This window comes from Capra hircus, chromosome 7, assembly GCF_001704415.2.
Source record: "Capra hircus breed San Clemente chromosome 7, ASM170441v1, whole genome shotgun sequence".
NCBI classification, from domain to species: Eukaryota; Metazoa; Chordata; class Mammalia; order Artiodactyla; family Bovidae; genus Capra; species Capra hircus.
In genome coordinates this window covers 103,550,700-103,680,862 of record NC_030814.1, presented here as the reverse complement: position 1 = coordinate 103,680,862, position 130,163 = coordinate 103,550,700, and the positions used below count along the sequence as shown (strand labels likewise).

General features: G+C 53.2%; 4 protein-coding genes and 1 non-coding gene across 9 annotated transcripts; 2 read left to right on the top strand and 3 right to left on the bottom strand.

The window, feature by feature from the left end:
- IL12RB1 (interleukin 12 receptor subunit beta 1) lies at positions 8,366-25,925 on the top strand. Its single transcript, XM_005682116.3, has 16 exons — positions 8,366-8,517; positions 9,624-9,686; positions 10,637-10,754; positions 11,151-11,320; positions 12,478-12,617; positions 13,028-13,061; positions 13,794-13,916; positions 14,675-14,757; positions 15,600-15,837; positions 19,095-19,262; positions 19,943-20,080; positions 20,585-20,740; positions 22,415-22,549; positions 23,702-23,807; positions 24,113-24,194; positions 24,940-25,925. Exons 1-16 carry the CDS (start codon positions 8,457-8,459, stop codon positions 25,315-25,317), a joined length of 2,193 nt encoding a protein of 730 aa, XP_005682173.1. The 5' UTR covers positions 8,366-8,456; the 3' UTR covers positions 25,318-25,925.
- Positions 47,768-47,839, top strand: TRNAE-UUC. Its single transcript has one exon. It is a non-coding gene; the product is annotated as a tRNA-Glu (tRNA).
- On the bottom strand, positions 58,015-66,328 carry ARRDC2 (arrestin domain containing 2). Of its 2 annotated transcripts, none has more exons than XM_018051412.1 (8): positions 65,753-66,328; positions 61,981-62,047; positions 61,610-61,757; positions 61,003-61,105; positions 60,658-60,914; positions 60,144-60,306; positions 59,710-59,867; positions 58,015-59,161 (listed from the first exon to the last, which is right to left on the bottom strand). In XM_018051412.1, the coding sequence occupies exons 1-8, from the start codon at positions 66,009-66,011 to the stop codon at positions 59,108-59,110; spliced, it is 1,209 nt and encodes a 402-aa protein (XP_017906901.1). In that variant the 5' UTR covers positions 66,012-66,328; the 3' UTR covers positions 58,015-59,107. The 2 variants fall into 2 exon arrangements, with proteins under 2 accessions (XP_017906901.1, XP_017906900.1); XM_018051411.1 differs by lacking the exon at positions 65,753-66,328 and adding an exon at positions 62,141-62,540.
- KCNN1 (potassium calcium-activated channel subfamily N member 1) lies at positions 67,655-96,234 on the bottom strand. 4 transcript variants are annotated; one of them, XM_018051407.1, is made up of 11 exons: positions 96,021-96,234; positions 89,482-89,964; positions 88,729-88,824; positions 85,258-85,676; positions 84,808-84,816; positions 82,184-82,325; positions 76,911-77,021; positions 75,984-76,111; positions 71,699-71,707; positions 71,405-71,474; positions 67,655-68,279 (listed from the first exon to the last, which is right to left on the bottom strand). In XM_018051407.1, the coding sequence occupies exons 1-11, from the start codon at positions 96,192-96,194 to the stop codon at positions 68,025-68,027; spliced, it is 1,896 nt and encodes a 631-aa protein (XP_017906896.1). In that variant the 5' UTR covers positions 96,195-96,234; the 3' UTR covers positions 67,655-68,024. The 4 variants fall into 4 exon arrangements, 3 of the variants coding, with proteins under 3 accessions (XP_017906896.1, XP_017906897.1, XP_017906899.1); XR_001918370.1 differs by having other exon boundaries at positions 68,176-68,279; positions 76,009-76,111; XM_018051408.1 differs by lacking the exon at positions 84,808-84,816.
- On the bottom strand, positions 112,823-123,786 carry CCDC124 (coiled-coil domain containing 124). The gene is made up of 5 exons (XM_018051406.1): positions 123,682-123,786; positions 117,776-117,945; positions 114,008-114,197; positions 113,397-113,511; positions 112,823-113,285 (listed from the first exon to the last, which is right to left on the bottom strand). The coding sequence occupies exons 2-5, from the start codon at positions 117,932-117,934 to the stop codon at positions 113,078-113,080; spliced, it is 672 nt and encodes a 223-aa protein (XP_017906895.1). The 5' UTR covers positions 117,935-117,945; positions 123,682-123,786; the 3' UTR covers positions 112,823-113,077.

Sequence of the window (130,163 nt, the reverse complement as noted above, 5' to 3'; positions counted from 1 at the left end):
AAACGAGGAAACTGAGGCTCAGGATCCATGTGCCTGGGGCACACAACAAGGGTGAGGTGGTGGGGTATTCACTGCTGTGCAAAATTTAACAAGGACTCACACACACACACACAATCCTTAAGATACACAACATTTAAAAAACAATAAAGAATCAAAGCTAACGCAAAAATGCATGATGAACTAGACATCAACATTTTAAATACAGGATCAGACTCTGCCTTTGCACGACCCTGACTGCTTGCCTCACTCCAATTCTGGCCCTTGTCCCAATAAAACTTTATTTAGAAGAATAAGAAACCACTGTAGTTGTCAGTTTCTCTTTTGATGATGACTGCCTTTGCTGAGTGTCAACTGAGCACCCAACCAAATGCTTCATGAGGACCTCCCGTCATAGGTATCTGATGGTAATTGTTCACCATGACTTTGTAGAAGGCAAAGGGAGGCTGGAGAAAGCCTGAAGTCCCAAAGTGGCATCTGCATTCTCTCTTTCCCTGGAACTCCCTCTGTCTCTGCAGCTGCAGGTTCCTTCTTTTACCCTAATGTTCCACCTGACATGACTGTACATTCTCAGGTTGGAGGTGACCTGGCTAATCGTCTGTGAGGTACTGTAAGATCACACCAAGTTACGGTAGCCAGACTGAGCACATAAAAATATAGGTTGTTTTTGTTTAGTTGCTAAGTTGTGTCCGACAATCTGCAACCCTATGGACTATAGTCCGCCAGGCTCCTCTGTCCATGGAATTTCCCAGACAAGAATACTGGAGTGGGTTCCCATTTCCTTCTCCAGGGGGTCTTCCTGACACAGAGATCAAACCCATGTCTCCTGCATTGCCAGGTGGATTCTTTACCACTGAGACACCAGGGAAGCCTGTTTGAAAAAAAAAAAATACAGGACTCCAAGACAAAATTTGTTTTTCTCATACATGTGTTGAAATGGGCATGTAACTTGCCTACCCTAAAGTTTACCCTTTTAAAGCGTACAATTCTGTGGTTTTTAGGCATATTCACAGAGTTGTGCAATCAGTACCACTATTTAACTCCACAACACTTTCATCAACCCCAAAAGACCTCCTACACTAGCGAGCTGTCACCTCCTACTCTCCCTCCCCTCAGCCCCTGGTAAACACCAATCTGCTGTGAATTTGCCTTTCTGGACATTTCATGTAAATAGAATCATACAACATGTGGTCTCTTGTGTCTGACTTCTTTTGCTCAGCACAATGTTGTCAAGATTCATTCACATTGCAGCAAATGCCACTCCTTTCCATTTTAGGGATGAATAATGTTCTATTGCATGGATAGTGTTTTGTTTATTCATTTATCCATTAATGGATATTTGAGTTATTCTACTTTTTGCTTCTTGTGAAGAGTGCTGCTGTGAACATTCATGTATTACCTGTATTACAAGTTTTTGTGTGGACATGAATATGTTTTCAGTTCTCTTGGGTATATACCTAGGAGTGGAATTCCTGGGTCCTATAGTCACTTGCGCTTCCAAGGTGATGCTAGTGGTAAAGAACCTGCCTGCCAATGCAGGAGATGTAAGAGACGCAGGTTTGATCCCCGAGTCAGGAAGATCCCCTGGAGGAGGGCATGGCAACCCACTCCAGTGTTCTTGCCTGGAGAATCCCACAGACAGAGAAGCCTTATGGGCTACGGTCCATAGAGTCGCAAAGAGTAAGGCGCGCGCGCACACACACACACACACACACACACACACACACACACACACAAAAGAGTAAAGCGCAACTAAAGGGACTTAGCACGCATGTGTGGTAACCCTGCTTTTAAATATTTAAAAAAAACTACCAAACTGTTTTCCAAAGCAGTCACTGTTAGGGGTTGATTTGTGTTCTCCCCAAATTCGTAAGTTGAAATCCTCATCCCCCAGTACCTCTGAATGTATTTGGAGAAAAGGCCTTTGAAGAAGTAAAGTAAAATGAGGTCATATGGGAAGATCCTAATCCAATGTGGCTGATATTTTTATAAGAAGAGGAGGTTAGGGGCTTCCCTGGGGGCTCAGATAGTCAAGAAGAGGAGACTGGAATACAAAAATGTATGAGGGAAGACAATGTGAAGACAGGAGGAAAAGAGGCCATTTTCAAGCTGTGGAGAGAGACCCTGGAAGAAATCAAACCTACCAACACCTTGATCTTAGACTTCTAGCCTCTAGAACTATAAGGAAGAAAATTTCTGTTGTTGAAATCATTCAGACTATGATACTTTGTTATGGCAATTCTACCAAACTCTTACAGACACCTAGTTACATTTCATTTCAGATAAACCATGAATACTTTTTCAGTATATTACTCTGCACAATAATTGGGATGTAAGTATGCAAAAAGCCCTCTATTATTTATCTGATTCCCTGATAACTCAGTTAATAAAGAGTCTGCCTGCAATGCAGGAGACCCCAGTTTGATTCCTGGGTCAGGAAGATCCGCTAGAGAAGAGATAGTTTGCACACTCCAGGATTCTTGGGCTTCACTTGTGGCTCAGTTGGTAAAGAATCCATCTGCAATGCAGGAGACCTGGGTTCGATCCCTGGGTTGGGAAGATACCCTAGAGAAGAGAAAGGCTACCCACTCCAGTATTCTGGCTTAGAGAATTCTATGGACTGTATAGTCCATTGGGGTTCCAAAGAGTTGGACGTGACTTTCACTTTTCACTTTCATTTATCTGAGATTCCAATTTAACTGGGGGGTGACATATTTTATCTGACAACCCTACACCAAATGGGCTTCAGTTAGAGCTTGCATACACCTAGGTAATAGTAAACTCATGCCCTAAAATAGCCAACTTTCTGTCTCTGGCTGCTGCTGCTGCTGCTGCTGCTGCTGCTAAGTCGCTTCAGTCGTGTCCAACTCTGTGCAACCCCAGAGACGGCAGCCCACCAGGCTCCCCCATCCCTGGGATTCTCCAGGCAAGAACACTGGAGTGGGTTGCCATTTCCTTCTCCAATGCATGAAAGTGGAAAGTGAAAGGGAAGTCGCTCAGTCATGTTCAACTCTTAGCGACCCCATGGACTGCAGCCTACCAGGCTCCTCCGTCCATGGGATTTGCCAGGCAAGAGTACTGGAGTGGGCTGTCTCTGGCTAGTTCTGCCTAAAAGTTCTATTGGAGGCCAGGCTGGGGTGGACATGTGACCTAGAGTTTTGCATCCAGCCACTGTGATTGGTTCCAGATGGAGATGTGACTCAATTTCAGCCAATCAGTATCTTCCCTGGGACTTTGGCCGGAACCTGGAGGTGAAGAGGTTCCCTGTATGAAAGGTTGCTGCGAGCTGTGCGTTACACCAGGTTTTGTGACCTCCGGAGGAGAGGATTTCGATCCAGGGTCAAAGATGAGGCTTGACTGCTTGAAGCTTTTTGTGTAGCCAAGTTTTATTAAAGTATAATATAGACAGGGAAAACTTCTGACATAGACATCAGAAGTGGACAGAAAGAGTGCCCCCTTGATAGTTTTTAGCAAGGTGTTTTATGTCTGTTAGAAAACTATTAATCGGATAAGAGAGACACCTCAAAGCTGAGGGGGTTTCACCAGGCCCCTCTCCAACAATATGTATTTTTCGAGATAGGATGACATGAGGTGTGTCATCCCCTGGCCATAAAACAACTGGCAGGAAAACTGGCTTGTTGAGCCATTATCAGCCCAAGATTTGAGAAGAGTAAAATAAGTTAGTCTTAGGTGGATAAAGAAAGGCAGATTCCAAAACAATTACATAGTTTCATTAATAAAGCTTAAGAAAAACATCTCTGTAAGAAAAAGGCATTGGTTAGGTCAAGGCAGAACCAGGTGCCGTCAACACATAGTTAAAAGAAGCCTCTTTTAATTTTGTGTAGAGAAGGAAGACAATGCCTGCCACTTGAAGTTTATTTCCCCCTGCTCCTTGGGGACCGCTGGCCTTCCTGCCTGCGACTCTCATGTACCAGAGGTGGTTGGGTGGACAGATGAGGAGCTAGCAGAGGGGAAGCCACCAGAGAGGTCTCAGTGTCCTTGATCCCTCTGAAGAACTCCCTCACCAAACTCCTTCCCGAAAGACCACTTCAGTGGGCAACAGGGAGCATTTGTTGACCGACAAACTGACGGACTGACTGAATGCAGTTTTCCCACAGTGAACACCTATTCTTCAAAATCCACTTCAAATTCTCTTTGAGAAACATCAGAGATCATTTAATGAATGGACATACACGGTTTTTTTTTTTTTTCTTGCAATCTTCTACACATTCATCAAAACCCTCCTCAAATGTCTCCATGAGGGGCATCAGGGAGTGAATAATGGGTATGTAAATGGGCATCCCTGGTAGTTCAGATGGTAAAGAGTCTGCCTGCAATCCCTGGGTTAGGAAGATCCCCTGGAGAAGAGAATGGCTACCCACTCCAGTATTATCTGGAAAATCCCGTGGACAGAGGAGCCTGGGGGGCTACAGCCCATGGGGTTGCAAAGAGTCAGACATGACTGAGCAACGAACACACACACTTTATATGTATTCTTTAAAAAAAAAAAAAAAAAGAATGAATAAGGGACTTCCCTGGGGGTTCCAGTGGCTAAGACTCCATGCTCCCAATGCAGGGTGGCCGGATCTGATCCTTTCAGGGAGCTAGATCTCATTATCGCACGTGCAGCTAAGAGTTCGCAGCTACAGCTGAAAAAAGACCCCGCATGCCGCTCCTTCGCCAGGTGGCACTAGTGGTGAAGAACCTGACTGCCAACTAAAGAGACGCAAGAGGTGCGGCTCTGATCCCTGCGTCGGGAAGATTCCCTGGAGGAGGAAATGGCACCCCACTCCAGGATTCTTGCCTGGAGAATCCCACAGACAGAGGAGCCTGGTGGGCTACAGTCTATAGCGTCGTAAAGAGTCAGACACGACTGAAGCGACTTAGCACACACATACATGCCTCTGCTAAGACCCGTCACGTGCTGTGCTTAGTCACCCAGTTGCCTCCGACTCTGCAACCCCAGGGACTGTAGCCCGCCCGGCTCCTCTGTCCATGGGATTCTCCAGGCCAGAATCCTGGAGTGGATTGCCATTTCCTCCTCCAGGGGATCTTCCGGACCCAGGGATCGAATCCACGTGTCTTATGTCTCCTGCATCGGCAGGCAAGTTCTTTACCACTAGTGACACCTGTGTCTGCTAAGTAGCTCTTTGTGACACCATAGACTGTAGTCTGCCAGGGGGAAGCCCACTAAGACCCAGCACAGCCAAATAAATTAAATAAATGTTTTTTTTAAATTGAATAAATATTGACCTACAACATTATATCAGTATATAATATACATATATAATATAGTATATATTAGTTCAATATTTCTATACCTTACAGAATGGTCACCACTATGTATCCTTTAAAACATCCTCAAATGATCCTCTGGAGGCATCAGAAAGTCCTGGCTGAGTGAATGAAAAATGCTCTTATTGGTGAAAAAATGTTCTTATTAATAAATGTGTTTGTTACAAGAGCTAATGGATCGTTCCCTTGCCAACTTCTACTCATCCCTCAAGATCCTCCTTAGATACCCCTCAAGGGCATCAGATCTCTTGACCACGTGGAGGGCAGCTCAACTCTTCTCAGGCTAAAGGTCACTACCCACCCTCCCCACAGAAGACGGAAGCTGAGGGGGTGGGGAAGTTCTGTGGTTCCTCCTGTTACCATTTCCTGGGCAGGGGGGGCCTATGACCCTATCCTTCCTGCCCCTCCTCAGTTTGTGGGGCATCTGAAAGTGGGACGGCGCTGGGGACGTATCTCAGCTGTGCTTCTGGGGCAGCTGGGAGGGCGTCCTGAAGTAGGTGGCAGGCAGGCCAAGAGAGGTGGGTGTACAAAGATTTGACATGGGGAAGGTGGGCTGCGTGAACCTCAGGGTGAGCCTCCAACTGCGACCTCAATAAGGGTGGAAACAACACCTCACACGTGGCTGGAGTCCTGCTCATGCTGCTGCCATAGTTCCTTGGGAAGAAGCCCAGCCCTTCAGCCCAGCAGCCAAGCGTCTGGTCCACTCCACCATCTTCACCTCTCACATGGAGCCCCAGGCCTGCCAGTTCATCTTGGTGTTCCCCAAAGCGCGTCCCCGACTTTTGCTTCTCCTTTGACCTCTGTTGGGAATGTCCTTTAGCTCGACAAAGCCAGTTTAAGACTTCCCTTCTCGGGGCAGCCCTCTCTGGTCCCCCTCGGAGGCCCCCCAACCTCTGCCCCTTCCTGCAGCCAGCCCCTAACCCCCAAGGAGCTGGGAGCATCTGCGTCCAGCTCTGCTCCAGCCCCTTGAGGTTTTCTCAGTGGCTGCTCTACCTTTGGGGGGATGGGAAAGAGGTGTGATAAGAGCAGAGATCACTGAGAGCCCCCAAAGAATGACAGACCGTCCTGGCTGTCTGGTGGGTAGCAACCCTTGTTTATCCCTGTGCTCTGTTGCGCAGTTGTGTCTGACTCTTTGTGACCCCATGGACTGCAGCCCATCAGGCTCCTCCATCCACGAGATTTTCCAGGCAAGAATATTGGAGTAGGTAGCCACATTCTTCTCCAGGGCATCTTCCTGACCCAGGGATGGAACCCGCATCCCTTGTGTCTCCTGTATAGTAGGTGGATTCTTTACCACTGAGCCCCTGGGGAAGCCCCATTTATCCTCACTCTAGCCCATATGCAGATGAGGAAGCTGAAGCTTGGGAAGCCTGACTTTCCTGGGGATAGGAGGTAGCCCTAGGGCATGAGCCTTGCTCCTGGAAGCTCAGCCCCACTGTGTGGGGGGCTCTGCCTCAGGGTTTGCATCTATGTCTTTATCTCTAGCCAGCGCCCTGAGTGGGTTGAGTGTCTCTGGACTCAGTTTTTCCATCTGTGAAACGGGGCACCTGGGGTAAGAGTCTCAGGATCATTGAGAGGGGGCCTGTTGATTTACCCCATCTCCAGTGGTCTCTTCCACCTTCACACTTCTCTCTCTTTGTGTCTCTCATTTCTCTCTCTGTCTCTGCCCCTCCCCCAGACATCACAGCTACTCCGCCCCTGGCCTGGCCTGGGCCCTGCTGCCAGTGAAGGCTGTTCTGTACAGGATCACAGGGTCTCCGTCCCCACTGTGCCAGGCCTGGAACACTGCCTCTTTGTTCCAGTGGCTCTGACTTCATGGCCTGCTGGGCGCCTGACCCTGGCTGGCCCAGCTGCCTCTCGGAACCGGCTCTCAGAAAAAGTGCTTCCTCCCACCCACCCTGGGCCTCAGTTTCCCCAGATGCTTTTCCCCAGGAGAGACCTTTATCCTGTTTTTTGTCCACCTGGGTTCTGAGAACAGCTTTTTTTTTTAAGGTGAAAATCACACAAATATAATGAACTGTGTTAATATACACAATTCAGTGGCACTGAGAACATTCACTGTATTGTACAATGATCACCTCTATTTCATTCCAAAACATTTCCAGCATCCCCAAAGGCAACCCCATCCCCATGAACGGTCACTCCTTATCCCCTCCCCCAGCCCCTGGCAATCATCCTACCTTCTGTCTCTGGGTTTACCTGTTCTGAACGTTTCATATACACAGACTCGTACAACATGTGGGCTGCTGGGTCTGACTTTTTCCACTCAGGATGCTGCTTGGGAGTGCTATCCACTTTTTGTAGCATGCAACAGCTCTTTCCCATGGACATTTCGGACCTTTGTTGACAGTGGGGAGAGAAGATCAGAAACTGAGCCAAACCCCCCGACCCCCGTCCCCAGCCTCCCTGTCTCTGGCCCAGAGACAGACATAGAGAAAAGACTAAGCCGAATCTGAAGGAAACAAGGGAATTCTTCAGACACGGGGCCCAGGGTGCCCTGAGGTTTGAGTTTGGGAAATGATGAGGTGGACATTTGGTGGGGAGAGCAGTCCAGCCTACAGAATGCACTTCATAACAATTTTTCGGGAGAGTGAACTCTGACGTCCAAAGGCCTCAGGCCTCTCATTGAGCTCCTGGATCTCAGAAGTGGGCCAGAGAGGCCTGGCTGCTGCCACCAAGTCGCTTCAGTCGTGTCCGACTCTGTGCAACTCCAGAGACGGCAGCCCACCAGGCTCCCCCGTCCCTGGCATTTTCCAGGCAAGAACACTGGAGTGGGTTGCCACTGCCTTCTCTCAGAGAGGGCTGGAGACCTAGCCAAGTACACAGAGGCCCAGGCCACCGATGGGGCTCTCACCTGGTGTCCGGCTCCCGTCTGGAGCCAGCAGAGAAGACCCCAGACCCTCAGGGGGTCGAGCTCAAGGTCTAGGGCTCAGGTGGGTTTGTGGCCTAGATGAGGCCACCACCCCCAAGCTGACTTCCTGGGTTTCTCTTTCACTTTGACTTGCCCTGGGAGGGGCTGTGTTTCATAACTTTTTTTTTTTTTAATCTCTTTAGTCTTTCTTTATCAGCTTCAGCGTGTTCCTGGGTGAGGAAGGACCTGGTGGCTAGGGCCTCACCGGCAGCACAGAAGTTCATCTGGGGCTGCTGCTCTCTTCAAGGACCGGATGGGACGATGGGGGTTCAGGCTGGTTGCCCTCCTTCTCCTCTTGTGCCACAGACAGGGCGGTGAGTCCCCTACCCTGACAATTCACCTCTTCTTGTTGGGGGTGGTGGGGTTGTGTGTATGTGGAGGGCTAGTGGCCTCGGTTCCAGGGTTGGTTCCGTGTCTTTGTGCCTCAGTCTTTCCCTCTGTCAAATGGGACATTAGTAATTAGGACTTCTAATGTCAGACTTGGGTGTTTCCTCTCCGATCTTGATTTTGTCTTTTGTACTTTGTGCTTAGTCACTCAGTCGTGTCCCATTCTTTGTGACCCTGTGGACTGTAGCCCACCAGGCTCTGCTGCCACTGGGGCTTCTCCAGGCAAGAATACTGGAGTGGGTTGCCATGCCCTCCTCCAGGGGATCTTCCTGACCCAGAAATCGAAGAAGGGTTTCCTGAACTGCAGGCAGATTCTTTACCAGCTGAGCTACCAGGGTGGAGTGGGCTAAATCTCTGAATCTTTCCCACTTGCCAGAGTTTGGTGAGGAGTAGCTAAGGAAGGGATAAAGAGCAAGTATGTATATAATAGATATCTATCTAGTGTATGTAACATACATACTCTCTCTCCATCTTGTGAAATCCAATGGGAAAGGACTCAGCCCTTTCTAAGAGCCAAGTTTGGACTCTCATCCTGACTCTGCTGTTCCATAAACTTGGATAACTTCCTTGTGCCTCAGTTTCCCTCTCTGTAAGCTGGAGATCAGCAAGGTTTTGGGACTTCTGGAGGTCAGGCATGCCTAGAGACCAGCAAAAGGGAGGGGGCAGAGGACACTGAGTTGCTTTAGAAGAGCAGCCTGAGAAGCAGATGGGTGCATGGATGGACGAATGGCTGGGCAGATGAGTGGATGGGTGAGCAAATGGATAGATGAGTGGATGGATGGATGGATGGATGGATAGGTGAGTGGGTGGGTGGATGGATGATGGACGTGCGGGTAGATGGAAAGACGGATAGATGACTGGATGGATAGATAAGTGGATGGGAGGATGGCCGGATGGATGGAAAGCTGGATGGATGGGTGGGGGGGGTGCATAGATGGGAAAGTGGACGGGTGTGAGGATGATCCCTGGGTGAGCGCCTCTCCGTCGGCAGTGAAAGGCTGAGACTGCCATTACCTCTTCATTGCCTTTGCAGCTGAAGCCTGCGGTACCATCGGATGCTGTTTTCAGAACCCACCATACCCAGATGCAGACTCAGGTCTGGGCAGTTCCCCATCGTGGGAGGGAGGGCTGCTGCTGGGCTCTGACTGACTCCTCCCTAGCAGCCCCTCCCTAAGCTCCTTCCTGCTCAGCCAAAGACTGGGGTCTTGGGAGCCCTGACCTGACATCCTGACAGCCTGTCCTCATCAAACTCAGTGCAGTCATCCACGTCTGTAAGCTTTGTCTGCCCCCTAGCAGAGTCACAGGAGTGTGTCTGTTGTCTGTCCCGACTGGTCAGCATGGGGGTTAAGCAGCTGCTAAACATTTTGCCTCCCCCGAAGCAAGCATTGCTGGAACACTCATGCTTATAACAAATTCACTAATCTGCCCCTGGGCAGGCATTTCATCTATTCTTTTGTTCAAGAAATATTTACTGAACACTTACTATGTGCAGACACGGTCCTGGATGTGAAGGAATCAGCTGCGAACCCAGCTGTCCTCCTGGGGCCACAGCCTAGTGCAGGGGGCGGACGACAGTCACACTAATGCGTATCCTGTGTATAGTGATATGCTACACAATAAACAGAGCAGAATGGGAGGTGGAGAGGGAAGGGACGGCTTCAAATAACCTAGTGTTTGAGGCGGTGACTCTGAAGGAGAAATTGGAATGTGACGATCTGGGGCAAGGGCATTTCAGGCAGAGGGCACAGCCCATGCGAAGGCCCCAAGGTAGGAGCGAGTCTGATATGTTTGAACGCCAGGGAGGAGGCTGAAGTGGCTGGAGCAGGAGGTGCAGTGGGGATGGCAGATGGAGACAGGTGGGAAGGGCAGTGGAAGGTGCTGGAAGCCACAGCGCGTTTAAGCTGAGGTCCTACTGGGTTACATGTCACAGCGCGTTTAAGCTGAGGTCCTACTGGGTTACATAAGTGTCACGAAGATACCTCCCTGAGTTGTGTCAGTTTGGGGACGCCCCCTCCCTGACACCGTAGCCTGTTCTCAAACCTCCAGGCTCAGCTTCAGGCCCCCGGGCCCTGAGCTGCTACCGGCTGTTCAGCAGCGCTGGTTATGAATGTTCCTGGGAGTATGAGGGCTCTGCAGCTGGAGTCAGCCACTTCCTCAGATGCTGGTGAGGACCCCACCCTTTGCTCCGCAACCCCCGCCTCTGCCCCCAGGATCTGTGCCCCTTCCTGGGCCTTAGCTGGGGCTCTGTGTTGTGGGCGCTCAGCAAGGCGGGTACCCAGTGTGGGCAGCAGTTAGGACCCCTCTGTCCTTCCTTCACCCTCGCCCTCTCACTGACTCACACTTCTATTCACGCATCCACCCATGCATTTCCTCCTTCCCTCCGTGACAGGCCTTGTTAGGAGATTCTGGGGTCCTCTAACACCCTTAGTCCCAGGCTGATCCCCGAGAAGCCCCCAGGCTGGGGAGGGGAGGTGAAAGGGGCAGGAAAGGACGGTGGGATGTGATGCACGTCATCCACTGCGGCCGCCGAGACTCGGCACCAACACCTTCCTTCCTGCAGCCTCCAGTCTGGCCGCTGCTGCTACTTTGCCACAGGCTCGGCCACCAAGCTGCAGTTCTCCGACCAGGATGGCATATCCGTGCTCCACAATGTCACTCTCTGGGTGGAATCCCGGGCCGCCAACCGGACAGAGAAGTCCCCCAATGTTACCCTGAACCTCTACAGCTCGGGTCAGCACCCTGCCCTCCTCCCCATGACCCTCTCCTCACCCAGAGAAGCTTCTGGTCCCCAAGCCAAGACTTGAGCCGGGGTGCGGGGGATTCTGGGTCTCTGGCAAGGGGTTGGATAGTGCCAGCTGTTTTCCCATCCAAAACTGCCCTATGACTTGGCAGAGTCTTTCATGGGCCCCTTACCGATCCCCTACTGCTGGACATTTAGGTAGCTTCTGGTTTCTCCCTGATACCGTAATGCTCCCAAGATCCTGTTGGGTCTTTAAAATCTGTTTTTGTTAATCAATAACACACCCTTGGTTTAGATGTATTGAGCTGCCACTGTGAGGGAGGGGTGAATGAAGCACCCTCCTTGGCCACAAAATTTAAGGAGGGGCAGTGGCGAAAAATCTCAGTAGTAAAGATAAATGGTATCATGATTCAATGTTCAAAAAAATCGATATTGACGCAAAAAAAAAACCCGAAGCCATGACAAACAAAATATCAAGATTTTAAATAAAGAGAGGATCTGACCCTGTATTTGTGCAACCCTGCCTCACTCTCCTCACCTGAATCCCAACCCTATCCCTGCTTCATGGAGCCCAGATTCAAGTAGGGTGGTGGACAGGGCATGACCATTACACATGATGAGATACTGCTGGCAGATCAGGAAGGCCCCTGGTTCAAGCTGAGTCTTTGAAGGATGAAAAAGGTCCAGCAGCAATAAAGATAGGGAAGTGTGGTCCAGGCGGCAAGTGCCAAGGCCGTGAGGTAGAATCTAACACCATACGACCAAAAGACAGGAAGGGTGACAGATGTCTCTCCTTAGGTCAGGCTCCCTGAAGTGAGTTTAAAAAGTTAGCAAGAGTTCCCCAGTAGTCCTCCAGAAACACAGAACCAGTTGATTACCCTCTCATCAGCAATTTACAGAAGTATGTCTCACCAGAGCTTTGCCAGCAACGAGTATTAATATTTTAAAGATATTTTTACTAACAGGATCCTGTGTATAAATCTTGACCCTGACTCATAGAACCCCAGGCGTAGAGGGGTCTTGCTAGGGTGGGCCTTGGGGCTTTCTCTGGACCAGGAGGATCACGTGCAGGTTTTCTGGGATTTTCAGAACCAACAACTCACACACACGCCTGCTTCCCTTCCCCAAACCCCACCTCTGCTTCCAGTTAAATACGACCCTCCCCCAGGAGACATCAAGGTGTCCAAGTCAGCAGGGAAGCTGCGTATGGAGTGGGAGACCCCAGCCCGCCAGGATGGTGCCGAGGTACAGTTCCGGCACCGCACACCTGGCAGCCCGTGGAAGCTGGTGAGTTTATTCCCCAGATCAGCGGTTTGCGCAGGGCACCCGGCCCCCTCACATTTCCCCCATCAGCTTTGCAGTCTCTGTATCTATCACCCCTTCCACCTGGCCTCCACTCTTGCCCCATAGTTAGCCTCTGGGGTTTGTCTCTGACTTGAAGATCTGATTATGACTGCCCTTGCTCACACAAACCAGGGATTGAACCTGCATCCCCTGAGTTAAAGGCGGGTTCCTAAGCACGGGGTCACCATGGAAATCCTTCATTTGCTTTTCCAAGGATGTCCTCTCACTGTTCCCAGATCCAATCCAGGGCTCTATGCGGCATTTAGCAAAATAATTGTTGAAGATTTCAAAAGAGCTGACTAATATTTTCAACACCAAATGTAAAATCATGTATAAATATGATCTCATTTTAGGGTGACTGTGGACATCAGGATGATGCTGGCTTCGGTGAGAATAATACTGAATAATGACAGCAGCAGCAAGTTAGCATTAATTAGGCACCCACTGTGTGCTACTGCTAAGTCGCTTCAGTTGTGTCTGACTCTTTGCGACCCTATGGACTGTATCCCACCAGGCTTCTGCATCCATGGGATTCTCCAGGCAAGAATACTGGGTGGATTGCCAAGCCCTCCGCCATGGGATCTTCCCAACTCAGGGATCAAAACTGCATCTCCTGCAATTCCTGCATTGCAGGCAGATTCTTTACTGCCGAGCCACTGGAGAAGCCCCCTCTGTGTCGTAGGCCCAGTGCTAAATTCTTTGTAGACTTGTTTGTACCCCCTTGTGGTTCAATATTGGATGATTCCCATTTCACAGGGGAGGAAACACAGGCTTGGGCTTGAGAAGCCCAATACGGCCAAGGTCACATCCTAAGGAATGGTATTGCTGAGACTCAAAGCCCAGACAGTGTAAGAAGTGGGTGATCCCTGAGGCACCAGAGCACAGGACCTGGCCTATTCTGACTGTCCTTGTCCCCAGGGTCTGGCACGCAGTTACCTCTCAATAAATGCAGGAACACAGTTGGCACTCAATAAGTGCATGGGCACCGTTGATGCTCAATAAGTGCACATGCAGTTGGTGCTTAATATGTACATGGTGGCTAAGTGACCATCCCAAGCTCCGGGAACTCCTAGCTGTGGGACAGCCCCTTGGCCTGAAGTTTGTTCTGCTTTTCCTCAGAGTCATGCCTCTGCCCCTTGGAGATGGACATGGCCCAGGAATTCCAGCTGCGGCGGCGTCTGGGGCCAGGGGTCCCCGGAGGTCCCTGGAGCAGCTGGAGCAGCCCTGTGTGCATCCCCCCTGGTGAGAAAACCCTGGGCCACAGGAAGGGAGACAAGCATCCGAAAGATGGTAGTGGGATCAGAAGTAAGGTGGTGAGTGTTAGCAATTAGGTGATGGGTGTTAGAAACAAGGTGGCAGGAGAAATTAGGGAAAACTGGTGCCAGGTGACAGGGCAGTGAACGAGTTTCACTTTATAAAATGCAGCCAACCCATAATCTAAAAAGAAAACATTTCTCAGTCCTTCTCTCCTTCCGGTTAGTTTGGTGGGGTTTGTTCTCTGAAAGCTGAACAGGGAGTTGATGGATGCATATAGCTGTGTTGTGAAGATGGATTTTCCCAAACAACACAGGAAGCTGGAGCCTGGGCAGTTCCAGACTGGAGATGCAGCCCAAGGTGGGGGTGCAAGGGAGAGATGGGGTGACTGTCAGTATTTGGCCCCCACCCTTTGAACTGGGGCTTCCTCCTGCCAGCCCAAGAGTGTATCTGCTGGGAAACAGCTCCAGTCGTTGTTTCCAGATTTGTCTAAAAAATCTGTAGTATTTTAGAAAAGGACATGATATGAAATTGACCTTTTGAACCATTTTTAGCCAATTGCATCAAGTATATTCACTCTCATGAGGTGGATCTCCACGTTTGCAGATTCTGAAAACTATGTAACCCATGGAATCCCGTGTTTCATGGGAGGGAGGGAAAAGGCCCCATGTCTCCATCCAGGGTCTGCAGGAGGTTGTGAGCAAGGGCACCACCCCCAGTGTCACCGTCTTGCTGTCTCATTGCAGAAACCCCTCCACAGGCTGAGGTGAGGTTCTCAGCAGAGCAGCTTCGCCCAAATGGGAGGAGGCAGGTGACCTTGCATGAGCAGGTAACAGGGTTGTCATTGGGCTGTGGGCTAGCCTGGGAAGAGGGAGAAGGAAACCAGAGGCTAGAGTGGAAATGTGTAAAGCTCAGGGAGATGAACCGTGAAGGTGATTGAGACCGGAAAGACTGTAGGTTGAAATCTGAAGGTAATCGGGAGCCATGGTAGGTGTGTGAGCTGAGGAATACGGCTGGACTCAGGTGTTTGCAGGCTCCCTGGGGTGGCCATCGGGAGAATACATTGTGGGGGGCTCAGGTGGAAGCTGGGAGGCCAGGAAGTAGTTGACTGTAGTTGGTCTGGATGGGAGATAATTTCTTTGAAGTCCCTCAAACAACTCATTAAGTGTGTAAGTCAAATGTACCTATTTTACAGAGAAGGAAACCGAGGTACAGAGGGAAAGTCTCCTGCCTGAGTCAAGGGCAAAAACATATGTTTTAACCCCTGATTTCACCATAATTGATTCAGCCAGATCCCCAGTGACCTGTCACAGTAAAGTTATAGGGAAGCTCCTTCTCTTCCTGGGTTTCCTATAAGTTGAATCCTTTTTCTTAGAAAAAATTTCCAGACTTGAGGTAATTGGATCCAAAGATGGAAACTTTTTTTTTTTCCTGGCTTTTAGTGGGTTTTGGCAAATTATTTCCCCCTTTGCCCAGACCAACAATCAGTGAACGTGACAGTTTCCCAACAGTCTTGCCAGCGTTGAGGTTCACTAGTTTGTAAATTTTTGCTCAAGTCATCACCTGGGCCTGTGGATGAGTCTGTGTTCATGGGCTGAATCCTGATGTCAACCCGTGGCGACAAGGAGCATGTTCAGGTCCCCAGGAAACCAACTCTCACACTCATAACAGCTGCCCCAACTGGAGCTTCCAGAAGGCTGCCTTGGGCCTGACCCTGGCATGGAGGTGACCTACGAGATCCATCTCCACATGCTGTCCTGCCCATGTAAGACCAGGGCCAAGAAGACTCTGCGCCTGAAGAGAAAGCTCGTCCTCTCGGGTGCTGCCTACGATCTGACCATCGTTTCCCAGAATCGCTTTGGCCTCGGCCCCAATCAGACATGGCACATTCCTGCCTGCATCCACTCAGGTGCCTTTGGGTGGGTGGCGGGAGGGCCCCTTGGAGCTGAGCACATGCTCTGAACCTCAGCTAGGCTAGGTGAGGCAAGCGGAGCACAGAAATTTAAGGGGGTGTCTAATTCAGGAGCGTATCAAAACTTAGTAATCAAAAATGCACAGTGTTTTTAAAAAGGCAGAGTGGTATAATGTGATAGTTCAAAAAAAAATCTCATGGGCAAACTACAGCTCAGGTCAAATGTTTGCTTTTGTAAATAAAGTTTTATCGGGACCAGGGGCAGGATCAGAGTGTCAAATGAGGCAGGGTTGTACAAGAACAGGGTTGATCATCCTGTCTTCATTTAAAATCTAGGCAATTTGTTCGCTTTATATACAGGCATACATATAGTAAGGGCTTTCCAGGTGGTGCTAGTGGTAAAGAACCTGCTTGCCAATGCAGGTTCGATCCCTGGGTCGGGAAGATCCCCTGGAAGAGAGCATGGCAACCCACTGCAGTATTCTTGCCAGGAGAATCCCATGGACAGAGGAGCCTGGGAGGCTATGGTCCATAGGGTCACAGAGTCGGCCACAACTGAAGCGACTTAGCATGCACGCAGGCACATACATATATTAAATATATACATATATTTACATACAAATGAAAAAATAAATGGCGATGATGTGGATAAAAAGGAATCCTTGCACGCTATTGGTAGGAATGTAAGTTGGTGCAGCCACTAGGGAAAACAGTATGTAGATTCCTCAAAAAATTAAGACTAGAACTACCATGAAAAGTGAAAGTGTTAGTTGCTCAGTCGTGTCTCACTCTTTGCGACCCCATGGACGTGCCAGGCTCCTCTGTCCATGGAATTCTTCAGACAAAAATACTGGAGTGGGTAGTTATTCCCTTCTCCGGAAGATCTTCCCAACCCAGGGATCAAACCCAGGTCTCCTGCATTGTAGGCAGATTCTTTACCATCTGAGCTTTATGATCCAGCAATTCTGTGTATTTATCCAGAGAAAAGAAAAACATAATTGGAAACAATACATGCACCCCTATGTTCATTGCAGCGTTATTCACAATAGCCAAGATATGGGAACATCCTAAATGATCATCAGTGGAGCAAAACGACGTAGTGCATGTATGCAATGGAAAACTGCTCAGCCGTAAAAACAGTGAAATGTTGGCATTTTGTGACGGCAGGCATGGGCCTGGAGGGTATTATCCTTAGTGAAATAAGTCAGATGGAGAAAGACAGATACGCTATAATTCCTCTCAGATGTGGAATATAAAAACCAACCAACAAACCAAACTAACTGACTAACCAAATAAATAAATGGGCAAACCAAAACAAACTCATAGGCAGAGAAAAGAGTAGTGGTTACCAGAGGGGAAGAGACGGGGGAGGGAGGGGTAAAGAGGACCAACTCTATGGTGACAGACGGAAACTAAATTTTCTGTGGTGAGCACACAGTAGGGTATTCAGAAGTTGAAATATAATGTAGTACTCACGAAACATATATTATAAACCAGCTGCTGCTGCTGCTGCTAAGTCGCTTCAGTTGTGTCCGACTCTGTGCGACCCCATAGACGGCAGCCCACCAGGCTCCCCCGTCCCTGGGATTCTCCAGGCAAGAACACTGGAGTGGGTTGCCATTTCCTTCTCCAATGCATGAAAGTGAAAAGTGAAAGGGAAGTCGCTCAGTCGTGTCCGACTCTTAGTGACCCCATGGACTGCAGCCCACCAGGCTCTGCCATCCATGGGATTTTCCAGGCAAGAGTACTGGAGTGGGGTGCCATTGCCTTCTCCAGTATAAACCAGCATTACCCCCAATAAAAAATAAATCTAAAATTTTAAAAATCAAGATTTATGTGTATGTACATACACATTTTATTGAGGAAAGGTTCACATGTCAAAATGAACCATGTTAACAAGCACACTTTGGTGCACTGATCGCATTCACAGCGTTTCACCTCATCTAGTTCCAGACATTTCATCACCCCCGAAAGGAGACCCTGTCCCCATTAGCAGTGCCTTCCCATGCCCTCCCCCAGCCTCTGATTATCACTGCTCTCCTTTCTCTGTGGATTTTCATGGGCTTTTTCATAGAAACTGATCACATGCTTTGTGATCTTTTGTGTCTGGTTTCTTTCACTCCGCCTGATGTCTCCAAGATTCAACAACATTGTATCATGTGTCATGCTTCATTCTTTTTTATGGCTGAGTAATATTTCGCTGTGTGGACAGGCCACATTTCCTTTATCTGTTTTTCCACTGATGAACATTTAAGCTGTTTCCATTATTTGGCAACCCTGAATAGTACTCAGTACATATTTTTCCATTCATTTCTATCTTCAAAAAATATTGCATTAGAAGAGCATTGATACTGATAACCAAATTCTTTGACACCTCCTTAAATTTCATGCCTGAGATAAGTGCCCTGATTGTTTCACCTTACTCATGATCTTGCTGAGCACCCGGTAGGGTGGTTACGATGATGCCCATTTCAGAGATGGGATGACTGAGGCTCAGACAGATGCAGCCACTTGCCAGGGTGGCACATCAGAGAGTCTGTCAGTTCCTCGTCTGGTTTGGGCCATGGCCTTGCTATGTGACCTTGAGCTGGTGGCTCTCTGTCTTTGAGCCTCAGTTTTCATATCATTGATATAATTTGATATGATGCGGCATGATATTGATATGATTTATATCATTGGTCATGGTGACTGTAAGACAGCCCTGGCCTGAGGCATACAGTCAGAACTCAATCAATGATAGCTTCTCTCTCTAGGACTGGAAGCAGTACCCACCTCTCAGCCTGGTGCTGATACCCTTGTTGTAGGGAGTGGCAGAGATGAGCCCCAGAGGGCTGAGTGGGTGTGTCCTCTGAGCGCTGGTCCGATGAGGAGGCCCCTCCCCCACCAAGCCACCCACTGCCGCAGCTCGAGGCGGGTGGTGGGCGGCCAGGCATCTGCTGGAGCGTCTGCTTACCAGCCTGGCAGGGTAGAAGTGGCAGCATAGGGAGCTCTGATGGTAGGCATCCTGGCAGAGAACCGTGGTCAGGCTGGGGGAGGACTCGGTTCATTCAAACGGCCGCTGCTGTCCCCTTGGTGCTCAGCCCTCAACTCGGCAGCCCCCAGCGTGGGGAGACAGAGTCAGATCCAAACACTCCTGGCCCCCTGGGGGTTAGAGTTTGTCAGGAGAGTGGGATGGGGTCTCAGAGCCTTGGGTGGGTGGTTGGGGGCGGGGCATAAGATCGCGGGTCTGATGTGCCGCCCTTGTTTTCTTCCAGAACCAGGGCTTCTGAATATCAGTGCCGGAGCCAACGGGACCACCATACATTGGCCAGCCCGGGCCCAGGGAATGAGGTACTGCATTGAGTGGCAGCTCCAGGGCCAGGAGGAGAACCTTGCCGCCTGCATCGTGACGGCACCCCAGGACCCAGACGCTGCTGGAATGGGTACGGTAGTATTGGTTACCCTGCATCCTCCGTTAGAGCTCCCAGTCAACTCAAACTTACAGGCATCCTCCATGTGGGGTATCTGAGGCCCAGAGAGGTCTTGCTACTTGCTCAAGGTCACACAGAAGTGGGGACAGGCCAAGACCTGTCAGACCCTCCTACTCACCCAAGTCTGGAGTTTCCTGCTGCAACCCTGGTTTGCCAGGGCTCAGCCCTGGGCAGGTTGCACCCTGGCAGGAAATGAGTCTCACGTCCCAGGGTGTTTGTTAAACACTCACTGGTGCCAAGAAAGGTGGCAACTAGCAGGATGCTAGTGGCAAATTAATGAGGCCTCTGGAGGGAAAGAGGGGGTGCTGAATGTCCTAGGCAGCCTCTTGCTCTCTGCCCTGTTCTTGCCGGGTCCCCCCAAATCCTCAGTCTTAGCCTGGCCCTCCAAGAGCTTCCAGCCAGAGGAGACAGGCTGGACACAGACACCCCTGGCACCATGGAGTAAGAGCTGTGCTGGAGAAGGTGGGGATTCTTTGGGAGAGGGCAAAACGAAGGAATCCTGGAGGAAGGCACATTGGTGCAAGGGTTTTGAGGCATGAGTAGGAGTGCTCTGAAAGTTCCTGGTAGATGGCACAGGTGCAAAGGTGGGGACACAATCTATTTACTGGCCTGACCCTTGCTAATCCTTCCAGCAACTCACAGCTGGAGCCAAGAATCTGGGGCACTGGCACAGAAGGCATGTTACCGCATTACCATCTTTGCCTCTGCACACCCGGAGAAGCTAACCTCGTGGTCTACAGTCTTGTCCACCTACCATTTTGGAGGCAATGGTGAGTGGCCCAGTCCTGCAGGGTGGCCTCCTCTGGGGACTCAGCAGCGGTCCTTGGGTATAAGGAATGGGCAATACCATTTAGAGGCACCTACTCCTATCAGGTCCTGGCCAAGAGCCAGACACTTAGAAGTCAGCTCAGTCAGGACATCCTGGTGGTTCAGTGGTTAAGATTCTGCTTCTACTCCAGGGGGTGTGGGTTCAATCCCTGCTCAGGGAACTCAGATCCCACATGCCTCATGGAGAGGCAAAAAAAAAACCCCAAAAAAGTCAACTCAGTCGACTTCTAAGACACCCAAAGAGGCACTGCCCATTTTATAAGTAAGAAAACTGAGGCTCAGAGAGGGGAAGTGATGGTACCAGAGTACTGCGGCGAGGACTTGAACCCAGACCCACTTGACTTGGTGGTCACGGCGCCCTGGGTCTCTGGACAGTACCAGCTGGGCAGGCAGAATGTGCTGAGCCAGCACCCTAGGAAGTGACCATGGCTGTGGTGTGATTGCAGCCTCAGAGGCCGGAAGCCCACAGCACGTGTCGGTGAGGAAGCTCAGCCAGGATTCAGTGTCTGTGGACTGGACACCATCTCTGCTGAGCACCTGCCCTGGCGTCCTGAAGGAGTACGTTGTGTACTTCCAGGAGGAGGACAGCAACCAAGCGTCTGGTAGGTGAGGCTGCACGGGCTTGGCTGGGGGAGGAAGGGGTCTGGGCTGGAGTCTGCCTTGCTGTGTGACCCTGGGCACCTCACTGTCCCTCTCTGGGCCTTGGTTTCCTCACCCATAAAATGATAGAGTTGGACTCATCATTTGATTGGCCCTGACGGCAACTCCCATGGAGCAGGAATGACTGTCCCCATTCCACAGATGGGGAAACTGAGGCCTGCAGAGGGATTCAGCTGCCCAAAGGTTAAGCAAGTCTGGATTTGAACTCAGGTGCCCCTTCCTGCCCCATAAGAGGGAAAGAAATGAGGATGTACAGGGCAGGTCTCACCAAGGCTGGATCTTCCTGTCATTTCCTGCACTGGGAGCCTCATTCTCCCACTGGTTAGCACAGTGTTGCAGATACAGCCTCACCCATCCATCTCCTGCAGCAACAGGCCAGGCTAGCAAGACCGTGGCTTTACTTCCTGCCTTCTCTGCACATGCCCAGCACAGGGCAAGGCATGATGCCAAGGGGAGGGGAGGGGGGATGGGGGGATGGGGGATGGGGATGGGGGGATGGGGGATGGGGGATGGGAGATGGGGATGGGGTGGGAGATGGGGGATGGGGATGGGGGATGGGGGATGGGGATGGGGGATGGGGGATAGGGGTTCTCCAGATTCAGACATAGACACCCTGCCGCCAGTCTGGCCACCCTGTGATGTTTGGAGGGAGTGTGCGCACTCGTGCAGGCTCTGTCAGTCGCTCGGTTGTGTCCGACTCTTTGTAGTAGCCCGCCAGGCTCCTCTGTCCGTGGGATTCTCCAGGCAAGAGTACTGGAGTGGGCTGCCATTTCCTTCTCCAGGGGAGCTTCCCCACCCAGGGATGGAACACTCATCTCTTGCATCCCCAACAGGTAGATTTAGAGGGGATAAATGAAGCCTAATGGGAGTTGGTGATGCATTCCGGCACAGCCAGAAACAGCCCCATTTGCTGAAAACTGATTTGCCAAAAGCCAAATTGCTGAAGATTCATGCACCAACTGCCCATCTGGCCAAATGTACCGACTTCCCTGAAATTCCTTTTGAAGAATAGTCCTCTTGGATATTTACAAAGAATACGGATTTAGGGTTCTAAGAATTTTTTTCTTCTGGACAACCACCACCAACTGTATTCTCATTTTAAAGATTTTTATAAGGTGCTTTTTTTTTTAAGTCAGCCCATTCCACAAACACTTGTTGAGGTCCTACTGTGTGCTGAGGTGCTGGGGACACTGGGCGGGGAACAACTTAGACAAAGGTAACCCTGACCCTGACCTGAAAGATGGGAAAGAGGTGAGGGAGGAAACCATGTAGTCATCCGGGGAAAGGGTAAACGTGGCCAGGGAGTCAGTGCAAAGGCCCTGAGGTTGACGATGGGACCTGTTGCCTTTAGGGAGCTCTGAGGAGAAGACACATGTAGCTGGCAGAGATGGGCTAGGAGTGGGGGAAGGGCATATTGGTCAGAATTTGAGAAAAACAGTATCATTTGCTGAAGATTTTGATGAAGAATAGTTTTCCAAATAAACTTGAGGTGAATGGGTGCATTTAGGGAAGAGTTTTCCACAAAATGTCTGTGAGTGCCCACCCCCATCCTCACCTCCCAGGGCGGAGCCCAGAATAAAGGGGGTCTGGGGACTCATGCTGCCTCCCATTCACAGAGCTGCAGGTGAGGCCCGCAGAGACCCAGGTCACCCTCCAGGGCCTGCGGGCTGGCGCAGCTTACAAGGTGCAGGTTCGCGCAGACACAGCCAAGTGGAGGGGCGCCTGGAGCCAGCCCCTGCATTTCACCATCGGTGAGTGACAGTCGCTCAGTCGTGTCCAGCTCTTTGCAGCCCCATGGACTGTAGCCTGCCGGGCTCCTCCATCCATGGGATTCTCCAGGCAAGAGTACTGGAGTGGGGTGCCACTTCCTTCTCCAGGGGATCTTCCCCACCCAGGGATAGGACATGGGTCTCCTGCACTGCAGGCAGATGCTTTACCATCTGAGCCCCCAGGGAAGCCGGATTGGAGGAGGGTGGGAGGTGCACCCTGTATTCACCCAGCATGCACTGCCCCACATCCCACATCCACAAGCATTTCTGCCCTGACCCTCCAAATTTCCATTGCTCCCCATGAATCTCCCTCAGGAGCAAGTCACAGGCTGACCTGCTCCCGCCTCCTTCACCAGCTTCCTCTGCTGTATCTTCTTCCCATAAATCTTTTCTCACACTCCCATGTTCTTGCCCTTGCAGGCCTCTGCCTAGAATGTTTGGCCTCCTTGTCAAACTCCTATTCATCCTTCATAACTCAGCTCAAACGCTCTCTCCTTCAGGAAGCCTTCCAGGCTTCCTCCTGGGGCATCCTCCTCCCCTCCAGCTGTGATTGCTCCACCTACCTGGCCTGACACCTTGGGAGCAGGTGGGGGTGTCTTTCTGGGCTCTGCCTCCCCCAACCTTGGAGCTACTGGGGAGAGGGAGAGAGCAGGGGTGGGTATTTATTGAGGGAATGAATGAATATGAATGAACATCTCTCATCGCAAGCATAAGGAAGTCGGTGGGCTCTGTTGTCTTGGGGCATGTGGAAGCGGGAGATTTGGGGACCGAATGACCCCTGTTCTTGCCATAGTCCCTACCTGTTGTCCTCGCAGTGGAATCTGGTTATAAAAGAAGCAGTGAGTCAGACTAGGTGTGTGGTGGGCAGGTCTGGGTCCAGGGGGGCCACCGCACGAGCCCCACCTGCGGGTGGTTGGCGCTACGGTGTCCTGAGCACTTAGTGTGTGCAGGGTTTTATCCCGCAGTCAGAGGGCAGGCCGGGCCCCACTTCCCAGAGGAGGAAACTGAGGCTCGGAGTGGCTCGCATTGCGCCAGGGTCAGCAGTGAGTGGACGGAGGGCCCGCCCCTGCCAGTGCCCGCCTCAGCGAGAGGCAGAAGGCGTGTCTCCCTCAGCCCAAGCTCTTCTGCTCCTAGAAGCCCCGGTTTCTGAGTTGTCCGGCTTGTCCATCTTCCTCGCATCTTTGGGGAGTTTCGTGAGCATCCTTCTCCTGGGAATCTTTGGGAGCCTCAGCTTGAACAGGTGACTTGCACCCCCTCCCCTGAGATGGTCTGTAATAGTGACAGTGTGAATAATGATAATTGTTAACCCCAAAGAGGTTTCTATGTCCACTTTCAAAATGAGGAAACTGAGGCCCAGACAGTCAGGCCCAGGGCATCCAACAGTGCTGGAATTTCAACCTGGGTCTGTCCGTTTCCCTCTGCTCTGACCCCTCAGCCATGTCTTCACTCCCCTTATTGTAACCTAATGGAGATGACAAAAATAAATCAGAACAATTTAAAAGTAAGAACAAACGGAAGCACTGACCAGTTCCCCTCTCTCCCCAGGGCTGTAAGGCACCTGTGCCCACCCCTGCCCACACCTGGTGCCAGCACTGCCATCAAGTTCTCTGGCAGCCAGGGGAAGCAGGTAAGGGCCCCTCTTTCTAATTCCAAGTCTTGTTTATTGGGTCCGTATCTGGATTAGCACTCTGAAGAGTCATGGCCATGAATTAACTCATTTTATTCTTTCCAAACCACCGGTGCAAGGACTCAAAAAAAAAAAAGAAAACCTACCCTATTTTATAGACAAGCAAATAGAAGCCCAAACTGACCCTCATGTGGATCATTTCCTAGTAGTAGAAACAGAACTCAAGTGACTTCACAACATAACCTGATGGAAAAAAAATTCTGAGGTTGTGGGCTTCAGGTATGGCTGGATCCAGGAACTGGGACTCCATCTCTCTGGGGTGCTGGCTTCCCTTCAGGCTTTTTTCCTAGGCAGGTTCAGCCTTCTTCTTGCCGACACAGGGTATCCCTTTTTCCCATTAACTGTAGCAAAATTCTGGGCCATCACTGATTGGCCCAGCTTGGGTCACATGCCCATCCATGAGCCTATCACTGGAACCAGGGGGCTGGAATGCTCTGATTGACTGGGCCAGGATCACACGCTGACGGCAAGAATCAGCCTGGGGCTACTGCCCTGCCCAACCACATCACTCATCAGAGGAAGAGAGACAGTTTTCCAAAGAGAAATGGGGAGCCCTTCCTGTTGATCCTTGAACTGGCCTCAGGATTTTAGAGAATTTAGCCAGAAAGGACCTGGTCCAGTCCATCCTTGTGTGGATGAGCAGTAAGGCCCCGCCCACAGCCTTGACCCCGCCCTCCCCCTCCAGGTTTGGCAGTGGACCAGCCCAGCAGACTTCCCAGAGGAGGTGTCTCCACACGAGGCCCTGATGGTGAATATATCCTGGGAAAAAGGCGAGGGAGCTGACATGGGCACACTTGGGACTCTCAAGGAGAAGATGGAGCTGCCTCTGCGTGCCCCTAAGCCAGCCCCGGGCACAGAGCTGCCCTTGAAGGACAGGAAGCAGATGCAAGGCTGCCCTGAGGCTGGGGCTCTGAGGCCTGGCTGGCAGGACGGTCTGGTGGAGGACAGCCTTGCCCAGGTGGCTAGACCCCCACTGCTGCTCCTGGGGGGCCTGAGGCAGGCCCCCAGGTTCGGTTCCCAGGGAGAAACAGGAACAGCTGCCTCCTCTTACAGAGAAGACTGACAACTGCCTCCAGGACGCTGGCTGTTCACTGCACACTCAGCCTGTTTTTTCCAGACACTCACGTGATGCCCTTGAGCGATATGGCTGTCCTATTGACCTATTTCAGTGAGCCTCAGTGAGGTTCAGAGAGGGCTAGTGGCTGGCCTGGGACCACACGACACACGCAAGACTCTAATCCAGGCCGAGTGGCTCAGACTCCATCCTCACTCCCCAGGCTTTGGAGCCGCTGCCCTCCCTAGACGCCGACTCTGCCCAGCACCACCTGCCACAATCCTATGGTGGGAACCTTGCAAACCATCTTGAAACGGAAGTTTCTGCCCAGGGCCAGGACCTGGCATCCATGGAGCAGGGCGCTGTGATTGGCCTGTTGAGTGGGTGTGGGATAGACTGAAGGGGCCCCAAAGAGGCTCAGGCTGATCCCAGATCCTGGGCTGGGCATCTTGTCTGAATGGGGAATATGGGTGCTAAATTCTCTGTTGCACTGCAGGGTCTCCAGGCTTGGATGACTCAGATGTGGGGGAAAGAAGGCTAAACATTCTGAGGGAGGTGATGGCCCCTCCCTGACCGCAGATGTCTCGCCTGTAAAGTGGGGGTGAAAATATAAAATAAAAAAATAATAAAATGAGGAGTTCGCTGCTGCTGTCACTATATCTCATTACAAAACTGCTGAGCAGTTCCAGAGGTACTTGGAAAAGTTGGGGGTCCTGGACATATACGAAGAACCAGAGAAACCTAATAGGGCTTTGGATTTTTTTTTTTTAAAGCATCACTCGAGAGCTGCTACCCCAGAAAATCCAGAAATAGAGCTGCTTTGCCTAGAACTGGAAAAATTGAAAGGGAAATATGAAGTTATTGTAGGAGAAAATGAAAAACTGAAAACTAAGGAGAAAATTCAGTAAACTTAGGGTGGAGAGGAAGAAACTACCTTGCTATAAGCCGCAACATCTTTAGGAAGATATAGATTATTGTATTAGCAAAGAGTGCAATGCAGTCATGAATGGGAATTAAGGTTTAGTTTTCCAGTCATTTTAAAGGTTTAGATAAAAAGCTTTCACTAGGTTTGATTGTATTAAATATTAAAAATCATTGAGTGGTTTTAAAATGATAGGATTAAAAATAAAACAAAAGGATAGGATTTTAAACTTACTGAATCAGTAATTAAATTTAATAGTTAACTGCTTTTGTTACTATTGTTTTATTACCCCATTTAGAATAAAATTCACCTAAACTCCAAAAATTAAAAAATAAATAAAGCAAGAGTGATGATCATGTTGACCTCACAAGCTGCTGGGGCGGGGGGTGTCTAAGGCTTAATAAATAAATAAACAGGAGGAGACTTGGTTGCTCCCAACCCCATTCCTCTGTCCAGGGTTCCGGCGGAGACCTGGGATTCTTCTCTCATCGTGACATCGAACACCCGCAGCAGAATTTTTACTCCCCAGACACACCCTGAAACCACAGCTTCCGGTACTTTCCCGACCAGACCTTCCCTCATTTTTAAACCAGTTGGTGCTGATTCCCTCCGTGGCCACCAGGTGGCAGCAGCAGCGCGTGTTCCCCCATGCCCAGTCCGCCCAGCCCCCTCCCACCTCCCAGAGAGTTTGCAAAACACACTCTTCCGGTTTTAAACACGGACAGGATAGAGATTAAAACTCAGAACCACTGAATTTTGTGGCAAAAGATGAGACCTCTGGGTGAAGAAGGTGCGGCAGCCGGTAGGGTCGAGCCCTTCTTCTTTGGGGTCTTCTGTTTCTCCATCTGGAAGGGGAAATAGAAGACTTGGTCCAAGTACTCAACCTGTGCCCTCCGCTAGATAAACCCTCCCGTGAAGATCAGCCCTCCTCATTCCTGAGGGCTGGGCTGCAGCCTGAGGAGGAGGCCTGGACAGTGGCAGGACCAAGTGGACAGGATAGAGAGGATGCTGGGTCAGCAGCCTCATGAGAAAGCCCAGAGTGACCCGACCCCCAGAGGCTCAGAGCTACCCACCTCAAGTCCAGAGTTCCCCTCTCCCTCACCCAACATACACATGTACACAGTGGAACCTTCAGGGAGCTAAATGCCCCCATGCTGGCCGTCCCAGTATGGGACCCAGTATGGGACCCATCAATAGCACAGCACCCACTTAGCTGGCCTTTGGAGTTGGCAAACTCACCCCCTGGGTCCATGGAGTTAGGAGTTTGATATTTATGGAGCAGCACTGGAAATTCTTGCTGAGATGAATGGAGAAAATGAACACCCTGCTTGTGTTCAGGGAAGGTTGAACATGCCTGGAAGAGAAGCTTGTGGAAAGGACAGCAACACAGAGAGACGGCGTCCTAGTTCCTGGATCCAGCCATGCCTGAAGCCCAAAATTCTGGTTTTCTTGTTGTTAAAGGCATTTTGAGCTCTGTTTCTGCTGCTAGAAAATGACCCACAAGAAGTTCCTCTCTGGACCTCTACTTGCCCATCTGTGTAATAGGAGAGGGCTCAGGGCACTGGCTTGAGGGCCCTACCTCCTTGGGTTGGGCAATCCTACCTAGCAGAGCCCTGGCCCAGAGTTAACTGAGCACTTGCTGTGTCCTCATCATTCTAGGGCTTCTCTGAGTGTTGATTCCTCAGCTGCTCGCAGCAGTTCCAGGAATCAAGACTGTGGTAGACCCTGTTTCACAGTTTCCTTCCTTCCTTGATTCAGGAAATCAGTTTTGAGCTCCTACTGTATACCAGTTTCTGTTCTGCACAGGTCAGAACTGGTCTAGTCATGAGGGGCTCCTGGTTGGGTAGGGAGGACAGAAGCTAATCTAATCATCACAAAGAGAGTTACAATAAACCTGGGCGAGTGACAAGTGAACATGCGAGGAACAGAAGTGAGGGAGGGCTTCCTGGAAGAGGTGGTGCTGGGGCCAAATGGTGAAGAGAGGCCAGAACAGCAGGAGCAAAGGCCCTGTGGCAGATGTGGTCGGTGGGGAATAGGTGGGGGTGGGGATAGAGGTCACAGCCCCAGCGGCCTGGGGACCTAAGAGTTTTTATTCTTAAGTTTGTGGGGGGTTGGAGGGGAGGTTCTGGAGCAGGAGAAGTGTAGGGTCTCAAGAGACAAAGAGACTTATCCCCCCATGAGTCAAGATGCACGTTTCCATCAGGGAGACAGATTGCCTCAGTTTACCTCCCCAGGTAACCTGCTTCTTCTGTCACTCCAGCAGCCTCTGGGGAGTTTGGTCATAAAGAGATGTTGTCTCTGCCTCTTCCCTTGAGCCAGGATGGGGCTGGGATATCAGGGATCTCTAGGGTGCAGGAGGTGACACAGACCAGCCCTGGCCTGGCCTGTTATGAGACCCTGCCCTCACCCTGCAGATGCCAGGCCCTCGGCCTGAAATGAAATGCCCTTCCCCTAACTGTGCTTCTTTGCCCATTCCTCTTTAATTTTTTTAAGGCTGTATCCACATACCGCACTGTTCACCCTTTCATTAAGGGCTTTCTCTATTGCAGTGCGCAGGGCTGCTCTTCGTCGTGGTGCCCAGGCTTCTCATCGTGGTGGCTTCTCTCGTTGCAGCATGGGCTCTAGGCACACGGGCTTCCGTAGTTGCAGCTCATAGGATGCTGTTGCCCGCGGCATATGGAATCTTCCTGGACCAGGGATCGAACCCATGCCCTCTGCAGTGGAAGCACACAGCCCCAACCCCGGGACCCCGGGGGATTCCCTCACCCTTTTATTGACTGATTGCTTGATTTTTTTAGCGGCACTGGGTCTTTGTTGCTGTGCGAAGGCTTTCTCTAGTTGCGCCACGTGGGGCTACCCTCTGTTCCCCTACACGGGCTTCTCATTGCAGAGGCTTCTCTTGTTGCAGAGCGCAGGCTCCAGACGCACAGGCTCCAGTAGCTGCGCCATGAGGACATTTGAGGCTTGAGGGCTCTAGAGGGTGGGCTCGGCGATGGTGGCTTCCAGGCATGGCTGCTCTGAGGCATGTGGAATCTTCCCGGACCAGGGATCGAACCTGTGTCCCCTGCACTGGCACGAGGATTCCTATCCACTATACCACCAGGGAAGTCCTCTTATGCTTTTAAAGTGAAAGATCCAGTGGCATGCACAATGTTATGGAACCATTATTACTGTCTAGTTCCAGAGCATTCCCATCACCCGCAAAAGAAAACCCTAACCCCATGACTAGTCACCCTCATTCCCACTCCCCCAGCCCCAGGCCACCGTTAATCTGCCTTCTGTCTCTATGGATTTACCTGGACATTTCATATAAATGGGATCATATAATATGTGGCCTTTGTGTCTGTTCTTTGGTAAAGAAACTCAGCTTGGTGTTTTTGAGCTTCATCCACGCTGTAGTGCATATCAGAACTTCATTTCTTTCTTTCTTTCTTTTTTTTTTTTTTGCCTGTACTGCAAGATTCGCGAGATCTTAGTTCCCAGACCTGGGATTGAATCCAGGCCAGCAGTGAGAGCTTGGAATCTTCACCAACTGCCAGGGAATTCCCCACTTCATTTCTTTTTATGGCTGAGTAATATTTCGTTGTATGGCTGGGCTGCATTTTGTTTATCCATTCATCTACTAATGGACACTTGGGTTATTTCCACCTTTTGGCAATTGTGACTAGTGGTACTATGAACATGCATACAAGGGTTGGTGTGAAAACCTATTTTCAGTTCTCTTGGTAAATGCCTAGGAGCAGAATTATTTGATCACATTGTACTTCTATGTTTAAATGATTAAGAAACTGCCAGATTGTTTTCCAAAGTGCCTGCACATTTTTCATTGCCATCAGAAGTATGTGAGGGCTCCTTATTTCCCCACATTCTCATCAACATCTATTATTTCCAAGTTTTTTTTTTTTTTTGAGTCTGGTCATCCTAGTGAGTGTGAAGTGGTATCTCAGGGGGCTTGATTTGCATTTCCCCGAAGACTAATGATGGTGAGCATCTTTTCATGTGCCTATTGCCGTTTCTACATCTTCTCTGGAGAAATGTCCATTCAAGTCTTTTGCCCAGTTTTCACTGGGTTCTCTTTTTATTATCGAATTATATCTAAGAATTCTCCTTGTCTTTGACACCCCCTCTTGCAGGCACGGGCTTCCCAGGTAGCTCAGTGGTAAAGAATCCACCTGCCAATGAAGGAGAAGCTGGAGAAGCAGGTTAGGTCCCTAGGTGAGGAGGATCCCCTGGAGAAGGAAAAGGCAACCCTCACCAGAATTCTTGCCTGGGGAATCCCCTGCACAGAGGCCCCTAGGGGTCTACAGTCCGTGGGGTTGCAAAGTGTTGGGCGTGACTGATCCACACACGCGCGCGCACAGATACACACTTGGAGGTGTCTCTCCCCATCCTCGCTGCTGCTGCTGCGCAGCCTCTCCCTCCAGCCAGCGTTGACCTCCCCACCACCCCCCATCAATTCCTGTTGGGGCATCAGCCGTCCAACCCTGTCTCCGCACTGGGAGGGCCCCTGGCAGACACGGGGTAGCTCCCCTCAGTGCTTAATAACGGAGCGCTCGGAACCTTGGCAGCCACGCGGGAAACCCCGCCCGCAGACACCCACCCCTTGGCCACATCGAGCGCCGCTCCCGCATGGCCACGCGTGGGAGCCCGCAACTTTCCAGGTGGGGAAACCACGATACGGAGGGAGCAGGAGGGAACCTGCCTGGTCCCCGGGTTGGGGTGATGGCAGAGGTCGCCTCCCTCAAGCTGCTTCTGGCTCCGGTCCCTGCCCTGGGCTGACCCTGGCGGGCGGGAACCGCCTGTAGGCAAGGCGGTTCCGGATGAAACCGTAACATCCAGGAGCAGAGAAGAAAAATATTCTGCGGCCGGCGAGCTGGGCCAGGAGGGCTGGGGAGGGGGGACAGGCGGGCCAGGGAGGAGGGGCGGGGCGGCTTTCTTTACCAGCCTGGGTGTGCTTTCGGGTGGGAGCCTGGAGGGGTGGAGTGTTACACAGCAGACAGAAAGGTGTCTTACAGGTCTTGACCGAGTTCTGCTCTGCCTCCAGCTAGCTGTGCAGCCTGGGGCTCTCCAGCCAGTTTCTCCATCGGTGGGATGAGGGTAGTTAGTGGTTGAGACGGTAGAGAATCTGCCTGCAGTGCCAGAGACTCTGGTTCGATCCCTGGGGCAAAAAAATCCCCTGGAGAAAGGAATGGCTACCCTACTCTAGTACTCTTGCCTGGGAAATCCAAGAACAGAGGAGCCTGTTGGGCTACAGCCCATGCGGTTGCAAAGAGTCGGACACAACTGAGTGACTAACACACACACACACACACACACACACACCTCCTTGGGTGTTGTGAGAGGTGAAGAGGGTGCCTGGCTCTGGAAGCACACACCTTAGGAAGCTGTCCATAACCTCATCCTCAATATGAAAGCATGGTTTGTTCAAGAGCGCAGGGAGATTGGTTCCGCCCAGGGGGCCAGGTGGGGGCACCTGTGTCTCCCTAACTCCCCACCTTCCTCTCTTTTTGTCCCTGTCTTCCCAGCTCTCCTGTTTCTCGCCCTCCTCCTCCTCCTTCTTTTTTCTTAGTTGCCGCGTGGGATCTAGTTCCCTGACCAGGGACCCAACCCGGTCCCCCCACCCCGCATCAGGGTCCCAGAGTTTTGGCCACTGGACCACAAGGGAAGCTCCTCCCTTTCTCTTGTCTCGTCTCTCCCTGTCTATTTCTCTCAACCTCACTTCTCTGGCTCTCGCTGTCTCTCTGTATCTCTCACGGCCTCTGTCTTTACCTAAAACCTCCTCCAGATCCCCTAGACCAGGCCTGCCTCAGCCGGCTCAGCCCGGGCCTGGCCAGTGTCTTAAGCCCACATTTCCGTGAGACAAGGTCCAATCTAATCTCCCTGAAGCTGCCCCCATCCCCACCCCCATGGCCTCAGGGTGAGGATCCAGGCAGCTTGGGGCCCTCACTTGCTGCCTGGAAAACTCAAACAGCTTAAGAGTCTCTCTCTAACCCCCAAAAGCCCAGCAGATCAAAACCCACAACCCACAGTCTTGGACACACCGGTTCCCCCTCCCCCGTGATTCGTTTAGATGGGGAAACTGAGGCCTGTATAGGGCTTCCCAGGTGGCTCAGACAGTAAATGAGGGAGACCTGGATTAGATCTCTGGGTCGAGAAAATCCCCCTGGAGAAAGGAATGGCTACCCACTCCAGTATTCTTGCCTGGGGAATCCCATAACAGAGGAGCCTGGCGGGCTGCAGCCTCTGAGGTCACAGAGAATCGGACACGACTGAGTGACTGACTTTAAGGCCTGTATCATGAAGACTCTGGTCCAGAGCCGCCAGCTCCAGAGCCATCACTCGTCATCCTTGTCCAGCCTCTAGGGTCTGTGGTTCTCAGGTGGCCCGTCCATCTCTTCACCCCTGCCCCTGGCCTGCCCCGTGAATGGTAATCGACCTGGTTCCACCCAGACAGGCCAGGCAGTGACACTCCCACCTCCCAGAGCTGCCCGATGGCCGGGGCTGTGTCCCAGTGGCATTGGCAGCTGCCTAGTGCCAGCCGGAAATGGGGACCGGAGGGTGGGGTCTGAGGTGGGTCCCACAGTGTTCCCACTGGCTTTCATCATGGTGTGTGCAGAGACTGGGCAGGGAGGGAGCCACTTTTCAGACTGAGAATCCCTTCTTCTGGAAGCATCTCCCTCTGCCTCCCAAACTCCTGGGGACCCCTAGCTCTGAGTACATCCCTCTGGGCTGGCCTTGACCCTGTGGAACCATAGGTACCCCTGTGGTGGGTATCTGTGTTGGGCCGGGACTCTCTCAAGCTGGGGCCTTAAACACTGACCCTCATGAGGCAGGCAACTGACGGTGGCCTGGTGAGCAAATGAGTGAACAAGTGTGTGATTTACATGCATCCTGGAACCATGGAAACGTAGGCCTAAACACCGAAGCTGGAATTCTTAGCGTCCCTCTCCCCCCCGGGGCTCCCACTGTAGTCTGCATCTGAAGCCTGAAGTGAATAATGCATTCCAGGGAGGGAAGGACTTTTGACGGTGTGTGTCTGCGCCCCCGGGCCTCCCACGCAGCGCAGTGGTAAAGAATCTGCCTGCCAAGGCCGGAGATGCAGGGGGCACGGGTTCCGTCTCTGGGTTGGGAAGATCCCCTGGAGGAGGAAATGGCAACACACTCTGATATTCTTGCTTGGAAAATTCCATGGACAGAGGAGCCTGGTGGGCTGCAGTCCATGGGGTCGCAAAGAGTTGGACACACCTGAGCATGCAGCACACACGAGCCCGTCTGCAACCGACCCCGACTCCAGCTCAGGTAGAGTGCAGTCCCAGGCCCAGGCCCTGGAGCCCCAGATTAGGGTTCACATCTAGCCTCTGTCACTCATTGACTTGGGTCACCATTTTGCTTCTCAGAACCTCAGTTTGCCCATCTGTAAAATGGGAATGGTGCCCTTGTTTCAGGGTTGCTGGGGGAGTAAGTGAATCTGTGTGAAGCTGGGTCAGGCCTGTCTTCAAGTGTGGATGGTAAACCTCCTCCTCTGACAAGGTTTGAAATTATCGAGATAAAATCAGAGACCGAAAGAGAGTCGTTGCATCAGAAGGAAGCTGGTGCACTTGGCTGGGAAAGGAGGGTGGGGTGCAAGGCTGCCTCCCAGGCTTGGTTGCCTCTTGACTTCCTGGTGACACTTTCAGCCTCTCCCTTACTCAGATCAAGAGCCTCCTCAGTTCCCCATCTGTGAAATGGGACCAAGCAGGCATCCTTGACTCTTCATCCCCCACCATGCACCAGCGAAGCTGCTCCAGAACCCCCCTTCCCCACCTAGTCCAGCCCCATCATTGATGGGGCCAGCGCGGACACCCGTGTCCTCCCCGCTCCTGCCGTCTTCCCCTGTAGTCTCTTCCCTGTGTGGGGACCCGAGCCAGACACATCCTTCTTTTCTTCAGAACCTCCGTGACGCCCACCTCCCTCAAGGTAAAAGCCAAAGTCTTCCTTGAGACCACAGGGCCCTGCTGGTCTTGCTGCTCCTGCTTCCTTTCTCCTCTTAACCTCGATTGAATCACAGTCGTGTCCCACTCTTTGCGACCCCATGGACTATAACCTACCAGGCTTTTCTGTCTGTGGGATTCTCCAGGCAAGAATACTGGAGTGGGTTGCCATGCCCTCCTCCAGGGGATCTTCCCGACCCAGGGATCCAACCTATGCAGGTCTTCTGCATAGACAAGCAGATTCTTTATCGCTGAGCCACCAGAGAAGCTCTGGTCACATTCAGCCTCCTCAAAACCCCTCCAATAAGTCTGGCATTTTCATGCCTCAGGGACTTTGCACATGCAATGCCTCTGCCTGGGACCATCTTCCTGGAGTCACCCAAGTGTTTGCTGAAGCTCCTTCAGGTCTTGGCTCAACTCCTGCCCACCTGCCCTTTCTTCCTCTCCTGCCTTCAGGAGTCTCGATTTTCTTCACACAGTGTCAGGTTAATGAGCTCACAACTCAGATGCCTACTGTCAAGCCCTGGGCTGGCAGCTGGGGACCGTGGAGGCATCCATGCTCTTGTGGGACTCGAGGTCTGGAGGAAGGGAGAGAGTTGGACAGTACAGATAAAATGGGACACAGGACCGGAGGGAGGGTCTTTCCAGAGTGAACAGTCATGGAGGGCCTCCTGGAAGAGGTGACACTGGGGACCAGGTCTGAATGAGGGGAAGGAGAGAGCAGGAAGTGTGGTGAGAAGGTTCCAGGCAGAGGCAAAGACTCTGACCTGGGAATGAGCTTGTTGGCAAGGAGGCTGTGGAGTGAGATGATGGGGGTAGGGCAGCAGGGACCTCATGGGACTCTGAGGGCCATGGGGAGTTTGTTGGGTTTTTTTTTCTTTTTTTGGCCACACCGCACAGCATACGGGATCTTAGCTCCTCCACCAGGGATCAAACCCGCACCCCCTGCATTGGAAGCTCAGAATCTTAACCGCTGGACTGCCAGGGAAGTCCCAGGGTGATGGTCTTTCCCTTAGAAACAATCGGTGGGGGCTTCACTGACCCCAGTGGTTAAGACTCCACGCTTCCAATGCAGGGGAGGCAGGTTCAATCCCTGGTCAGGGAACGAAGGTCCTGCATGCCACACAGTGCAGCCAAAAAAAAGAAAGCAAGCAGACAGCCTGGGAGAGTCTCAGGGGGCAAGGGCAGAGGACTTGATTTGTGTCTCCAAGGTAAAGACGTGACCCCGTATGCACTCACTCTGGCGGCAGGATATCTCTCACTCATTCACAGCTGGAGAAATAGAGGTTCAGAGATATGAAGAGAAGCCTCCCTAGGTCCAATCTCCTCTGCCTGGAGCCTTCAATCCCCTCCCCTGCCCCCACCCCCCCACCCCCCCCATGCGGCCCAGTTGCAGATGGGGAAACTGAGGCACAGAGGTGCTGTCCCCTGGGAACAGAGCCTGCCCCCTCCAGGCTCCCTGCCCTTCCACCGAGGAGCCTCACCAGGGGACTTTCTCAAGGGGAGGAAGCAGCAGCAGCTGGTTGCACAAGTGGGTGGCCAAAGCCGCAGGCCTGGGTTTTAGTTTGCAAATAGCGTCCGGGCCCAACTGCCTGCTGCAGCCGGGGAGCTTTGCTGGACCGCTGCCTACAGGAGAGTATCTGAGCTAAGGGGACACCTAACCTACTGGCTCAGAGAGGCAGGGTGCTGCTGGGGCCTGGGGGTGGTCAGGGGTCAGGAGCCTGGGGGTGCACTGACCCCTCATCCTCATTTAGCCTCAGTCACTCGTTCAGTCAACAGCTATCGCACACTTCTTGTTTGCTGTATTAGCGCATTTTATTTTCCTAGTGAGCGTATACCACGCGCGTGCCAGGCTGTGTACCAGGTAGTCACTCGCTTAAACATCATCCCGTAATCCTCTGCGGCAATGTTTGAGCTCCCTGCGGTGGCTGTAACGGGTGGCCATAAGCCTGGTTCTTAATATAATAACAATGCATTCTCTGCCAGTTCAGGAGGCCAGAAGTCTGAAATCAAGGTGTGGGCTGGGGTGGGGGCCGGTTTCTTCTGGGAGTTCTGAAGGAGAACCTACCGCTTGCCTCTCTCCTGGCTGCTGGTGGCCGCCAGGAACCCTTGGCATTCCTTGGCTTGCAGCCGCATCCTCCCAGCCTCTGTCTCCGTCTTCTCCTGGTCTCTCTTTGTCTTCTCCTTTTCTGTCTCTTACAAGGACACCTGTCACTGGATTTAGGGTCACCCTAGCCCAGGTTGATCTTTTTGGAAAGATCAGGTGCTTCCTTATTTTCGGCTACACCGGACCTTCGCTGCTCTGCAGGGACTTCTCTCGAGTTGCAGGGAGCAGGGCTTACTCTCTAGTTGCAGGGAGCAGGGCTTCTCGCTGCAGCGGCTGCTCCTGCCGCAGAGTGCAGGCTCTAGGTGTGCAGGCTCCAGTAGCTGTGGGCACAGGCTTCGTCGCTCTGCAGCGTAGGATCTTCCCAGACCAGGGATTGAACCCGTGTCCCCTGCATTGTCAGGCAGATTCCCAACCCCTGGACCACCAGGGAAGTCCCTAATCCAGGTTGATCTTGTCTCAAGATCCTCAACTAATTACATTTGCAAAGACCCTTGTCCCAGTAAGGTCACATTCGGAGGTTCTGGGTAGATATATTTTTTGGGGGGGAGACCATGATTCAACCCTCTCCAAGCAGATATTATCAACTCTATACGTCAAAGAGCTGAGGCACAGAGGTATCATGTCGCTGATTTGAAGGACTAGGACTTAAACCCCAGCCCATTGGAGCCTAGATCTGTTCACCTCACTGTTCTGGAATCACCTCCAGCCTGCTCTGTGCCAAGTCTTCACCAGGAGCTGGGGACACAGAGGGGAACAAGACTTACAGTATCAGGGACACAGCTTTTGAACCTCAGGCTGATGGCTGTTTCACTTTAGGGTGTGATCTTAAGATTGAGAGTCTCCCCCGAGACTCAGAATGGTTAACCTCTGGAAGACATGTCTACCTGGTACCGATGAATGGGACCTTCCTTATTTGAAAATAAGGTCTTTTCAGGGCTTCCCAGGTGGCTCAGTGGTAGAGAATCTGCCTGCTAGTGCAGGAGATTCAGGAGACAAGGGTTTGACCCCTGGGTGGGGAAGATCCCCTGGAGTAGGAAATAACAACTCACTCCAGTATTCTTGCTAGGAAAATCCCATGGACAGAGGAGCCTGGTGGGCTACAGTCCATAGGGTCTCAAAGAGTCAGAGGCAACTGAGCAACTGAGCACAGATATAATTAAGGTAAGGATCTTGAGATGAGCTCATCCTGGATTAGGATGGGTCTTAAATCTAATGACAAGTGTCCCAATAAAATGAGAGAAAGGAGGGGGAAGAGACAGCCATATAGAGACAGAGGCAGGGCCTGGAGCGATGCTGCTATAAGCCAAGGGATGCTCAGCATTGCTGCCAGCCAGTCAGAGGCCAGGAGAGAGGCCTCGGACAGATTCTCCCCAGGAAGCTCCCACCCTTCCTCTCATCCAAATAACTTGCTCCCTGTCTCCCCTTGGCTCTCCCAGCCCTGAGACAGGGTGCCTACCCCTGGGGAATTCTGGCCAGGAGTAGAGAGGCGTGTCTTCTGGGGATTTCAGGGTTGTAGAAACTCCAGATGGTTTCCTAAAGTGCTGGACAGTCTGAGTTTCTTGTGACTCTGTGACTTGGGAAACACTGGTTTTGTTGGTCTTTTTAGCTTTTGTCAATCAAGCAGCATCTCACTGGAGTTTCAGTTCGCATCGTCCTTGTCTCCTATTGATTCTGAACATCTCGCCACACAGGTTTCCTCCTTGGCCTCTTCCTACTGTTTTTGATGAGTCAGGCATGTGTGCATGCTAAGTCACTTCAATTGAGTCTGACTCTTTGTAACCCTATAAACTGTAACCCACCAGACTCCTGTGTCCAAGGGATTCTTGAGGCAAGAATAATGGAGTGGGTGGCCATTTCCTCCTCCAAGGGATCTTCCCAACTCAAGGATCGGGCTCAGGTGTCCTGTGTCCCCTGCATTGACAGGCAGGATCTTTACCGCTAGCGCCACCTGGGAGCCGTTTCTGTGGTTAGTCATAGGAGTTCCCTATATATGTTTGATGCTATTCCTCTGTCAGTCCAGTGTGTTGCAGAAGTCTTCCCCTTGTTTACAATTTGTCTCTTTACTTTCTTCAAAGGACCTTTGATTAACAAAAAGTCTTAATATATACAAGCTGATCAATATTTTGTTGTATCGTATACAACGTCTTGGGCTTCCCTGGTGGCTCAGATGGCAAAGGTTCTGCCTGCAATGCAGGAGACCTGGGTTTGATCCCTGGAAAAGGGAATGGCAACCCACTCCAGTATTCTTGCCTGGGAAATCCCACGGACAGAGGAGCTTAATGGGCTATAGTCCATGGGGTCGCAAAAGACTCGGAAACAGCTGAGTGACTAACATACACATAGACTGCCTTGGTGCTCTTTACGGGGAAATCTTTCTTTACTGAAGTTCACCTATATTTCCCACCAAGACATTCAAGCTTTATTCAAGCTCTTTTTTTCCATATTTTCCCTTCACCCACATGAAGCTGAGTTTTGTGTGATGTAAGGATCCAACTTAATTGGACTCCCACGTCCCAGATTCTCTTATGAGATACTCTCCCTTCCCCACTAATGGACAGACCTTCTCCACTTTGGAGCACAATCGCTGACCTGCGTTGGCTGTATGGAGGCATTTAATTCCAGTCCATTGGTCCATGTGTCTCTCCCTGGGCCTCTTACTCAATTATAGGTTCTGTGATGGCTCTCGGTATCTGGTAGGGCAGGTAATACCACCCTGTTCTTTTACAGAAGCATCCTTGCAATTCTCTGCTCTTCTAGATAGAAATTTGACTCATCAAGTTCCAGAGGGGAGTCACAATCCTGTTTGACTTTGACTGGGGCTGTTAAAACTTCAGATGGGGAGAATCAGCAAGCATCTTGAGCCTCAACCTCACTGTCTATGAATATGGTACACCCACCATCCCTGTCACTTCCTTAGAATCTCAGTAAGCTGTTTCTGTTTCCCTGAAGGGCTGAGAACATCAATTGTTTCATTTATTACTCTTCTCTGATGCAGGGGGCCCTCCATCTGATTTTCTGTTTTACTACAGCATACTTGTTTTCACTTTGAGGGTCGTTTTCATGCATGGCATTTTTTAAAATTTCTGTTTCTTTTCTGAATTTTGTTTGGTTCTGTTCACATGGCTGGCATATTTTCCTGCCCAGTTTGCGATGCAGATCAAGCTCCTGGCCTATCTGTCCTTCTGTTCTCGCTCTCAGTGGAAGCCATGGTTCAGAACTTTTTCCTGGTGAAATGATGGGTTTCTCCAAATCTGATCTTTTTCATTCCAGCCCATTTTCTCAGGAACATCAACAATAACAGTGGCTCAGATGGTAAAGAATCTGCAATGCAGATGACCTGGGTTTGATCCCTGGGTCGGGAAGGTCATCTGGAGAAGGAAATGGCAACCCACTCCAGCACTCTTGCCTGCAGAATCCCATGGGCTACAGTCAACTGGGTTGCAAAGAGTCGGACACAACTGAGCGCCTAACACTCAGTGATGAGGCCAGCTGAAGTACCCTGTCTCCGATAATGAGATGAGTCCCCAAGTCCCCTGAAACCTGAGGCCACCACTTCTCCCTTCCCCTCCTTCCCTAGTTCCAGCTCCCCTTCCAGCATCTCCCAGGGAGGCAGCTGATGGGAGGTGGGGGCCACTCTGTCTGTTGCAAGTGCCTCCCCAGGGGTAAGGGGCAGTCCCCTGCTCAGGTCATTCTGCCAGCAGGTGCGGGAGTGTGTATCATGTTCTCGCAATGGCTGCAGCGGGGGTGGGGGGATGCCAGGAACAGAATTCCCAGCCACCCCCTCTAGGCTGTCTGGCGCCTCCATCTCAGGCCCGGGTCATTCTCAGAATTTTCTCAGCATCCCCCACTCTGGTGCCTCTGGGCCAGTCTCCAGCAAGAGCTGAGATTTTCCTTGATCCTGGACATCAGGCCTGGGATCAGCCTCAGGAGCCCAGAGGTCATTTAAAAATGTTCTGTGCCATGGAAACTTTCCAACATGCCCTGCAGTTAAGAATGCACAGTGACCCGAGGGCCGTCCCCAGATTCACAGTGACGCAGGTTACACTCTCCTCATGTCCATAATGCTACCCACACTTGCCGTGACCTTATAAGGTTCATGTTTACCCCAAAGTCATGCCCCTCACCCAAGATGTGACATTCTTCTCACAGGACAAGCCTGACCTCTGAAACTCACCAGAAACTAGGATCCCTTTCATTCCTTGCCTCCCAGCCTTTGGGGCCCTACCTGCACCTCTCTATCCTGAGGGTTCCAGCCTATGTCACAGCGGCAGGTCGGGAGCTGGGACCTCGGTTTCCCCGTCTGTATGTCAAAGGGGCACCAGTCTGGCTGGGGGTGGGGAGGGGTCCACAGGCCAGATGTGGGAGGATGGGATTAATCCCCCCAGATCTCTCTCCCCACCCCCTGTCTTTCCTACTGTTTCTCCATCTCTCTTCTCTGTCTCTCCACCATCTTTTTCTCTCACTGTCTCTCTGTGTCCGTTTCTCTGTCTCTCCTCATTTCCCCCTTTCCCTCTCATCCCTGTCTCCCTTCCTGTCTCTCTCACCTTCTCACTCCTTATCTCCGTGTGTCTGTCCGTCTGTCTTTCACTCTGTCTCACTCTTTGTGTGTCTCTCTCCCTATCTTTCTTTATTATCATTTTTTATTGGCGTATAGTTGATTTAAATGCCAGTTTCTTGCTGTCCAGCAAACTGAACCAGCGATTGTTGTTGCTAAGTCACCAGTTGTGTCTGACTTTGCGACCCCATGGACGGCAACACACCGGGCCTCCCTGTCCCTCACCATCTCCTGGGGTTTGTCCAAATTCATGACCATTGAATCAGTGAGGCCCTCCAACTATCTCATCCTCTGTCGCCCTCTCTTCCTTCTGCCTCCAATCTTTCCCAGCATCAGGATCTTTTTCAATGAATCGGCTGTTTGCATCAGGTGGCCAAAGTATTGATTGGAGCTTCAGCTTCAGCATCAGTCCTTCTGATGAGTATCAGCTATACGTATACATATATCCACTCTTTTCCCACATAGGCCATTACAGAGTTCTTTTGTTTAATATTAATTTATCTGACTGCTTTGGGCCCTAGCTGAGGCAGGCAGGCTCTTCACTGTGGTGCGAGGGTTTCTCTTTAATTGTGGGGTGCACCACGGCATTTGGGAATCTTGACTCCCTCACCAGGGATCGAACCCATGACCCCTGTGTTGGAAGGCACTCCCTCTTTGTCTGTATCCCTGTCTCTCTCTTGTCTCTATGTCTCCCTCTGTCTTGCAGGTTTATTGAGTCTGCTGTCTGATCTCCCTGCAACCCTTACCTCTCCCCTGGGACCTCCAGTCTGAGCTGGAGAGAGATGGATGAGCTCTTGCTGAACCTCCACGAGAATGGTTGACAGGCTGGACTTTCTGATGAGGTCAGAATTACACACACTGGGTCCAACCTGGGCCTGGCCGCCTTGACCTGACCCTGTGAAACCCTCCCCCCTCCTGCTGGTCACACTGCTGAGTCCCCAAAGCAGCCTCCCCAGATCCCCTTGCCAGGCCAGGAGCTCCCCCACTGGTCACCCTGAGTCCAACTCCTGGTGGTCCAGAGACTCCAGGATCCCAGGACACCAGCCTGGGGCTCCTCACCACCCCAAGATTGTTCTAGAATAGAAGCAGCCCCAGGACTAGACCTTGGTCAAGAGGCAGCTGTGCACTGGGGTGAGGCTGGGACAGTGCTTCTGCCTCATCAGGGTGGTCCTGGCCTCGCAGGGCCTGTACATTAACAGACTGAGCATTTGGGCAATGGTGAGATATGTGAGCTAGACTTTACGTTGGCTTTCATTAGTATAAAGTAAATAAACGCGTCAGAAAGATACTCAATCCAGCCCAGGCTTTATTTATCCTATCCTGACAGCACCTACTGCATCACCCTCAACCCACCTGATCCCCACAAGAGCCCCACGCAGCAGATGGGGGTCATTACCCCCATAGTACAGATGAGAAAACTGAGGCAGCGTCTCAGGGCAGCTGTGACAGCTATAATGTCTCTATTTCCAAATGGAATGCTTTTTAACCTTTTTTCTGTTTTTATATTATGGTGTGCTCACATATCTTTCACAAATACTTCACATATAACACGTTTTTATCGACAACTTAAAATACAGGTTTTAAAAAAATTATTTACTTATTTGGCTACACTAGGTCTCAGCTGTGGCATGCGGGATCTTTAGTTGTGGCATATGGGATCTAGTTCCCTGACCAGGAATCGGACCCAGACCCCTTGCACTGGGAACGTGTAGCCGTTGGACCACCAGGGAAGTCCCAGATGTCTTTTATTTTGAAGGGAGAAAAAGAATATTTGCTGGCTCATCTGGACTGCTAGAGCATATAGTAAGACATGGCGTTCAAATGCAGGGTACTGGAAATGCGTTTGGAATAAAGAGATCAGAAATTTAAAGCAACCAGGGAAACATGGAAACTGCTGTATCGAAACCTCATGGTGACCACAAATGAAAAAATCTAGACTAGATAAACACAGAAAAAGGAATCCAAGCACAACATGAAAGACAGTCATCAGATCACAAGAGAAAAGAGCAAAAGAGACGCAGATGTGCAGAACAGACTTGTGGACTCTGTGGGAGAGGGAGAGGGTGGGATGATTTGGGAGAATGGCATCGAAACATGTATACTAGCATGTAAGAAACGAATCGCCAGTCTAGGTTCGACGCAGGATACAGGATGCCTGGGGCTGGTGCACTGGGATGACCCAGAGAGATGATATGGGGAGGGAGATGGGAGGGGGTTTCAGGATTGGGAACTCATGTACACCCGTGGTGGATTCATGTCAATGTATGGCAAAACCAATACAGTGTTGTAAAGTAAAAGTAAATAAATAAATAATAATTTTTTTAAAAAAAGAGAAAAGAACAGAAGAGGAAAGGAAGAAAAGAGACCTACAAAAACAAATCCAAAATGATTTAAAAAATGACAATAAGAACATACGTATCGATAATTACCTTAAATGTACAGCAGATTAAACGTGCCGATCAAAAGACACAGACTGTCAGAATAGATACAAAAACGAGACCCGTATGTATGTTGTCTGCAAGAGCCTCTTCAGATCTAGAGACACATAGAGACTGAAAGCGAGAGGATGGAACAGGTATTCCATGCAGACGGAAATCAAAAGAAAGCTGAAGCAGCAATACTCACATCAGACAAAAGAGACTTTAAAATAAAGATTGCTAGGAAATTCCCTGGGGGTCCAGCACTTGGGGCTCCAGTCTTTCACTGCTGAGGGTGCAGGTAACTAGGAACCTGCAAGCCACTCAGTGTGGCCCATAAATAAAATAAAAATACTGTTACAAGAGATAGAGTAAGATATCACTTTTCTTTCTTACACAGACTTCCAATAATAGTGCATTTAGATTTTTGTTCTCATGTTGCCTCATCCCCCCCGACCCTGTCCCCCATCCCCAAAGTCTCGAAATAAAATATATACCTGCTTTAAAAATTTTTACTTATTTTTGGCCTTGCTGGGTCTTCGTTTGCCACATCGTTGTTCTCTAGTTGGGGCAAGCAGGGCTGTTCTTTGTTGCAGTGCACGGGCTTCTCACTGCCGTGGGCTCGCTTGCTGTGGCGCCCTGGCTCTGGGGCACAGGCTCAGTAGCTGCGGTGCATGGGCTTAGCTGCTCTGCGGCATGTGGGATCTTCTCAGATCAGGGATCAAACCTGTGTCTCTTGCCTTGGCAGGCAGATTCTTTATCACTGAGCTACCAGGGAAGCCCAGTATATACCTATTTTTAAGGTCTGCTTGGTTAGGTTATAATTCACATACCATAGAGTACAGTTAGATGAGTTTTGACAAATGCGTAGTCTTGGAACTGTCAATCTGGATATATTTCCACAACCCCAAAACTTCCTTTGGGCCCCTTTTACAACCAACTCCTCCCCGACTGCGGGTATACAATAAGTGATGAGTCCTGAGTGAGCTCTTTCATCTTTTGCCACTGGATACAGAGAGCCAGAGTTAAAGATTCACCTGGAGGGAGATGGGGACTTGTTATGCCACAATCCCCCTTGGCTGAGCCCAGAGTGAGCCCAGGGCCTGGGGTGAGGGGTCTGCCTGCAGACAGCCACAGTTGGCCAAAGTCCCATTTTATAGCCAGCACTACTGAGGCTAGAGACAAATGCCTCAGTGGGTCCTGCGGCCTCAATTCTGGCCCTGGATGTTGGGTTTTCATCTCCTCATCTCAAAAGTGAAAATTAAGAGACTTCCTTGGTGGTCCAGTGGCTAAGACTCCAGGCTCCCAATGCAGGGGGCCTGGGTTCCCTCCCTGGTCAGGGGACTAAGACCCTAACGCTGCAACTAAGACCTGGTGCAGCCAAATAAATTCATTAAAATTAATTTTAAAAGAATTTTTTAAAAAGGAAAAGTGGGTGTTGTTATACACTGAATGTTTATATCCCACATACATGTTAGTCGCTCAGTCGTGTCTGACTCTTTGCGTCCCCATGAACTGTAGCCCACCAGGTTCCTCTGTCCTTGGAATTCTCCATGTAAGAATAGTGGAGTGGGTTGCCATTCTCTTCCCCAGGGGATCTTTCTAACTCAGGAATCGAATGCAGGTCTCCCACATTGCAGGCAGATTCTTGACTGTCTGAGCCACCAGGGATAAATGCCCCCCAAATTCATGAACTGAAATCCCAATCACCAGGTAAGGAGATGAGCCTTTGAGAGGTAATCGGGCCATGACGGTGCAGCTCCCATTGATGGGATTAGTGCCCTTCTAAGACTTGAGAGAGCCTGTTTTGTGCTTTCTGCCATGTGAGGATGGCATTAGAAGGCAGCTGTCTGCAAACCAGGAAATGGGCTTTCACCAGACTCCAGATGTGCTGGTACCTCGATCTTGGACTCTCCAGCCTCTCACACTGAGAAATAAATGTCTATTGTTTAAGTTACCCAACCTTTGGTATTTTTGTCATAGCAACCCAAACTAAAATCTGCCCCATCCTGGAGTCAACTACAGGTCCTCAGCCAGCTGTTTCTTCCTCTGGATCCTGTTTCTAGCTAATGGGGCTTTTAAAAAAAGTATAGTTGATTTACGATATTGTGTTAGTTTCAGGTGTACCACAAAGTGATACAGTTATATATGTATATTTCAGACTGTTTTCCATTATATGTTATTAGAAGACATTGAATATCATTTTCAGACTCTTTGTGGCCCCATGGACTGTAGCCTGCAAGGCTCTTCTGTTCATGGAATTTTCCTGGCAAGAATACTGGATCAGGTTGCCATTTCCTCCTCCAGGGGATCTTCCCAACCCAGGGATAGAACCCACATCTTCTGCATTGGCAGGTGGATTTTTTCCACTAGCTCCACCTGGGAAGCCCTATAGTTTCTTATGCTGTACAGTAAATCCTTATTGCTTACCTATTATAGCTTATCTATTTATATCATAAAGTCCTATACTTCTCATATATCACTCCCACCCTCCCTTTCCCCTTTGGTAACCATAAATTTGCTTTCTATGTCTGTGAGTCTGTTTCTGATTTGTATATAGATTCATTTGTATTATTTTTTAGATTCTGCATATAAGTGATATTATATAATATATGCCTTTCTTTGTCTGACTTACTTCACTGAATAAGTCCTATTGTCCAGGTCCAACCTTGTTGCTGCAAATGGGAATATTTCATTCTTTTTTATGGTTGAGTAATAGTCCACTGTGTATATATCTTCTTAAACCAGTCATCTGTGGACAATCACTTGGGGTGTTTCCGAATCTTGGCTGTTGTAAACAGTGCTGCTGTGAACATTAGGCAGCATGTATCTTTTCAAGTTCGCTTTCATCTTTTCCAGATATATACTCAGGAGTGGGACTGCTGGGTCATATGGTGCGTGAGCACACTTGCTAAGTCGCTTCAGTCATGTCTGACTCAGACTCCATGGACTGTACCCCACCAGCCAAGAGCACTGGAGTGGGTTGCCATGCCCTCCTCCAGGAGATCTTCTCAACCCAGGGATGGAACCCTCATCTCTGACGTCTCCGGCATTGGCAGACGGGTACTTTACCACTAGCACCACCTGGGAAGCCCGGGCCATATGGTAGCTCTGTGGGTTTTGGTTTTTTGTTTGTTTTTAAGGAAGCTTCATACTGCTTTCTATAGTGGCTACACCGATTTATATTCCTATTCCTGATGGTTTGGGGGGGGGGGTTGGCTATTGGCACTCATAGGTGTCAACAGCTATTATTATAGGGGTTGCTATCATTGCCCCCCAGCCCTGGTTCTTGCCTCTGAGACCTCCCAGCTGGACACCCTGAAGCCCTTCTTTCTTCCTGCTGACCCCACCTAGCAGCCTGTGTGCCCATCCCATTCCTCCTGCATCTTCTGAGGTGGCCAGGACATCATGGGAGAGCGGGGTATGCCCGGGAGGCAGATGACTCTGGAAATCCCAGGGCAGAGGCAGGGCTGGGTGCTGTTTGTCTTGCCCTTGCCAGGGAAAGGTCTCCGAGTTTGTTCTGGGGCTTTCATCCTTTTCCATGTGGGTGATTCAGGACACAATGTCCTACCCAACTTGCCTCTCAACCTTGGTGATCCTAAACCTAGCCTTACTGACTATCTGTGGGAGTCTGCAAATTGTCGAAGCAACTGCGGGTGGTACGAAAAGAGCCCTTGAAATCATGTTCCCTCCCACTCTGGGACCTTTGCACATGCTGTACACTCTGCCTCCAACTCTTTTCCCTCTGTTTATACCCATATATCTCCCTTTCCTGGTCTCTGTCAGCTCCCTTCAGGAAGCCCTTCTGGAGTCCACGCTGGTGGTCCTAGCCCTTGGCTGGGGGGGTGGGGGCGGGGCGGGGGGGAGTCTTCCCTTGGCAGGTCCTGTCCAAGTTATAATTTTGCATTTATCCATCTCCTTTGTTTATGAAGAGTCCTGGGCAGGCAAGGATTGGGGTACTTGGCAAATAGTAAGTATTCAATAAAGAGTGATGGGATCCATCATTGAATTTGATAACTACTTATTGAATCCCATCTTCTGTTCATTCAGTAACTCTTTCCTGAGCCCTGCAGGGCACCAGGCCAGACTCTGACTTCCGGGAGACACGGTGAATGAAGAAATTTGGACTCTGGGAGATAGTGAGGGACAGGGAGGTTTGACGTGCTGCAGTTCATGCGGTCACAAAGATTCGGACACAACTTGGACCCCCAACCCTCCTGTGGACCCCTGTGGTCCAGAGGCTCTTGCAGACAATTCTAGTGAAACTCTTGAGTGGTGGAGCTGTTCCTATCACCCAGGCTCTGGTCCTCAGAGACAAATGATGTATTTATGAGTCAATCATCAAAACAGATCCATTCCCCTGAGCTCCTAGGGGAGACAAGGATGGTGAACCATCGGTGGTACCATTTTCTGTTTCTGGCCTGGGATCCCCTTAGGATGCTCACAAACTCCATTGGTTGAGGTTTCATCAAAGGGAGGTCAGGGAGTTCCCTGATGGTCCAGTGGTTAGGACTCGGCATTTTCACAGCTGGGTCCCTGGTTCAATCCCTGGTTGGGGAACTAAGATCCCACAAGTCACATGGCATGGCTAAAAAAGGGGAATGAGGGGTCAGGTTTAGCAAATAAACATCTAGGCACTCAGTTAACTTCAAATTTCGGATTAAAAAATGACTTTTTTTTTGGTATAACCCCAAATATTGCATTGTCTATATTTATATCAAAATTGATGTTTTTGAGCTCTGGTGCCAGAGAAGATACTTGAGAGCCCCTTGGACACCAAGGATATCAAACCAGTCAATCTGAAAGGAAATCAACCCTGAATACTCATTGGAAGGACTGATGCTGAAGCTGAAGCTCCAATATTTTGGCCACCTGATGCAAACAGATGACTCATTGGAAAAGACCCTGATGCTGGGAAAGATTGAAGGCAGGAGGAGAAGGGGACAACAAAGGGTGAGATGGTTGGATAGTGTCACTGATTCAATGGCATGAACTTGGGCAAACTCTAGGATATGGTGAGGGACAGGAAGGCCTGGCGTGCTGCAGTCCATGGGGGTCACAAAGATTCAGATACAACTTGAGGACTGAACAACAACAATACTAAAATTTAAAAAAAATTTATCTGAAATTTAAAGTTAATTGGGTATCTTGTACCTTGATGGAACCCTGATCCATCATTGTGCCCATTTTACAGATAAGGAAATGGAGGTCCAGAGAAGTTAATTCATGGCACAGCCAGGGATGGGCAGAAGAATTCAAGTGGGACAATGAGACCCAGTGTCTTAGTACTCAATTACTCAATTCTCCCCTCCAAAGAGCCCTGCCTGAGGACAGGGGTGGGGGTGGGGGAGGAGGTGGGGAGAGGGTGTTTGAATGAGCCAAAGCCCCACCTTGCCTGGGTTGGAGGCACTTTTCTCACTCAGGCTCCTGGCACAGAAGAGGTGTCCCTAGACCAGGACTCTCTGCAAACAGGAGGAGCCTGTCCCACCATCTGGATTCCTGCATCCGGAAGCAGGGCGGCTGGTCTCCTGTAAACAGCCGGTCTCATGTCACTGTAAACAGCTGGTGTCTAGCGTTGTTGTCACAGTGCCTGAGTCTCAGTGTGATTGCCCTGTGACTCGATACCCTGCGGCCAGCCCCTGTCACTGGATATTTGGTAAACAGTATTCTGAGAATGGGCAGCAGCGCGCCGCCTGGCCAGCACTCCATCAGTACCAGGGCTGGTGGCTGGGTCCAACTTAAAGGCAGATCCTGACGCCTCATTCGCCATCTCTGCTCATTTTGTACTGATACTTTGTAAACATGAAGTCCTGATACCTGTTACTTGTCAATGATCAGACACTGTGAGTCATCAGCTGGCCCTAATGTTTCTTAGCTGGAGACCTGGAAGCACTTTAAACAGAGCTCTGATACTCTGTAAACAATGAATCTTGATACTTCGTTACCCATCGTGAGCCTTCTCCAGGGGCTGGCAGACTGCAGCACTGGCCAGACCTAGAAAGGGCTTCATCACTTTTCCATGATTGAAAACACACCAAAAGAAGACATGTGACCCGTGAAAACTACACGAGGGACTTCTCTGGTGGTCCAGGGGCTAAGGCTCTGAGCTCCCAATGCAGGAGGCCTGGGTTCAATCCCTGGTCAGGGGACTGGATCCCACATGGGCCGCAACTAAGACCCAGAGCAGCCAAATAAATAAAAACCAACCAAAAAACAAAAAAACCTACATGGAATTCCAATTTTAATTTGCATAAATGAAGTTTTACAGTCACACTCCCTTATTTGAGTGTTGTTTGTAGCTGGTTTCAAGAGAGCCGAATTGACTAGTTGCAAGGGATGCTGCAACTATTAATGTGGCCATTAATAGAAAAAGCTTGTCAACTTTTGATCTAAGCTCCCAAGCAGTGGCTGTTCACTATACTATCCTGTTAGTGGTCAGCAGTATATGACATTCATATACTGGGCCAACAGTGAGTTCAATAGTTTCCGATGTTCATATACTGCGCAAAAAAACAAGTGCAGGGGTCCATGATGTTCATATACCACCGCAAGCATGAGCAACATTCAGCCTGATGTGCTGACACGCTGGGTGCAGGGAGTATTTGGTTTCTGACAGCAGTCAATGTATCCCAAGACTGTGTGAATAGTCAGTATTGACACGTGGGACTTCTCTGGTGGCTCAGTGGTTGAGAATCTGCCTACCAAGCATCCCTGATCTGGGAAGATTTCACATGCCTCTTGGCAACGAAGTCCGTGCACCACAACACTACTGAAGCCCCCTTGTTCTAGAGACTGTGCGCCCTGCAGCAAGAGAAGCCCCTGAAGCAAGAAACCGACAGGCCGCAGCTAGAGAGCAGCCTCCTCTCGCGGCAACTAGAGGAATCTTGTGCAGAGCAATGAAGACCCAGTGCCGCCAAAAATAAATAAATAAAAATTAAAAAGGAAACACTGGGGAACGCAACCAAGATGAGATCTAAAGGGTGACAGAGAATTAGGCAGAGGAAAAACAAAGGATCTTGGCATACTCAGGCAGGACCTTGAACCCTAAGCTGAAGAGCTGGATTCCAGAGGGTGAGGGGGAGCTGTGGCTAGAGTATGAGTGAGTAGAGGAGGCGCCTGCTCAGCCTGGGTGCAGGACCTCTCCCAACCTTGGACTTCCCACTCACGCTATAAGCTGAGGGGGCCAAAATAAGGACCTTTCTAGGCCTGGAGCCTGGAAGGAAAGGGGGCTCTGGATCATAATGGGGAGGGGTTTATGAGAGGCCAGCGTGTGAATGACTGAGCAAGACCTTTTGTTCGCCCCACCTCCCCGCCCCCCCAAACACCAAGCACCCTCTGGGAGAAGGGGACAGCAGGGATGTGGAGGCCAGGGGGAAGGCCGAGGACTCTCGCTTAAGGAGACATCCTCTGGGTAATTGCATTCTCCTTTGTTACCGCATGTTCACTGAACACTTGCTGGGTAAATCAGCCCTGCCCTCTCAGAGGTCCCAGTACAGAGGGGAGGTGGAGGACAACCACCTCACACGTTGTAACTGTAAATTGTTGGGAGCGCAAACGAAGGGCTAACAGAGAGAATGAGGCAGGGCAGGTTTGATCAGGGAAGCCAGGGCTTCTGAAGAAGGGATGTTTGAACTTAGACCTCTAAGGAGAAGGGGAAGATCTTGTGAGGAGTGAGGGAAGGGCTATCCAGGCAGGGGAAACAGCAAGTGCAAAGGCCCTGAGGTGGGACTAAGTCTGTTGTGATGGAGGCTGTGGGGGCGGGGCCACACTGGACCTCAGGGGCTTTGGGGAAGGTGTATAGGGGATGGTATCTGAGCCATGATTCTTCGCTCCCAAGGCTTCCCTGGGGACACCAGCGAGAAACTCCTACCGCATTGCCTGTGTCTTGGACTGTCTCGGGTTCATTTCTCAAATGAATCAGCCTGGCATGGAGCTGATGTGAGCCAAGGCCAGAGGGGCTGGAGGCCTCTTCCAGGCCTCCTCTGGAAGGGGAATTTCCAGAACACAGAGACCTCTCGGCAGAACGGAAAAGTTTTGCCTGCTCTTTTAACTATTGAGTTTGGCAGGTCCTGAGGGTGATAAGCCAGCAGAAGTTACCCCCTGAGAATCAGGCATGGCTGGGAGACCTGAGCCAGCTCCAGGAAGTCAGCATATGAGAAACATAGTCCTGCGTACATGTCTGAGTGATGCTCGGCTCCTGAGAGGCCTCAGCCCTGACCTGTCTGGGGGGGATAGACATGGTCAGATACAAATGCCCTCAGTCCATGAGGTCAGAACTGGGACAGAGCAAAGGGGTATTGGAGATGGGGTTTTAAAGGATGAGTAGAAGTTTGTGAGCAAGAAAAAGATATCCCAGGAACATGACCCACGGAAGGCCCCAGTTTGGCCCCACTTGGCTCCTGTGAGTGAATGACCTAGACTGTCCCCAGCCCTCAGGTGTTTTTCCTCACTTAATATGGGCAAGGACAAAGCCTCTGAGATCTGGCCTGTCCAAATTTGAGTCCAGGCTTCTTCACTTTCTCAATGACTATGAGTGAGTGAGGCCACACCAAGACTGGCCCCAGGTTACAGGAGAATAAACTGAGGTTTATAGAGGGATGCCACTCACCCTAGGACGCAAAGGGAAATGGTCAAAGTGGGGGCTTGGGGGAGGAGAGGGAGATAGTCGAGAATCAGGAGAGGGGGTGTCTTGCCCAAGGCCAGTGTCCTGAAATTGGAAAGAAGGGGAGGAGGGGAAGGAAGTAGCTGGCATAGCGTGTGCAAAGGCCCTGAGGCAGGAACATATTTGGCAGCCTACAGGAACAGCAAGAAGGCAGGTAGGCCAGGAGCTGATGTGTGAGTGGGAGACAGAAGGAAAGGAGAATGGAGGCATTACACGGGCTACGCAGGGCCTTGGGTTTGGAGCAGGGAAGAGGTGGTATCCAGAGAGACCACTGACAGCTGAATCAGGACTTACCTGAGGATTCAGAGGCCTGGGAGGGAGGTCACTAAATAGGCTCCTATCTGCCTGCCTATATTGACACAAGCCTGCGCAAGCCAGTACCCTCCAGTACAAACTAGTGCTTGCTAGGGCACACCAGTACCCACTGCTGACAGACACCCACACCTAACACCTGGACCCAGACTCACAAATGCACCGATCAGCCCATAGCTGCTTCCCACATTGACTGAGATGCAGATCGCATTCGAGTACACACAACTTGTGTGCACACGCCTCTAAGTGATGGCACAGACAAGACAGACACACAAGCACACGCAAATGCTGTGCACGCTGGTGGCTCCACCTATCTCCCTGCCGCCTGTAAACACACGTGTACATGTGCACACCCCCCAGCCTGCGTCACTAGGAGGCTCAGGAAACGCTGCTGGGGGCTCCCTTGAGAGCTGGCTTCCTGTTTTCAAAGTGGCTGGGAACTGCTGATGGAATGTTCTGGACAGGCCCAGCCCCTCCCCCACTGCTTCAGCAACCCTCCCTCATCCAGCCCTGCAGATCCCGCACCCGCTCTGTACCCCAGTACTGACCCTGACCTCTAGTGAGATCCGATGCCAGATGAGGAAACTGAGGTTCAGAGAGGTGCTGTCACTAGCCCAAGGTCACCCAGGAAGGAAGAGATAGTGCCTGGAGCCCAGACCCTGAGCTCTAACCTGCCTCCCACTAGACCACCATCCCTGGAGGTCCAGGATTCACAGACGGGGAATTGCTTCTTCCTGCCTGGACCGTGGCCCAGTGCCTCCTGGCTTTAGGGCCACCTCCATGCAACCCTAGGCTCTCCTGCCCCATGAATCCAATCCTCCCATTCACCACTCACTCTCCCCATCCCATCCCTCTGTGTTCCCCAAGGAGTGTCCTCCCTGTCACAAACATTAATGAAGCTTCAGTAGCTGATAAGGCAGACCTGGTCTCACCTTCTGGGGGTCAGTAAAAGACCCAGCGCAGGAACAAATAAACAAACACAACCACAGCTGTCCCTGAACCACCAGGATGGCTAAGGACATGCTTGGCTCTCTCTTGTCTGCTAGGGTTGCACAGGCTGTGCCCTCTGCCTGGGATGTTCTCCTCAAGCTCCCTGGCAAACTCTTCTTCATCCATCAAAGCCCCAACTCCAATGTCCTCTCCTGCTCCTAGCCCTCCTAAGACCCTCCAGCCCTCCCATCTGGCCCCACCCTAACTTCACAGGGTGTTTGTGGTCCTCCAGACTCTGTTCTGCTGTCCTTGTCATGGTTGGTAAAGAGGACCCTTGTCGTCACCTCCAGGGAGTCTCCAAAGTCCCACAGTGATTGGCCCAGCCAGATTCAAATGCCCATCCCTGAATCAGTCCCTGAGCCTGTGGTGACAGAAACCTCTAATTGGCCAGAGCCAGTCACCTCTCTGCATCTGGAAGCAGGACGTAGACCTGGCCCCTTCTGCCCACCAAAATGTGAGCAGGGAGAGTAGACGCCCTCAGGACCGTTTTTGCTGCGGGCTCAGGGGTCCCCTGCCTGCTGCTTCCTGGCTGGGGAGCCTTGGGCCAAGTCGCCTGTTCTCTTTTCCTCAGGTTTTCTACCTGTGAGTTGGACTCAGCATGGCTGAGATGTAGGCACGCCGAGGGGCCATCCGGGCGCTCCCCTCCGCACCGCACACACTGTTTAGGGGCCCTGTTGACCGTGTGCCCCCTTCCCCACCCTTTCTTGTTGCTCTGTGTTCCCTTGAGATGGGGCAGCACAGCGTGGCAGGCGCTGCTGGCTGCTGGCTGAGCCACCACTTCCTCCTGGGCCCCTTGCCCAGCTCGATGCTTTCTGGGGACTTTCCTGGCCTTCCCCGAACATCAAAACAAGGTTGGGGGTGGGGGGTGACTCCTGGACCAGGGAAGCAAGGGCAGAGGTGCGTGTGGACAAGACGGAGTATACCCTGGCGTGGATTCAAATACCACGTCCTGTCCCCACCTGCAAAGAAGCCATAGCCTCCTCAGAGTTGAGGGACTCCACACGTGCACACCCCACACACCCTCAACCAGGACTGGGAGCGCCCAGCGCTGGGGTGAGTGTGGTCATTGCTGGCAAACCCGTCTGCACAGGTGCTAGCGGGCGCGTGTTAGAGGGTCTGTGTCAGTGGTTTCTCAGCTGCGTGTGCTCGAGTCTGCGGGCCCGTTTGTGTGTCTCTGCTTGTGTGTGTGTGTGTGTGTGTGCCTCGTGGCTGCCCCTGTGTGTAGAGCCCAGTGGGCTTAAAGGACAGACAGACCCAACCCCTCGTTGGAAAAAGGTGTCTCTGGCGGTACAGGGAATTCCCTGGGCAACAGTCAGAGAACTGGGAGACTCCTGGTGTGTGTCGGGGGGGGGGGGGGGGGCGGGGCTGGGGTGGGTCAGGCAGGCTGAGATGAGGAGTCATGTGTATGAGCCAGAATTCAGGCTGACAACGTCAACTCTAAAATAGTCACCAAGCCCTAATGGCACTGCGGATATAGTGGGGTCCTGGGGCAATAGACGAGCAAATCAACAGGTATGGGACTTCCCGGTGGTCCAGGGGTTAAGACTCCATGCTTTCAATGAAGAGGGTGCAGGTTTGATCCCCGATCAGGGAATTAAGATCCCACATGCCACGTGGCAAGGCCAAAAAACAGAAAAACAAAACCCCTAAACATATAAATATATAACTCTGGGAAGGGCAAAGGTCAGAAAGCAAATGCATCAGAGCGGGGGCAGGGGAACTAAGGAGGTGCTCTGGCCAAGGGATGGGAGGGTCTACAAGGGAGAAGGTCCTGGGACCATCTTGGGAGAGGGAGCTCCCGATGGAAGCCTTGGCAGGTGCAGAGTTCCTGAGGTAGGGACCAGCTGGAGGAGGGGCCCCATTCAAGAAGATCTAAGCCCAGAGCAAGGAGGGGAGGCATTAGGGGCCAGCACTGGTGGGGAGCAGGGCCACCAGGACGGGCTGTCCTGTAACTGGAGCCGGGCAGGAACATGTCCCCCTGCCCGCCCACCCCCAGTACTCCCTGCTCGGGACAGAATGTGCCGGGGGGGGGGGGGGGGGGGGGCGGTGGAGAGGCTGGTGGTGGCTGGGCCTGGTGGCTGGAGCAGAGCAGCTGGAAGATTCCTGAACAGCAGCCCGGCTGGGCCGGCTGCCAGTAAGGGCAGAAAACAAGCAGCAGGCTCCCTGCCTGCCTGTCACCCATGCCCTGGGCTTGGCGCAGCCAGGGCCGGAGAGAGATGGTAAAAGAGCCAGGGCCGGAGAGAGGCAGAGATGGTAAGTCAGACAGAGACGGTAAGAGCCAGCGAGAGACACAGAGAGGCCTGGCCTTGACTCTAAGCCTGCGACAGTTCTGATTCTCGGGGGTCCTGGGAATAAACGTGAAGCAGTGACCCTCCTACCCCCTTCAGAGTCTTTCTTCACACCAGAGTAGATGGGGAGTCCCCTCCAGTCACTCATACCTGCTGTGTGCTGGGACCCCAGATACGCCCCTGACTTAGCCCCGCTCTCACGGTCTCAGCCAAACAAGTGAATATCTAAATACAAATTTCAGAGACTGATGAAGGCAAAGAAAACATGGGACAGGGGGATGGGGGAGGGAATGATGAGGGGTGGTGACTTTAGGTTGGGCTATCCCTGAAATGTAAGGCTAGTGTGTAAAGAGGGGCCAGCTATAGGGAACAGCCTTTTAGCAGAAGGAACAGCATGTGCAAAGCTTGGGGTCAGCTTGGGGTGTTTGAGTAGCAGCCAGGGATGGAGGGGGAAACTGGAGGGAGAGGTGGGTGGTGGTCTTAGAGGACCAAGGAGGGGAGGGATTTTATTTCAGAAGAACATTTGGCCACACTCCTCTATACTCTGTGGGCCCCACACAACATCCAGGGAGTTCCCTGAATCCTGGGCTGCCTGGCCTAGCTCCATGCTTGTTGTCATTTATCTGAACCAGAAAATCCGCCTCCTTTAGGGATCAGGTTCCAGAGAGTTGCAGACGCACGAGTCCTGGGGACACGAGGTAGCTTGTCCTCCCAAGCCCCTTGGGGGAACCTTTCATAGACATGTACCCACATCCACTGTTGCAATAAACACCTCAGTCTCTTCTTCGTTTGGGAACATGAATCTGGAAACTGCAATCTTGCATCTTCCACAATCCAGCTGATGGGGAACTCAGCCCCACCTGAGGCTGCCATTTGGGGATCTGGGTAACCGCGCTATCGGAACATCTCCTGCCTGCCACTGGGCCCCCAGGAGCCCCAAGTCTGACAAGTTCCAAGCTTGATGGCCAATCAGCTACCCAGGGCAGATACTGCTGGACTGGGAGGACTGGGTCGACCCCAAGACCAAGAGATGTTGGGAATCAGGGCCTAAATTTAGACCAGGGAGGAGAGTGATTGATGTGAAGAGGAAGTGTCCAGAGTCTCAGATGGGGAAACTGAGGTTCAGAAGCAAGTGACTTCCGAACCCATCACCACAGAGAGCAAAGCCTGAACACTGCGTTCCCAGGTCCTGCTCCAGGGTCCCCCCAGTCCTCAATCCTGCCCCTCAGCCCCACACGTGGCCACCTGGGCTGCTAGGTAATTGTCACTGCTTTGGGAAGACTGGTGGGCAGAAAGTCAAGGCTGTCGCGGGTGGTCTAATTGGGCCCCGCCCAATGGGGCGGGGCTTCTGGCCTGGGGAGGAGCCTGAGTTGCACGGGATTCCAGCGTTCCAGGGCCGTTTTTGAGTGGCAGCTGCAGCACTATGCGACCCTGGGCAAGCTACCTCATTCTGCTGGACTCACTTTCCACACCTGCAGCTCCAGAAAAGCGACAACCTCCAGGCCACTAGAGCTGCCCTAGAGTTCTGTGGGTACTCAAACAAACCCTGTACAAGCGCAACCACAGCCACCTGAGTCCCAATTATCAGGGGGTGGAAATGACCCAAATGTCCATCAACAGAGGCTGGGTGGATAGTAAAACGTGGTGCATCTACACATGGAATATCACTTGGCCATCAAAAGGATCGAAGCGTGGATTCCTCCTGCAACAAAAGTGCCTGAACTTCCTGCTGAGTCAAAGAAGCCAGACACAAAAGGCCATATTCGATGAGCTCATCTACATGAAATGCCCAGAACGGGCCAAGTCAGAGACCAAAGCAAGCAGATGAGTGGTTGCCTGGGGCGAAGGGAGGAGGAACGGGGAGTGACGGGCTCGTGGGGACAACGTCTCCTTTGGGGCTGATGAGCGTCATTGGGAATTACAGGTGATGGTGGCACAACATTGGAAAGGTCCTAAATGCTAGGCCCACTTACAAATGCCAAATGAGTTGAATCTCAATAAAAGTGGGTTCAATCCCTGGGTCAGGAAAATCCCCTGGAGAAGGAAATGGCAACCCACGCCAGTATGCTTGCCTGGGAAATCCCATGGACAGAGAGAAGAGCCTGGCGGGCTACAGTCCATGGGGTTGCAAAGAGTCAGACAAGACCGAGGGACTAAACAAGGACAAGAAAAGCAACAACCGCCCAGACTCCACAGACAGGCAGGATCCTCCTGCCTCTGGCCTCCCTCCCACCTGCTCGGCTCCACTCTGTGGACACAGATGAGGCCTCCACCAGCTCTGCCCCGAGCCTTGCAACTACACTGAGGGGAGAGACCTGGTGTCAGCCTCCCTCGGTGTCCTCGAGCCTCAGCTTCACCTTCTGGTCAATGGGCCCCTCAACCTTCCTTAGCCTGGAGTTCCATCTGAGATCCAGACCCAAGATGGTGGTCAAGGCCACCCAACTTTCTCAGCACCTGGGGGCAATAAACCACTAAGCCCAAGCTCTTCCTCTGTGATTTTTATTTTTAAAAAAATGTACAAAAGAGAACAATTTAAGGCTTTATCAGAAATGTGGAGTCCCAGGCGGGGGCCCTGCCTCGGCCGGGTCTCTGCACCTGGAGGCTTATCCAGCTGCCCCATCGTACTGTGTGCCTCTGGGACACAGCGGGTGTTCAGAAGCATACTGTGGCCCTACTCTGTCACCCCAGGCTGACCTCTGTCCCCACAGCCTGGGCTAATGCTCTGCTGTCCCTGTCTTGAAATTCTTAATTCTTGAACAAGTGGCCCCGCATTTTCATTCTGCAAGCTATGTAGCCAGTCTTGTCTGTCTTCCTTTGAACCTGTGTTTTTCAGGCCATGCAGTACCCAGGCAGTACTCATGAGCTGAATCGTGTGGAGGTGCCCAGGCGCTCCAGCCTGGGACAGGAGTCTCTGGTTTTCAAAGGCTTTAAGGCTAGAGTCGCTGCACCTGCCACCCTTCAGCCCCCACATGGCCCTGATGACCTGCTTTCCTGAATGCCTCGTTCCTGGGCCCTCTCGCCTCCCGGACCTTGCAGTACAGCCTCGACTGAGTCCCACTCCAAAGATGAAGGGGACGGTCTCCAAACATTAGTCAGCTCTGACCTTCTTCGACTTTTCCTCTTGCTTGCCTGCCTACCAAGCTCTTGTTCATACACCAAAGCCTTAGCTAAAATGCCCTTTCCCCAGGAAGCCTTCTCTACTCCCTCTTTGGACTCTCCCAGCTCGGGGTCCTTTCCTCTGGTCCTGTGGGTCTGGAAGTATTTATGTCTGGTTCTGTCGCTCTCAGACTGGAGGCTTCTGAGGGAACATAGGCCGATGTAGACAGGTTGAATGGTTTCTCAGATCCTACTGTGGGTATCTGGTACCTTATGAGGACCAGTCCAGATATGTCAAGACTCCAGACTGGCTCTTCCTGTGTGTGATGTTGGAATGGCCCTGTTATGTTCTGAGACTCAGTTTCCCCAACTTCAATGTAGTCAGCGCAGTCCGTTCTTCATTTAGCCCCTCCTTGCTCATGTCCATGGTGGCTGGAAGCATGTGTAAACACTTTATCCTTTGAGGTTTCCACCTGACACTCAGCAGGTCATGCAGCGGGGTCTCCTGGCCTCGGAGGGTGGGTTTGGATCCTCCTGCCAGAAATGATCCCATCAAGTCTTAGGAGGCCCTGGAGGCTCAGAAAGGCCCCTACCCTATCTTCCTGGATCTCCACTCCCACACTAGGTTAGGGAGCAACACTTAGGAACAGACTGAGATGCAAAGTGGGTTCAGGCCCTGGACAGGAGGTAGAAGATGCTCTATCACTTTAAAATAGAAGAACTTTCGTTTTGACTGCATTGGGTCTTCATTGCTGCACACAGGCTTCTCTCTAGTTGTGATGGTGCAGGCTTCAGAGCATTTGGGCTCTGTAGCTTACAGCACCCGGGCTCTCAAGTTGAGGCTCGAGGACTTAGTAGTTAGGGCGCATGGGCTTGACTGCCTCACAGTATGTGGGGTCCTACTGGCCTCACCAGCGATCGAACCCTCTTCCCCTGTCTTGGATGGTGAATTCTTCCCTGGACCACCAGGAAAGTCCCTAGGAGTTCTATCATTACTGAAGATTCACCTGTGGTTCCTTCCTTTCCTCTTGGCTCCCAGAGCCTTGGAGAGGCACAGGGGCTTCTTGAACCCCCAAGCTCACCTCGGAGTACAGGGGCGGTGGGCGGAAGCGGAACTCCTCGATGTAGGCAAAGAAGGGGCCTTCCGTGCTCATGTCAGGGTCCTGCAGTAGCGGCAAGAGGCTCTGCTCCATGGCTGCCACCTCCTCATCAGGCACCACCTCGGAGTACTCAGGAGGGGCTGGAATTGAGAGCCAGGGTGGGTGAGGCTGGTGGAGGAGGAGGGCAGCCCCAGAATCAGGGGCAATGGCCAGGTGGAGCTGGTGTGGCCAGTTCTGGGGCTCCTGGGCCGTGTGCCCCTTGACTGGGATTCTTGGGGGAGACTCGGGTTGCCAACATGATTGTTCCGGAGCACTTCTACAGATGGGGGCAGTGAGTGAGGCTGGAGGGGAAGAGAGCCAGCCAGGCCTTGCCTGTCTCCCACCCATGCCCACCCACGGCAGGAGGGAGAGTTCACCTTCAGGCCGCTCTGGCAGGACCCCCAGCCCCCAGTCCATCAGGAAGCTGGCATGGCTGCCCACGCTAGACGAGCGGCTGCCGAAAGGGTGCAGGGGGATGGTGCCGATGACCAGTGGGAGCTCCAAGAGCAGCTTGGATGAGCCCGGGATGTCCACACAGACCTGGAGGGAAGTGCCATAATACAGAAGACCAGCCACCCGGGCAGCCCTGGCCACACGCGCCTTCTTACAGGAGGAGGCCCAGAGGTCCCAGCTCTAGCCTCAGGGAGGGAGGGGGACCCCAGGCTGGTTGTTGTTGCTGTTCAGTAACTAAGCTGTGTCCAACTCCGTGACCCCATGGGCTGTAGCACGCCAGGCTTCCCAGTCCTTCACCATCTCCCTGAGTTTGCTCAAGCTCATGTCCATTGAGTCAGTGATGTCATCCAACCATCTCATTCTCTGTCTCCCTCTTTTCCTCCTGCGCTCAATCTCTCCCAGCAAATGCAACCACCCCGGCCTCTGAGGATACTCTACCTTGAGGGCATAGTCCACGTGTAGCACACGACAGTGCAAGATAGAAGGACCCACGGGAGGGATCCGCAGAGCCCGGCCCTGCCACAGTGCCCGCCGCCCGGGGCCCACAGGCTCCCCCGAGAGGCTAGCCACCACGGCTCGCTTCTGTTTTCGGGCACCTCGCGCCATGAAGGTCTGGGTCTGGATCACAGCTGCCCGAGGCAGCACGGGGCGCGTGGAGCCGTTGTCGATCTCAGCGAAGACAGGGATCACGTCACCTGTTAGATGGAACCGCAGGGCCTCAGGTTCCGCATCTGCAGCCCTGACACTGGCCTTTTCCCCAATCCAGGCCCTCCCACCTGTTACCTGGCGTGTAGCCCTTGCGGTCGATCTTGGCTGAGAGGGAGACAAGGCCACGGTTACTGTACCAGGATCGGGCGATCTTTTCCCGAGCTCCGGCTTGAGGGGCCTGGTCGGGGGGTGAAGGGGCGGAAAAGGATGTGAAACTGGTCCCATTGTACCAACCACAGACCCTGTGGAGCTTCTAAACCACCCTCAGCTGAAGGAAGATTTGAGGCAGGGCCTAGCATTCTGGTTTCTAAGAGTCTGTTTATAAAATGGGTCCAGGAACGTGACCCATCTCATTAAGCTAAAAACAAGTGAACAAGCCAGGCACTTAGTGTTAATGAGTGCTCAGTAAGCCATTATTATTGTAAGCTCTGATTGTGCCCCCTTTCACAGACGAGGGACGCGTGGGAGGCTCAGAGAGGGTGAGACACTCACACAGAGCCATGAAGCAAACTGGTGCAGCTGGTTCTTGCACCTAGCTCCACCAGCATTCCCATGCCTCCCTCCCTCCCTGCCAGGGCTCCGCTGTGACCCCCACTTTGTGAGGCGAGGAGTGAGGAGCCAATCACCAGGTAGCCAGGACCCTGCCTGGGACGCCCCCAACCCATCAAGGGCAGCCACTCACCAGCAGAGCCGGTGTGTTGATATCCACAGGCTCAATAACAGTAAACACCTTCCTTGTCCGACGGGTAGGAACCCAGGGCCGGTGGAGGGTGGCTTTGATGCAGTATCTTACACTGCCGTGTTTGCCTTCAAAGGAAGTCACTAGCGTCCTGGGGGTGGACGGAAGGTCAGACCCAGAGACACCCAGGTTGGAGATCCCCAAAGGCTTTGGGGTATGAGAGACAAGAGACACTCTGGGGGGCCTCCCAGGGAGACAATCTTGGGTCTCAGTGGCCCCCGGATACCGAGCAGTGGAGTCCCAAACCTGGAAGGGGCTGCAGACTTAGGGACACTTACAGGCTCCCCCACAATCCTGCACCCCACTCGACTTACGGTGGCAGCTGGAAGCTGAATGGGAATTCATGACGCCCAGGAGGCAGCGTTGTGGTCTCTCCAGTGCCTGCAGATGGGGGTAAGAGGGGGCGGCTCAGTGGCTGCGAAGGGGCTCCCGGAGCACACAGCAAGCGCAGTGCAAGGGTCCCTCGGCTGGTACCTGGCGCGAGTAGCGTGGCACGGTGGCTCACAACCTCCACGTGCTCGCTGTAGCTCTGCGTGTACGCCGTGCTCGAGCCCGCGCTGCGAGACTCGGTCCAGTGCACATGGGCGCGCCCCCGCGCGCGCAGCTTCAGGGAGCTCACTCGCGCCGGGCCCGCTAGCTCCAGAAGCACTCGGCCGGCCACCGCCTGGCCGCCGCTGAACACGGGCTCAGAGCCTGAGCTAGCACCATCCAGTAGCACCACGAATGCCTTCACCTTGTCGAACAGCATCGCCACAGGGATACGAACTCGCGGCGAGCGGCCCCTGGCTTCGAACCCGCGGCGCGGCGGCTCTACGGCTGCAGCCTCAGGACGCGAGCCTACCAGGCGCGCGCAGGCGCACTCGAACGTCGGGCCAGAGACTCCTCACGGCCTGCGCCGGCGCCGCATTTATACGGCGGGAGGGGCGGGGCGAGATGTAGGTCCCGCCCCCGGAAGGGAATACGCCAATGGCGCGGTAAGAGGCGTGGTCTTGCCCAGGCTTGGAGCAAAATAACAAAAGCCCCGGCTTGCGGCTGGCGGCCTTCTACCCCTTGCTATCCTCTTGGACCCTGGGATGAGACAAGCATCACGGCACAGAACAAGTATCTCTCAGACTGCAGAGGTGAACAGGCAAAACCGAGGCCAGGTCACCTAGCAAGAGCGTTCTGCCGTCGGCTTAATCATCTACCGGCCGCCACTTGCAGACGTGACTCGATGCATGTCCAGCGGCCAGGTCCCTGAGAGTCTAGGACTAGCTACCTCGGGCCTCAGCTCGGCCCGCCCACCGCCTACCCCGTGCAATGGGGGAGGGAGGAAGAAGTGGCTGGGGCCTCCCAACACTGGGTGCCTGCTGCCCCCACCTATGATTTCAAACCCGCTCAGCTGGGTGACCTGGTTCAATGACATCTCGGAGCCTGAGTTTCCACAGTTTGTAGAGCCGGAACAAAATCAGCCCCGACCTCAGAAGGCCGTGCATGAATCGCGGTGTAGCCCTACTCGACCCCTCCCAGAGCCTCTCTCCGGACTCATCCACCCGCCCCTGACACACTGCCACTCAGCTGCGCCTCAGCGCTTTTGCTCCACGTTCCTTTCCAAACTTTCAGCACCTGCCCTCTCCACCCCCATTCCCCACCCTCCCCGTCTCCGCAAACTTGTTTGCTCTTTTGACCCAGCTCTTCCCCTCACAGACAGAACCAAGTACCGGGGAAACTCATGGAGTCCCCGGGTTCAGGGCTGCGGTGTGCTTTTGGGATCTTTAACCACCAAGTCGGAAGCTGCCAGTACGCGATCTGCGAAGCGCCTGCGCCCTCTGGTGGCAGCGTCATACATTGCTGCTTGAACCCACTCCCTACCTTGTTCAGTCCCTAAGTCGTATCCAACTTTTTGCCACCCCATGAACTGCAGGACACCAGGCTTCCCTGTCCTTCACTATTTCCCAGAGTTTGCTCAAACTCATGTCATGAAACCATCTCATCCTCTGTTGCCCCCTTTTCCTCCTGCCCTCAACCTTTCCCAGCATCAGGGTCTTTTCCAGTGAGTTGGCTTTTCCCATCAAGTGGCCAGAGTATCGGAGCTTCAGCATCAGTCCAGGGCTGATTTCCTTTAGGAAGTCCTAACATCCCCTACCTTGGCCATCCCTTCTGAGTCTGGCTCAGCCCGGCTGGAACCCCAGCTGAGGCCAAGACACCCCCAGTGGGAGGCGGCCATAACCAACACAACCAGTCAGTGATAGAGGTCAGGGCAAACTGGTGGAGAGCGGTAGAGGCTGTCCACTCAGTGATCAGCCTGGTGGAGGGCTCTGGGGCTGAAATAAGGCACTAGGACCTTCTCCCAGGGCCAAGTGAAGTCTAGAAAGAAGACAGGAGGCCACAGGCCCAGGAGGAGGCAGGGAATAGAGTGACCTTGGGGGGATGGGATGGCTCATACTTTCTTTTTGGTCACACAAGACTTGTGGGATCTTTTGTGACCAGGTACCAGGTATTGAACCCACGCCCCCTGTGGTGGAAGCTCAAGAGTTTTAACCACTGGACCACCAGGGTAATCCTGGGAAGGTTCATTCTGAGCCAGTGTCCTCAGTCCATTTCGCAGATGGGTTCCCCCAGAGACCCAGAGAGGAGCAGGGACTCACCAGAAGTCACGCAGCAACTCTGCTTCACTCCGCCAATACCTTAAGGAAGCTACCAGTGAGTGGGAGCAGGAGGGCTGGAGGGTGAGACCAGCTCTGATTTCCCTGATTCTCAAGGAAAGGGAAGTGCCTACAGGGCCCCTTCTTGCCTCATTCCATGCCAGCTATGCTTTGGTTTCCACAGCGCATCAGGCCAGAGCCTCCCACACCTGGCGGCTGTTTGGACAAAGTAGTAAGTCTGTAGGCAAAGCATCTAGTCTGTGCAGGGCCGGAAGTAAGGGTGCTGTGGGCAGGGAGCCAGATTTGAGCCGCATCCTGTTTCTACCCATCTTGCAGATGGGTATAGTGAGGTCTGCCTTCCCTGAAGAAGTGGCCAGGGCAGCCCAGAAAGGCCAACATCCTCTTCAGCCACACAGCAGGTGCTAGAGCACAGACTTACTCTTTCTGTCCCTGCCCTCCCCTACTTCTGCTCTCAACTGGCTGTATGGCCTAAGGGAGGAGCACCGAGGCTCAGAGCAAGCGGGGACATGTCCAAGACTCCTGATCTGATCTGACCCTACCCCAGGTCTTTGTCCTGCTTGGGATGCATTCCTACCGCCTTACCTGCAAACACCACCAAAATCCCCAATCCAGCAAACAGCCCTTCATGTAAACACTGGTAAAGGGCGCTGGCCAGGGGTGAGACACGGGCCTTCTTTGGGAATCAGAGCCCCCAGGCCTGGGGCTAATGAGACACCCTGGAGTTTAGAGAGGAGGATCTCCTAGCTCCACCAAGGGGTCCCCTGAAACCAAGGGGGTCCTGTGGGGCTCCCAGGCACAGAGGCCTTTCTGACCCCATTTCTTGACTCCAGCCCCCATAACCTTTCCTGAGTTTCATAGGGTGGGTTTGAACAGTTGCTAATCAAGGGAGGAGCCAAGAAACCCCCTGAGACAAGATTACAGGGAACAGAGACGCTCACAAAGATTAGAAGACCGACCACCTGAGACGAGATTAAGGGCATGCAAGCCCTGCTCACACCTTAATGTTATCAAAGACCCCCAGTGTTGAGCCACTATTATAAAACCCCTCATCTAGTTTTCTGGGGTAGAGACATCGTTTTTCAAGGCAGAGCCAGGTGTTTCTCCTTTGCCTGGCAAAGCAGTAAAACTATACTTTTCCACTTCACCCAAAACTTCGTCCCGACTCCTTTGATTCCTCACTGCATTATCGGGAGTGCAAGTGATTGCTAACACCTCCAGACTCCACATGGGGCGGGGCGGGGCGGGGTGGGTGGCTGAGGGGATGTCTCCACCGCACATCCTCTAGGTCAAGGGAGTCCTAGTGGGTAAGAGAGTCCCCCTCTTGAGAAGGGTTGCCAGCCCACACGGCCTCTAAAGAGCTTGGAAAGGGGCGCCCAGACCTGAGAAGAGGGGTCGGTGGCGGGGATCCTGGCTCGGGGGTGGGGGGAGATGAGCGGCTCACCTCGGAGCAGCAGCTGCCGCCATCGCAGGTACGTCTCGGCGGCCACGTAGTCGCTGGAGATGGCATTGACACCCACGCTTCGGGCCTCGAGCCAGTGCGTGACCGCCCCGCCGCGCGCCGCCACCTCGAGCGCCAGCACCCGCAGCGGCGCCGCCACCTCCAGCAGCACCCGGCCGCACAGGCGCTCCCCGCCGCGGTACGCGTCGTCCGGGCCCCGCGCCAGCTCCAGCGCGAAGCTGCGCACGCCCCCCCGGCGCATGGCTGGGCCCAGGGCTCACGGCGGGGATGGTGTGCCGGCGCGGCTCCGCCCGGCGCGCTGCTGGGCAGCGTCTGCCGACCTCTCTGGGCTCAGGGCTGGTCTTCGCCGCGCCAGACGCCCCTCCCGAGCTTTCTCCTGCTTCTGCGATCTTGTGTGGATGCCGCCGGCCCCGGGCCGGCACGCAGTTGGCTGACTTCCTGGTCCTCCGTGTCCGCCCTCGTGACGCGCTCGGGCCTCCGGAACGTGCCGCCCGCGTGTCCGCGCGTTTGACTTTGCTACCCCCCGGGGCGGGGCGGGTCCTGTTTTTGCAGGGTAGGCGCTGTTGAGTCAGAGGCGGGCGGGGGCGGATGTGGCTGGCGCGGAGCGGAGGCCACCACCCGGGATCTGTCTAGTGGGCTCACTCGTCCCCTACCCGGCGCCTTTGGACCCAGCGCGGCCCCACCCTCCTCCCTGGCCTTCCTGTCATCATCTGGTTTTCCCCAAACACGCAAAGCTGGGTCCCGTTCTTGGCCTTTGCAACGGCAGTTGCTGCTAGGACCGCCCTTCTCCAAGTCTCCATGCCCAAATGTCATCTCCTCGGAGACGTGCTCCGGACTTAATTCTTTGTGGCTCTGGCCGCTGTGTTTGTGACTGCTGTGTTCACTGTTGTGCTTCCTCCATCAGACTGGGTGTCCCCAAGGGTGAGCACTGTGCAGGGTTTCAGCACCTGATCTCACAGAAGAGGAAACTGAGGCCCCCCACAGCGGCAGTCGCTGGCCAGAGGCACCCAGCGGCGGCTGACTCAGAACTCGAACCCATGTCTGACCTCAGCCCACCGACAACTCCCCGGGGCCTTCTTGTTCTTGTGTCCCACCTATCACCCCCAGGCAGGTGGCCCACGGCTTTATCAGAGGCTGCCAGAGCCTGGGCTCTCAGCTGGATCCAGAGTAGCCTCCTTCTCCACAGGGCCCAGCATCTGCCGAGAGCCTGCCTCCCCACCTGACTCCAGCACTCTGAGCCCAAGGCCTGGAAGGACCTTTCTGATTCTACTTGTCTGAGACCTTCCCCTCCATTCTGCCCCAGAGAGGCCTCTCTAAGCCCAGGATCACAGCAGTCCCCTCCCCATGGAGTGACCTCCACCGAGTCCATTCTTCCCCTTGGCGTATGGATCCCTGAATTTAAATCCTGGCTCACCCCTCTTCACTCTGTGGCCCCAGGCAGATTGTTTCACTTCTCTGTGTCTCCCCATCCTACCCTGGTCAGGTTCTGGTGAACAGTTGTCATTATATTGGCTGTATACAGCAGATGCTCAATCCATGTTCATCAAAAACAGAATGGCCCTCCTCACTCATGTCACTTCCCCCTCTGGACCGTGACCTACAGTCCCACTGGAGCCTGACCCCTACAAGGTGCTCTGGCAAAGCGAGCTGGAGGGACGTCCTGACCTACGTCCCCTGCTCTCTGCAGGTCCCTCTCTTGGTACCAAGTGGGACTTGTGCAGATGTCCTCAGGGAGGCGTGGAGTTCAGGCCTGGAAGACCACTAGGCTAGGCAGGGACGGGCTCACCTTGACCCCCACATCCGGTCTGGAATCCCCAGGGCCCTGGTGTCCACCTCCCATGTTGCGATATGAGTGTCCACCAGCCACACACAACAGGCAGCAAGTGGGCTGGTCCTGCTTTATTTGGAACTGGCAAGGACCCCTCTCCTGGCTGCCCCACACCCACCTGGGGCCTGGAGAGAGCCGAGGGTCACGGAGGGGCGTACCGCAGGAATCAGGGGACCAGAGGAAGCTCCAAGCTCCCCCAGCTCCCATCAGGGAGGAAGCAGACCTGCCCTCCCCTGCCGTCTGGCCCTACTCTCTGCCCGAACAGTCTGGGTGGGGTGCAGTGGTTCGGGCCCCAGTCCACTCAGCCCAACTCAGCTTCGGCTCCTTGAACTCCAAGAGGCGCCACTGTACAGGGCTTCTTGGATGGCGTGGAAGTGGCGGCCACACGATGGCCAAAATTGAGGGGTCCGGTGGCAGGCAGGGCTGTCACCCGCAGTCTGAAGGGGCCACGGGTGGCCACCAGTGTGGGGGACTCCGAGCCACCTGGTCTAGGGGGCCGGAGCCAGGCCAGGGAGGCAGGGCGGGTGGGGGTGGGTGTATGGCTTGGGCGATGAGGCCAGGCAGGGCCTGCAGGGAGGTGCCCAACGCATCCAGGCGGCTTTCAAGGGCAGCCAGGCGGGCCTCAAGCTCCTCGTGCTGGGCGTGCAGCTCGGACATGAGGTCGTACATGACATTCTGGGTCTGCCGGACAGAGAGGCGGGAGAGAGAGGAGAAACCAGGTGAGCGAGAGGGAGGGATGGGCACAGAGAGACGGCTGGGCAGCCCAGGTTGGGTGGTGACCCACTAATTGGACCCAGCCCAGCTGAAGGTCTCTTGGGTGGACCCCAGGGAGTGGTGGGAGAACAGGTGAGGCGAGACACAGGTCTTGAATGCCAGGCTTGGGCCCAGCAGTCCAGGGAAGGTCAAGAGGGGTCCTGGGGCCCAGTGGGTGTGACCAGAGTTGCTCTGAGGGGATGAACTAGCCACATGGTGCATAAAATCAGAGGGTGGTCTTGGGTGATTCTGGACTGACATTGCTCCAGGCTGGGAACATGGTCGAGGGGGAGGAGGCTAGCTTGTGAACTGTCCCCCGCTTCCCACATTAGACTGGGGGGGGATGGGGGTCTTGGGGGAGAGGTGACCGCACCAAGAATCTGACTCCATCACAGACCAGCGGACACGACCGCCACAACAGTCACTGTTACAGCAGGTGGTGGGGTGTCCCTGCCACCTCGACTGCTTCTCACAACCCAGCAAGCAGGGGTGTCCAACCAGATGAGCCGGGGAGTTGTAGGGGGAGGGAGGCGGGACACACACGGACAGCCCTCGGTGCAGATGTTGCTGTAGCCACCAGGTGGCGCTAGACCATGGTCTTCCGTGGTCCATTCTCAGCCCAGCTCTCTGCCGACTAGACCTTGTGCCCCGGTACCCACCCGCCCTCCGGGGGCGGTCCGCAGCTCACCACCCATTCTGGCCTCAGGCTTGTGTCACCCCACCCTCCCTCGCCATGCTCTGGCTTTGTGGGAGGGAGACGGATCATCCACACCACAGCTCCTTTCTGCACCCGCCCCGAATCTTTACTTGGGCCTGCCTTCCACCTTTTCCTGTTACTGGTAAACAAATCCCATCCCAGGGGGAACAAATGCCTCTGGGGCTCTCTAGGGCCACAGACCCTCATCCCAGCCTGTCTCAAGGGACCACACAGTCCCCAAGGCCACGGAGTAACATCTGGAAGCATCCAGCCCTCGGATTGGAGAAGGAAATGGCAATCCATTCAGGTATTCTTGCCTGGAGAATTCTGTGGACAGAGGAGGCTGGCAGGCTGCAGTCCGTGGAGTCACTAGAGTTGGACACGACTGAGCAACTGAACAAACAGCCGCTGGATGGTTCTTTTTGGCCCTCTCTGAGGTTTAAGTTTTTATTAGAATATATATTTTGTTTTCGTTGGAGAGATACAAATTAAATCGGCAACCTTGGAAAGCATTAAAATTTAATACTGGAAAACATTTTAACCTCATTAAATTAAAAAAAAAAATTAGAAACCGTATCATCTAATCCAGTGAAAGACTTACTTCAAAGAAACCTTCCTTAAATGTATTTTGAGAGGAGCATACTGCTGTAATTACAGGTTTAAATAACTTTAAGCAATTCACATTTTAATCATCTATACTCATGAAGTAAGGATGATAATGGATAATCCAGACTATAATATACCTCAGTTTTTCAAAGGCATTTAATATATATATTTGGAGCTGTTATCTCATTTGCATCAAATTAATTGGCCAAGGACTTCTATATGCTGTTTGGATTATGCTCTTTCTACTACCAACTGAATTATTTCTTCAGGCTTCTAGAATGGTTTTTCCTCTGTAACACTACCTTCCAAATTAAGTTTATGTAGGTTAGTATTAAATTAAATTGCATTCTTGTTTTCTTTTGGCCATACTGCACGGCTTGCATGATCTTGGGGGGTACAGCAGTGAAAGCCTGGAATCCTACCCATAGGCTACTAGGGAACTCCCTTAAATTGCATTTGCTTGCTAATGATGAAGAGAGTGAGTCCAAAATGTGATGAGTATGACTAGTAAAATAGAAGAGGACTTCACATTTTCTAAGGATAATATTAAATTAGGCTCAGATCTATTAACTGATTAGGAGATGGAGTCAATTGGCAAAGTTCACACGTGAACTATTTGTGAAAGGGCAGATGGGAGTTGAGAACAGCGTGACAAACATTCTAAGAGCTTGCCCAACTGAAGTTGAGTCAGCTGACATATCTTCTAAAGGATGAATACAAAGCAAGAAATTGGAAGGGACTTGATGTTAGAACTACCAACCAGATCCATGTCTAACACAAAGTGGCCTTACAGAGCTCTGGCGACCAACTTTAATCTCCTCAAAGATATTTAATTGCTATACAAATAAGCTTTCTCCTGAGGCTCTGCTCTCTTGCTTAGTTAGTCGCCAAGTCATGCCTGACTCTTTGCGACTGCATGGCTTGTAGTCCGCCAGGCTCCTCTGTCCATGGGATTCTCCAGGCAAGAATGCTAGAGTGGGTATTCATTTCCTTCTTCGGGGGATCTTCCTGACCCAGGGATTAAACCCGGGTCTCCTGCATTGGCAGGTGGAGTCTTTTACCACTGAGCCGCTTGGGAAGTCTATAATTTGAATGTATATTCATAGCAAAAGAAATTTGTTTTTCTTTTAAACTTTAGAGCCTCTATGTAGCTGACATGTCTAAATATGAAAGTACCACTTCACCAATTTAGCCCGCTAATTACATATTCTTATTAGAGCTATTAATTTAAAGTGTAAAATAGCCGCCAACATTCCAAAGTAAAGATTTTACACACAGATGTAGATTTCTGGCATCTCTCTAACAAGGCAGGACCCTTGCAGACAGGACTCACGTGCCCAATGGCTGCCCCCTGCCCTGCACCCCTGGCCTGTACCATGGACACCAGCACTTTCTCCCTCCCTGGCAGGAGCTGGGCCTGGTTCTTTACTGAACACCCCTCCTCCTCGTCCTCCTCCTCCTCCTCTACCCGGCTTCCCTGATGGCTGAGATGGGAAAGAATCCGCCTGCAATGCAGGAGACCCAGGTTGGATCCCTAGGTTGGGAAGATCCCCTGGAGAAGGGAATGGCAACCCACTCCAGTATTCTTGTCTGGAGAATTCCATGGACAGAGAAGCCTGGTAGGCTACAGTCCATGGGGTCACAAAAGAGTCAGACATGACTGAGCAATTAACATTCCTCATCCTCCCCTGAAGGCCCAACAACCCCTTCTGGCCCCCGGAGCTGCCCCACCTTGCCCTGCCCTCCTCACCTTGGCCAGGTCTGCGAGTGTGTTGGTCTGGTCATTCAGCTTCCCTTGCTCAATCTTCACACTCCGGAGCCTGGGGGACAGGTGGGCAGGTGGGGTTGTGCAGAGGCTGCAGTGGGGTCAGGGGTCTTCCATGCAACTCACCCCACCCAGAGTCACCTTGTGGGGTATGCAGCTGGGGGATGAGGGGCAAGCTGGAGGTCCCCTTGCAGCCCGTCCCCTCCTGGCATGCAGGGGGCAGCAGGGCCTGGGGGATGGTTCAGCACACATGCACTAACCCCCAGGGAAGAGACTTACTTCTGCGCTCTGGTGGGACCCGGCGGAGCAGAGAGAAACCACAAGGCAATTTTAATCTCAGCACAGCTGGGAGGCCCGTACCCAACCCGGCCCACCTCCCATGTGCGCCGCCCCATGGCCCTTGCTCTTGGGAGAGGTCCAGCCTCTGAGGGGGTGGTACCCGCCCTCAGGGATGCATCGTGTCTCTGCTTCCTCTCTCCAACAGGGCCCTCCCAGCAAATGCAGCTGCCTGCAGCCCTGCAGCCGTACTGCGCGCCAGCCTGTACCAAGCTCCTGGCCCTGGAGATGGCATTTAGTCCAGAAAACTGTGCCCACACATTTCCTGAGGGGGGAACCGGGGCTTAGAGGGGGGCAAAGCCGGTGCCTACTGGCCTCCTACCAGGACTTGAACCTGAACTGCCACCCAGCCTCTGGGACCTTGGGCCTAGGGACGGCTCCCTGTGCGGGCGTGGGGGTTCGTCCTCACCCCTGCTCTCCGCCCCTTCTGTAGCCAGCCCAGGGAGACCATTTCAGGCAGGCCTCTTTTTTCCCTCCTCACTGGTCCAAACTCAACCCCTGCACGTCCAACATGTGACAGACGCTTGGAGAGGACCCCTGGGTCCCACCCATCCTGGGTGTTGTCAGCAACCCTGGGGGGACCTACTTCTCAGTCTGGAGAAGTGGAGGCAGATACTGGCAACCCCAATACTGGAAGTCTGGGGGTGCCCTGGAGAGGAAACGGAGGCTTGCTGAGGACCCACGGACATGCCTGCCCTGGGGAAGTCATTCTTGGCATCTCTGGAACCTTCCTGTTGCAGGTTGGATGGTGTCCCCACAAAAGACATGCTGAAGTCCTAACCTCCAGCACCTCACAATGTGACTGTTTGGAAACGGAGTCTTTACAGATTTAATCAGGTTAAGATAACTGGTATACTGGTATCCTTATAAAGGGGGGAGATTTGGATGCACACAGGGAGGGCATTTGAAGATGGAGGATCGGAGCAATGCAGTGGGGCTGCCAACAGCTAGGAGAGATGCCCGTGATGCCCTTCCCCCAGTGTCCTCAGAGGGAGAATGGTCCTGCCAACACCTTGATGGTGGACTTCTGGCCTCCAGAGTGGTGCAATCACAAATTCTGTTTGAAACCACCCAGCTTGTGGTACTTTGTTAAAGCAGCCCTAGGAAACGCGTACACTGTATGCTGTCCCCAGTCCATCCCCTCTGAGACCCTGTCTCCCTTTCCACCGGCTGCTCATACCACACTCCCGCTGTGGGGGCTCTCCAGCTCAGAAGGTGCCACGGCTCCCTCATGCCTGCAGGCGGCACCTCTTGTCTGCTGGGCACTCTGCTCATTCCCACTGCCCACCTTTGTCCAAACTGGGCGCACTCCTTGGTATGCATGCCCACCTCTTGGTTCCTACCCAAACCCCATCCATCTTCCAGGCCCTAGTCCAAATGTGCTTGATTTCATCAGCTGTTCTTATAAGGCTGATCTGAGGGGGGTGCAGGAGGACCTGAAGGTGAGTGAGATAGTCCTGCCCCAGAGCAAAAGAGCACAGGTCACTCACAGAGCAGGTGCCTTCGCCACTGACCTAACTGTCCTCAGTTCCTACCCTCCAACTTCTCCCAGAGAACTTTCAGGGATATCCCTTAGAGCAAGGTCCAGAGCAGAGACGTGTCTGTGCCCCGCAAGCCTGGCACACCAGCTGGTGGAGGAAATTCTTGTGGGATAACCAAATGAACATATCGAGGGTGTCAACAACAACAGCAGTCCCCATTTTCAGGAAATACTATGTGGCAGACAGGCGCAGGCAAGCCATCTGGTCACCCCAACTGTGTTCGATCCACACTCCATTCCTGGAGAAGAGGGATGTCACCACTGTTTCCACTTTACAGATAAGCAAATGAAGCCTGAAGTAGCATAGTCACTGTGCTCAGGCCCCACAGTTAGGTGGCAGAGACCAGACTGGGACCCCGTGGTCAGGAAACAATCTTTGAAGGGTCAACAAGGAGGGCTGTAGGGTTTTGTGAGCAAACAGGACAAACACTTGGGCACAGTGATGCCAAGTAAGTGGGGTACTGATTTCTTTCCCTGCTTCGTAGGTGACAATGGAAGCAGAGGTTGGGGTACCATGTGTTAACTGAATACTTGCTCTGTGCCATGAGCTATGCCAGGCATTTTTGCATATCACTCCATTTAGACCTCCCCACAGTCTTGTGAAGTAGAGATTGCTATCACGATAAATTAATTCAACCATAACAGTAAACACAATAAATGTAAATGGATTAAACTCTAGCTAAAAAACAAGGGTGGTACAGTAAACACGATAAACGTTAATGGACTAAAGTCTCTAGTTAAAAGACAAGGATGATAGGGGCTCAAGAAGACTTTCAGGTTAACGGATCTGTTCATTATCTTGACGGTAGCGATAGTTTCATGGGTGTACACATACGTTAATACGGACCAAACTGTGCACTCTAAATAGCTGCAGTTGACTGCATGTTGCTCATACTTTAATAAAGCTATTCTTTAAAAAGAGGCGAAATGAGTAAACAGGATTTAAAAAATTAAAGTCAGCTAGCTGAGCCTCCTCACTCACGGCCTCGTCTTCTACGACCACACTACCCTACGGTGCCCCAGTAGCTGACCACGCTAGCCACACCCTGGAGCCTCCCCACAGCAAGCTGCCTGACTCTCCTGCTCACACAGGGGTTTGCAGTGTTGCCTCCCATCTCTGTTCCTTATGGCTGACTCGATCGCCTTCCTGCTGTACTAGTTCAGGCCCTAACACTGTTTTCCTCACTCTCTGATTCATCAGCCCCTGAGTCTGGCGGAGGAGTTCTTAGGGCAAGAATCCATCTGATTTTCCTGCTGCTGCTGCTAAGTCGCTTCAGTCGTGTCCAACCCTGTGCGACCCCATAGATGGCAGCCCACCAGGCTCCCCCATCCCTGGAATTCTCCAGGCAAGAACACTGGAGTGGGTTGCCATGTCCTTCTCCAATGCATGAAAGCGAAAAGTGAAAGTGAAGTCGCTCAGTCTAAGGAAGCCCAATTGTGAATGAGGTTTTCCAGAATGTAAGAGCTGGGAATGCATAGGCTCATTCTGAAAAGTGCCTTAAAACGCTTGAAAATTTTAAATCAGGTACTATGTGACTCAGCTCTAATTTATTGTTGAGTGCCGGATCCCATAGAATTTGGACATGTTTAAGTTCTGGGCTGCGCACTGTTCCATACCTCCTATATGTAGCCAGTGAACATTGAAATGTGACTTGTCTGAATAAGAACAGGTTGTAGGTGTAAAATACCCACCAGACTGCAAAGATTTAGCATCAAAAACTTTCTAAAATATTAATGGTTTTTATATTAGTCACATATTAGTAAGTGACAGTGATTTTTATATATTAGGTTGAATATATCAAAATTAATTTCACTTATTTCTTTTCACCTTTTAGAAATATGGGTACTAGAAAATTTTAAACTATGTATGTTACTCACATCATATTTCTTGTGGACAGTGATTGGCATATTACGGTTTATAGGCCAAGTTCTGGGCAGCTGTTTGTTTTAGAAAACAAAATGTTGCTGGAACATAGTTACACCCATTCACCTTGCTACCTTCCTGCCACAACAGCAGAGTTGAGCAGTTGCAATAGAGGCGTTTCGGCTCACAAAGCCTGAAATAATAAATATCTGGTCCTTTACAGAAGAAATCTGCGAGCTCTGGCTGAACACTGGATTCACCTGAGGAACTTAAGCTTGAGCTCAGGCTGTATCCCAGACTCTCCTGTAACTGGCATTTGGTATGGCCTATGGGATTTTAAAAAGCACTCCCTAGGTGACCCCAATGCACAGTCAACATGATAACTACTTGATTAATTCTCAGGAAAAAGGGACAACAGAGAAAATTAAGTAATCTCTAATTACCCCACATGATCATACAAATCAGGCCACAAATTTAATTCTGAGCTTCCTGGAAGCCAAAGCAAAAAGGGGAAGCTACTTTCGTGTCCAAGGGGAAAGGCACTTTGGCTATTCCAGAGAATAAAATATGCTTCCTGCCACTGATGTTGGGTGGTCTGCGTGATTTATCAAAGGTGATTGTCCTGGAAAAGTGCTGGTCCCACTATCCCACCCAGCACCAAAGCCGTAGGCCCCAACCAACCGACCACCCGGAACGGGAATGGTCCTGATGTATGTAGCCACGACGAGCTGCCTGGCCTCGTCTGCAGCCTCCTCCCCGCGAGCCAGGGCTGCCTCTGTGCCAGGTGGACACAGAAACGCGAGTGGGAAAGGTGCTGGACTTACTGATGGATGGCTTGGAGGAACTTACGCTGGTGTTTCCGAACCCGGGCCTGGTCTGGCTTTTTCACCAGCCTGGTGTGTTTGTAGATGAGCCACGTCTCCCTGAGAACGTTAGCAGCGGCGTTTTTCACCTGAGGCCGAAGAAAGAACAGTTCCTTGCTGCTGCTGCTGCTCACTCAGTCATGTCCAACTCTTTGTGGCCCCATAGACTCTAGCCTGCCAGGCTCCTCTGTCCATGGGATTTTTCAGGCAAGAATATTGGAGTGGGTTGCCATTTCCTCCTCCAGGGGATCTTCCCGACCCAGGGGTCAAACCTACATCTACTGCATTGACAGGTGGATTCTTTACCATTGAGCTACCTGGGAAGCCTTGAGTAGGCACAAAACTATGGAGGGTTCTGGAAACTTCTGGAAACTTCCAGAAACTCCCAGAAACTGGAATGGAAGTGTCCTTCTGGGGTCCTGGGACTGTAAGGTAGGGCATGTTTACCCAGCCACATCTGTACTGTGTGTGTGTGTGTGTGTGCATGCATGCGTGTCTAACAAACATCACTCACCACAGGCCAGGCCCTTTCTATACATCTTGCTAATGTTACCTCGGTGAACCTACACATGGTGGAACCTCTCTCACTTTACATGTGAGGAAACAGGCACAGAGAGACCCACCTGCTGAGGTCATACAGCTTATAAGTTGCACCTGGCTGCCTGCCTCTTGTTGAGCGGCCCACGGCTGGGCTCTGACTGAGCATGGAAGTGGCCGTAGCCACGACTCTGTGCACAGCTCAAAGGCGTTCACATGGCGCAGCTCAGGGCACTCGGCATACACAGGCAGCATGGTGTGACCCACGGGCACACGTGCAGAAGTAAGGCGGGGAGAGCCAGCCCTGACGACCAGGAGGTGAAATGGCTGTGACGGGGCTGGTGTCCTCACCCGCTTGGTGAGCTGAGTGTCCATCATGAAGTTGTGCACGTGTTTCTCTGCCTTGGTGAGCTCCAGCTTCCGGGCCACCACAGCCACCACGAGTGCCGTGCAGCCAGCCCCCTGCATGAAGAAGGTGAGGGGGCATGTCAGAATCCACCTCATATGGGTCGCAAGTAGGACACCCTCCCTCCTCCAGGAAGCCTTCCTGGTTCCCCTCTCACCTTTGCCCTCCAAACCTGCAGGGTTGGCAAATCCCATCTTCTGAGTTCACTGACTCTAAATCCCCCCTTGCTTAACACCACCCAGTGTCCAGGGAGTCTGCGCCATACATTAGTCCATTCGATTCCCAGCAACCCCAGGAGGCAGGACCACTCTTGCCCCTCTTTGGCAGAGGGGAAGAGTGAGGCTCAAAGATAAAGAAAAGGACAAGAGGCAGGAAGGATCTGCCTGTACATTTGGGGCTGATGCCCATGGAGGTGGAAGATGGGAAGAATTTCCATCCAGGCTTCGGGGTCCACATGATGGAGACAGAGACCCAGCTGACACGTTGCTGACCAGTAATGCGGTAACTGGTAGGGTCAGAACCGTGGTGAGAAAGAAGGTCAGGTCAGCTGACCATGGTGGGGCATTTTCAGGGCAGCAGGGGCAAAATATAGGTCCCAGGATGCGGAGAAGTAAGGGTCGTCTCCCCTGTGATGGGGCTCCCTGCTCTTAGCAACCACCCTCCCCAGTATGTCCTGAATGGCAGCCAGTCCCCCAGCGAGGGAAGGAGGCCAGAGAGGACTTGCTTGTCCACTTGGTGGCCACTTGAGAGGCAGAAGTGCAGGAGGGAGGACCCAAGGAGGAGGGCAAGGCTGCCAGGCAGGAGTAGGGGGTGGACAGTGAAGAGTGATGGAGGAGGGAGAGAAAGGGGGCATTCAGCCACTGAGAATCGGGATCCTGGGAGCACAGGACATCCAGCTTTCGTCTGCCCAGAAGTGGCCAGGGAGCAGGTGGCAGGGGCCGCTGAGGGGGGCCGCTGAGGGGCCGGAAGGCAGCTCCCTGGTTGTACCAAGGCTCTCTCTGGCACCTCAGCTGCCCACTGCTTCCTCCTGTGGGTGCTGCATACAGGATGGAAGGAAGAAAGAGACCGAAACCCAGCCCCTTGGGGACCAGGGGAGAGGCTAGTTTTTCTTACAGATGGAAGTAAACATTTGTGGGGAAGGGTGAGCACAAAGTCACCCCTTGAGGAGATCCCATCATGCATTTCTGGCCAGGATATGGGTCTTGGGAGGACTCAGGAGTCTGTGTTCAAGAAAAGCCCTGTCTAAAACATTCTCTGACATAAATCGTCCCAGTGTTTTCTTAGGTCAGTCTTCCAAAGCAATAGAAATAAAAATAAACAAATGGGAACTAGTCAAACTTACAAGCTTTTGCACAACAAAGGAAACCACAAAAAAAAAAAAAAAAAGAAAAAAGACAGCCTACAGAATGGGAGAAAATATTTGCCAATGATGTAACAGAAAAGGGCTTAATTTCCAAAATACATTGACAGCTCATACAATCAACAACAAAAAACAAACAGCCCAGTTGAAAACTGAGCAGAACACATTCACAGATATTTCTCCAAAGAAGACATACAAATGGCCCATAGGCGCATAAAAAGATGCTCAACATCTGTGCCAGAAATGCAAATCGAAACGATAATGAGGTACATCCTCACACCTGTCAGAATGACCACCATTAAAAAGTCTACCAAGAACAAATACTGGAAAGGGTGTGGAGAAGAGGAAACCCTCCCGCACTGTCGATGGGAATGGACGTGGGTTCAGTCACTACGGAAAACGGTGTGGAGGTTCCTCAGAAAACGAAAAATGGAATTATCATACCATCCAGCAATCCCACTCCTGGGCAGATACCTAGACAGAACTACAATTCACAAAAGTACATGCAGCCCTATATTCAAAGCAGCACCATTCACAATAGCTAAGAAGTGGAAACGATCTAAATATCCTCTGACAGATGACTGGACACAGATGTGATTACATATACACGATGGAATACTACTCAGCTATAAAAAAAGAATAAAATAATGCCTCTTGCAGCAACATGGGTGAGACTAGGCATTATCATACCAAGCGAAGTAACTAAAAACAAGAAAGACAAATACCATATGGCATCACTTACATGTAGAATCTAAAACGTGGCACAGATGAACCCATCTACAGCGCAGAAGCAAGCTCACAGACATAGAGAGCAAACCTGTAGTTGTCAGCAGGGAGAGGGAGGTGGAAGGGAGGGGTGGAAGGGTGGGATTAGCAGACACTGTTACACACAGAACGGGGAAACCAGGCCCTACTAATACAGCAGAGGAGACTATATTCAGTATCCTGTGAGAAACCATAATGGAAAAGAATATTTAACAAAAAGAATGTTTTCTGTGTATAACCGGGACATTAGCTATAAGCAGAGATCGGCACAACATTGTAAATCAACTATATTTCAATAAAAAGTTAAAAACAAAACTCCCTGTCAACTGGGGCAAAGAACATATTGGGAACCTCCATGTGGAATACTATGCAGCCAGGAAAAAGACGGGCTGGTGGCCAGTGTGCCACACAATAGCACAGATGCCACATCCAGCCAGAGACTCTGAGTTTCGAGGAGGCCATGCTGGGATGCCTTGAAGTTCAAGGATGAGCACATGTGCGTTCTTTAACATACTGGAAGGGGGTGGGCCACGGAACAGTGACAGGGAGGGCACACACTTGGACAAGGATGGCAGAGGAGATGATAACAGGAGAATAAGAAACAGAAGGTGGCTTGAAAGACCAAGGTGTGGCTTCATGTGGCGCCTGGCTATGTGGCAACAGAGAAGCAAGAAATACCCCAGGGTACAAACACTCCTGCGTCTGCTGGAGCCGAGGGCCAGGGGTGAGCTGCAGGCTAAATACCAAACTCAGTTTCTGGAAGGAGGCTCATTCCAGTGGAGATAACACGGCTTTTCTGTTTCACTGTGGGTTTTCTGGGTTTAAAGTCATCTTATCTGAATACTTTGGTTTCTTTATTTGTAAAGTTCATTTGAGGTCTTCCCTGGTGGCTCACTAGTAAAGGACTCGCCTGCCAATGCAGGAGACGCGGGTTTGACCCCTGCATCAGGAAGATCCCCTGGAGAAGGGAACAGCTACTCACTCCAGTATTCTTGTCTGGAGAACTCTATGGACAGAGGAGCCTGGCAGGCTATAGTCCACGGGGTCGCAGAGTTGTACATGACTGAGAGACTGACATGCTCACGTTTCCTCATAGCAGTGGTTGGGGGGTGGGTTGCTGATAAGGCTCAAGAGTGGGTGCGGGGCCTGCGTTCCTTTAACCTGGCCTCAGGTGATCTCTGGATGAGCTTCTGTGGTTCTCCTGATTGTCCAACTGACCTCTCTGGAATGAAGACCGCTTCTCCAAGTATTTCATCGCCTTCCAACGGTTGGAGGTTTTAGTTCCGTAGAAGAGCTCAAAGATACTATTATGTGTGTCCCTGAGGCAGAACCGGGGCCCTGCCCCAAGGTTGCGCTGCGGGTTCCAGCTGCTCCTCTCCTGTCTCGGTATCCCCTCCCCTGGTCAGCCACTCTTTGAAAGGTTTCTGTGCCCACAGGGTCCTGCTCAATTTCAATTTGTGAAAAAATTAACACAAACAAGCCAAAGGAAGCCAACCTAATCCACCCCCCCATGGTCCTCCCTAGGCCACTTATTTTCCTTTGTACAGAAATGCGTTTGTCCCTACAAAAGTCCGTCATCATCCCCACCATGGTTTTCATTCCTCCCGCAGAAGGAGGGGCTGTGTTTCCACTGGGCCTGCTCGGCCCCCTTCGCTGCACGTTGACTGTCTCACGTTGTCACCATCTCTCCAAGCCTGTGGCTCTCTCCCCTCTTCACCCTTTGTCTCTTTCTTTTTGGACATGAGCTGGGGGTACACATCCTCCTCTGGCCCTGACTGGGTCCTTGCTTCTATAGGCTAAGCTGACCCAGCCCTTTCTTAGTTAAAAGGCTTTATGCGTGTTTCCTTATGTTATTTCACCATCTACTCCAGCACCCCACCCCCAGAAAATTAAATTTATTGTTGTTTAGTTGCTAAGTTGTGCCTGACTCTTTGCAACCCCATGGACTATAGCCCACCAGGCTCCTCTGTCCACGGAATTTTCCAGGCAAGAATACTGGAGTGGGTAGCCATTCCTTTCTTCAGGGGACCTTCCTGATCCAGAGATCGAACCCGGGTCTCCTGCATTGCAGGCAGATTCTTTATCACCTGAACCACCAGGGAAAACTCCACCCTGGAGCCATTGCTATGAAACGCTTCACCAAATCCTCCCGGGTTGGGACACACAGTTTTGAGGGGCACAAGCCTGCTGTGTCCCCTTCTGTCTGGCAAAGCAATAAAGCTATTCTTTTATATTTCACCCCAAACTCTATCTCCAAGATTTGATTTGAAATCAGTACACAGAGGCCAAGTTTCTGGCATCAAAATGAACATGTTAACTGGGGGCTAGGGATAGGCATTCCCTACCATATGTCAAACGAGTCATAATTCAAAATATGGAAAAGCACTTATGGAGATCAAAGAACCTTGGAGAGAAAGAAGGTTTCAGAAGGAAGGGATGGGCAGGGAACCTAATGATCGAATCACGGTAAAGACAAGGCACCAGACGTCAAAGGTTGCCCACACAAGCAGACGGACTTAGGAAGACTCTAGGGAAGACGGGGTGCTGCCTGGGCCCAGAGTCACATGAGATAAGCTTCACACCCAAGGGGCTCAGTGGGGATGCTCAGCACACCCTGAGAGTTAGGCAAGGATGGGGAACTGGGCTGTGATGGTAGGGGTCGGGGGTATTGACTGGGTATCTGAGGCATTCATGACTTTAGACATTTCACAAAAATGAAGGGACTGAGTCCCTGCAAGAAGCAGAGGGAGTGGGCACTGGTTACAGCCAGGGAAACCAAGGCACAGAAGCATCAAGCCCCTTGCCCTGGACCCAAGGACCGTGAGTTACGTGGGCTGTGGGGCACAAAGGGGCAATGGTGACTCTTGGTTCAGAGTGGACCACAGCATTTGGCCTGGCAGGCACAGAAGCTGTATGACTCAGGCTGGAAGAAGCCAAGAAGAGATGTCCCCTGGAAGCCTAAAGGGGTGGGTTTCATGTCCCATCAGGGAAGGGGGCAATGGAGGGCTGGCACACGGAGGAACTCTGAGCAGGCCCAGCTCGAAATTGGGGGAGCTCCTGTCAGTGGGGACATGCACGGGCCCTCGCCCTTACCATGATGCCGGTGAGCAGGCACACGCCCTTCCCGCAGTAGGTGTGGGGCACCATGTCACCGTAGCCGATGGACAGGAAGGTGATGGAGATGAGCCACATGGCCCCCAGGAAGTTGCTGGTCACTTCCTGCTTGTCGTGATACCTGAAGGGGAGCCAGGGAGGGCCTAGTCAGTCCACACTGGTCCCTCTGCCTTCATCACAACTCCAGGGGCAGTGCCAGGAAGGCAGGGCCCTGGGTCCACCTGATTGCATGGGGGCCTTGACCGCAGGAAGCTGACCACTCTGGAGGCTCAAAGTGTCCAAAGTGTTGCTGTAGGGCAGTGTGGGGCAATGGTTAGTGCCCAGGACCGCCCCATGGTCCTCCTGAGGACACCCCAGGGCAGAGGGCACCCACACCCTCCTCCCCAGCATCCCTTCCAACACCCTCCTTTCACCTGACCGCCAAGCTGCTCGTTACGGGGCAGTAGGGGTCCAGGTGAGGGAGTGTCCACATGTGTCCACGCATAAGCACACGATCCCCCTCCCAAAGACAGACACACAGACAGACGCAAACACGGGTGGCCATGGGCACCAGAAGCGGCAGGAAGTAGAGGCGAGGATTCAGGTCAGACACCAGGAAGAACTTCCCTAGTCAGCAAGGCCCTGGGGAAGGAGGAGGGCTCCACGGGGAGACGGAAGCCTACAGGAGCAAGCCCTGGGGATGGGAGTCCTAGGACAGTCAACTCGTGGAGGGCAACTGCTCCAACTTCAGGCCTGAGAATTTTCTGGTGTTAGGAGGGAAAGGTGGTAGCATGTTTAGCTCTGGGAAGAGACCTGGGACCCAACTTTTGTTATTCAAGAGGGCAGATTCCAAGGCCGTGCAAAGGGACATGATTTTGTCCCAGTCAAAGCCAAGCCTGAGACTCTGGCCGCACAGGCTACGAACTGATGGTATCTATGGTCAGCCCGAGGCTGAGGGACTGGTGCTTTGGATCTGGGGGTGGTTCAAAGCTTTGCTCCAGCCCAGTCCCCTGCTTGCAAAACCCCTCCAGCTCAGGGAGGTCAGGAAACCCTTCCCAGATGACCCCTCTCTTTTTGGGCCACAGAGGCCGGGCAGGGGGAGCTGGTGGGGAGGGCTGCTCCAGGCAGATGGGGCTGGGGTCAGGGGCTCAAGATAGGGAAGGGATGGAGACTTCCCCGGAGGTCCAGTGGTTAGGACTCCGAGCTTCCAATGTATGGCGCACAGGTCCAATCCCTGTTCAGAGAACTAAGATCCCACATGCCGTGGGGCGTGACCGAAAAGAAAAAAGACGAGATGGAAACCCAAAAGGTGGGAAGGAGGGATGGAGGCCTTTCCATTCAGCCTGGGCTTCCAGCTGCCTGCTGGGTGAGGGGCACCAGGGACTGAGCCTCGTCTTTCACTGTGGCACCCGAGCCTGAAGCTGCACCAGCTTCCACTTCTCCAGAGACCAACACCTCACACCCAGGAGGCAGGAGGAGCCGGAAACCTATCAGCCATCAGCCATGGGCGCGGAGGCTCCAGGCCTGGCTGGAGCTCTGGTGGGGGCTACTGGGTCACCCCGGACCAGGGGGTGGGGGGCATGCAGGAGGTGGGGTGGGACAGAGCCACTGGGGTGGAGCAAGGCGGCGAGGGGGCGTCAAGCGGTGTCACAGGGCTCAGAATTTAGGATTGGCTGCCCCTGACCTTGCCCCGTTCCCCGCCCTCACCAGGCGCCCCTGCAGTGACCCAGCCTGGACCTCAGCGATGCCTGACACGGGGCACCCTCTCCCACTCCCCAGCCCCCAGCCCTCGGGTCTGTGGGAACTGGCATGGAGGCATGTCAGGGGAATAAGGAGCCCCCATATGATCCTCAGCCTTGGTGACGGGAAGAGCTGGGCCCTCTCTGCCAGGAGCCCCACATCAGGCGGAGGCGGGGTCGGGGAGGGGACAACTGAAGGGGTGAGGATTGGGGTTCTGGGGACAGGTCCAGCCCAGGGACCTCCCGGGAAGCCCAGTGCCAGCACCACCCATTACAGCCCCTACCCAGCTCATCAAGAGGCAAGAGAGACCCCCTCCCAGACAAGGCATTTCCCTGCCCTGAGAGATCCAGGGGGACCCTTCCCTCTCCATGAAGCCCCGGGGGGTTTCTGGAGAGAAGCAGGAATTGGGCCTCCAGGGTGTCCCTTTAGCTCCTCAGAGCCTCAGTGTTCTCATCTGTAAGTTGGCTGGATGGCCCTGCACCCTCCAAGGCCATTCAGAACAAACCGCCGTATGGGGGTCTTAAAAGCTGGGACTGTGCCCGCTCATCCCAGACACACTGAAGGAGCTGTCCCTGCCCCCTGGGGCCAGCTGCCTCAACCGGGCACCAGAGCTAAACTCTTCTTCCCTCTACTCCCTTCTGCTGCCCCCTCCTTGGTGCCAAGGACCCCAGGGATGCCCAGGGCACCAGGCCCAAGAGTGACCCAGACCCACCTGCCTGGTGGCACTGGGACAAGCTCTCCCCACGGCCCATGGGCTCTGGGCGGGTCCCGGACACCCGCCTCCCCTATCCGCTCCCTCCCCTGGTGGCAGCTGATCTTAAATTCCTGGCGGGCGGGACAGCTGGCAGCTTTGCACACATAGCTCGGCTGAGGGTAGGACTCACATGTTTTCCCTACAGTCCGGCAGGGTGGGCAGAGGGGAGAAGGAGAGCAGGTTACCTTGTGGGGGGTGCAGGTGGACGAAGGGGGTCCCTGTTCCTGCTGCCTCCACCACCCTGGGCCAGAGACGGGGCCAGTGGAGGGGCCCCTGGAGGGAGGGGAAGCGGGAAGAGGGATGGGGTGCTGGAGGGGTGAGGGTCAGGGTAGGAGTTGGGGGTGGCTGGGGACAGAGGGCTGGAGTCCCAGGGAGGAGGAAGCTGCATGTGAGAGAGAGTCGCTGAGGCCAGGAACTGGGGGGAGGGGTTAGCAGGATCAGGGTTCACAGGGATGGAGCCATGGGTGGGTACGGGGTTCAGCAGGGTCAGAGTGATGGCTGGGGGAGCCCTGGGGTCACTAAAATTGTGGGTGGGCCTGAGGGTCATGGGGGGTCAGGGCCCAGGGGGTCAGGGGCGCACCTCTCGCAGACCCGCACGGTCCAGGCAGCAATGACCCAGGAGGAGATGCTGAAGACAAGCAGCACAGTGCCCGGGCAGATGGTCATGAGCGTCTTCATGACGAAGCGCGTGTTGAAGGTGATCTTGTTGAGGGCACCGATGCTGCGGCTGGAGGCGTCCGTGAAGATCTTGCTGTGCAGCAGCATGACGCGGCCCAGCAAGTAGAGGCGCAGGAACATGGGCACGGAGAGCAGCACGTCCACGTCGGCCTCAGCCGCTGACGGTGTGTACGTGAAGGCCAGCCGCGCCGTCCACGTGAAGCGGTAGTGGCCGGGCACCGGGTGGATGGCGCACACGGCCAGCTCCAGGGAGATGAGGAACACGCGCTCGCACGTCATGGCGATGCGCCAGTCGTCAGCCCCGTTGTCCACCATGAACAGCTGCAGAGATCAGGTGGGCGGGACGCAGCGGGTGTTGGACACGCGCCCAGGCCACGGAGGGAGGGAGATCCCAGCCCCAAACTGCACCAGCTTCCACAACAAACATGGCCTCCCAGGCGAAACCCCCTAGTGCCCAGGGTTGCCATAAGTCCAGCTAAACAGGGCACAGGTGTTTCCCCAAAAGTCAAACACAGAGTTACCTCTGACCCAGCCCTCCCATTCCTAGGTGTATGGGCAAGAGAGATGAGAACAGTTGTTCAAACACATCCTGTGTGCATGCAATCACAGTAGCACTGTTCACAGGCGCCCAAAGAAGAAACTAGCCAACGTCCATCCAGGGATGGAGAGAGAAACAGAATGTGGTCCTTCCACACACGGAACATGTCTCAGCCATGAAGAGGAGTGAAGCGTTGGCACATGCTACTCCGTGAAGACATTATGCTGAGTAAAAGACGGCAGTCACAAAAGGCCACTGGCCAGGGTCAAGGAGGCAAGGCTGCACCTCAGTAGGCCTGGAAGGTGGGGCGCTGAGCCAGTGAGGATCATTCTCCAGCCTTCACACCCAGTGGAATTTGCCTGGGCAGGTCTGAGACAAGTTTAGGACCTCTCACTCCTCTCCTTTCATATTTGTCGGCTTCGGGGATGGGAATGTCTATCCTGCGCTAGTCCCACCCCTGGACTTTGGAAGCACGCAACTTATCTGGTTCACGGCTGGAGGAAAAGTTTGTCTCCAGAGGAATTGCACCTCAAGTCTCACCCATGTCTGTTTTAGATGATACTTAGCCTGCCAATCTAGGAGATGTAAGAGACGCAAGTTTGATCCCTGGGTCGGGAAGATCCCCTGGAGTGGGAAACTGCAACCCACTCCAGTATTCTTGCTGGGATAATCCCATGGACAGAGGATCCTGGTGAGCTATACAGTCCACGGGGTTGCAAAGAGTCAGACACAACTGAGTAACAGAACACACACATTTAAATATAATCTTTCTTTCTTTTTTCCTTTGGCCACACTGCACAGTATGTGGGATTTTACTTTCCTGACCTGGGATCGAACCTGGGCCCCTGAAGTGGAAGTGTGGATTCTTAACCACTGGATCACTGGGGAAGTCCCTAGATGATATTTAAAGGAGATTTTGGACTTTGAGTTGATGCTGGAATGGATTAAGACTTTGGGGGCTGCTGGGATTGATGCATTTTGCATGGGAGAAGGACATGGATTTGGGAGGTGGGCCAGAGTGGGGAGAGTTATGGACTGAACTTTGTCCACTCAATATTCAACTGCTAAAGCCCTAGCCCCCAATATGACTCTATTTGGAAATGTGGCCTTTAAAGATATAATTAAGATTAAATGACCTCATAGGGGTGGGGCCCCCATCCTACAGGACTGGTGTCCTTCTAAGAAGGGTATATACAGGGGTATATGTGCATAGAAGGGTATATGCCCATAGAGCAAAGGCTGTGTGAGGTCACAATGAGAAGACAGCCGCCTGCAAGTCAAGGAGAGAGCCTCAGGAGAAACCAACCCTGCCAGCACCTGACCTTGGCCTTCCAGCCTCCAGAGATGTGAGAGAATACATGTTGTGTTAGTCACTCAGTCATGTCTGACTATTTATGACCCTGTGGACTGTAGCCTGCCAGGCTCCTCTGTCCATGGGATTTCCCAGGCAAGCATACTGGAGTGGGTTGCCATTTCTTTCTCCAGGGGATTTTCCCAACCCAGGGATCGAACCCAGGTCTCCTGCATTGCAGGCGGATTCTTTACTTTCTAAGCCATCAGGGAAGCCCCACGAGAAAATATACTTCTGTTGTGTAAGACACTCAGCTGTGGTGTTGCAAACGTATGGTGCGTCCTCCTTTTTTATTTTGGCTGAATAGTATGCCATTATATGGACGGACCACCGTTTGTTTATCGATACGTCAGTCAGTGGACATTTGGGTGGTTTCCACTTCTAGGCAATTGTGAATAATGCTGCTCTGAACACACAGGTACATATCTTGGTGTGGATGTAGTTGTTGTTTCTCCTGGGTGTGTGACTAGGGGTGGAATTGCTGGGTCATATGGTAACTCCATGTTTAACGGTTGCTGCTCCCAGCTGTCCCTTTAGAAATGCTTCCTTTACTTCAAGGGTCACCGTCCTCCTCCCCCAACCCCTAGCCAGACTGAGGACCCCCTCCCGTGTACCAGACTCTGGGTGTCCGCTGACAGGTCTGCATACAGTACAACCTAGGTAGGATTTTCCTATGCCCATCTCCTGCCAGGCTGTGGCTCCTTGAGGTCAGGGGTCAAAGGCCAGAGTCAGGAGCCAGATCTGACCCCCTTTGGTGTCCCCAGGCCCTGGTGCTGGCCTGCTGTGGTAACACGTGCCTTACAAGCCCTGAACGTGGCTCTCCAGGGACCTGACCAGGTTTTGATCACCCCTGAAATAGGAGAATCCTTGGCACATGAGAAATCTTTCAAACACAGGTCCAGTGGACTAGGAGAAGGAACCTGGGGCTACAAACACTGGACTCCAGGGCTGCAAAACCTCAGAAGACCCCAGGGCTGCGAAAATAATCCACGTGCCCCTCAGAACCCCAGCCCACTGCCTGCTCCCTCACTGTTCGTCTTCTTTACCAAATTATCGATGAAAATTAAAATGACGATGCGCATTCCAGGAAATTTAGAGTGATCTAAACAGTGTGTTTCCATGGAGATCTTTTTTTTTTTTTTTCCTTCTATAAAGTAGCTATTGATCCCTCTGTGTTTTAGAGGGTTCCCAGGTCCTGGGGGCTTCCCAGCTGGCGCTGGCGGTAAAGAACCCACATGCCAATGCAAGAGACGCAAGAGAAGCAAGTTCAATCCCTGGGTTGGGAAGATCCCCTGGAGGAGAAAATGGCAACCTACTGCAGTATTCTTGCCTGGAGAATCCCATGGACAGAGGAGTCTGGCAGGCTACAGTCCAAAGGGTCACAAAGAGTTGGACACAACTGAGTGTGTACGCATGGAGGTGGCTGGTGTCGGGGGCTCCGGGGTGCAGGAAGGGGAGCTGCCCTAGCCCCACTGAGCACTGACCTGGATCTCTCGGGCATGGTAGAGGATGACCAGGCCCAGCAGGATGACCGTGGAGAGGCTGATGAGGCATTTGAGTGCAAATGAGTACAGGGACTCCTGGGCAAAGAGAGAGCAGAGGGCAGGACAGACACTGTGGAGGCGGGCAGCCCTCCTGACCCCCCACCTGGTCACTTTGCTCAGGAAGTGAAGCTCCGGTCCTTACTCCTTAGGCTTGGGCTCACAGCAAGGCGGCACTTCAGTTTATAAGGCCAGGCCTCACATGGGCACAGCGCTTCACAGTTTATAAAACCAGGCCTCGAGCAGATGCAGCACTTTACAGTTCACAGGCTGACTTGGCTCTCATCTCCCTCCGTCCTGGCACCACTTGGGGACCCACAACCCGGCTCATAACCTGGCCCGGCTCACCCTCAAAAGGGGCAAAGTTCTTTCCCTGCTCCTCAAAGCAGCTCTTCTCTGGTGCTCCAGCAGCCCCCTTCCCATGTTCAGCGAAAGCGCAGCCCCATGGTGCAAGGCGGAGGGAAGGGGCTGGAGACTTTGGGCCCCACCTGAGGCCTTCCTGCTGCCCCCAGGGGGTGGAAACAACAGGAGGCCCTGGGTGCCCCCACCTTCCCACCTCCAGGGTCCCCTCAGCATCCCCCGCCCACGTCTCCTAGGGCCGATGTGGTCCCAGACCCCATGCCCAAGGGGGTCTCGGGAAGCCAAGTGGGACCAGCAGGGCCTCCCTGGGGTGCCAGGGGGAAGGGCCATGCCTACCTTGGTGTAGACCCCCCAGGACAGCTCCGTCTCTGTCACCATGACAACGATGCCGAACATGCCGAAGATTAGGGCATAGTCACTGAGGCGCTTCCGCTTCTCAAAGAGCGCCCGCCGGTGGCCCAGGCGGTGGCCAACGCTGGGGGGCTTCCCTGAGCCCCTCTGTCTGACCGCCTCATCTTCTTCCTCATCTTCTTCCTCTTCCTGGTCCTGGGGCTGCCCCCGGGGGCTGCCAGGCGAGGGTTGCGCCGGCTCGTTCTTGGCCACCACCACCTGGATGCCTGGGCCATTTGGAGGCTGCGGGGGGTGGCCGGCCTCGGGGTCCAGAGGATCTCGGCCCAGGGCACCCAGCCCGCCACCTAGTGGCCGTCCCTCGCAGCCACTGTGTCTGTGGCTGTTCATGACTATGTGGGTGCTGGCGTTGGGCTTGCTGCCGGCCGCCTGGGGCCTGGCATGGCTCAGCAACTGGGCTCCCGCGCTGACCTGCAGGGCACAGAGAACACAGTCATGTCAGGGCCTGGCCAACTGACCAGATGGCTAGGGATCCCCACCCCAGAACATCCTGAGGCTAGAGAGGCCATGAGCCCATTGCAGCTGACATGTGGACTGACCACCCCAGAAACCAAGCCAACCTATGGCCCTCCTCGGCTCAAAACCTCCACATGGACTTCCCTGGGGTCTAGTGGTTAAGAATCCGCCTCCCAGTGCAGGGGATGCGGGTTCGATCCCTGGTTCGGGGAAACAAAGATCCCATACTCTGCAGGGCAACTAAGCCTGCACACTGCGACTACAGAGCCTACGCACTCTGGAGCCCACATGTCACAACTAGAAAGAAGTCTGCGGCCCACAACGAAGAGCCACATGCTGCAACTAAGACCCAGTACAGCTAAAAATAAGTAAACAAATGTAAAACAAAAACAAACCTGCCCGTGGCTCTCCAGCACTATCACATAAAAACTCCTCCCTGTGGCCAGGAGGCCTCTATCATCTGGCTCCTACCCATCTTATCCTTCTCACTTTCCCAGAGTCACCCCCTTTCAGCCACACTGACCTCCCCATCACCAGGTTCCAACAAGCCTGGTCCTGCTTCAGGGCCCTTGCACACTCTGAGGCACCTGCTGTACCCTCTGCCTGGAACACCCTCCTACCAGGCCTTTGCCCATTGACTTTTCTGTTTCCAAGTACCTAAAGCAATGGACGCTAAAAGCAATAAACACCTAGAGCAATAAACACAGGCGACACTCAGTAAACACCTCTGAAAGCCTCAAGATGGAATTCTGCTGGCTGGTTTACCTGGGAGGATTAGAGGCCACCTAAATGAGCGGTCTGGAAGCACTTTAAGGTGGTCTTAAGGTAAGACCACTTTACCTTAGCTTACCTGTCTCCTGAGAAACCCGTATGCAGGTCAAGAAGCAACAGTTAGAACCAGACATGGACTGGTTTGAAATTGGAAGAGTACATCAAGGTTGTATATTGTCACCGGGCTTATTTAACTTACATGCAGAGTACATCATGAGAAATGTTGGACTGGATGACTCCCAAGCTGGAATCAAGATTGCCAGGAGAAATATTGACAACCTCAGATATGCAGATGATACCACTAATGGCAGAAAGTGAAGAGGAACTGTAAAGCCTCTTGATGAAGGTGAAAAAGGAGTGAAAAAGCTGACTTGAAACTCAACATTCAAAAAACTAAGATCACGGCATCCGGTCCCATCATTTCAAGGCAAATAGAAGGGGAAAATGTGTAAACAGTGACAGATTTTATTAATATTTTCTTGGGCTCCAAAAGCACTGTGAATGGTGACTGAAGCCACGAAATTAAAAGACACAAACCAAAACAGTGTATTAAAAGGCAGAGACATTGCTTTGCTGACAAAGGTTCATAGAGTCACAGCTATGGTTTTTCCAGTAGTCATGTAGGGATGTGAGAGTTGGACCATAAAGAAGGCTGAGCATTGAAGAATTGATGCTTTTGAGTTGTGGGGCTGGAGAAGATTCTTGAGAGTCCCTTTGACAGCAAGGAGATCAAACCAGTCAATCATAAAGGAAATCAGTCCTGAATATTCATTGGAAGGACTGATGCTGAAGCTGAAGGTCCAATACCTTGGCCACCTGATGAGAAGAGCCAACTCACTGGAAAAGACCCTGATGCTGGGAAAAACTGAAGGCAGGAGGAGAAGCAGGGGCAACAGAGGATGAAATGGTTGGATGGCATTACTGACTCAACAGACATGAGTTTAGAGAAACTCCGGGGGATAGTGGAGGACAGGGAAGCCTGGAGTGCTGCAGTCCGTGTGGTTGCAAAGAGTCGGATACGACTTAGCGGCTGAACAACAACCAGTGAGCCGTCACGAGGCGGTTCCAACCCAGACTTGACTCCTGACTTCTGGAATCTTGGACAAATTAATATCACTCTACTGAGCCTCCAATGCCCCACCACCACCACGTAGAGTTGTCCAAAGGCCTGAACATACTTACAAAGGTATGGCCAGGGAGATATTAGGGACCGTGACTATGGCTGTGAGACCCTCAGCTCCCTCCTGCCTGGATTCCAGGACCAAAGGAACAATCCAGGGTTTAATTCTAAGATCCCAGAATTGAGGAATGCCCTGGCAGTCCAGTGGTTAGGACTCTGTGCTCCCACAGCTGAGGGCCTGGGTTCAATCCCTGGTCAGGGAACTAAGACCCCACAAGCCAAGGTGTGGCTAAAAACAAAGACATAAAATTTAAAAAGAAAAAGATCCCAGGGAACCCCATGGGGGTCCGGGAGTTAGGGCTCTGTGCTCTCACTGCTGAGGAACGGGTTCAGTCCCTGGCTGGGGAACTAAAAACCTTGTAAGCCATGTGATGCAGCCAAAAGACAAAAAGACCCCAGTACTGATTCTACAGCACCTTGGTCTGGTCCTGTGACCTTGGGCCAGACTCAGTTTCCCCACAAAGGAAACTGGCTACGGAGAAGCAGACAGGCTGATATGCTCTGACATCCTCAGATTCCGCGCCTGCCTGGGGCCAGGTCCCGCGTGTCACGGGCAGGAGCGAGGACCTTGAAGACGGTGACATGCACAGGATGAGCCTGCCTGGAGTCCAGTCTTGCCAGACCCTCCACTGCTCCACCCACTCCAGCCCACTCTCTCACTCCTCACCCCCACAGGCACCCCCAGCTGCCACCACAGCCTGTGTTTACTGAACACCCACTCCATGCCGGGCTCTGTCCTTCAGGTAGAGTTTTCTCCTTAATTCTCACAACATTCCCAAAAGAGGGGTCCTAGGATTTGGCCTGTTGTACAGATGGGGAAACTGAGGCACCAGTTTCCCTTCACTGTGCAATGAAGGATCCGTCTCCTTACAAGGCAGATCCTGCATCAGGCTGCCTTGTGGGATTCTCCCAAGAAGCCAGGCAGCAGTGGGCTGTGGGTCCAGTGTTGTCCTCTTGGAAAAGGCTAAGCTGGCATGTGCTGGGGGGCTCGGGAGAGGGGGCTGCATGCAGAGACAAGACACCTCCGTGGCCCTGAAACCACGTTTCTGGGGGTGAGAGACTCAGACAGTGTCACACCAAGACACACCACAATGAGCAAGGTTGCCAGGCGAGACGCGGGTGACCTTGGCCAGAGCACCAACCAGGGCACGCACTGCAGGACTGCCAGTGTCCATGTCCACCTCGCCGCCAGTGTCTGTCCCACTCACTACATGTCCCCAGACGAGGGTACCAGCACCCAGGAAGAACACCAGAAACATGAGTCTTAGGATACGTCCCACTCCATCCATCCTACCAACCAGGCTGTGGCCACCTGCGACCTGACGCTTCACAGTTTATAAGAGCTGGCCCCCCGTGGGCCCAGCACATTACAGTTTGTATGGGCTGATCGCCTGCAGGCCCAGCACTTCACAGATTCTAAGGCTGATCTTGGCCCTGATCTCTCTCCTTGTCTTCACAAGCAGTCAGGCGCCACTTCTTCTGGGGCTATGGTCCCTGCTAGCCACCTGAAGGGCTGTGAGCTGCTAGGTGGGACTAAGAGCCTGCCCCGGGACACACACACAGCACCAGCCCTGCTCTGCCCCAAGAGACAAGGAGACCCACACAGTCCTCCCAGCTTCCCTCCTGAAGGTGCAGAAGGGTCTCTACCCAGGGCTTGGGGAGAGCAGGCAGAAGAGGGGATGGCCTGGCAGACAGGACTGGGAGGGGGTGGGGGCGCTGCAAACGACCTTCTGAAACGCACCGATGAAGATGCAATTTGGGGATGTGACTCAGCCACCTAACACACAGGCCAAATTCAGCCACGCGGCGGCCATGCTCCTCCTTGCCTGGCGGCCGCGTCCTGACATGCCCTGGGCAGAGAGGGAGTGGGGTGGGGCATGCGGATAGGCAGCAGGTGACTTCCAGGAGGGCGGAGGCCTGGAGGGCCTTCCTAGGGCCCATCACATTAATGCGGTTATTTGTTACTCAGTCGCTCAATCCTGTCTCTTTTGCGACCCCATGGACTGTAGCCCGCCAGGCTCCATTCATGGGATTTTCCAGGCGGACCAAGACCTTGGTCAGAATTACTGTATTTAATCCCTATGGCTACTCAGCGAGGCAAGTGGCATTCTTACTCACATTTTACAGATGGGAGACAAGACTCAGAGAGGTTCAGCATGTTGCCTGAGGTCACACAGCCAGGAAGGGCTAAGTTAGTGCAGTCTGGGGGTGGCAGGATCTGCCTTGATCCCTCTTGACCAGCGACTATTCGGAAAGGGAGCCAGTCTGGTGCAGCCCTTGAGGTATCACAGAGCTCAGGGCACAGGAGTGGTGGCTGTCTGACACCTCCCATGACCTCATAGGAAGTGGAAGGACTGAGAGGCCTGCCTGAGATCTCACGGAAGAAGGGGCCAGCCCATAATCTAAAGACTGGGTGGGACCAGAGGGCCTTGGGGACAAGAGACCCCACTCCTCCCCAGGCTCACCTTCCCCTCCCTCATTGCAACCTGAGCCTAAAGGTGGGATCCCCGGGATCCTCAGAGTTTTCCCAAAGAACCAGAAACTCCTATAAAACCCCAGCCAAGGTTTCGATGTCCATGAAAGGGTATGTTTTTCTGGGTGAAGGCCCCGAGTTTTTCAAGCACTTCTTCTAAAAAGGAAGAAACACCCTGTGGGCTGTATTTGGTTTTGAAGGTTCCTGGAATTGCTAAAAGTGTCTCACATGTCTGGGGCACAAGACCTCTGTTCCCTGAATGCTGGGGTGAGGAGATGAGCAGACCCTGCCTTCTGCACCATTTCAAGAGATGCTATGGGAAACCCGTAGGCCAAGCAGGGCAGGGGGAACCCAGGAAGGCTCTTGAAGCAGGGAAGAAAGTGTGCAGGCAGCAGAGACCAAGGAGGCCAGCTCCTCTGAACTTTCCCAACCAACAGGAAGAGAAAGAAAATGACCAGACAGCAAAGGCCCTCGAGTGAGCTCTTTTACAAATGATGGGTTGATTACAGAGGGACCTTTGGGTGTTCCAGCCAGGACGAGGTCACTGACACTTCCTCAGCTACTTCTTTAGTAACGGGGCATCTTAGTGCCAACCCAGCAGGGTCGGTGACCAGAAAGAAATGAGATCTCACGTGGCAAATGCCTAGCACACAGTCATGGGTACGTTGTGGTGCCACTGCCCAATTCTGCAATCTGTCCTTCAGAGCTGGACCAGGAGAAAGTTCCCCCTGCCCATTACGTTCAAAGGCAGAGCTTCCCTGGGGCAAAACACCCACCTCACTGCTCCCAGGAACTGTGGACAAGAGCGGCACATGGCAGAATCTTGTAGGTTTTGTGGGCAAGTTGTGGGCTGTGCGCCCCTGTAGAGCGTAGGGAAGGACCCCAAGACACTCCTCCACCATTACTCTTCAGGCCCTAGCTCTGCCGGGCGGACAGGATCCATTTGTCCTCCCACCCTCCAGGCTGTTGGAGAGTGGGTGCAGCAAGTCGCTGGCTGACTGCCCCATCCCTTAGGCATTCCGCCCTTCACCACCCATCAGGGTGCAGTTAGCCTGCCCTAGCCTGCTCTCCCCAGTGCCCTCCACTCTGATGCGTCTCCATCAGCATCTCTGGCGCACCCCCAGCCTCCAGCACTCACATCTGAGGCCCCACCCTCCAGGACAGCCAGAACAGTGCGCTGCGCTGGGTACCCGACATCTGTCCTGGGAGAGCTAGGGGACCCGTTTTACGAACCCTGCCATGCTGCCCCTAACGGCTGGACACAAGGGCCAGTGGTGAGGGTCTCGTTCCTCCCATTCCCAAGTCAGTCCTGGGTCACTGCCTCCAGCCCGAGAGCTCCCCCACCGTATCTATGGAGTTTGGAGACTCACTGCTCTGCCCCCGCCAAAGTGAACCCAGTACCCTCCCCCTCCAGGATGGGGATCCGCGAATCGACTCACTCGGGCGGTGCACATACACACATTCCCCCACTGCGCTGTCCTCTCGGTTGCGGACCCCACGGAAATCCTCCCTCCTGGCCGCTACCCCAAACGGCATCTCACTCCGGGACATGTCTCCCTGGATACCCCTGCCCATACCACTCAGTACCTGCGGGACGCGGCGCGGGCGGGCGGACGAGGCTGGAAGGGAGAGGGACCCACGCGGCCACGGACCCCCAGGTCGGGGCCGGAACCGGGGCCGGGGTTGCGGACGGGGCGGGCAGCAGCGGGCGGGCGCGAGGCCCCGGGGCTGTGGGGCCGGGGGCAGCGGCAGAGCTCTCATCCCCCGCCGCCCTGTACGCGGGCCCGGCCAGGGGGGCGAGCTCCCGCCCGGGCCGGGAGAGGAGGGGGCGGTGCGACGCCAGCGGCACGGCCGATTGGTCGAGCCCGGGTTGGCACCGCCCCCGGCGACCCCGCAAGCCCCGCCTCCATTTAAAGATCCCTCATTCCCCGGTGCCCCCTTCGCCCCTCTGCGCGAGGCTGGTCCTCAAACTCACCCTCCTGCCCCGCGCGATGTATAGAGTACCATGGCAAAGCGAAAACTCTCGTCCTCGATTGTCTTTGAGAACTCCTAGCCACCCGTTTTCCAAAATCAGGTGCCCAAACTCCAGCCACCTCTCAACATTTGCGCACCAGGGGGCTGATCACAGCACGCACTTGCAGAGGTGACAACTTTGCCAAGTGACTGGCCACCTCCCTCCTGAAATGACCTCGTCAAACTTCCGCTCTGTGTGTGTGGGGGGCGGGGTCTTGGGGTGGGGAAACAAGATGATGGCAAGTAGAAAGTGCCTTGGAGCTGGGTGTGGGGGCTTTCAGGGCTGGGGGTGGGGGGTGCTTGCTGGGGCAAAGGCCATCTTCTTTGAGAGGAGAGAATGCACTCAGATTTAACCCCCTCCCCCAGTCCTAAACTCCCCAAACCAATGCCAGGATGGCAGGCCAACAGGAGATTATTTTTTGGTCCCCCAAATGGTGCCCCTTTCCCCTGGTACTGAGGATGACCTTGGGCAACACTTATTCAATGTTCATGGAAGCTCAGAGGAGCCTTGGGGACTGGAAGGTGGAGAGCCCTTACCTCCTCCATTCTCAGGCAGCCTCACCACCTCAGCCTTACCCTATCCCCACCCTGTCAGCTGGGTGACTGAACCTGGCTCTGTCCTCCCCAGCCTGAGGGCTCCTGGGGGCAGCAGTTCCCCTGTCTCTCTCCCAGTCCCCCATCTATTTTCCTCCTGGCCTTGAGCTTTGGGCCAGGTCAGAAACATCTGACTGTTCACCACTGCTTTGGGGCATCTGTCTGTTCTTTCTGCGGTGCCCAGAAAATAGCTGGGCTGAATGAATGAGTGAGTGGACAGTGGCTTGGGCAGGGGTAGTCCCATGGGTCAGTGATGGTGGTGAGGGTGAGCGGAGCCAGGTGATGGGTGGGAGGTCAGCAGATGGGACTCCTGGTCCCTCATCTCCAGAGCCTGTCCTTTATCCCAGCCTGCTGGGAGCACCCTAAGGAAGGCCTAGCCATGGTCTATGCTAGTTTGGAAGTTGAGGCCTGGGGACCCCCATCCCCTGTTGTGTCCATAGGGGCTCCAGGAGTAGGGTTTGGGAACCGTTAAGGGCATGCATTCTCAAAGATGCTTCATCCTGCATCCCTCCATCCACTTACCAGCCCCCCTTCCCAGGCCTCCTCAGACTCCCCTTAGCTCAATCCAGGCCTTTGCACTTGCTGTTCCCTTGCCTGAGCCACTGGGGCCTCTTTCTAAAGCACAACAGTGATGGAGCCACCCACATCTCCTTCAGGGTCTGGCACACATCCCTGTGTTGCATTCAACGTCGTGGCCCCTGACAGCCTGTGCCTGCCCCCGTATGGGTCCCTGCCCCACAAAAAGCATTCTTGTCGTGCCTACGGATGGGCCCAGGCTTGCACAGACTGCTGTCATGCCCCTGTAGCACTGTGCGTGTGTACTGAGTCGTGTCCAACTCTTTTGTCACCCCCAGACTATAGCGCACAAGGATCCTCTGTCCACGCGATTCTCCAGGCAAGAATAGTGGAGTAGGTTGCCATTTCCTCCTCCAGGGGATCTTCCCCACCCAGGGATCAAACCCGGGTCTCTTGCACTGGCAGGTGGATTCTTATCACTGCGCCACCTGGGAAGCTGCTGCAGTATCCAGTGCTTTCTGAATTCAAGTCCCCTGTATAAACAACCAGAAATTCACAAGAGCATCCACCACAGCCCGCAGAGGCCTGTCCACTCCTCCCATCCTACCAGACCCTGCAGGCTCCGTATTTACCATCTCTCTCTCTCTAGAAAGATCCCTATCTCTCCTTTGGGCTCACATGCCCCAAGAGATCAGGAAATTCTTTCACGGAGCTGCATTTAGGACAGTCAGTCTGGTGACCGATCACCTCCTACCCAAGTTGGCCCTGTTGTCTGCTTGAATCTCATCCCTCTGAGACAAGGCTGGCATTGGTGGACAGAGGTCAGAGGTGAATAAAGGCAGTGCTCTGGGCTTCCCAGGTGACACTAGTGGCAAAGAACCCGCCTGCCAGTGCAGGAGATATAAGACGCATGTTCAACCCCTGGGTTGGGCGGATCCCCTGGAGGAGGGCATGGCAACCCACTCCAGTATTCTTGCCTGGAGAATCCCACGGGCAGAGAGCCTGGCAGGCTACAGACTGGGGTGGAGGTGGGGGTCACAAAGAGTCAGACACAACTGAAGCAACTTAGCACACACTGAGTGGGATATATCTGAGTTTCCATTCCAGAGCTTCTCTGCAGCCCACAGTTAGCTGGTAGGGACTCAGAGAGCATGCACATGAACTTCAGCTGGGAGACCCTCAGGACTCAGGCCCCAGGAAATGACCTACAGACTGGTAAGGGGGATAGAGGCTAAACATGAAGCCCCTCTCCCAGGGCCCTGAGGGGTGGACCACAAGTTCAGGGCAGTGGCTGTGGGTCTGGGTGCAGGCGACCCGGGAGAACCTCACAGGAACTGAAGCACCCAGAGGCAGAGGCAATGGCCTGAGCTGGGACAGACTGGCCACCTTTCCATCCTGCCCCCAAGCTGCAAATTCACAGAAGTCTCGGACCCATCCTGGGTCTAACCAATGACTGCCTCAAAGGAGGCGGGACCCTGAATCCCCTGTGAGTGTGGGAATGCCAGAGTGAGGAAGGTATTCACTCACTCTCTCATTCATTCATTCATCCACACATTCACTCATTAATTCACACATCCACCGAGTTTCTTCTCCAGGTGTGGCGCAGCAGATGCAGAGTCTGAGACAGGTATAAATCTTCCCCTCTTGGAGCTGATCTTCTCGAGGAAGGGAGCAACCTTTACTAGTAAAGGACAAGTAAGGCTTCCACACAAAAGCACGGGAGGGACTTCCCTGGTGGTCCAGTGGTTAAGACTTCAAGCTCCCAGTGCAGGGGACCAGGGTTTGATCCCTGGTCAGGGAACTAGATTCACATGGCACAACTAAAAGACCCTGCATGCCCCAACTAAACATTCCGCATGCTGCAATGAAGACTGAAGATCCCATGTGCCACACCTAAGACCCAGCACAGCCAAATAAATTAACTTAAAAAAAAAAAGAAAAATAGCTTCAAAAAAAAAAAAAAAGCATTGGAAAAGAAGCCAGTGAAGCTGAGAACATGAGAACGGAGGTGGGAGCCTTTAACTAGGGTGTTCCGGGGTGGCCTCTTGGAAGAAGGAACATTTGAAGGCGGGCCAAGAAGCCAGCCCTAGAAAAGCTGGAGAAGGGTACACCCAGAGGAAGGCACTGCAAGGGCAAAGGCATTGAGGTGAGACCACTGAGAAGGATGTGATGGGGGAAGAGAAGGGAGACTGGTGGGGCTAGAGTGAAGGAGCAAGTGGGGGGGGTCACAGAGGCAAGCAGGGGCCCCACTCTCGGGGCTGTGTGCAGGACTCTGAGCAGAGCAGAAGTCATGAAGGGTTTAGCCCCCTAGTGTCCTGGCAACCGTGGGGAAAGGCATTCCAGAGGGTTTGTTCCTGGGTTTTTCAGTATTCAGGGACACCCCCCCCCCAGAAGCTTCATTCACTCTATCAGCATTTACTGAGCACCTCCTGTCTTCAGGGCTACTGTGATGACGAAGACACCCCAAATCCCCCAAACGCAGGGTTTCAGGCCAGTGGGCAAGATAAGATATTGAATCAATCAATAAATACAACTGGCGCTTGCAGATGGCTCACAGGGGAAATGAGGCCAGGGAGGGGTGGGAAGGGGCTGCGCCTGGCCTCTCTGTTACTTACCACGGGCAGCCCACTGAGGAGCCCTTGGTCCCTATTCTGGAGGAGGAGATGGAAGCCTGGGGGTGGCTCGAAGGCAGAGAAGGCTCTGTTACTAGCACAGAGTTCCCGTGAGCAGCAGGGAGACCCTCCATACCCACCAGGGGACCTGCCCTGGGGCTGTCTTGCTCATTCAGCTGGTAGCTGCATCCTTGCTCCAGACTCTAGCTTGCCCTCCCGCCCTTGCCACTCTCAGGCTCCAAGGGCTCGAAGGCTCCAGACTAACTCTTCCTCCCCAGAGTCCCCCACATCTGACAGACCAGTCCATGATCACTTCTGAATTCATTCCAGCCCACCCCTCTGTTCCCATCCCTACAGCCCCTGCCTCGGCACAAGGCTTGATTCTGAAGTATGGTGCCCCGCTGTGTGGCTCTTCTGATTTGAACAGTATCCCTCCCCCTAATTCTAGCTCATCCAGGACGTCAGAACGGGACCTTTTTTGATCACATTATTGGTCTTTGAAAATGTAGTTAAATTAAGACGAGGTCTTAATTTTATTGGCTCAGACAATAAAGAATCTGGCCGCAATGGGGGAGCCCCGGGTTCAATTCCTGGGTCGGGAAGATCCTCCTGGAAAGGGGAATGGCTACCCACTCCAGTATTCTTGCCTGGAGAATTCCATGAACAGAGGAGCCTGGTGGGCTACATTAGTCCATGGGGTTGCAAAGAACTGGACACGACTGAGCGACTAACACTTTTCACTTTCACATACTGCATTAGGGTGGGCGCCAATCTGGAGGGCACCTATAAGACTGGTGTTCTTATAAGACCACGTGAAGATATAGACATGCACACAGGGCAGAAGGCTACGTGAAGACAGAGACTGGAGTGAGACAGCCACAATCGATGGAATATCTGGAGCCACCAGAGGCTGGAAGAGACCTCTCCGGGAGCCTCCAGAGGGAATGTGGCCCTACCATGCCTGGATTTCAGACCTCTGGCCTCCAAAATGCGACAGAATACATTTCTGTTGTTTTAAGCCAACCATGGTTGTAGACATTTGTTACGGCTGCCCCAAAAACTCTTGCCATGGTCATGGACAAGGGGCCGTCCCTCTCTGAGCCTCAGTTTCCTGAACAGGGCAGTGAGGACCCTCCAAGGGCAACGGGAAGAGTCAGGGAGCTAATCCCAATTAAACGTGCCACAAACACTGTGATGGCTGCCTGGATGTTCCCGATTGCTACTGGCTTGATCATGACCTGGCCTTTTTTTGTGGGGGGAGCACACCTCTCAGCACGCAGGATCTTAGTTCTCAACCATGGCGCAAACCTGTGTCCCTGCAGTGGAAGCTCGGAGTCTTAACCACTGGATGACCAGGGAAGTCCTGATCTGAACCATTTCAAAAGCTCCTTCCTGGCCTCTTGGGCTCCAGGCTAGTCTCTGCCAGGTCCCAGAAGGGATCTTTGCTTGCTAAAATATGATAATGCTGCTGCTAATTCTGAGTGCTCAGCGGTTCCATGTGGCCCTCACAGCATCTGTATGATTAGCTGCCCAGCATGGCTCCAGCTGGCCATTGGTAAACTCCCTTCAAGACCCAACTCAGGGATTCCCCTGGTAGTCCAGCGCTGGGAAAGACTGAGGGCAGGAGGAGAAGGGGCAACAAAGGATGAGCTCGTTGGATGGCATCGTCAACTTAATGGACATGAGTTTGAGCAAACTCCAGGAGACAGCGAAGGACAGGCAAGCCTGGCATGCTGCAATCCACTGGGTTGCAAAGAGTCAGACGTGACCGAGCGACTGAACAACAACAGGGACTTCCCTGGTGGTCCAGGGGCTAAGAGTCCTCGATCCTACTGCAGGGGGCCCGAGTCTGATCTCTGGTCAGGGAACTAGATCCCACATGCTACGAGTTTGCATGCCACAACAGAGAACAACAATCCCAAGTGCCACAACTAAGACCTGGCACAGACAAATAAATTAAAAAAAAAAAAAATAAAGACCAGCTCAAAGAGCAAGCACACTTCCTCCAGGATGCCTTCCTAGAGTTTCCCCAGGCACAATGAGTCCCTCCTTCCCTCCCCGTGGCCCCTCAGCATCAGGCAGAAAATTGGCCCCAAAGAGTTAATCCTCCATGCCCAGTTCAGTCTAAATCTGCCCACTTTTCTGCATCCCTGCAGCCCCAACCTGGTACCAGCCGAACTGACTACTCAGATGCCCCTTTGGCCTCCCTTCTGGCCTTCTATCACTTCCACTCCTGCCCCAGTAGTCCTTGTTCTCCACGGCAGCCACAGGGGCTTTTGAAAATCATAAATCATAATATATCTCTCCCCAGCTCACACACCGTCCACAGCTCCCCACTGTTCTGCAGTCCACTCCTTCACCACAGCCCCTGCCTGCAGAAACCCCCACTCTCCTCCTCCTCCTCCTCTCTCTCACTTGCTTATTCTGTTCCAGCCACACCAGTCTCCTCACTGTTCCTCAAACATGCCAAGCTCGTTTCTGCTTCAGGACCTTTGCACGTGCTGTTCCCTCTGCCTGGGATGCTGCTTTCCTAGCTCTTGCCTGACTGGCTGCACCTCCTCTCTTGTGGCTCAGCTCATGGTCAGCTCCCTGGAGAGGCCCAACTGCGGAAGCCTCTCCTACCCCTCAGTCATTCTCTGTTTTAGTTTCCTCACTGTGTTCCCAGCGCCCAGCCCTGGGCCTGGCATACCATAACTGCTTAGTCTTTGTTGACTGACGAATGACCCCACACATTCGACACTGGCACCTGGTCCCTTCCATACAGGCAGCTCACTGCCAAGCCCAGAATGACAGTCAATATTCACAGGAGAAAAACGGATCAGAAGAGCTGCTCCCTGAGGGTTGTCTCTAGGGAGTGAGGTCATAGGATCTGGGTGGTGGAAACTACGGGGGTCTTAGAGCTACTCCAACTCAGTTCAACTCCCTCCTTCTGGCTGTGTGGCTGCAGGTGGATCACTCAGCCTCTCTGAGCAGGTTCCCCCCACCAGTGACCTGAGAAAGTGGACACTGACTCTCCAGAGAGGACTCCAGAACACACAGTCATGACAATAATTATTATTATCATCATATTAGTAGTAGTATTTCAAAGGTTGGCACTTTGAAGTCATCGTTTTTTCTATCCAACCCCTGGTCGACCCCCCTACTCCCAAAGGTGACCTGAGTTTGCGATCCACTCACCCTGGAGTGCAGGGGTCTTCCTGATGAGACACGTTGAAAGGAGCTGTCTGCTTTAGTCCCACTGGGCTACCACTTGGCTGGCAGAGGGCTGTGGCCACTTTGCTTTCCCCCCCTCCCCACCCTGTAAGGACCAGACATGGGTTGTGGGGTGGAGCCAGGGTCCCAGGAGGCCCCCAGACTGCAATGGTCTCTAGAACAGATCTGTGCTCTGACAAGCTGAGTTTTACCGTGTAAGGAAAACCTTCAGGGAAACCTGTGATCAGGAGTGGCGCTGTCTGTCCAGGTGGGGGCCTGTTTCCTTCTGCGGACCCCTCTTTGAACCGCTGTAGATACACCCCCCACACTAGACCCCCCTCTCCCTGGAGGCCCCCCCCTTCCCCTGACACCCTTTCCTTGTGCGGGTCCCTATCTTGCTCTCCCGTGCCCCCCCCACCGCACCCCCACCAATTCCTTCACCACAGGAAGAGCTGGGTGGGTGAGGCTGACATGGGCGCCTGTGAGGATAAAGGAGTCAAGGAATCCCCAGCTTGACCAGCTCTATTCTTGGCTGCCCCTTAATTCTCCCAGGTCTGCAGCTGCCCTGGGGACTGAGGCTCCCTCACGGAGTTCGCTGTCTCCAGAAGCCCCATGTGAGCACAGTAGCCTCATCCCGCCCTGGAGGAGAGGGCAGAAGGGGACACATGATGGTCCCACGGTGCCGCAGGGTTGGGGGAGACCTCAGAATGGGACTGAAGGGAAAACTCAGCCAGCCGTGAACATCACAGCCGCCCTTTCTTTCGCCAGAGGTCTGGGGTGGGGGCTCACGGCCAGGTTCACGGCTCTGGTGCTGCCTGTTCTAGCCAGGGGGCCTTTTGAAGTTGACCCTGGCCCTTCGGAGGGCAGAGAATTGTAGAAGATCAATAGCGGGTGAGCTATCAGAGTGGAAATTATTCTATAGGCTCACAATGCTTGGCTTGCCCATCTGGAATTCCCCCCACCCCCAAGGGTTTCCTCCCAGGTCTTGGGCTGGCTTGGGGAGTGGGGCTAGGAGGCATGAAAGACCTGGAAGCCAAAAGGAAGGAGCCAGGTCGGTGGTGTAGGGTGGGGAGGTGGGGGTGTTCTCCATTCAGTCCCATGGGGCCTCTGGCAGGGCAGAGAGATTGGAGAGAATGACAGAAACCCTCCTCCCTTTCCAAGGCCCCTAGGGAGGCCCTCACACCTGTGGTTAAACGCAGGGAGTGGAGGACCCCAGAGCTGACACCACCCGCTGGCTTCTGAGGTTAGTGAGCCATAAACCCCCGCTCTGCTCTTGCCCAGCTGCGTGACCTTGGCTAAGTGCTAACCCTCTCTGGGCCTCTCTCTCTGTCCGTGGGGGTGGGGGTCAGAGAAGAAGAGAGAAGAGTCTCGAGCTCCAAAAAGCAGGCGCTCAAACGCACAGTAGGCTGGCAGGTGGGGGTTTCCTTCTACTCCGCCGCAAGGCCGGCCGGGGGAATCCCTGCCACAGACTGGGAGAGAAAGACCGGGGGGAGGGGGAGGAAGTGGGGAGGGGGCATTGGGACCAGTCCTCCCTCTCCCCAGCACACTGAGGGCCGCGCGGGAGGGTCCGCATGTCTCCACCCTCACCTCCGTGGGAGGATGTCTCCGCATCCCAAATTCCGGGAGCGGAAGCCCCCTTCTCCAGGGTTGGGGGCCCTGGAGCTGACTCGGGGCTTGGTATTGAGTGGCGAGAGGGATGGAAGGGGGTTTCCTTCCCTTCCGCAGCTCCTGCTTTGAATTCTCCGAGTCGGGCAAACCCTGACCGAGACTCCCACCGAGGAGACGGCGAGCGCCGCGGAGACCTCCACCCTGTAACCCACCCCTCTACTGCCTACTCACCGGCCGGAGTCGGCCGCGGCAGCTGGAGCCCCAGCGCCTGGCCCGAGCGCGAAGACAAGTGCCCGGCCGGGCAAGGGCGTGTGAGCCGGGAGGGAGTGTGCGCGCCGCCGCAGAGCTGACCCCCTCCCCGCCGTTCCGGGCCCCGCCCCGCCGCCCGGGGAGGGGGCGCCGGCCGCGCCGAGGGAGAGGCAACCGGCGGCTGCCACCGCGCGCCCCCCTCCCCCGCCACGCTGCTCTAGAAGTGGGGGGCGGGAATCCCCGTCTCGCGCAAGCCCCCTCCCCGCAGGGGCGTGCCAGCAAATCTCCGACCAGGTTCCAAGAGCCGAGAGGACCCTCTGCCGCCGCTGGCCCGCGGCGCTCATTTTTTAGGTGGGGAAACTGAGACCCGGGGCGGGGGGAGCCCCTGGCCTGGGTCCAGCGACCCAGCAGCACAGAAGACAGCTGTCCCCGCCCTCCCAACCCCCGGGGACCACTCCCGGGATCGGGGGAAGAAGCCGAGGCCAGGGCGACAGAGGAAGGCTATTAAGCGCCCCCCCTCCACGAACCTTGAGTGGGACCCGGGGGCTCCAGGGGGAATCGGGGGTTTGGGGCAGCTGGTGATGCTGGCCGGGCTGGAAGGTCCCAGCGAGGGAGGGGAGACCCGGGATGTCCAGAAAACTAACCACAGTAAACTTCTCCGTATTACTGTTGCGTCGTGATACCCTGAAACCAGCCCTCTTAAATGCAGGATGCCGGGACCCCGCCGAACGTGAAAGGAAGAGGCCTGGATGGCAGGGTTTGTGAAGGTCACTGCCAAACGAGAACAATGCGGCTACCGAGGTCTGGGTCACTAGAGGATGGGGTACTGAGTCTAGGGCTCAGTCTTCCGATGACCTTGGCTCTACGCAAGCCCCTCTCCGAGTCTTGTTTCCCGGAGGGTCTGGACTGGACAGTGCCCACCTCTGGGGTCCCTCCAGCTCTCGGGAATCTGTAGGGCTGCCGGCTACGTTTTGCTGGTCTCCTCCAACTTTCCCCTTACCTCCAGGAAGCGTGGCGCCCTCCCAAAGACCACTGTCTTCGCCCGCTGCCCCCGCAGCTCCGCCCGCCCCGTCTCTGAACCCCCTACCCACCTTCCACCTGGGCCTGGGGTGTGGGGAATTTCCTCTCGGGAGCCAGAAGGTTTCTACGAGCCTACATCCCTTTTTTCGCTGTTCCCCCCCCCCCCTTTTCTTCCATTCATTCTAAAAATAGCCCTCCCTCTCCAAGCCCCCCTTCCCCCTCTCCGGGCCGGGAGCGTCTCGTGAAAGGTACTGTGCTCGAGGGAGGGGTCCCGAGGCGGGGATCCCGCGGTGCGGGAGGGGCTGGGGGAGGCGACTCGCGGAGGCGAATGGGGAGGGGGAGGCGACTGGGAACGCTTTCTTCCCCCTTCCCATTATGTGTGTGTAAGCCGCGCTCAGAGGGAGCCGCCAGCGTGACCGTGCCCATGTGTGGAGGGAAAGAGAACAAAGCGGTGGGGGGCCTCCGGGGTCTGCATTGTGTGGGCAGAGAGGGGGAGGGCTGCGGGAACCGCGGGAACTCCACAGAGGAGGGGCCTCACCCTGCACTTCTCAGGGGTGACTTCCAGCGCGTGGGAGGATGCTGAGGCCCCTGTGAGAGTCCAGAGCTGGTGACAGGACACGCGTCATTTGGGGTGTCCCCCGCCCTTGAACCCCACCATTGCCCTGGAGAAGCCCCGGAACACCCCCTCAGTCCCACAGCTCATGTATCCCCAGTGTCATCCCACTGTCCCTTCTCTGATGCAGCCACATAATTCCATCGTCAACCATGTGACTGGTCACGTCCTGCCCCACATTACCGGCCACCTCCTCCCTGAACCAAAAGCATGATCCTCGTTCCTCCCCTCTTGCAAGGCCCACGTGGTCTGGTCTCACCCCAGCTTTTCAGCTGTCACCCTGTCCAGCCTTGGGGCCTTTGCCTCTGCTGCTCCTTCTGCCAGGATCACCCTTTCCCAGCTCTCCTCACCCCCTATTGTCTTTCAGAAGCCCGGTCCAATGTCACCTCCTGCCTAGAGGCCTTCCTTATCTGGGCACATCAGCCTAGTTTGCTGTCCTCAATCCCTAGTGGAAGCGGTCGTCACTTACTCACCTTTGGCTTCCCCAGAAATGGGGAAGGGGAGAATGGGGGGCCCAGTGTCACCTGGGCCTGGCTGATGAGAGGAGAGGTCCAACTCTGACCTAAGACCACCCCAGAAGTTACCCAGCTCCAAATAAAGGGATGGCATCACCCTCTGCCCAGTGACCCACCCCCAGGAAGCACCCCTAGGACATGGCACAAAAGATCCGGGATCTGATTCTGCAGGGGTATTGCCTAGGACACTGAAACTATAAACATAGTCAGGGCTCAAATGTTTCCCTTCTGAGGACTGCTGGTTTCCAGAATAACATGCCTCTGGGAAAAGTGATCCACGAGACCGAGTTTTTGGCCTGTTGGGCAGAAGCCAGGCAGGAGGTACAACTGAGTGTTCGGATGGCAAATAGATATGACGGGCAAAGATGAGAAGTGGGGATTGGGGGAGGCATCGAGGGGCAGCCTAGGGCCAGTGACTGACCTTTTCTGTTATTAGCTTTCCTATAATGTTTTATTATCTTACTTGTTTTCAAAACCAAGGAGGAGGATAAAAGGCAAATTACTTTGTTGGAGGGTACAAAAGCTCAGACAGGGTGTGTGTGCCTCTAAGGTACGAAAAATGAAGCTGTGTTGAAGAATCAAATACTACCCCCAGGACTTGCCTCCATAAAATTACCCTCCAAAATTTTTCTACGTATCTACTATATGCTTATGTGCCCAGAGATTGAGGGGAAGCCTGGTGTAGGAGGGTCCTGGGTCTCAGGCTTGAGAGTAAGGAGCCCTAGAGGTTCCAGGAGAAGGAGGTGATGGCAGCTGGGATAGGCAGACATTAAATCATCTCAGCAGGATCAGGCCCATGGCAGAGAGTTTGGAGGGGCTTTAGGGGTTGAGAGAGACAGAGACAGCCACCCAGAGAGACAAAGAGAGAAGGCGGTGGAGGTGCCATGCCTTTGCTCATTGTATTGCTTGGCTAGGACTCCACCTCAGGGTGGTGTTCGAAGCCAGGATGGGAGATGGCAGGGGAGGGCACCAGTGTGCAGGCCTGTGGGGCACCAGAGAGATAAGAAACAAAGGAATCATCTATCTGAGAGGTCCCAGTGGCTTTCAGAAAGGCTCAAGGGACAGGCAGGGGATGGGGTTGGCCGGGAGGAGGAGGAAGTGGTCCGACCAAAATTAGAGCTGCTAGTAAAACCAGTGCACGGAATGGGCCACACACTTAGAATAAAAATTATTCCACTGCTTAACTGAAAGTCAAGTTCAACTGGTGTGTCCTGTACCTTTTCTTCTTCTAAATCTGGAAATCTTAGATCCAGATTTCCTGGCTCAGCAAACCTGGGGTTTGCAGGTTGGCGGCTGGGGTGGTGCCTTGAAGGTGTTCGTCCCCTCCCCGTAGCCACCCCTATACCCTACCGTGTTCCCTTCATAAGCTTCTCTTTGTTCCCCTCATACTGACCATGTCCTTTAGCTGCTCCCCCTGTTCCTCCTCCCTTCTCCTCCGTTGTTCCCTTTCCTCTACTATCTTCCTCATTAATCCCTCCTCCGACCTCATCCAGTACCCCTCTCCCCACCACCTCTACCCTTTCCCGTGCCCCCCTACCTTCTCAGGCACCCACTCCGCCTCCTCTTTCCACCACCATTCTCCCCCGTTCCCCAGCCCCTCTCTCCGCGAGCATTCTCTTCCCTGGCACCCACCTTCTCCAATCATCCCCACACACCGCCCCCCGCATCGATCCCCCCCAGGCACACGAAGGGGAACCCCGGCCGCAGGCGCGGAGCCCCACGCAGGCGCAGAAACACCCGGTTTCCCCGAGGCTGCCGCCGCCCCCGCACTGCGGCCAGCGCGCCGGGTTGCCAAGGCGACGGCGAGAGCGGGAACCTGGGGAAGCCCCCACGCTCGCTCCCTCCCCCGCCCACGCCTCAGCAAACCCCACTCCAGTTTGAGCCGGTTTCCCCGCCCCGCCCCCAGTGCGCAGTGCGGCAGGTGAGGATTCCCTGGCCCACAGGGCGGGGGTCGGGCAGGGGTCGACGCATGCGCGCCGCGCGCGGCTTTTCCTTCCCCGACTCGAGCGCTACGGGAAAGCCCTGGCGCTGTAGTGACAACCCCCGCGCAGGCGCAGTGAGTGTCCGGCGTCCCCGCGGCCCCGCCCGGTCGTCCTGGCAACGCGTGGAGCGGGCTGGGAGCGCGCGGAACTCCGGTCTCACGCCCCCTCCCGCGCACTGCGGCGAAGCCGGGGATTCCCTGTGGCCTGCGCGCATGCGCGAGCCCGGGATTCCGCGGGGGTGGGACCAGAAGATAGAAGTTTGTTTGAAACAGTCTTTGTTACCGCCGTCTTTGTGTCTGCGGAATGAAGGCAGTCCTCCTAGCTCCTGTCCTGAGTTTTACCTTCATTCTCTGGCTTACCAGCCATTCCCCTACAAGTCCCCAGCAGAGCTTGCCACGCACAGCTCTGGTACTCTTTCTACTCTGCTCACACATCACTATGGCTCTCCTTCGCCCTGGGGTAAAGCCCCATTCATCCCACCCTTGGCATCCAAGGCCCTATAGGCTCGGCTTGCTTCTTCCCTCCGATTACTCATCACTGGTTCCAGACTTTCCCTAATTCCTGGCCACAACAAATACCCCAAACCTGGCCATGCAGGAGGCTCCTTTGCCAAGCCTTCTTCAGGATCTGCCCTTCCTAGGCACCATCTCCTAGATTCTCGAGGTGGCCTAGGCTTACTGTTTTCAGTCCTATTTTATATAGGAGGAACCAGGCTCAGACCCATTAAGGCCTTGATCTAAGGCCCCCAGAGGTAAAGAGGCAGAGGCCTCCCTTTGTGGGGAGCCATCTGAGCTTCTCTGTTACTCAGTTGATACCTTCGAGCCCTAATTCTGGGCCCCACCTCCACACTGCTGACTGAGTGCTTTCTGAGTATGTGACATAGGCAGGCGCCTTTCTTTTTCCATCTAGAAAGAGGATCAGTGTAATAGGGGGCTGTCCCCAGGGCTCAGTGAAATGACATTTGTTGTTCAGTCGCAACAAATGGTTGTCTGACTCTGCAACCCAATGGACTGCAGCACTCCAGGCTTCCCTGTCCATCACCATCTCCCAGACCTTGCTCAAACTCGTGTCTATTGAGTTGGTGATGCCATCCAACCATCTCATCCTCTCTTGTCCCCTTCTCTTCCTGCCTTCAATCTTTCCCAGCATCAGAGTCTTTTCCAATGAGTCAGCTCTTTGCATCATGTGGCCAAAGTATTGGAGCTTCAGATTCAGCAACAGTCCTTCTAATGACTATTCCCGATTTATTTCCTTTAGGATGAACTGGTTTGATCTCCCTGCTGTCCAAGGGACTCTCAAGAGCCTTCTCCAACACCACAGTTCAAAACCATCAGTTTTTCGGTGCTCAGGCTTTGTTATGTTCCAAATCTCACATCCACACGTGACTATTGGAAAAACCATAGCTTTGACCATACAGACCTTTGTAGGCAAAGTAATATCTCTGCTTTTTAATATGCTGTCTAGGTTTGTCATAGCGTTTTTCCCAAGGAGTAAGCGTCTTTTAATTTCATGGCTGCAGTCACCATCTGCAGTGACTTTGGAGCCCAAGAAAATAGTTTCTCACTGTTTCCATTGTATCCCCATCTATTTGCCATGAAGTGATGGGGTCGGATGCCATGATCTTCATTTTTTGAATGCTGAGTTTTAAGCCAGGTTTTTCACTCTTTTTCACTTTCATCAAGAGGAACTAAAGTTCCTCTTGGCTTTCTGCCATAAGGGTGGTGTCATCTGCGTAACTGAGGTTATTGATATTTCTCCCAGCAATCTTATCATGTGCTAGGCCAGGGTCCAGCATCCAGAGGATGTTTCTCACAGCTGGTCCAGTCCCCGCCACCCCCCACCCTCAATGCTCCTCTCCAGACTCTGCTCCCTGAACAGCTCCTGCCCTCAAACCCCATGGGATCTTCCTGAGGTCCTTCCTGGACCCCTCACATGCCTCTAGTCCTGCCTCAAGAGCTGGCTCCTGAGGAAATCCCCAAACTAAGCCAGTGCTCAGTATGTATGTTGGTTAGTTTTTATGTCAGCTGCTATTGTTTCAGGCTCCTGCTATACTGCACTTCAGCTGTACTCGATCATTAAAGGCACCCCACCCCTGGCCCGGTTGAACTAGGAAGCCCTGTGTCTCAATTTTCCCCTCTGGAAATGGGTATCACAGGGACTTCCCTTGTGGCTCAGTTGGTAAAGAACTCGCCTACCAATGCAGGCAGACCTAGGTTCGATCCTTGGGTCGGGAAGATCTCCTGAAGAAGGAAATGGCAACCCACTCCAGTATTCTTGCCTGAGAAATCCCATGGACAGAGAAGACTGGTGGGTTACAGCACAGGGGGGTTGCAAGAGTCAAACATGACTAAGTGACTAACCAATAACAACTCTGTAGGAGTTGTGACTTCCAGGCCTTTGCACATGTGGTTTCTTCAACCTTTTCTGCCCCTTGTCAGTGTGGAGAAGTCCCATACTTCAAGGCCCTCCCCTCATGAAGCCTTTTACCCCTCTACTTCCAGGCAGAGCCTGGCTCCCTTTGGCTCAGCCATGACCCCACACAGATGGGGCCATCTATAAAGATCTGCATCTGAGACCTGATGTCTGGGAGATGAAGCATTCTTGGCAGGAAGAACTATGCATGTAGGCCATGAGGGGTAACAAGCCTGCTGTGCTGGAGAAGTTGAGAACAAGCAGATGATGGGGCTGGAGCTGGAGGGTGGCGGAGGGTGAGGGGATGGGGGCCAGTGGTGCAGAGAGGAAGTCACTTGGGTGGAAGCCCATAGTAGCGACATAGTAAATGCCTGGACCCTGCCCCACACACTTGGGCCCCGCCCCACACACTTGGGCCCATCTCCCAGCTGTCCTTCCTCTCCACTGGCTCCCTGAGGTCAACTAAGCCTTAGGAATCCAAAACCAAGTTGAGCTCTCACCCAGCCCTTCCGCCTCCGACTGGACACTCATTCCTACCCAGATCCACCTGCCCACTCCAGCTTCCAGGGCCTTGCCTGCCCAGTGCCCTGCCTCTGCAATGGAATCTGACTCATTTCCCACAAACGCCTGCTCTAAAGAAACCCTCCACCAGAAAGCCTGCCCAGGACTTGACCCAGATGCCTCCCGTGTTGGAATAACAGCAGAGCAGCCTACATCTCCTGACCTCAACACAGTATGTGACCTGGCTGCTGATTCAGGACCAGAATCTGAGGATGCCAACAGCTCACCTCCAACTCTCCTCTGGTTCTCTCTCTGCAGTACTGTGTGACCTGAAGCCAGTGCCTCGACCTCTCTGAGCTACCCCTTTGCAGCAACCCAGCAAAGCTTCCAAGAGATAATGGTATAGGCCTCTCACTGGACCACTGGCCCAGGCAGAAGCAGAACACTGTCTGCTCTACACTATCTCACCTAGCCTGCTAGGACAGGAGCGCTTTGGGGGCCCCCTCGTTCCAGCTCTCCTCTCCCGCCCCCCACTCACGCATCGACCCATACCCACGTAGACTTCAAGTGCACACTCTGCCTCACCGGCCACCTTTATTAGGCACTCGGCCCCAGGATTCTGGCGCGCGCAGGAAGGGCAGGGGTGTCACTGCAGCAGGGGCCCTGTAGCGGGAGATGTGGCCAGTGATGCCACCGAGCCCCTAGGACACACGCCATGGCCCCAGGTATCTCTGTAGCCCTTGGAGCTGACCCAGCGGGATGGCGTGTGGGACTGCGACCCTGGCCGCCTGCGCGGGCGGCTCCTCCAGTTCCAGGCTCACTTGGGGGTGTTGAAGGGCACCGCCCGCTGGTTCATGGGATTATCCGGTGAGCGCAGCCACTCCTTTTTGAGCATCTGCTTCAGCTGCGACAGCCGCATATTGGGATTTTCTTGCTTAAGCCGCGGCAGCTGCGCCTCCTCAAAGGCAGTGAAGGCCGCCCGCATGCGGCGCTCCGGGTGTCTGTCCACCGCCTCCTCCGTCACGCTGGTGAAGACGCAGGCGTCAGGGGGGCCGGGGCGGGGGCTGCCCCGCCCCCGGGCCTAGCCCCACCCGAGGTTCAAGCCCCGCCCCCAAGGCCTAGGCTCTGCCGGGTACCTGAGCACAGCGATGGCGTCCTCGATGGTGCGCGCCTCCACGCTGCCCTCCTCCAGCACGCGGCGGTTCACGTTCTCCTCCAGCGGCACCTCCAAGTGGCTTTTGGCTTTCTCGGCTGCGGGCAGGAGCGGCAGGGGAACAGAGACATGAGCAGAGACGCTGAGTCCCAGGGAGATGAGAGAGAACGGAGGGGACCAAGTAGGGGAGAAAGGGAGGCAGGCAGAGGATTGGATGGAAACGCGACCCCTTCCCCAAGTCCCACCTATGGGGTGGGCCAGTCCTGCCCCTTAGCCCCCGACTTACTGCCCTGCAGCCCACCACTCAGGAGACGCCTCCTAAGCCGCTGCTGTCTCCTCGCTTCTGGGCACCATATCAGCCTTGGGGGCCCGGGAGAGCACAAGCTAGGGTCGGGTGCGGCGTAAGTAATTACACACGTGCGTGCCTATCCCATCTGTGTTAAGAGCCAGACCTGCCGAGACCCCACCCTTGCAGAGCCCACACAGCTTCTCTGGAGGTGAGGAGGAGGCCCTCTGGACTCAGTCCAGGGGGTGCGCCCACTGCCTCTCGTTTCTCAGGTAAAAGGGCAGCTCCAGCGTGGGCCCAGGCCCCACCTGGGTCAGGGCTTTCCTTGTGCTGATGGTCTCGGCGGAGAGTCTCCTCAATCTGGGCACGGGTGACCTTGCTGGAGGCGGCCGCCCGGGGGGCCTTGCCACCCTTGAGCTTCGAGTCTTCCTCCTCCAGCAGCCGCTGCGTCTCCTTCTTGCGCTCCAGCTGCTCCAGGCGCCGCTTCTCCTTCTCCTCCTGAGGGATGGAGAGTCAGGCATGGATCCTGCCCCAGTGGCATGGGGTCCGGTTTGCATCCCAACCCATGTGATGGAGACTCTGCTGTGTGTTAGACACCATGCTGGTCGTAGGGGACACGGGAGCACCCTGGGCCTACCTGGGGGCTCCCATCCTACATGTCTATGGGAACCTTGGCCAAAGCAGTGGGGTGGATGGCTCTAGAAGAAAAAGTGATGCCTAGGCTGGGGAAGAGGAGGGTCCTTAGTGGGAGGAATGGCAGGTCCAAACGTCCTGAGGCAGGAACCACCTAGCATGACAGGGACAGCAAGAAGTTAGAGTGAGGAGGGGAAGTGTGAAGGGAGAAGAGGTGGGGAGGGCAGAGGGACCATGGGGAGCCTCAAGGGCATGGGGAAGGGTTTGTACTGGATTCCGAAGGCGACAGGAGCCACTCGAGGGTCTGAACCCATCTGCCAGCTGGGGCAGTGGTTCTTTTATGGACCAGCAGACCTTGGGGAGGCACTGCTGAAGTGTTCCCAGCTGAGCGTCACAGAGGCTGGGGCTGCTCCCACGCTGGCTCCCCAGGAAGGTTCTGATGCCAGCTGGTCGAGGAGATGTGTGGCCTACAGCACTTGTCCTTGGCTGCTGGCCCTCCACTGCTCTGGGGACAGCATGAGGTTCTGCTTCATTTGTAGTACGGTGTGGCCTCAGGCTTGAGATAGTCTCCTGCCGCCCACCCAGCACCCCCAGAGTGCTGTGCTGCAGGCATCCTCGCCTGCCCACCCACTGCCTGCAACTCTGCCATCCGCCCTCCGTGCCTTGGAGATGGTCTGTGTGCTGGGAGTGGCCCCTGTGACAGGACTAAGGGCCCCAGAAGAGGGGTTCCTGAGGACACGTACTGGGCCTCTGACCTCCAACCTGCCTGACTGATAGGAAAGGAGGAAGGTTTAAAGGTCAAGGCTGTTTGGACACAGCTGCTGGGCTCCCACATCTGTGGTCAGGTGCCTAGGGAAGGGCCATTGAGCTCTGAGTCTCAGTTTCCCCACTGGTCCCCGTGAGACTCCTGGACCGCTGCGTGGTGCATGTACAGCCCATGTGTACCCTGTCCACAACACAACCCTGCCTTAGGGCCTTTGCACTAGCTGTTCTCCCCTATTGCAGCGCCACTGCCAGCCTCCTCTCCTGGTTAACTCTGGCTCCCCCTGAGCTCCTGGCTCCCTATCCACCTGCTCTACCGCATGGCTCTTTCCTGTGTCCCACAAATCCCTGTTTCCAGTCTTTCGATCATCTGGCTTATCCCAGAGGCAGGCCCTGGCCCAGCACACAGTATGTGCTTAAGTAAAAGTGTGCTGGACAAATGAATGAATGAATTCCAGAAGGCTCCAAGAACCCAGGAAGGGCATGCAGACTGTGGCCGTGAGTCTCTTGGGACATGGGACTGAGGAGGAAACATAAGCATTTACACTCTGACATTCAGCAGAATTTTTCTGGAAAAGTCACTCCCAGTTTTTTACAAAGGGCAATTAACAATTGGCAGCATCTGGTGACGGGTGAAGGATGAGGCCACTGGTGGAATATTCCGGAGCCATCAAAAATGAGCCTCATAAATAATCGAGATGGAACCCAGAGAGTCACATGCTTATCGCCGAGTTGCTTAATATGGAACAAATGGAGACAAAATGCTACCCTCCGGGCGGGGCGATGAATTACGGCCCAGCTTGAGGCCGATGCCTGGCAGCAGGGAGAAATCTGGCTGCAAGATCCCCCTTAACTGAGGACATGGCCTTTAGGGTATGGCACTGGGTGAGAAGAGCCTTTGGTGTCACATGGTGGCGGGGGGACGGGGGGGGGGGGGGGTTGCTGCTTTTTTTAGTGCTTTAGAACACACACGGATTTTCTTTTCATAGAAACTATCTTTTTAAAGCAACTGTCACGTAAGAAGGAGGGACCAGGTGTGCTCTGTAGACTGTGGGCCCCCTCACCCATCAGCAGGAAGAGGGATAAACAGAACCCAGAAAGTCAGCCAGTGGGGAAGAAGAACCATCAGAGGCTCCATGTAGAATACTCAGGGGGGAGAGTTCCCTGGTGGACTATTAGGATTCAGCACTTTTGCTGCTGTGGCAAAAAAAAAAATAAGAGGGGGGACTGTCCGGGAGGGGCATGGGGGCTGGGAATGTTTAGAGACCAGGGGCTGGCAAACTGGCCTGTTTTGGTTAAGTTGTGGTCTGTCTGCATTCGGTGGCCTCTGCTACAACCGCAGGTCGAGTGGCCTTGAGAGCCCGTCTGGCCCCTACTGCCTTTCCGGCCTCCGCCTGTGCGTCCTTCCAGGTGTGCAACACAGGTGATGGGGCAGGCAGATGCTCCCTGGGCCACACCCCTGGGGCAAGGACACTCACTGCAAACCTGAAGGCAGACGCCCAGCCTGGCTCCAGTCCCCACTCACAGCCCTGTGCCTGGGGCTTCCTGCCTTGTCTGTGCCTCAGTTTCCTCACCTGGAGGATGGGAAGCCCAAGATGCAGGCCTGGGGAGGGCTCCTGTGCTGGGCTGGGCTGCTGCCTCTGGGACTGTGGAACGGTCTCTGGCTTTTCTGTCTAGATAACAGATCCTTGGCAGGCGCTGGTTTTTCTTTTGGGTTTTAACTTTCCTGTGTTGTCAAAATGTTGACAGTCAAAAAAGACAGGGGCTCCCCTGGCAGTTTAGTGGGACTCTGCACTTCCACTGCAGGAGGCACGAGTTGGTAGGGCAACTAAGATCCTGTGAGCCACCCCGCCCCCCCAAAAAAACAAGAAAAAGAAAATTGAAAGATGTCCATGGACCCAGAATGTAGCATGGGGGCGGGGAGATTGGAGGGGGGAGGGCAGGGAATCAGTGATATTCAATTCCAGCTAAAAACAAGGCAGGACTCGTCTTTCCCTACACAGAAAGACAGTGGGAAAACCCCACAAAAGCACCCAGGCTCTCCCAGAACTGGGCAGGCACGGATGGTGCGTCACCACTGCAAAGCTAGAGCCTGTCAGTCCTGGATCCTGGGACCCACCCAGGCGAGGACAAGCGGCTTAGAATGGTTTCTGGCGCCACCTACTGGACCAAGTGCGTCAGCATCAGCCCTGAACTTTTCATCAATGAAGCACCCACTGTGCCGGGCACTGAGGCCCAGCAGAAGACAGTCAACTATCCCTGCCCTCTTGTGATTTTATAAACACCTGGAAGAACCGCGTCAGCAGGTCAGAAACGGGACCTATCAGTGTGTCTCAGCCTCGGCACCACTGGTGTGGAGCACCCTCCCGTAGCTCGGCCCACCGAATGCCCGCTGTGACACCTAAACCCGTCTCCAGCTGCTGCCAGGCGTCCCCTGCGTGCTCAAGGGTGAGGCACTGCCAGTCTTGTCTAATCCTGGCATGACATAAAGGAGAGAAACTAACCCATGGAGGGCTTGTGATTCCCTAAACGTGCCAAACCCCGGCCTCCTCCGGGACCCTGCGCAAGCCCTTGCCTCTGCTCCAGTCTCGCTCCCGGCCGGCCGTGCTCCACGTCCAATGCCGCCTCGCCGCCCTGCCCCTCCTGCCCCGCCCAGGGCGGGGCGTGGCCCGCGCCCCCACCTTGCGCTGCTCCTTCCTCATGACGTGTTTGTCCTCGTCCTTCCAGTACGCATCTTCCAGCTCCTTCTGCTTCTTGGCATCCGCCGCCGCCTTGGCCTCAGCCCTCCGTGCCCGGGCCGCTGCCGACTTGGTGTTCTCGCCCTGGAACTTCTTGGGCATCCCTCAGCAGGCTGTGAGACGACGGCAGGGAACAGTGAGTCAAGGGCATCCACCGTCCAGAGCCTCACACTCACACCTGTGCAGCCGTGACCCACTTGGGGCCTCAGTGGCTTCGTCTATAAAACCAGGGCTTCAGACTCACTAATCTCTCTTTCAAAAAAACTCTGAGGTGAAGTTCACATAATACACAAGGAACCGTCTTAAAGTGCCCACATCAGTGGTATTTAGCACGCTCACAATACTGTGAAAACTGTCACCTCTAGTTTCAGAACATTTCCTCCATCCCCAAAAGGAGACCTGACCCCATCAGCCACCACTCCACATCCCCCCTCCCCCAGAAACCACTAATCTGCCCTCTGTGGACTTGCCTCTTCCGCACTTCTTTCGCTTAGCATCGTGGTTTCGAGCTTCATCCACGTTTCAGCATATGCCAGTGCTTATGTCTGAATAATATTTCACTATATGGACGGACCACGTTATGTTTATCCATCTGTCCACGATGGTGGACCTGTGGGTGGTTTCTACTTTTCGGCTCTTACAAGTCATGTTGCTATAGATCCCTGTGGGCCAGTCTGAGAGGACCCTCCCACCCTGCAACCTCTGCAGCCTCACTCCTCTGATCCCACAGCTGAATGCCCCTCGCCCTGGGTAAGCAGTTCCCCCCCTGGCTAAGCAGAGCCCAGTGACCCAGCCCAGGCTCACACAGGCATGAAAAGTTCTAACAGCCGTAAAGCTGCTGTCCAGTGTGGGCGCCTGCTCTGTGTGAGCCCCGCGCGGGGTGCTGGGGTGATCGCGATACACTCAAACGGGAGGAGCCACCTTCCCCACACCTGGCCCCCTACTAAGCATTTTATATGGCCCAATTTCATCAAATGCTCCCAAAGCCTTAAACCGGCTTCCTAGGCAGCTCAGTGAATAAAGAATCTGCCTGCAATGCAGGAGATGTGGGTTCGATCCCTGGGTCAGGAAGATTCCCTAGGGGAGGGCATGGCAACCCACTCCAGTATTCTTGCCTGGAGAATCCCATGGACAGAGGAGCCTGGAGGGCTATAGTCCATTGGGTCGCAAAGAGTCGGACACGACTGAAGCGACTTACCACACTGGCACACAACACAAAGTCTTAAACACAGGGACTGTCCTTATTCCCTTTTGAAGATGGGGAAGTCAAGGTACCTAGCCAAGTTGCACAGAACTGAGCCTCGGGTCTCACCTCCAAAGCCTGCCTTTCAGGTGAGGAAGGGAAACCAAGAAATTAAGAGCACCCTCCCTTCAGAATGCTGACACAAGCACCGTGAGGTCATGGCACAAGCCCTCAGCTCTCCAAGCCTCAATTTGCCTCATCTGGGAAATGGGTTGGTGTTCCTCATTCCTGAGTCATTTTCTCCCCACTGAGAATCTCCAGCTCAGTCCCTTACTGAACCTTGGGAGAAGTAGGCCCAGCAACCAAGAAAGAAGGGGAGAGAATGTGGAGTCCACCCTGATTCAGGACCACCAGGTAACCCACCCCCACCAACCTCCTAGCTGTGTGGCTTATGGAGGAGGGGAAATCTACCTCTGAACCCCTCTGGAAACTCTTAACATCAGCTCCCTCTTGCAGCAGTTGCAATGCTTTACACACAGTATCTTACTGAATTCTCACAACCCTGGCAGGTGACGGCCAAGCTGAGACCTGAAAGATGGACTGGAAGCAGCCCTGTGGGAATGAAGGGCTGAGACTCCTGGACGGAGGGCCCAGGATGTGCAAAGACCCTGTGGCAGGAAAGTCATGCACTAGAGAAAACATGGAAGCCACTGAGGCCAGTGTGGGTGAGTCAAGAGTTAGGAGAAGGGAAAGATGGGGAGGGGAGGTGGGCAAGGAGAGAGAAGAAGGGAAGCGGGAGAGAGAGACTGGGAGGGAGGAGGAGGCAGGGAGTGCTGGGGGGAGGGAGGGAGGGAGGGGAGGGGAGGGGACAGGGAAGGTGCTGCTGCTGCTGCTGCTAAGTCACTTCAGTCGTGTCCGACTCTGTGCGACCCCATAGACGGCAGCCCACCAGGTTTCCCCGTCCCTGGGAGTCTCCAGGCAAGAACACTGGAGTGGGTTGCCATTTCCTTATTTTCCTTCCTTTCAGGCATGAAAGTAAAAAGTGATAGTGAAGTCGCTCAGTTGTGTCTGACCCTCAGCGACCCCATGGACTGCAGCCTTCCAGGCCCCTCCACCCATGGGATTTTCCAGGCAAGAGTACTGGAGTGGGGTGCCATTGCCTTCTCTGACAGGGAAGGTGAGAGGCTGATAGATCAGGATCTTAGGGGTAAGGAAGAATAAAGATTTTATTCTCTGGGCACCAGAGAACTTTTGGGCAGCTCTGAGCAGGTTATGAACACGTTCTGATTTATGCTGTCATGTGGGTGGGCGAGGGGCTGAGGGTGGCCGTCAAATGCTGAGCAAATTAGGATGGTGCTGTGGGCGGAGCCAGAGGTTTGGAGTCAGATGGAGCTGGGCAAAAACTGGAACGCTGACTGACCGATGTTGCAGTCTAAATTACGTCATCCCCTGCCAGCAGCAAGGCCAGGTACTTGTCTTCCATTTTACAGAGGAAGAACCTGAGGCTTTGAGAGGGTGACATGCTCAAGGCCATCCCGTGGCTTAGCGGAGGGGCCCAGATTCCCACTCAGGCCCAGCCCCTCAGTCCCAACTTGGTCCTAAGCCTTGCCTCACCCCAGGCTGCCAGCTGGCCCTTCAGGGAACATCAAGGCAGATCGGGTCTCTGAGGCCGCTGGTGCCCCTGACACAGGGAGGGAGTCCCACCAGGCTGAGATGGGGGACTGAGTCCCACGGGGAAGAGCAGGGCAAAGTTGGCGAGATCAGCGGACCCAGGAGACTCTGGGTTGAGTCCTGGCTCTGCAGTTGTGGCTGACATGCTCCCCTTGAGCCTCAGCTTCCTCATCTGAGAAGCAGGGTTGATTACAGTCCCTCTATGCACAGGATGTAAGACCTGCCACGGCTGGGCTGAGTATGCCAGCCTGATCCTCATCCTGCTCCTGAGCCCCCTAACTCATTCACTACTGAGCATCTACAATGTACCCACCAGAAAACCTTTCTGGACTCCCCAGAAGAGCTCTAAGAAGTCGGTGGGGGTCACAGTTTCAGTTGAGGAAACTCCCCCATTTCGCCCTCCCTCTCTCAGCAGCAGCCACACCAGCTGCCTTGCCTTTTTTCAAACCTACCACGCAGGTTCCTACCCCAGGGCCTTTGCACTTGCTGTGCCCGCCACATCTGTTCCTCTTTTTACCCAGTTAATTCCAACTGAAACTTCAGGGGCCCAACTCCAAAGTGTTGCCACCTTCAGGAACCCTTTCTGGAAACTCCCCTTGACTCTCAGATGACAAACTTTCTCTTGAGCTACTTGTTTGGGTTGCTATCTTATGTTCATTTACAGGATTATTGAACAAATGAAATTAAAAGATGCTTGCTCCTTGGAAGAAAAGGTATGACAAACCTAGATAGTGTATTAAAAATCAGAGACATCACTTTGCTGACAAAGGTCCATACAGTCAAAGCTAAGGTTTTTCCAGCAGTCATGTATGGATGTGAGAGTTGGGACTGTAAAGAAGGCTGAGCACCAAAGAATCGATGCTTTCGAACTGTGGTGTTGGAGAAGACTCTTGAGAGTCCCTTGGACAGGAAGAAAATCAAACCAGTCAGTCCTAAAGGAAATCAACCCTGAATATTCGTTGGAAGGATTGATGCTGAAGCTCCAATACTGTGGCCTCCTGATGCGAAGAACTCACTGGAAAACACCCTGATGCTGGGAGACACTGAAGGCAAGGGGAAAAGAGGGTGGCAGAGGATGAGATGGTTAGATATCATCACTGACTCAATGGCCATGAATTTGAGCAAACTCCAGGGGATAGTGAAGAACAGAGGAGCCTAGCCTGCTCCAGTCCACAGGGACTCAAAAACAGTCAGACACGACTGAACGACTGAACAACCATCTTCCCCACTAGGCTGAGAGCTCTGCAAGGGCAGGGCTGGGACTGCGTTGGTCAGTGTCCTGTATAATGGGAGCTCAAAAAATGTTTTGAGCAAATGAATAAACAAGCATTTATTTCCAGGGTGCCCTCAGTATTTACTTCACACCCTGTGTTGTGTCCAAGCTCAGCTTCTCATTTCTCTTCCCACTCACTTTCCTCCCAGCCTCTGAGCCTTTTCTCTAGCTGTGCCTTCACCTGATATGCCCATCCCCCTCCTCCTGTGAAAACCCTGTCCACTCACAGCAACTCAGATGGGGCATCCCCTCCCCTCTCCCTGTTGCTTAAGACTCTGATTCCATCCCAAAACCTGAAAAGGGCTTTTTTGACCCCCTCCTTCAGGCCAAGACTGAAATAGTTATGTCCCTCCAAAATTTACATGTTGATTTTGTGACTAACACTCACTGTAACTGTACTGAGACAGGACATCTGAGGAGGTGATAACGGGTAAATGAAGTCATAAGAGTGGAGTCCTAATCTAACAGAGATGGTGTCCCTTCAAGAAGAAAAAGACACCAGAATTTGCTCTCTTCCCCATGTGAGAACACAATGAGGTGGTCATCTGCAATTCGGGAAGAAGCCCGCACTAGGAACCAGACTGGTTGACAACTTGATCTTAGACTTCCTAGCCTCCACAACTGTGAGCAAATACATTTCTGCTGTTTAAGCCACCCAGTCAGTGGTATTTTGTTATAGTAGCCAGAGCTGATTAAAACAGACAGCTTTTCCTCTGCTTAATAAACACACACACACTTTGTCATTCAGTAAACATGCACTGCTGGATGGACAGGGAGGCATGACCTGCTGTGGTTCACGGGGCTGCAAAGAGTCAGACACGACTGAGCAACTGAACCGAACGTGCACTGCAGCAGCTACTATGAGTGGGATGCTGGGGAAAGAGGCAGTGCTGGCTTCCAGACTAAATGGGATTCCCAGGCTGGGTGGCATACAGGCAACAGGAGTGTTAATTCCAGATGAGAGCTGTGATGGGGGCAGGCAGGTGGCAGGGGAAGTCCGGAGGGAGCTTCTGACCCAGGGGGTGTCAAAGTGCTTCCTGAAGGAGACATCAAAGGAAAAACCTAAGGGTGTGGGGAGGCCCAAGCCCCCAGTGGTCGGGGGGAGGCAGGCTGGGTAGAGCGGACTTCTATTCCAGGGTAATGGGAAGGTGCCAAGGACCTCAGAGCCCTCTGGGGCTGCTGAGGGGGTGAACGGAGGACTGAGACAGAAGCACGAAGCTCAAGCAGGAGGGGTCTAAGGAGTAGTTTTGGCTAAAGCAGCCAGTACACTTAGGAGGGAATCAAGACCCACGTGGTTGAAATTAGATGTGAAAGTAAGATAGAATAAAACATGAAACTCAACGCCGCCTCCTCCAAGAAATCCTCCAGCTACCCCTTCTAGGCTCCTCCAGCCCGTCGTCCCTCTCTCCAGCTCCGATCCTACTGCATGAGGCCAGGGACGTCCGTACCCAGCTCTGTCACCCCCAAGCCTGTAAGCTGCTCTGGAGCACGACCAGAACTAAGTAGCTTCGAACACGACGCTGTCCCGCTGGATCTCAGTCGTCCGCTCCGGGAAATGGGGATAGCCCCCGCGGGAACCCGGGAGACTGGGGGTCGGAAGTGCGTTCGTCTCTGAGAACCCCACCTCCAGCCCTCCCGGGGAGGTGGTCTCAGGTCCTGCTACCCCGCGGGGCTCACCCGCACCCCGCCCCCCGGCTCCGCCCGCGCCGCCGCCGCTCCTACCTCCTTCCCCCGGCGCCGGCCCGGTCGCACCTCCGTGACGTCACAGCGGGGCTTGCGCATCGACACCCCCAGGCGGCGCGTGCTGATTACGTCTGGGCTTCGTCGCCATCTTGGTAGAGGAAATGCTGCGTTGATCTCCAATCCAAATCAAGGGCGTTAGCTATTTGTTTTTGTCTTCAAGAAGCGAATATTTTATAAATCCTCGTCTCTTCCGCTCCCTTCATATACTAACTAGTCAGGAGAGGGGAGCAGAAACTACAAACTGGACCATTGTCCTTACCGTAATGGCCGTTGCCCAGAAGAAAAACGGCGTCCTCGGTTTCACACGTGGGTCTGGAGGCGTCAGTCCAGAGTTGCTTGGCCGGCAGGGCGCGCCAGAATCCGTGGTCCCCGCGTGGCCGGTATAAGCGCTTCGCTTGTGGAAGCCTCCTAGGCCCTTTGCCATCGCTTTGTGCTTGCTCCTACTCCTGTCTGCCTCCCTACTGCGAAGCTTAAGCGGTAGGGAGCAGAAGAAAGGGACAGAGAAACTAAAACACTGCGCCGTCCAGGTCGAGGAAACAGGCTTACAGACCAGGAATGGAATTCGAGCAAAATGTAATCGAAGGACTCAACGTTCCTAGTGAACCCTTCCTCTGGGATTGCTTTCCACCACCCCCGCACACACCTTACCCTTTTTATTCAGCAGTTAGGTTTGGGGCGGGGCGCAGTTTGTCGTAGGCACCTATACTTGATTTTCTGCAGTGTCCTCATCTATAAAAACGGTAGCAGTAGGGGTCTGAAAATGATTACACGGGGTCTAGCTGTAGCGGGGATTTGGGGGATTTAGACAGGACGATTTAGGCAGGACCACAGAGTCCATTCTTCAAAAAGCAACACCAGTGACATTGCTGGGACCTAAGTGGGACTGTATATCTCCCTTGCTCTTCAGCCTCAGATGGTTCCCCACTGCCCTGCAGGGCTCACCGCACCTTCCCATCTCATCTGCCGCCTCTTTATTCTCTCTCAGCTCCAGCCACACCAGGCTCCTTTCTCCAATTTGCCAGGCACAGTCCTGCCTCAGGGAATTCGCCAGTGCGGTTCCCTCTGCCCTCAGCTTTCCCCATGGACTACTCCCTCACTTCCTTCAGGCCTTGGCTCAGATGTCTTTTTCTGAGAAAGACCTCGGACCTCTCCAAGTAGTTGGTGCCCCACTCCCAGCCCTCTTTTTATTTCCTGCATCGCATCAACTTGCTTTGTTGGTTTGTTTCTTTTCAGTCTCCCCTTTGGCTATGATGTCTGGGAAATGGAACCTGATATCACCTGATGTGATATTTGTCACCAACAAGAACGGGCTCAGCATCAACATTTATCATTGTTCAGTATTGGTTGGAATGTGGAGATGCCAAAGGCAACACCCAATTAAGCTTCTGCTGGTAAAGAGCCAGGTTTTTTTTTTTAATATATAATATATTTTTTAAATTTCAAAAAAAGAGCCAGACTTGTCACACCTTTCTGAGGACAAGGAGCCTCTTAGATCTGTTGACATAACTGAGGGGGTGCAGGTCAAGTGAATCATTCCAGAACAAGCTAAGTCTTCTGCAAGGTGACTTCTGCCACCTCGCAGGCTAGAGGTCATGTCTCCCAAACCTAAGGGCTCTTTACTTCTATTGTTCTGACATTCTACAGCTCTTAGGTGCTCACTGCTGCTGGTGCTGCTTGCTGCTAAGTCGCTTCAGTCGTGTCCGACTCTGTGCGACCCCATACACGGCAGCCCACCAGGCTCCCCCGTCCCTGGGATTCTCCAGGCAAGAACACTGGAGTGGGTTGCCATTTCCTTCTCCAATGCATGAAAGTGAGAAGTGACAGTGAAGTCATATCCAACTCTTCGAGACCCCATAGACTGCAGCCTACCAGGCTCCTCCATCCAGGCAAGAGTACGGGAGTGGGTTGCCATTGCCTTCTACCTTAGGTGCTCACATTCTCGAGTAAATATTGAGGATCTACTGTGGGCCTGTGTTGGGAAGACAGCGGTGAATGAGACAGTCACCTTCCCTAGTCTCCTGGGACTCAGAGTCAGGAAGTCATACAAAAAATGATTCTAACCTTGGCTGGAAGTTGTGCCCCTTGTTGAGTGGGTTACAGAAGTCTGCAGGTAGATTCTTTATGACACACAAGGTTTTATTTGATACAATGAAAACTTCGGTTTCACTGTTATATATTTGTATTCTCATATATCCGTAGTGCCTACTCACATACAGAGATATATTAGCAAACCCTGCACTGCAAAGTGATACGTGAATAATGTACACAATGAGGAAAATTCGAATTTGGGTCTTGGTTTTCCTGTAGAATGACTGTTACTTGATGTGAAGATAAACAGATGGTGTCTTTGGTCCCTCAATTTTTGTTAACTCTCCTGCTTTTTGAAATGTTCCCCAATTTTTTTTGAAAGAAACCTTTACTTTTTGAAAATTTGTTAAACAATTTTATTTTGTTAGCTGCATCAGGTCTTAGTTGGGGCAAGTGAGATCTATTTCCCTGGCCGGGGATCAAACCTGGGCCCCCTGCATTCAGAGCTCAGAGTTTTGGCCAATGGACCACCAGAAAAGTCCCAGAGATCCATTACTTAAAAAAATTAATAAATCCTTAATAGCCATTGTTTATTGCTGTGAAAATAGTTTCTTACCTATACGACTTAAATCTTTTCTCTAGCCAGTCATGGTTTTACCTTTCTCAAACTCAGAGTAACACTGATTTTGGACGTGGGTGCAGCAGTGAGCGGCAGCTGGAAGCAAGGTCTTGGTTTCCCAGACCAGGAGTTCTAGCCACTGGACCACAGGAGACAGCAATTAGGGCTAGAGTCCCTAGTCTTTTCCTGCCTAGCCAAGAGCAAATTCAATCAAGGAGGCAGAACGTAAAGAATAATGTAAAAAAGTTTATTGAAACGAAAAGGGCCTGTGGAAAGGGGCATGGGCAAGCTCAGAGAGAGAGCTGTGCCTTTGGGAAGTTTAAGTCCTGTATGAAGGGGCTATTTTCCCCATCTGTGTCTTCCCTCAGGCCATCACCTTTTTTGTCCTTGCTGGTTAATTTGTCTCAGGACCCTCCCCTGGAGTGCGCATGTGTGCCCTTGCCAAGATGGATCTTGAAATGAAGGCTTCTGGGAGGAGCAAGACTCATTACGGCCTGGTATTACCCTCTGACTTTTGATTCCAAGGAGCCTTTCTGCACAGGTGTAGTGTCTCCCTTATCAGGCAGGGATTTTTTCCTTTGTCCATGCCATGATTATTTCCTTAAGGTAGGAGACAAAGCCTGGCTATTACCCTGTTTTTGCTGGCTGTAAATTCTTCAACTGGAGCCCACCCATATCTCATCTCAGGGAATGCCAAGGGGAAGGTAGCTGATTGTAGATGGCCAACCTGGAGCCCATCTATGTCCTACCTAAACATAACTCTGAAGATGTCTTTTATGCCTCAAATCCCTTTGGGCATCCTTGCCTAGAATTCTCCAAATTTTAATTAATTTCAAACTGTTAGGAGAGCTTTTTCATTTACCAAATTTAGGATAAGTTTTAAAAGTGACAAATCAAAAAGAAAGCCGTATTCCTCCATTCATTGTATTGAAATAAAATATGCTAAGATAAATATCTTTCAGTGTATGGTCATTGTATACTTCTCAGGTTAAAAGAAGCACAGCCACTTGGAAGCACAAAGATTACTTTTAAAAAAGCAGCTTCAGAAGTTTTTGTTTTGGAGCCTGGTGGGCTACAGAGGGCAAAAGAATCGACCACAACTCAGCAACTAAACAGCAAACACACATTTCTAACAGAAACTCTTAAGAAACTAGAAATAGGTGAGAAAATTCTCAGCCTAAACAAAGCAAAGCAAAAAGCCTAGACCCTAGAGCTGAATTATAAAGGGTTTAGGCAATAAAATGTCCCCAACAGTAGTGTGAGCAGTGAGCACACAAGAGAAGTAATTTTTAATACTCACTCAATAGAACAACTTTCTTGGAGAAAGCAATGGCACCCCACTCCAGTACTCTTGCCTGGAAAATCCCACGGATGGAGGAGCCTGGTGGGCTGCAGTCCATGGGGTCGCTAGAGCATCGGACACGACTGAGAGACTTCACTTTCACTTTTCACTTTCATGCACTGGAGAAGGAAATGGCAACCCACTCCAGAGTTCTTGCCTGGAGAATCCCAGGGACGGGGGAGCCCGGTGGGCTGCCGTCTATGGGGTCGCACAGAGTCGGACACGACTGAAGCGACTCAGCAGCAGCAGAACCACTTTCTGGTTACATTCATAAATTAAAGGAAATAATAATGTTCAGAAAATAAATATAGTATAAAATCTATTGATCATTTTATATCTAATTATGACTGTAAAAGTATAAAGGAATTTTTAAGAAAAGACATCTGCAAAAGATACTGTTTAAGCAGCCCCAATTAATGTAACTTTTCTTTGTTCCATAGTCTCAAAATAACTGATGATTAATGAATTTCACTTTAAAACATACTTTTCAAATTCAGCAAGATATTTTATGTTCAAATATAAGAAGATTTTGTACTTTTCAAGCCAAAAAAGTTTGTACCTTGCAGTGAATACTTTGTTTCACTGATTTAGACATAAATAAAGCACATTGTGTGTCTTCACCTGATTTTAAAAAAGTATTTGTTTCTTGCATTCTAGATCCACAAATTCTTTTGTTTTGTTTTTTGTTGTTGTTCAATGAAAGGGCTGGAGAGAACAGTGGGGTTCTTGACTCAGTCACATGGGAGTCCTCCAGCACCATTGTTTATTTTCAATCGTTCACTGGATTCTGTAACCCTGTGTAAGAGCCAGAGCAGCAACAGCAGAATTTGTGGGAGCTTCAGCGACTGGTTCCTGGGGTCTCTGCTCAACCTGCAGAATGCACTTCAGACAGAAAGCAGCATGTCTCAGCTCTTGAGCCATATTGACATATTCCAGCTTTCTCCTTCACGTGTGACTCTCCATCACCACGACACTATAAACCTGGTCCTCCTTCTCCCCGGAGGAGAAGTCACAGTTGCCTCCCTGTATTGAAGACTTATCCCTGGGGGTCCAGTGGTTAAGAGTCGACCTGTAAATGCAGGGGCCTTGGTTTCGATTTCTGGTCCAGGAAGATCTCATGTGCCACGGAGCAGCTAAGCCCAGGTGTCACAACTACTGAGGCTTCCCCGGCTCCACGAGAGAAGCCAGCCCCTGCTCTGAGAAACCTGAGCAACCGCAATGAAGAGTGGCCCTCGCTCACTGCAAGGAGACAAAGCCCTCAAACAGCAACGGAGACCCAGTACAGGCGAAAATAAAAATAAATAAATCTTAAAAAAATTTTCTCGACTGAGGGACAACCTTATAGAGCTGTGCTGTCCATTAGAAATAAATGGACTTTCATGGAGGTTCAGTAGCGAAGATTCTGCGCTCCCAATGAAGGGGAACCAGTTCAGTCCCTGGTCGGGGAACTAGATCCCACATGCTGCAACCAAGAGTGCATGCCCCAAGATGCCATGTGCCACAACTAAGACCCGGTAAAGCCAGTTACATTTAAAAAGAAGAAGGAAAGAAAGAAATGTAAGGTAGGCCTCCAATATGGCTTAAAACTTCCTAGGGGCTTCCCAGGTGGCTCAGTGGTAAAGAATCCGCCTGTGAAGCGGGAGATGCGGGTTCAGTCCCTGGGTTGGGAAGATCCCCTGGAGAAGGAAATGGCAGCCCGCTCCAGCATTCTTGCCTGAGAAATCCCATGGACAGAGGTGCCTGATGGGCTACAATCCATGGGGTCACAAAGAGTTGGACACCACTGAGCAACTAAACAGCAGCAGGCAGGCACCACAAAAAGTAAAAAGAAACAGGTGGAATTCATTTCCTGATAGATTTCACTTAGCCTAAAATAGCCAGGGTATTATGACTTCAACAACTAATGGAATTCTGAAAGAAAACATAGCAAAGATCTCAGAAACCTTCCAAATTCCAAGACTTAAACTTGCCAGTAGCCTTTATCGGGCATGAAAAATCAAACCCCTCAAGGACCTGAAAGTTATCTCATTGTGAGTAAATAGTAGACTGTCCTGCGTTTGATGGTTCCACTCCCAGTCCTGAAGTCTACCCTATCACAGGCTAATGTGGCTAAATACTGCGGGAAACTCAGAGGCCATTCACACAGTATCACACATGCAAGCTGCTCTTCCAGGCAAGTGGTCCAAGCATCACCTGAAACCTCGCGAGATGGTGTTCTGAAAAAGACATTAGAGGAAATTTGACCTTGAGCCTCAATGGAAATAGTTTCATCAGGCTCTGTAAATATCAAGCACAAAAGTAAGATTCTGGTGCAGACGGGAGGATCTGTGTTTTCCAATTAAAAACCCTATGTCATCTTATCCTGACCAGTGGATGTCCATTCCATTGGGAGACCTTAAATTGAGGATTGTTGAAATTTTCTTGGACTCCAAAATCACTGCAGGTGGTGACTGCAACCATGAAGTTAAAGAC

Excerpts from the sequence above, each read along its gene's own strand:
- ARRDC2 (XM_018051411.1), bottom strand. The coding sequence starts at position 62,414 with ATGCTGTTCGACAAGGTGAAGGCATTCGTGGTGCTACTGGATGGTGCT. Across the intron at positions 62,048-62,140 it reads TGCCACGCTACTCGCGCCAG|GCACTGGAGAGACCACAACG; the intron begins GTACCAGCCGAG and ends CCCCATCTGCAG. Across the intron at positions 60,915-61,002 it reads CCGCAAGGGCTACACGCCAG|GTGACGTGATCCCTGTCTTC; the intron begins GTAACAGGTGGG and ends TCCATCTAACAG.
- KCNN1 (XM_018051407.1), bottom strand. The coding sequence starts at position 96,194 with ATGAGAGCTCTGCCGCTGCCCCCGGCCCCACAGCCCCGGGGCCTCGCG. Across the intron at positions 89,965-96,020 it reads GCCCGCGCCGCGTCCCGCAG|GTCAGCGCGGGAGCCCAGTT; the intron begins GTACTGAGTGGT and ends TGTGCCCTGCAG. Across the intron at positions 88,825-89,481 it reads CCTGGGGGGTCTACACCAAG|GAGTCCCTGTACTCATTTGC; the intron begins GTAGGCATGGCC and ends CTCTTTGCCCAG.
- CCDC124 (XM_018051406.1), bottom strand. The coding sequence starts at position 117,934 with ATGCCCAAGAAGTTCCAGGGCGAGAACACCAAGTCGGCAGCGGCCCGG. Across the intron at positions 114,198-117,775 it reads TGAGGAAGGAGCAGCGCAAG|GAGGAGAAGGAGAAGCGGCG; the intron begins GTGGGGGCGCGG and ends TCCATCCCTCAG. Across the intron at positions 113,286-113,396 it reads GACGCCATCGCTGTGCTCAG|CGTGACGGAGGAGGCGGTGG; the intron begins GTACCCGGCAGA and ends CGTCTTCACCAG.
- IL12RB1 (XM_005682116.3), top strand. The coding sequence starts at position 8,457 with ATGGGACGATGGGGGTTCAGGCTGGTTGCCCTCCTTCTCCTCTTGTGC. Across the intron at positions 20,081-20,584 it reads CTACCATTTTGGAGGCAATG|CCTCAGAGGCCGGAAGCCCA; the intron begins GTGAGTGGCCCA and ends GTGTGATTGCAG. Across the intron at positions 20,741-22,414 it reads GGACAGCAACCAAGCGTCTG|AGCTGCAGGTGAGGCCCGCA; the intron begins GTAGGTGAGGCT and ends TCCCATTCACAG.